The 121,896-nt window shown below is 48.4% G+C and overlaps 1 protein-coding gene across 1 annotated transcript; it reads right to left on the bottom strand.

Annotated features, from left to right (window-relative positions):
• Nucleotides 1–2,398: 2,398 nt before the first annotated feature.
• Nucleotides 2,399–46,529, bottom strand: SYT13 (synaptotagmin 13). The gene is made up of 6 exons (XM_046017906.1): nt 46,244–46,529; nt 16,380–16,605; nt 13,537–13,671; nt 11,721–12,022; nt 7,807–7,936; nt 2,399–6,071 (listed from the first exon to the last, which is right to left on the bottom strand). The coding sequence occupies exons 1-6, from the start codon at nt 46,424–46,426 to the stop codon at nt 5,767–5,769; spliced, it is 1,281 nt and encodes a 426-aa protein (XP_045873862.1). The 5' UTR covers nt 46,427–46,529; the 3' UTR covers nt 2,399–5,766.
• Between the last annotated feature and the right edge of the window lie 75,367 nt (nt 46,530–121,896).

The following is a 121,896-nucleotide window of genomic DNA, read 5'->3' as shown; positions in this document are numbered from 1 at the left end:
GGTAGGGGGGGTTCACCTTTCCCCTCCCAGCCTAGAGACCCTGAGGGTGCTCCTTCTGCCACCAGAGCGCATCCCATCAGGCTTTTAAAGAAAAAAGGGGCTGCAGAGAAGTTTTGTTTGTTTTTTGGCTGGAAAAACCAGTTTCTCCTTGCTTGTCCCTGGCTTGAGCCCCGTGGGTTTCTGAAGCAGGATTCCTGCCAACACCCACTTGCCAAGGGACTGTCCTGAAACACCAAGGAAGAGTGCTGGGAAACTGGAATGGGAAGACTTGCTCCAGCCTAGGCTGCTTGCAAGACCACACCAAGCTGAAGGAGAACCGTCTGGGACCACCGGAGCACACGGTGGTCACCACTAGACCGGTTTCCTTGGCAACGCCTGGCTTCCAGCCCCGGGACCGACTTCCTCTCACCTCCCCCCAGAGAGGTGTCTGCCTCCATCTCTGGCTTGGGGAAGCTTCTGAGGTTCATGCCAAGGACCATCTGTGCAGGCTCACCTGCGGGAGGAAAAGGAGGGGAGAAGGGGTTGTAGTCCTTCAACACTCGCACCAAGAAAATGCCCAACAGCCTAAGTTTATCCGTAGCACCTTTCGTGGCTCTAGCCTTGCCAGGTGTCGGCCCGGGAAGGGAGACAGAACAGATGCTGGGCTTCTGAGCTTCTGGAATGGTGGGGAAAAAAAGAAACTCTTGGGTGGAAAATTACCACCAGCTCCATTAAGAGTAGAGCACAGGAGAGAGGCTGACTCAGAGCCTCAGGTGACATTGTATTTCACCTCAGGCAGTGGGTGACTGTCGAGATGCTGGGGGGACCTCCCAGGCACAGGGTGGAGAGGGTAGGAACACAGGTGGGTGGGTTTGCTTGCTTCACACACGAGACAGGAGACCGAAGCTACATGTGAAAGGTAGATTGTTGCCGGTCTAGGTCACAGAATCCTAACACCTTAAAGCAAGCGATCATTGGGTCCAAATTCATTTCACAGACGTGGACACGGAGGCCCAAACGTCAGTGACTCGCCCAAGGCGGCGAAGTGACACAGCCACGCTGGGATGTAGGTTCTTGGCTCCTACCCGCAATGCTCTAGGCATGAGTGGGTTTTATATGCAGCGACAGAGCTTATTATGTAAGGCGGTTCAGTGGAAAGCCCTGTATCAAGTGATTAATGAACTCTTCTCTCTTCCGGACTCTTAGATGTTAGTTTTAGGCTCCGGTGGGCCATAGTCATAGTTACCCATGAAACACAGTCTGTATACTTAGCTCTCTGTGGGATAGGACCAACTTCTACTTAATTATGAAACTAAAAATTCTGGTTGTCATTACAGTATAAGAAATATGTGTAGCATATAAAATAAGGAATTGCACACACACAGACTTGGAAAGCAAAGACATCTCATGGCTCTCTTCATGGGTCATTTCTCTTTTATGAGAACTTTGGTTTTAATCAGCCCTGGCTAATTCCCTAGTGACTATGAAATTCAGGCCCTGCCTTCTGCTTGATGCCAGAGGCTCTGCCTCCAGAGGCTGGGCTGTGGCAGCCGCCAGGAGGACCTAGGCCTCCAGGAGTCCCCTTGTTCCGGTCCACCTTCTGGAGTGCAGGAGAACCACTGACTGATGCACTGACCTTCCAGTGATAGGAGTATTTCTTTGGGGGGTGTTTGAGAAAGAAAAGTCTCTTGTTCCTACCTGATTTTTCTTCTCAAGAATGAAGGCAGAGGCCCCAAGAGGCCAGAACAAAGGCCCGCATCCCAGCTCCTGTGTAGGACCTTGGATTCGGTGCTCAAGCAAAGCCACCAGGGGGCGTGAGAATGAAAACACACACACACACACACACACACACACACTCACACGTGCACAGCTACGCACAAAGAGCCCTTCCTGATTCAGCAATTCTACTCACTCTTGGGGACATACCTTAGAGAAATTTGTACACGGGAACAAGGGGACATGCATGAGAATGTTCCTAGCAGCCTTATGATAGAAAAAAACAAAGAAAGGTCTAAATGTACGTTACTAAGAGAATGGGACCGTGGCCTCTCCGTACCATGGAATAGGATACAGCAATAAATAAATAAACAAACGAGCTAGACCTGCATAGGTCTGCAGGGGTCAAGTTCAGAATTTTCATGTGCAGCCCAAATAGTGGGATGCAAGTTAAATAAAGTTTAAAACGCAAAAGTACTCTTTGGCGGCTCAGAGTTTATGTATACCTGGAGGGAAGGGGTGAAGACACTTTTGGGGCAGGGATAAATGAGGCGCTCTCCTGAGTGAAACTCAGGAGATGGCATTCGTCAAGGTTTCTAAAACTCGGCAGCGGCTAATGATGAGTGTTCATCAAATTATTGTTTGGAGCTGATGTGTCTCAAATATGAAGCGAAAAGGAAAAAGAAAACACTGGGCACCTGACCCCGCTGGAAATTATTTATTTACCACTGAAAGGTTTTTGCTCCCAAGTGCGACACCAGACATATGACTACAATGTCTCATGCGTCTTTTTGTGCTTCGGTTCATGATCGCGAAACAAACACACACTTAGCACTGACAACAAGAAACACAGGCGGCAGAAACAGATCACAAGGACTAGGTCTCTCTTTTGGGGGTCTTTGCCTCAGTCTGGCTTAGGCTGCAGCTTCCTCCCCTTCAGACTCCTCTACATCCCCAAGAAACTGCCCCCGGAAAGCCACTTCGGCATCCTCTCCTCTCTACGTAGTGTCCTTTGGAGTGACGGGTCCCTCAGCCCACACCAAGGATCGTATCTCAAAGTGAAATGGACAGACCTGTGCGAGGTCTGGTGCAACGGGCACCTGGCAGCTACACGCTGATTTGATGTGGGCAGTGGAGCCACAGATTAATGAGGGTGGGTTCCCAGTTCTCTATCCCCCTCACTGTATCTAGGAGAGAACCGGGTCACCTCGGTGGTCCCAGCCTGGTCTATAGTGGGTTCTCCCTTCATTCTCACCTCGCTCCATGCCCTTTTTAGAAAACACTCCCTGCTAAGTACAAGGTGTGCCTTTCACAAAAATGATCGGTTGATTTCACCCAGACCCGCTTACTCTAAGCTGGTAGTAAATTGCGAAGGGATCCAGTACAAGGCACCCAGATGCGAAGATTCCTCGAGTTCGTTGATTTAGCAGCCTAATGTCTCTGGGCAATTTAAAATTCACCAAGACAGAGCTCTGGTGGAAAACCACAGCAATTATATCCTCCTCTATCGTTCATTACATTTATATGGAGCGCTGTGAATTGTCAGACGGCTGATGCTTTTACCATGGAGAACTCAGGGCAGACTGACCTTTATGCCACTTACAGTGTCTTTCTCTGTCTGGTCCCCCATCTATCCTGCGCTCATTAACCCATTCAACAGATATTTATTGAGGGCTCATCAGCTAGCTTTATTCTAGGTTCTCGGAACACCCCAGTGAAGACAACGGACAAAAGCCCCCGCAAGACCTCCCTCATTCCTGCACTTGCCCGCTAAGTGAGGTGGTGGTCAACACTGAGATATTCTGTGGCGGCATTTGACTCCTGTCCAGGGCAACCTTGAGTCTGGATTCTGGAGAATGAAACCCTTGAGACACAAAGACATGGATGCCCGTTATGGAAAGACCATAGTCTGTAGAGCTGATGTTTCTGGCTCAGCCTACCTCCAACACCCTTCAGTGTGACTGTGAGGCAGGTGCATAGATTTATAAGGAAGCAGAACTTGTGTTTCCTGATGTGAAGTCCGGAATCCAGACTTTTCTACACTGTAGTGGCGGGTGTTACAGAGAGGAGAATACCGGTCAGCCCCCAAAGGAAATGCTTTGTTTTCTTGGGGCCATGCTGGCCAAAACCAAGAGACCAGAGTGTGAGGGGAGTCTTCGCAACATGCCATAGGGAATCACTAACAAATGCTTTGCCTAAAATATTTTAAAAACAAATGTTGGCAGGAGGTGACTAATCTTAAGGAGCAAACTCTCCAATTACCTGAAAAACTTGCCAATTAAAGAGGGATTCAATATTTTTTCTGTCTCTTGGGATGCTTTTCCTCTTCTGCACAGAAATGGAAAATCATGACCAAAGGTGATGAGGTGCCTGCTCCGATTCTCGGGGAGAGGCCAAGAGCGGCCTGACTCGTCACAGACCTGAAGCAGGCCCTTACCCACCTCACCCGGGGGTTCCCTTGCAGATGACAGGACTGGGTGACATTTGAAAGTCCAGAGCTTGGGTGTCAGTAGCGAGGAGCCCAAACGCAGAATCCATAGTTCTGGAAGTGCCTGGGATGGTTCGGGTCCCTTCCAGTCACTGTCAGCTGCCATCTTGACGCTTAAAGGTGACCTGCCGTGGACCGTGGTTGTTTCTAGCAGAGAGCGCCTCCGGTGCTTGAGCTCTCTTTCATCTGCCGCATCCCTCAGAGACACAGAGCTGCCGTGTCACTTGTCCCGTCTGACGGAAGGCCAACAACAGAACCCGCGAATCCTGGTTCCTGGGCAAACAGTATACCCAACAGCGAGACTCAGTGTCTAAGTGACCATGCGGACAGCTGTTTGGAATAAGAAGGTAGGAATTTGAAGCCAAGTTGCTGGTTACTTACTGATGAAAGTGGCAGGCCCTGAAAATTGAGGAAGGGAGACACATTCGTGCAAGACTTTCTTTCCTATTTCAAGTTTCCTTCTTCGGCCACTTGTAGGCCGCCAGATAGAACATCCTAAATCAACACGTGCCTCCTGTTCCTCCTGCGGTGGCTGGAACGCTGAGAAAGATGAATCTGTCTCAGAGGGTCACTTTGGTGATGCTGGTGGGCGTGACAACAAGCGCCACGTGACAAACAGGGGAATCCCACCCACACCTGGTCAAGGAAGATCTCCCCGAGGATAACAGAAACTGACTTTGAGTTAAAACAGAGTTCTTCAATAAAAAGCACAAAATCCAGTCCAAGAACAGGATCTGAAGAGCACAAAGGAAAACTATTAAGAATTAAAATGATCAAATTAAAAAGAAAACAAAACCAGAGGCCTCCCAAATTTCACACTGACAGTTGAGATGTCCAGCCTCGGAACCGGCTGCCCCAAGGTGTTGGGAGTCCCGACAAGGACTGGGGAAACCTGTCTGGAATGTTGTAGAAGGGATTTCTCCCAGCGCAGTGCTCCAACCTCTGCATCAAAACCGCACGGAGCTTGGTAAAAATGCAGGTGCCGGGGTCGTGGCTAGGAATACTGATCTGGATTGTCAGCGGACGGGCCCGGGGAATCTGCTGGTGATTCTTCACACACTAGGGTTCGAGAACCACTGGGTGACAGCCGTGGGTCATGGACACGATGTCATGCTGGCTGAGATTTCATCCCACCCTTTCCCATTCCCAATCTCTAACTCTACGAGTTGATCCAGGATGCTTTATGTCCTCCACCATTTTTGAAATGCTCGTTTTTAAAGAGCCACATTCTCTGCACTCATTCTTCTTCACATTATGGATTCTCTGCATCGGGCCTGAGTCCACCTGCCAAAACTGCACGTGGTCTGTATTTGACAAGTGTCTCTGCAATAGCACAGAGGAGCACGGTACCTTCCTCGGTGCCACCCGAATGTCCCGTTTCCACACACTGCCCCGCCCCGCTCCACCCTGCTCATGTTTTGGAAAGACGAGTGTACTAGGAGAGGCACGGGGTCCCAGCCTTTGCAAACACATCTGTCTCCTGGATGTCAGAATGAGGATGGGGCACAAAGAGGATGTTGCAGAGGACAGCAGGACTGGAGGGGCGGGGCGGGGCCCGGAAGGGGCGGGGCCCGGGCGGCTGCCTACAGATGCAGCTGGTGCCACATGGCGATCTGCCGGCGAGGGTTCTTGAGCATCTCTTCCCAGTGGCTGCGCTCAGAGCCCGAGGCGTGCAGGCCCAGGCTGCAGCAGCCAAGGGCACAGCTCTGGCCCTCCTCATCCTGGCCCAGCACCTCCAGCTCCACGCTGGAGGCCTGTAGCAGCTCGTCGGGCAGCTCGAACATGATCATCTCGTTCCACACGGGGTTGATCTTGTGCTTGGCCCGTTTTGTCTGTTTCTTCTTCAGCTTCTGTGCCTGGTGCTTCAAGGTCACCTTGACGGAGACATCTGGGGGAAAGAGAGATGGAAAGGTGAGCCTATGAGGTGTGGACGGTCCAGGATAATGCTCTGATTGAGGGCTGGAGAGACAGGGACCTTGGCTAAAGATGTGCCCTGGGGCTCCCTCTCTCTGCACCCCCTCTTCCGGCACCACCCTCCTCAATGGGCCATGCATTCATTCAGCAATGATTAAATGCCCACCGTGAGGCACTAGACATGGGGTTACAGCAAAACTTCCTGCCTCCGTAGAACTTAGACCGTAGTATGGAAAACCCACAATAGTACGACATGCCAAGGTGGTCACTGGGTAGCCCATGACTAGCTGGAACATGGAACATGGACATGGTAGCATGTCAAGCTGGAATCACTACCCGCCATGAGCCCTTCCAAGGGTCTTCCTGTCCCACATCAACCCAAATCCCAGATAGTGCCTCTGATGTACCACAACGTGACCTTCAACTCAACCAGCAAAACAAAGCCATCCCCACGTCTTCATCCCCTTGGTTTTCCCTCCCAGCATTTTTGTTGATTATTAAGATAGAAGGTCTCCTGCTGATGGGTTGAGTTCTTCTCCTTTGTTGTTTTGTGAATGTTATTGGAGCAGCCCGGCTTCATGCAGAGGATGAGAGCAGACTGCCCGGGCCCCCGTGGGTTCTGGGCCAACAGAGCTGCCTCCCCCTTTGCCTCCCTGACAGTAGCACGGGTCACAGGACAAGCCTGCATGAAACCTCACTAGGCTCCAATGCCGAATTACGTTTTCATTAGTCAAGGTTCCCGAAGCTAATGGGAGAATAATTGGTCCTTGGTATTTATGGCGATAATTATCACCCCCATGCGGCTAGTTTGTTATTTCAGCAGATAGATTTGAGAGACAAAGTGTTGTGTCATAATTGTCCTGACAGGAGCTTTAAAAAAAAAAAAAAGGGGGGAGCAGGAGGCAAAGAACTGTCTGGAGGGGATGAGGAAAGGAGGCACAGAATTCTGGCCTTCAGCTGGGGGATCTGTCGGCAAGACCAGCGCTTCTGATCTCATTTGCCCAAAATTGTTTGCTCAGAGATTCTGAACATGGTGGTAATTCTTTTTTTGCATCCTGCTATAAATACCTGGCTATTTATATCCTGCTCTGAGCACTTGGCGTGGGGTCCAGGTATCATACTGCTAACCAGTGCTGCTTTCCTGCTCCGACAAGAGAGACTGTTTGGTCCCCAAGACTCGGGGGGGTGGGTGTCTGTCTGGGCTGGGGTATCCGGAAGGAAAAACTGAGGCCCCCAGAATGTTGGAGAGAGGCTTACTTGGGTATATGGGACACAGACACCCTAAGCTTCAGGCCGTCTCAGCCCATGCACCCACACACCTTCTGCCAGCGCCCACACTCAGCTGGCGTGGGGGCGGCAGCTCGACAAAGACTGAGAGGAGAGAAGAGACTGGGGTTGGGTACGGGACACACGGGGATGGTGAGCTGAGACGGGACGACCGCCCTGCCTTCCCGACACCTGCCGGTGAGGTCAGTACAGCCCGGTGTGGGTAATGGGCTGAGCTGTTTCCTCTCTACAGTCCGGGTACTGTGCTCTGTGGCTTCCTTGGTCCGGTCCTCTGCTTCCTCTGACCCACGGCTGAGGCTGGTTCTCCACACGTGCGCCTGCAGGGTCGGGAGCTCCAGGTGACTTGGACCTGGGCCCGATGAAGGGACTGGCCCGGGAGTATATGGAAATGAATGTAAGGAAGGGAGTGTAGTCTCACTCACCCTTCCCCAGGAGTGCCTTGGACTGGTTAGAGTGGAGGTTCTTGGCCTTAATGAGCACAACCAGGAGGCGGTTGGCAGCCGGGAGATAGCTGATGGACAGAAGGACCTCCCCAGTTCCTGCAGACGGCTCCTGAAACAGAGAAGAAGATAAACGAAGGGGGCTTCTCTTAGGGGTGGCTTCTGACCCATCAGCTAACGCTGAGGCTGGGGTCCCACTGGTCTTGTATCCAATAGGCATCTTGGAAACCCTTCACCCACCAATGCTGTTTTCTTGCAGGAGGGAGGAGGTCACAGAGGAATTATATGGAGGGTGAGCTTCAATAAGAGGTTTTCATTTGCCACAAAATGTGATTTTCCAAATATCATATATTCAAACCTGACATATAAAACAGACTGAAGAGACGCCGCTAAGGACGTGGCAGGAACAGCGGGTCAGGACCACTTCTCACCCTTCACCTTTCCCTCCTACAAGTTCTTGGGGGTATTTTTATAGAACAATAAGGTTCTAGGGGACACAATTTGAGAACCACTGCATCGACTGGTCAGGCTCCAGGGGCCGCGGAGAGGTGTGATTCATTATTCTGTTTGAGAAGATAATTCCTTCCAGCCCCTGTAGGGCTGAGAGTCAATAATGTGATGACAGATGCTGAGCACGGTCTTGCTCAGTCAACAGAATGGCCAACCGTGTCAACAAAAAAGCTGGGCACGCAATGGTAGAAAGGGTACCAGAGGCCACTGGCAATAAGTACACTCTGCGGGAGGGGCAGACGCCTCTGCGAAGCGTCCAACACACTTCGCCTCCTTTGGTGGCTTTCCAGAGTGTCTCCACTGGAATTCCAACAAGCATTTGTTTGGAATTTCAACAAATCCACCGAGGGACAAAAATGACCCAAAGAGCCCCCCGACCCCAGGAGGCAGATGTCTGTCACAGTCCCAAGGCGGTGAAAGTGTGTACACCCTAGCACTGGACCATCGAGGGCTGGGCAATCCTGCTTTCCATGCGCTGTCTGCGCTCTAGCATGTGACTTTGCTTCCGCAGGCCTCCAGGGTCTCATCTGTAAAATGGGGATAATAATACATCCACCCAGTGAGCCTGGGGCTCACGTGAATCACTGTGGAACTGTCTGCTCAGAAGATCCCCCTCGGTCATTGAGGAAGGAAAATCCGCACTTTCCGAGATGGTTAAGTGGGAATATTGTTTCTGGATGAGTAGGAGCCAGTATGGGCTTTGGGAGTAAGGCACGATGAAGCTGGCCAGCCCTCTGCCCGGGTCACCCCTTTTCTCCGGGGTGGGGGGGATTCTGCAACATGACCCCAATGACCCCAAAGATTCAACCAGCCCTAAGTAACTAGTCACATGACAAAATGATTTGGGAGCTACCAGGGACTTTGACAAGGGCATGAATAAGAGCCGTGAAGACTATTTGAACGCTTATTGTGTGCTAAGTGCAATTGTGTTATCGATCCCGCTAGGCTAGGACTCCGCAAAGCCCTTCCCCAGCACGTAGCCTACAGCTGACACGCAATAAATGTTTGTGAGAAAGTAGGGGGAGAGATCCTACTGAGTCTTGACAATCACCCTGACGACACTAACTTGTTCCCATTCTGAACATAAAGTCTTGACCCTCCAGAGGGCACATCGCTGCCTGAGGTCCTGCAGCTGAAGGAAGGGAAGCAGCAAAACGAAGCCTTAGTGGAGGTCTGGTCTGATGCCGCAGCCCAGGTTCTAACCCGGAGCTTTCCCCGATGAAGGAGCTAGACCCAGGGAACTGTCCAGGCACCCAGAGGGATGCGCCCAGGCTCCTGGCTCCAGACCACTTCTTGGAAGTCCACGGTGGGCCTGGGCTGTAGTCACAGGACAATCGGGCTTCCGTGTCCTGCTCCCCTGAAGCCAAGTGGGAGGATTCTGGGCGCGTCAGCCTGTGAGGGACTCGTCCCCTTTGTGCCAGGGTGCCTAGAGCCCCGGGGGACCCCCCGTCTGTACCAGCCCGACCATTGTAGCAGCCCCTGCCCCTCGGCTCTGCAGCCTCACCCTGCCCACCCGCTGCTCTTGGGCTCTCAGTGAATCATCCAAGATGCCCTTGGAGAGGGGGCTGCTCTACGATCCCGGGTGACACCACTGTTTGGCCGAGTGTCTTCCGGCGGAAACCGGGGCACAGATGGATGGCCCCTGGGTTAACCCATTCTGGCCTAGAGGAGAGAGGCTTCAGGACTGTGGCCACAGAAGGCTCCACCCATCTTGTTCCCACCTCAGCCCACAGCCCCAAGCTGGAGCCAGGGCCACCCCCTTGAATGACTGCTGTGCCCCCGGCTCCTGGCACAGGGCCTGGCACGTGCTGGAAACTGGGCGAGGTGTTCCCGGGATGAAGGGATGTGTTTTGCTCTCCTAGAGGGAGTGACAGCAGGGTCTGAGCCTTGTGGCTGGAAGTCCCTGAAGCCCCAGGGAGGCCCTCCCCCTCCAGAGAAAGCTGGTTTGGCAGCTGAATGGACCACAAGTGTACGATGCTCTTCCCAGCCCCCGCTCCCCCACCCTGGGGGCTGTGATTCCTCTTGGGTCCCAAATCGCACACTCATTAGGGAGCCTGCTGCAGATCAGCCTGGCTCGCGCGGAGAACGGCTGTCAATTTTTATCAAGTGTCTGTGGCTGGGAAAGAAAGAAAAATAAGGCGAGGAAGAGATGATCGCCTAAAGGGAGGCCGGCGGGGAGTGAAAGTGTCCATCAGGAGAGGTCCCCGCGGAGGGGGCCTCGTAGGCGGTGACCAGAGGGCAGCACCAAACTGAGAGCCAGACCCAGCTGGCCAGAAGGCCGAGCTGGCGGTGTCCCAGCTGGGTGACCCCAGGCCCCACCCCTGTAAATGAGTCACAGTGCCGTTCCTGCCTAGCTGCTCTAGGAAAGGACTGAAGTAAAATTCTAAGCACAGCAACAAATGAACAGAGAGTAAGTACTCAAAAATGAATGCTCTTTGTAGTATTTTTATTACTCGAGCATAGCAGTCAGCGAACGTTTTCTGTAAAGGGCCGGGGAGTAAATACGTGGGGTATTGTAGGCTATGTAGTACCCCCGTAAGGCACCGATCCGCTGGTTGAGATCGGTCCCCAGAAGGCTCCCGCTAGGCTGCACGGGGTCAGACCCTTGAAGGAGGCCTCGATCCTAAATGATCCTAAATGATCCTGATTTAGGCCTTGATGGGCTAAATAACCACATACCATCCTACGGCCTTGACATCTTTGACCCCTCACTGTCGGGCCTGTGAGGAATACTGGTTTGTTCTCCAAGAAACCCCTGCCCTGAATAGCTCAGCCTCTCTGCAGACCTTTCTCTCCCTCTCTTAGCTCCCGCAGCAGCAGAGGGGTGCGGGGAACCAGGGCTAGGGGCCCCAGGAGAACACTGAGCTCTAGGGCTGCCCCCAGCCCGTCCTTCAAAGCCCAGCACAAACACCACTTCCCATCATGCCTTCTAGAACTTTCCATCAAGAGCACTTCGGTTAGGTGTCTTAGGGTTCAACGGGTGTCCCATATCATCACGCGTCTGCTCCAATTTATCTCTCGGGTCTGTAAGTTCTAGGGATAAAGGCGTCCTATGTGGTGCCTGTCTCCCCAGCAGTGTCTGACACATAGTAGGGACACAGGGCATGTACATGAATTCAGATGGGGTATTACTGTCAGCATAACACATTTTCCACGATGGCAAGCAAGCTAGAAGCAAAACCAGACACCGGGAATTCCACAGCCTGGGCTGTGGGTCTGCTGCAGCCCTCCATCCCGTCCATGACTCTCATCTTCCTTGCACGCACATACACACATGCACGCACGCCGGGAAGGTCCGTGAAACTTGCTGCGTGAGCACCGGCCCAGTCCCATCACCCCAAGCTCCACCAATGGGTTTCACCTTTCCTGGAAAGACATTACCCTACCTTAACTGAAGTCTTCAGCTCACCCCACTGGGCGGCCCCCAGAGACCCAGACGCCCCATCCAGGCCCAGGCAGAGCTCCCCGAGCACGCTGTGGCGGGAGAAGCGGTCGCAGGTCCGCAAGGTCAAGCGCAGCGTGGCTGTGGGGAGCTCCTCCTCCGCCAGGGGGAGCACCAGGCCTTCCTCCCAGGTGGTGTGCAGCTGCCGCTTCTTCAGCGCCGTCTGGGCCTCCACTGTGCCGGTCCTGTTGGCCACGCTGCCTTGGACGTAGCAGTCACAGCCTCCGTCGTGGCCGCTGGTCACAGCTGCAGCCACGGAGACAGCAACACAGTCATGGGACTTCGCAAGAACTAGGGGAGGGGGGCGGCTCATGCTGGCTTGGAGTGGCCGCGTCCAGCTTCACGGTCATGAGCCCAGGAGCACAGGAGCCCCCAGGCTGACCACCGTGGCTTTGCGGAATCGCCCTAGAAACTGGAGCTCCCCCGAGGTAGCCCATGTCAGCTCGTTCCCGGGAGAACAGGGACAGGATAGGGTCCTCCCCAGAGCCCTCCCCACCTCATGACCCTGAGGTGTCCCCAAGATGCCGGGACCCACGAATGGCGATGACTTCTGTGCTCCGATCCTGCTCTTGTTTGTTCTGTACCTTCAATATTTACCACACAACCATTTGTGACACGCATTGCTTGGCCACTACCTCAGTTGTTTTCTCATTCTGAACTCTGGTGTTTTTAATGCTTCCCAAGGTGGGCTTATTCCAGAAACTTGTACCCCTGGTGCTTTTGTGGCTGGCTACTCAATGATCACCTGAGAAAGGGTAGCTGACCTTTCCCAAAGAGAAAGTGAAGGACTGAGGCCACGTATCCTGCTAGTACTCTCTACCATGCTCCAGGGGCACCAGGTTTAGTCTTAGCTTTAGCACCAATAGCGGGAGCGATCTCAGACAAGTCACTCGAGGTTGCTAGACCTCAGTTACCTAATCTGTTAAATGGGACTGTTAAAACCCATTTGAAAACCAAATGCACTCAAGGATATGAAAAGGCTAAAAAATCTTAAAAGAGAATAATAAAAACACCCCTTAAAAACATAACATTTAATGCAGAAGTCTAATTTCTCCTGCTCACAGCTCCCAACTCCCAGGAGCCATAGAATGGACTATTGTTAGTCCCAATTCTTTTGCAAAGCCTCAGCTTTGTTTGCTGATGGCAAAGTGAACTGTTGGGGTCAGAACACCAGGGACATCCTGACCCCCTTGGAAAGACCACCCGGTTCCTGGATTACAGAAGCTTTGTTGCCCATTCAGAACACCCTTCATATCCAGCACAAAGCTCCATTCAGTGTCAAAGGCACCTGTGACAGAGAGAGCTAGCTAGTCACCCAAACCCCCTTTCCTCTTTCTGCAGAGCACCCACTGAGCCACACTTCCCAGGCTCCTTGGCAGTCAGTGACCATGAGTTCTGAGAGTGAGCGGGAGGGATGCACAGTCTATGCAGGTCATGGCTTTTAAGGGGAAGGCTGCGCTCTCTCCTCCTTCTCCCTCTCTTTCCACCTGCTAGATACAGATGACAAGGAGCCCTGAGAGGACCGAGGGGCCCCTGATGGAAGGAGCCTGGCCTCTGAATCACCACTTGGAGTAAAGATGTTTGCTGACCAGGATTCTCCACTTTGGATGTTCTATGGGAGGAGGGGAGAACCCCACACATTTCAGGATCTGTTGGTTACAGAGTGCTCCCTCTGCTGCAGGTGCTCCCATCCTTCCCGCCCAGCTCCTCCAGGGGAGACGGGCACATAGAAGCCCGTGGAAGTCAAATAAAAGTAATACCTTCCAGATGAGTCACGAACAGTTCTGCCTTCTGCCGGTCATAGTCCACATGGTAGTGGAGTTTGGGGGCTTGGTTCCAACTGGCGGCCTTCTCCGGGTTCCAGGTTTCCATGACACACACATCTTCAACCACACCTGTCAAGAGAGGGAAAGCCATCACTGCCACCTATGTTAGGGTCCTGTTTTCCAGATCACAGCTTTCCCATCTGCCATGTACACCATGAATGCCAACCGAAAGCTCCATAGCTGGGGGGCCAAATCGTAGTGGCCACACTAGGGTGACACCGGTGGTCCCAGGAGGACACTTTGAAGGACTGTCACCACCCAGTGGGCAAGACACAGCCTTTGGTGTCACAGCTGCGTTGCCCTGTAATTGTTATGTGACCCTGGACTTCTCAGTTTCCTCATCTTTACCATGGGACTGATCATAGTTCCTCCTTCCTAGAGGTACTTGCACGAAATGAAATAAAGTGGGGAAAGTACTTGGCCCAGGACTCAGCCCCTGGTGAACTTTCGAGAAGGGAAACTGTCACAGTGTGTGTGGTCCAGGCACCCTGCTTCAGGCAAACCAAGCTCAGGTCTCCAGCTCCGCCTGTCCTGGAGTCTCATCCTTGCTCCCCAGGTGTTCACGGACAGAGATCAAGGTGAGAGAAATGAGTCAGGAGGAGATGCCAGGGGCAAGGTCAGGGGTTGTGGACGTGACTTCAGTGAAGGTGCAATAAATGCTTGTGGAACGAATGAATAACTGCTACTTTACTTCAGACGTTCCTAAACCCACCAAGATTGCTCACTCGGCCTCCCTTGCCCAGGAGCCAAACATCCGGAAGACTGCCATCACTCAAACACACTCCAAGAATTAGAGGTTCCAGCAGCTGTAGCAGAGGCCACTTGAGGCAGAGAGGAGTTTTAAAAATTTTGATTTTTCAGACAAATTTAGAGAGTAGCTACTTGAAGGACCATTGAACTTCGCAAATGGCTCGTTATGAGGTTCGTGCAAGTGGTAAACAATTCCTCTAATGTCTAAGTCAGGAACAGACTGACCAGGCTGTGAGCAACGCGTAAAGTGAGACCAACACACACACAGGGCCCATGTGGCTTCCGAGGGTGCCACACAGAGGAACACAGCAGGGTCAGGGACAGAAAGGGCCTGCCTGGCACCCAGAGCTCTCTGCTCTCAGACGACCTTAGCCTTCAATTTCAAAACCAAACCCAAACCAAACAAAGCCAGCACCACTTGGAAATATGGAATGGATTCAGCTTCTAGAAGTGGGACACTGAGCCCCACGGGGGGCTGGGGATCATCGCGGGTGGGAGCAGGACATGTTCAGCATCCTGGAGACAACATCCAATTGATCTGGCATCCCCCTCTGTGGCACATGCCTGTGGTCAATATGTGCTGAAGAGTTAATTCCTGATGGCTTTCTGTAGGGCTGGTTGTTTGGCTTCTGGGGAGAGAAAGAAAAAGAGGAATGATGACAAAGAGAAGATGAGCTAATGCTCTGAGTTTTTCAAAGTTCCAGACTCTGACACCGTCTCCTGTTCTTCCTGGTGGAAAGCATCCAATCCTGGCTTCATCTGGGCTTTGAGAAATTAGGACTCCGACCATCCACCCTCAAGGCTCCTCATGCAAGCTTTTCCCCACTCTCCAGGTGTAAGCTCTTGAGTCCTCAATGGGTCTGTTTTCATCTATTTAAAATATAGGTCTCTCAGGGCGCCTGGGTGGCTCAGTCGGTTAAGCATCTGCCTTCGGCTCAGGTCATGATCTCAGGGTGCTGGGATTGAGCCCTGCATCGGGCTCTCTGCCCAGCAGGGAGTCTTCCTCTTCCTCTGCCCCTCCCCCTGCTCATGCTTCTCTCTCTCTCTCTCAAATAAATAAATTTTTAAAAATCTTTAAAATAAAAATAAAATGTAGGCTGGAGGCTAAAAGTGGAGCAGCTTCATTCATGCCACAGGCACTATGTGAATTTGTTCTTGAAGAAATGCCGGACTAATCACTGTGGTCCTGGGTGGGTTTTGGAGGGGGCGCCGTCCACCGGCCAGCATGGGATACAGTTGGACCCTGGCCAGAAGATGCATAAAAATCGGGGTCCATGCCAGAACCAGTTCACGGATTCCTCTTCCTCCATCTCCGTCTCCAACCACACAAACAAAATCCCCAAACCGCACAACAACTATTCTTCCGGCTGTATTTCTTGCCTCCTTTTGAAAGCCTGCGTGCTCCTTTGGTTTAGGGTTGGTGGTTAGGGATGTGTCTGCTTTGCGCATCTGCCCCAGTGCCCAGCATAGCACTGTACCCCTGAAGGTGTTACATCTTGAAGTCCACACTGATGAGAAGGAGAAGAGGAACATCATAGTAACAGTGTGTTGTGATTATGTCCTTTGTGCCACTCCCTGGGCTGAACCCTTTACACGCATTATTTTATTTACACTTCACAACCGGCCTACGGGGCAGATGAAAGTGCAGTCCCATTTTATGTATGAGGAAACTGAGACCCAGAGAGGTTAGCAACATGACCAAGGCCACCCAACAAGTATGTGGAAGGGCAGAGAATTGAACCCATGACTCTGGAAGTCTGTGATCTAATCACTAATCAGGACTCCTCTACATGACTTGAAAAGGACTCTCCATTGCCAGGTGGGAAGCTGGAGGCCCTGGAGGGAGGCACTGTAGCAATATATCTGGAGGAGTAAAGCACTGTGGTTCCGAGGCCCCGGGCCCACCTGTTTGCCCAGCGTCAAAAGCTATGGACTGACCCTGGGGCTGGCTACGCCCAGCATCTACAGGGACGCCGTTAGCCCCGCCCCCCGGAGTGCCACCTGACCCAAGGGCGGGAGACCCCTACCGTTCTGAGGAAGGATGAACAGCTCCTCCGTGACCTGCCTCTTGAGGCGGCTGTCCTTCGGGGCCTGGGGGCTGGCAGGGACAGCGGACTCCTCCGTGGTCCTCAGAGTGTAGTCTGCATAGTTGATGACCTCCGGGGCTGTGACAGCTGGCCTGGGTCCGTAGATGTCTGGGAACTTGAGGAGGGCTCGGGGCTGCACGGGCTCCGTGGACTTTTTAACATTGAACTGCAAACACACATCACTCTGTTTAGTCCGCGAGAGGACCTCCCGCCTGCGTGCCACCCACAGAAAGGAGACGCCATGACCTGATCTGTCACGAGGGGCAGAGTGAGGCCTGTGGTCCCTTTCTGCTCCAAGGCGAGGCGCCCCAGAAGCCGAAATGTCACCTCCAAACCCACCAGAATCCATGACATCATGAGTGGTGGCAGAGCGCGGTGAGATTTGGGCCCTGTTCAGCCATCCCTCCTTCCTCTGACACTTGTCCTCTGCTGAGCCCCCAGGGGTTATCCCCCGGGCCACTTGTCTCTGGTTGTTTCCCGCTTCCTCTCACACCCAGTGGCTCAGAAGTGCCAGGGGTCCCACCATACTTTGAACAAAATCCAAACTTCCAGCAGTGACCTTCAAGCACTTGCCCCACCCAGCCCCACTCACCTCTCTGTTGTCCCAGAATCCTCCCTTTGCACCCCTCTAGCCACCGACCTCCCTGCTTCTCAGATAGGCTGAACTCTTTCTGGGTCTGATTTCCTGGCCCCAACCCATCCCCCAGAAATCACCCCCTCCCCACCTGCTGTGAATTAAGTCCCTCCACCACGCCTGTCCCCTCCCTTTCCCCACATCATGCTTTTGGCTGGATAGCCTTGAGCTCACCCTATATTGTTGTAGTCATAGGTTGGCCTGTTTGTGGTCAATCCTATGTGAGCCCCGTAAGCCCAGGGATCATGTCTTGTCTTGCTCCTTCTGTGTCCCCAGTACCCGCAGTGCCTGCTCACAAGGAGTATGTAATACAATACTCTGGCTAGGGCTGCCATGTTTAGTTGCACAGTTTGTGCACTGCACAAAGGAGCCTAGATGAGGGGCAATGGGGGTCAAAATGCAGTCTGTGCACCACTTGCCCAGTTGTGTGCCTGAGGTGGGAGCTTAGTTCCCCTGGAGGAAAGGGCATCTTTTCTTTATACAAAGGCCCGCGTGCTTGTGAAGCTTGAAGTCTGCAGGGCTGCCTCACACAGACGGGTAGAATCTTCTACCCCTTCCTGAGGGACTGAGATATCTTCTACTGAAGGGATTCAGACGTATATACCAAGCAGCAATATCAGAGATCTGCCCAGTCCCTGGGAAATCAGGGACTGAGGGCCGGGCCTGGATCTCAACATGCTGGCTGGGTACCCCACAATGTAGCCCTCAAGTTGGGGCAGGTATGGAGCCATGGCAGCATCCCCCAAGAAGCCTCCTGCCCCCCGCGCTGGCCCTCCTGTCTCTCCCCTCTCTGTGGCTGCTAGAGGAGCCAGTCAGGGGTCAAGGCTGCTTTTTCCAGTGACAGGAGTGACCAGGGACTGGGGCGTGGGACCTGGGGGAGGGCTGGGGTGAGGCAGTCCTGCAGAGGGTCAGCGCTTACAAGTTCACACATACTATTTCAAAGTGTGTGTTCACAGTGTTGGCACACTCTGCATTCCACTACCCCGGGACAAATCCTGGACGTTCTGCCTTCACTGACACTCTGTCCGGGACCATTCTCAAGGGAGGCTGTCTGGAAAACAGATGAGGAGAGCACCAGGGCACCCAGGGGCCAGAGGCAGGAGCTGGTGTCTCCTCGCCACCGTGCGAGTCACAGTGGTCCTTTTCCTCCCAACTCTCTAAGGGACTTAGAGGGGAAAAAACACTTTATTCCTCTCTCGGAAACACTGCCCAGTGAACAATAGTATAACCAAACGAGGGCACCACGATCCCGATCTCTGCCAGGTGTGCCTGCCACAGTCGGGCTCGAAAACCATTTCTGACTTCAGTGGAACGAAGCTGTCCACGAGCAGACAGTGGGGGTGGTGGCAGGATTATACCTAGACCAGCCTGGCCCCAGAGCCCCCTGTCACTGTGGCCCCGGATCCCCTCCCTGCCTTCAAGTCTTTGCCAGGCCCAACACCCACCCATCAGAAACGTGTGTTGCCATTACACGTCGTGACGAGTCCCCCACAGAAAGACCCGTATGATCTGCAAAATTGGGTCCCCCCTTACACCCTCACCCCACTGACCATGTCACTGGGCATCAAGGGGCCTGGCTTCTGGTGCTCGGCCCTAGAGCCGAGCAGCTCTTGGCAGGTCATTTCACCTCTCTGAGGTGTCCCCTCAAAGGACAGGTGATTTCAAGGCTGGTGCCACTCCTACATTCCGAGCTCTGAGGACATAGGAGACACAGCTCTTTATTTGCAGGTATAGGTGATCTGGGGAGCTGGTCATTCACTGGATAGTAAATAACAGGTGTATTTGACCTTTGGGGACAGCAGTTCCAGAAGCGGGGGCGGCAGGCAGTCTGGGTAGGTGGCGGTGGAGGGGAGGGGGTGGGAGAGGACGGTGCATGCACAGGGCAAGCAGGGATCTGGGAGGCCAGGGAGGGCATCAGGGAAGAGCCAGGGCGTGATCTGGACTTGAAGGAGGGGTGGATTGGAAAGCAGGGTGGCCAGTGGAGAGGGGACGGGGTTGGGGGGGAGGCTGCGCTCCCAACTTGAGCAACGACTGATGTCCCCACATCTTTTTATCCTCCACAAAGTGGTGCCCACCTCCAACATTTCATCCAAGTCTGAGTTATCCTTATTATACTATCGTACAACAAGGAAACAGGCTTGAGGAAGTTCAAGGTCGTATCATTGACAAGTGGTATATAGTTCAGCCTCGAGATATTTTGACACCAAATTTGCGTCGCTTCCACAGCCCTGCAGCTGCTTCTCTAAAAAAAAAATAAGTCCGTGTCTGTCTTGGACGCTGGATGCTGAGTGGCGACAGTCCCTGCTGCTCCCTCCCATTCCTCAGCGCAAAGGCGCTGGGCTTCCCGCTGGCTGCTGGGCAGCCCCTTCTTGGAGCCACCCCATCGTCCCTTGTTGGGTCCAGAACTAAGGTTGTTTGGCTGGTTTGGGGGATACTTTTGTAGTTTCATATTTGATTTCATCCCAGTTTAATCGCTTCAGAAGAGGGTTATGTTGATGGATTTCCAGCTGGATCAGATTTGGCTCGTGCTGCATTTTTCATAGGAAAATTATCATTGGGCTCAATTCTGAGTGAGGTTCGCTCTGTGTAGCCTCACATCTCTGCAACGCCTGGGTGGGCCTTCCTCCCTACTCACTGGGTCTTCATTTGTGTGCCCCTGACGAGCTCAGAAGCTTGTGATAAGAGCTTAAAATGCAGCCCCAAGACACAAAGTTGGGGTTTTCTTGGGTGTCCACCAATATCCATCCTCTCCATGCTGCCTTTCCTCCAGATCGCCAGGTTTTCTGAGTCCCACCGCAGGCCCAGCAGTGGGGTGGTGGCGGGTGGGGACCTGTTTAGCCTAATCCTATCAGGTCTTGGGTGCTGTTCCCACCACAGGAGTTGGTGCCTGTCCTGGAAAGCCAACCCAGAGAGAATGGAAGGACTTGCATTTCAAATTGGTACAAGAGATCCTCTCCCCAGCCAGACAGGAAGCCTGTGGCCCTATCTGGCGACTACGAGATGAGCCAGTCTTAGGACAAAGTTGACATGGTGGACAGCAGGGTGGAGAGAAAAAAGGAAACTCTCTCTGGGGACAGTGTCCTCAAGCAGCTGAACCATCCAAGCCTGGTATCCCACCTCTGCACCCGTGGTCACACAAGCAATATTGTTCTTCTTGTTTACGCCAATTGGGATCGGGGTCTTTGGGATTTGCAGCCAGGAGGCTCCAGAACTGAGGCACACTGCCTTGCTCTTGAACATCCCAGGACACCACTGCCTCTGGTAAGATGCCATTCCTGCTTCCTGAATGTCTCGGCATCCAGCCGATGTAGGATCCCGTGTGGCAAGGGCTCCCTGAAGAGGAGAGTGATTCATGGGCCTTCACTGGGCTGAGAGAAGAGTCTGATGGCTGCTACATGACTCTCTCCAAGCAGGAAAAGCAGCAGCTGATTGCCTCTCCTGTCCTCTCGTCCAACCTTATTTACTGCCTTTCAAAAGCCTGGTTCCGCCTCATCTTTCAAGGACATCTATGTTTCCTCTTTTAACAGCTGGAACGTCAGTGCCCAAGAAGCAGAAAAGAGGTCTGGGAGTGAGGGAGGGGGGTGAGAAAGCATCCCGAGTGTGGGGCAAGCTAGAATGGCCGGGAGGAGGGAGGCTCCCGGGTGGGGGGAGCAGACCCCCAGAGAAGGGCCCATGTTAGAGCCTAACCCTGCAAGGCATGAGGGACAGAATTTGGAAGTACGGATCCTCCCTCCACTGTCCCTTGAACTCAGGGTGGAAATATGGGCACCAACTGAATCAGGGAGTATTTTCCAGGGGCGCAGACATTCAACAATGAGGGAAATGCCCACCTGTGCTGGCATGACAGGTACGGAGCCAGGAGGCCCCTCTGATGGGTCTCTGCACATTGTCCTGGCCTCGCCTGTCTCCGGGGCCTCAGGCCCCTTGCTTCTGCCTGGCGTGGACTCTGAGCAGCTTCACCATGCTCATGTCCATCCCACTCCCCTCTTGCCACCTGTCGTGGGGCCTTTCAGTGGTGGCTGAGGCGCATGAGACACCCAGGGATACTCTGGGCCCACCCAAGGACAACCCTGCTTTGCCAAGACTTAACACTCCACGGGGCAGGGGGCCAGGGTTGGGCAGGGGGGCTTGACTGTAGGGAGCTGGAAGCCAGACATGAGTTCTTCTCCTCTCCACCTGCCTACCCCTCCCGAAAGTGTCTTCAGTCACCTCTGGGAAGATGCCACCTCCAACAATCGCCCTGCCAGGGGCTGGCCCGGCTCCTTGATGCCCCCTGTGTGTGGCCTCCTCCTCCTCCCTCCTGCGTCCCTTCATACTTCCTGCTGAAGAGTGGGACGGAGGCCTCCAGGCAGGCTCAGCTCTCCCTCATCCAGGCTAAAACAGATGGTGGGGGGGAGGGAGGGGCAAGCCTTCATTTAATGAACAAATATTTATTGAGCCCTACTACAGGCCAGGCCCTATGCTAAGTGTCAGGAACACAGAAGTGAACAAGACAGATGCTGTCCTTCCCTTATGGGGCCTGCGTGGGAAAAAGAGAAATTAATTATGCAGCTAATGATCTGTAAACAAACACTTAACCTTACCAGAGACGTCAGGCGACCCCTTTCGTGACATGATTAATTTTTTTCACCTCAAGGCTGTTTATTACATTGGGCTTTTGAGCTAGGGCGTCTGTCTTCGAGCATCGCAGCACCCAGGAAGGTACGGGTGGGCGAAGCCGACTCCGGCTGGGAAAGGGGACAGATGGCTTCTTCCCTTTCACTCAAACTTAAAAAAGGAGAGGAGAGAGGGGAGAGAGTCGGACACAGAGTATTTGGAGCATGTCAAACACAGGCCACTGTGGCTAGGTCTGCAGCCAAGCAGAGCAAAGCGCCCCCCTCTAGCGGTGCTAGAGGAAGGAACCTGCCAGTTTCCGTCCCTCTGGCCCCTATGCTGGTAATGATGCACACTGACATGCAGCCCAGGGTTGGAAATGGAGCCTGGGGGTCAGGTGTTCAAGCTTTGGAACAAGACAGCGCGGCTGGAGCCCACGTTCTGCCAATTACTTGCTATATGATCCTGGATCTGATTTATGAACCTCTCTGTGCCCCCAGTTTCTTCATTTGTAAAATGGGGTTGCTGACAGCAACGCACCAATTTCCTGGGGTTGGGTGGAGGATTAACTAAGTGAACTGGGCTAAAGCTTTCAGCACAGAGACGAGCATTACAACCCCTCAACAAATGTTGGAAATACCCGTTCGACCTTGAGGTCTAGACTAGTGCTATGCGAAGTAGGGCTCATGCATTGGGGTCTGCCCATGAACTCTTTTGTGATGAGAAGAGTAGATGTTAAAATGAAACAAAACAGGTTCTTCTCCCCCCAGATGGTGTGAGAAGCTCCAGTGTAGACCAGGCTGTGGTCCGACAGGCAGGTGGCCCGACAGGGGCTTCCCGGGCCCCTCACCGCCGAGTGTGGGCTGGACCTCTTGACTTGCTTCTGGTAAAGAGAGTATGTGATTTATGTGATGAGATATCACAAGGGAGATGAGCTTGCAAGAGAATTAGATTTCATCTTGTCTGCTCCCTCTGACAAGCAGGCTGTGATGTTGGGAGCTGCCCAGGGAGCCTGGGGAGCCCTGGCTGGCAAGAGGGGGAGAACAGCCCATGAGGAACGGAATCCCGCCAACAATTTGGAAGTAGATCCTGCCCTAGTCAGACCTTGAGATGACCGCAGCTCTGGATGACCCGACTATGTCAGGTCGGGTCAGGTCAGGCACTGCGACCTGGTGTTATTTTAAGCCACTAATTTGGCGGATGATTTGTTAGGCGGCACTAGATAACTAATATATAGGTTTGGGGGAATTTTCCAAGAAGGCATAAAAAATAGAGCAACTACTACACACCCACTAGAATGGCTAAAATGAAACAGAGTGGTAACACCAAGGACGGACAAGGATGGGAAACAATGGGAATGTTCATACATTGCTCAGAAGGGAAAATAGGAAAACACTTTGGACAATTGGGAGTTTCGGACATAGTAAACTCCTATCTACCCTGTGGCCCAACAAATGTTCTCCTGGGTATTCATCCAAGGGCAATGAAAATATATGTTTACACAAAGACTTCCATGAATACTGGTAGTAACTTTACTCGTCCTGGCCCCACACTGACATCAGCCCACGTGTCCATCAACACAAAAATGGGTAAGTAAATTGTGGCCTGTTTTCATGATGGAATACTCTTCAAAAATAAAAAGAAATGAATTCTGTGTACGCTCAACAGCAGAGAAAAATCACCAAAATGTGCTGAAGGAAAGAAAGCACCATACATACTCCAATACACACATATTCCAAGAATACATACCACATAATTCAATTTCTATCACTAGTGCTTAACTCGGGAGACACTTGGCAATGTCTGGAGACATTTCTGCTTGTTACAACGGGCAGGGGGAGGCTGCTCCTGGATGGAGGCCAGGAATGCCGCCAGCCATCCTCGCATGCCCAGGACAGGTCTCTATGACGAAGAATTATCCAGCCCAAAGTGTCAGTAGTGTCAATTGAGAAACGTTGATTTACATGAAGTTTTAAAACAGGTAAAACTAATCCATGGTGATAGAAATCAGAAGAGTGGGTGCTTCTGGGAGAAGCCAGTGGTAAGGGGCATGTCAGAGATGTGGTGATAGCCTACGGGATAAATATTTGTCAAAATGGATGAAGCCATACATTTACAATATGTACGTTTCACGGCATGCGAACTGTACCCCACTAATAATTTAGACACAGGTAAACATACACACACATACCTTCATCCAACCTGCTGCATTAGGCTTTCTGAGATGGGCATAAGAATCTGAATGTTCAGGGGGCACCTGGGTGGCTCAGTCAGTTAAGCATCTGCCTTCGGCTCAGGTCGTGATCCCAGGGTCCTGGGATCGAGCCCCACGTTGGGCTCCCTGCTCTGCGGGGAGTCTGCTTCTCCCTCTCCCTCTGCCTACCACTCCCCCTGCTTATACTCTCTTTGAGTCAAATAAATGAATAAATTCTTTGAAAAAAAGAATCTGAGTGTTCAGCAAGTGTCCCAAGTGATTCCTGCATACAGCCCACTCAGAACTATCTGTGGACTTATATTTAGCACCCTCCGGTCTCTGGATCAGCATTTCTCAAACTTTCCCTCCAAAGCAGCTCCAGAGGGAGAGAAAGGTAACATATACTCTAGAGATGGGGAAGTCTTCTGAAGCAATTGGGAAACTTTCTTGAAATCTCCAGTGTTATCATTAAAATTCATGTGAGCCTTTGTATTTGGCATCATGGGGCCGTTTTAGGACAGAAATGTTTTAAATGATCACCAAGAAGGAAAATTTGCTCTTGTGTATTTTGTGACTTGAGAAATTTCCCAGGACGCTGGTTCTGCCTCCAGCACACTCACACACGTGCACGCTCTCACACATGCTCACACTCACACACACACGCACTCTCTCCCCTAAAGGAGAAGTAGAATTCTCTCCCTAATGTCTGGACAATGGGCAGTAAGTCCATTAGGTCGAGCTAAGAGTTCACAGAACTCTTCATTTTGCCGCTAGGGAAGGACGCCCTCCTGGAGGCTGTGTCTGGGAGTGGGAAGTCCTTCCAGACATATAGATAACACCACCAGAGAGAATTTGGGGTGCAACCATAGGGGCTCTTGACCAGCCCAAAGCCTTGATCCCCCCTGCCCATTTCCTCTAGAGAACATCCTGGCACACACCCACAACCATTGAAGCTTCACGGTCAACAGGCTGATTGTTAATCTCCCTTATTGATCAGGTGAACCCTACTGCTGTGTAACAAAGAGCCCCCACATCTAAATGGCTGAGCACAATGAAAGCTGATTTCTCACGGTCTTAAAGGTTCTACTGGCTCTTCCCCAAACTCAAGAGTCCCAGCCTCTTTCACCTTGCGGTTCTGCCCTGTACCCTCCACTGTTTGGATAGGAGCTCACAGAATCTCCACAAGGACCCTATCAGGAAGAACTCCTAGGAGCAATCCCATTCTCCAGATAGGACGTACTACCAGATAGTAAGTGGTCAGGCCTTGATGCAAACCCAGGCCGACTCACTCCAGAGCCCAACACTGAACTGCTCTGCCCTGCTTCTGGCCACTTTCTTCATCTCCTCTCATCTCCAGTTGTATTTTACCAAAGCTCACTGGTATTTTCCTGCCACAGAGACTGATGCCCAGGCCACTGGGTGGCCTGAACTTCCCAACTCTGCCCCTTTAGGCAGAGGAACAGGGCTGTAAGCGCTGCTTCCCGCACCTGGATGTGCATAATTCCCACCTGCAGAAGTGAGAAATTCCGATTTTTCTGAAACCCCCAGGCCCAAGGGTTTGATTCAGAGGGGGTAGGTAGTGCCTGGGAACTTACATGTCTGTGAAGCTCCCCAGCGTGACTGTAATGGGGGTGGTCCCTGCAGCCCACATGGGAACACCCTGATTTCATAAAGGTCCCGAAATCCAGGTGGCATAGGGGTAGAAATGCCCTCTTGTGCGCTGAGCCATTCCTGCGCACAACCTCCCTGTCTCTCAGCAAGTCCCCTCGGCTCCCTGATTACTTGTCCCATAGATCTCCCACCCCAGGGGATTGCTGGTACCAGATCTCTACGTCTTAGAGGCTTATGGACAAATCCACAGGGTCAGGCCCCAGGGAAGGGTGTACTCTGGGGGGAGGGGCACACTTCCAGCTGCAAGGTTGAAATTCACTTTGAAGGAGCGGCTTGTCTTCAGGTCCAGGCACCACACAGGGTTTCCATGGCAACTCAGCCACCGCTCCATCTTTCAATATCCCTCCCAACACCTCCTCCTCTGTTTATTGCAAGTCTGTGTCCCCAATCCCTTTTCAACTCCCACTCCCTTGGGACTCACCTGCTCTTTCTTTCCCCTTCTTTGTTATTTTAAAATCTAAAAAGGCTAGTTTGTGGTTCACCCAGGACACTCCCTGACCCCTGGCTGGTACCTAATGCAACAGACCGGGAGCTGCAACAGACAAGGGGGTTTGTCGGTGAATTAGCCTTGCTGTGAGTTGGGTCATTGTGCCTCTCGACACGGCAAGAATGACACCCAAGCGAAAACGGCAGCCAGCCCAGGGTCAACCCTCTCTCTGCTGGTCGCCATTCATCCAATCATTTGTTCAACATCTATGAAATCTCTAGAGGCTGGTCAGCTGCAGGAACAACACTGTCCGGTCACTTCCCTTAGAGAATGAGCATCGCCAGGAAAGTAGAAAGCAAGAAGTCACTTGCAAAAAAGTGCAATCTCATGGACAGATGGGCATGGGGGGGTGAGGGGTGGGGAAGGAAAAGTGGTGTCCACTTAGAATGTGAGGGTCAGGATAAGGCTTTAAATTATTAAGCTAAAATTGGTGGGCAAAATCCCTCTCTAGCATTAATCACATGTTGGATACAGGTGTAAGTGGTTTACCTGGAGGGTTCCATTTAAACCTCACAGCCTCCTGAAGGAGGTGTTATTTATTAACCCCACTTTACAGAGGAGGACACTGAGGCACAGAGGATGAACGTCTGAAGTCCCACAGTTATCTGGATGCAGAGCTGGTATTCGAACCCAGCACGTGGCCATGGAGCCTGCAGGCTTTATAGCTTGACCATGACCTTCCCTGCCTGGGTCAAACCAAAGAACCAAAGATAAAATAGTCTGTTTTCTTTCTAAGGTGTTGGGTGGATCTCTAAGGAGAAGCCACTGGGGCCAGCGGGAGGATGTCCCACCTCTGGCCTCCGACCCCAGCTAGCTGTTCATTTATTCCATCAATCACTGTTTGAGACTGAGAACCTGATGTGAAGGAGCCCACAGCCCACACACTCTGGTATTCACACACTGTGTGTGGAGGGAGGAGTGGGCAGTGGAGGGGTTCATATAATAATAAACGTGTATTTATGAGATCAGCAGTGCAAGACAGAGTCTAGGGGCGCACATCACATCACCTAGGGGCGGATCTCAGGGTGGGTGGTGTGCATTGAAGGGAGGAGATTTTCAGGAAGATCCTGAGGCTCTGACTTTGGATTGGGTGCTCCCTAAAGTAGGAGCAGCAGTTTGACGGTGGAGACGTGGGAGAAGGGCATTCTGGACCGAGGCTGTGGCTTGAAACTCTACAGTGTGTGCAGAGAACCGTAGGGACAACTAAAGCTCCGCTTAAAGCCCCGCGCGAGCAGAGGAGGGGCAGGGCGTATTGCCGTTCTCCCAACATTCCCAGCATAAACAGAATTCAAAAAACAAAACCATTCTGTGGGACTGAAAGCCACAAAATAGCAAGACCATGCCTAGAGATTTCCTTCTCCTAGGGGGTCCCCCCATCCCGTTGACTTCGTTAGTGAATCACAATGGCTGAAAGGGCAATATGGCCACCGCCTCTGGACCACGGCCTGTGTGCCAGACGCTCCTTGAAGAGCCACAGACTTTACCTCATACAACCTCACACAACGTTATAGATAAGGGCTTAATAATTCTCCTACTGTACACCCTCATATTAATAAAGAAAAACAGCTTAATTCTTTAGGAAGGAAGAAATTGGGGCTCAGGGAGTTTGAACCATGTCCACGATCCTACAGTTAATCCATACAGTTAATCCAGTTAATGTATGACTGCTCTGGACTTGGGAACCAAGTCCCCCCAAAGCCCCCAAAGCAAGGCTGCTGACCACAACGTGCCACAACATGGCTCCCTGGGGACCGTCTCTGGATACCATCCAGAAACAGGTGGAAACGGAGACTCCTGTGAGTTGCTGCTAATTGGCTGGCAGGTGCTGCATCATTAGACTGATAACCCCACTCCCCCTCCCCACCCTGTCGTCTGGGTTTTTTTAATGAAGTGTCTGGATCTTTGGGCAGCAGCTTTGTTACGCCTCTCAGTCTTGAATACGGGCTTGACGTTCTTTGTGCCGAAAATGTGTCTCGTTTGCAATAGGAGCCAAGACAACGGCAAGACTATGTTGTAAGCTCATCAGCATCCGTCATAAGTGTTGTCTCGAAGCCAGGATGTTTGAAAGGTCAGAGAAAACCCCTCAGGTCAGTAGCCTGGGGCCCAAACTCAGTCTTGACACCCCATCCAGCCCCTCCTTATCTGCCATGTCCAGCTGCCATCGCAGGGCTGTGGCCAGTGGGTCAATGCGATTGACTCCGAGCACAGTCTCAGCCCACCTCTAACCGTCAGCGCTTGCCCCCCACACCCACTGTATTGGTTTCCCCGGGGCCTTCAACATCTTTCTATGAAACCGTGTCCATGTATAGAAGAAAGATCTCAGTCCTGCATCATCAACAATTTCTGTAGCATGAGAACACAGATGTTTACTATTGGTCAACTGTCCGTTTGAATACTTAAGACATTTTTTCTCAGTTTCTTATCTCTGGGTGCCTCATCTCTAATGTTGGAACGTCATTTTGGCATGGAAGACTGAGAAATCTCATTAGAGGCCAGTTCCCTTGACTTTGAATTCAGGATCTTCTTTCAGGACAGCTATAGGATTTTTTTGATTCTGTGATGCTTGACGATTGATGAAGCTATTGACGAAGAGAAGAGTGTTTAACCTTGTTAAGCTGATACATTATGAATGGGAGCTAAGGTCCTGAAATTTTATAGTTTTTCCCCCACTTACAAAACCAGAGCATGTTCAAGGTTATTCTCATAATACCTCCTTCACACATTTGCATTCTGATAAGCTTTTCTCAGCGAGAGAGAAAGGAGGTAAATTCTGTAAAAGCCTTGCACGTGTATGTCATCCATCACACGTGACACTGTGCAGAACACACGTGCAGAGAACAACTAAGTGAAGACATCCATCCACTTCTGGCCAGACACTTGGAAAGCACCTCATTTTCCAACCCGGTGGTTTAAAAAACAGCCAAGTTGTAAAGCGTGGCTTCAGAACAGGATAGTGGCTATTTCACCAGATCCTCCTTACATTTTGGTTTGAAGCCCAAACCCTCCAGTTTCTCGCCAACCACACAGAAATCCATGCATGCCGTTGCCCTCTAAATATGGACTCACCCACCCTTAAAACCAACGCCAGATACATGAATAAGTCCCTGCCCTCAGGAAGTTTACTATGCCCTGGTGGAGACGAGATATCTCATATATGGGAAAGACAAACCCTTATGCGAGAACTCTCCTGTGTTGGGGGCAGACAGAACCAATCAGCTAAAGACTTCTTTAACTTCCCTGCTCAGACAGGGCCTGTTGCGCTCAGGGCTCGAAGAAGCCACTAGAAAGGAATAAGAATTGGTATACAAGATGAAAGCTAGATGCTCTCTGCTTTCCCTGATACAGATGTATAAAAAGATAAGAGTCTGATTGAATCCCCATGATTCTCAAAGGCCATATGTCTAGACTGTGCAAAAGACTATAGAGGAGGTCCTCATCATTTATAAGGTCAGAGAAGACTTCCTGTAAGAGGGGCTTCCGCCCAACATTCAAGGAAAACTATGGACAGGAGAGGCAGAGGTAGCTCAGATGGAGAGAGGAATGAGGCGGGCAGAGGGGGTGCATATCCGGGGCCCTGGGAGTCTGGCAAACCAGCTGAAGAGAAAGACTGGGATTAGAGAAATGGATTTGAAAAGGAACGGTGAGGTCAGGCCATGAAGGGTCTTGGATACCCAGCAACAGATTTTGAATTCTAGTTTCTAAAAGGGTGGAGAGATGCAGACAGTTAGTGAATGGGAGAATGATAGGAGCTCTATGTGCAGTAAAATCAGACTAGCAGGTACGTGCCGGAGGGACTGGAGGCAAGAAGGCCAGCCCAGAGCCAGGTGAGAGGAAGCGAGGGGCTGGGCTGGGCTGAGCTATACCTGTCCCAATAGAGAAGAAAGCAACATGTGAGACACGTTCCCAAGGAAGATTTGACAGTGTTCACAGGTGGAGAGGCATGTAGGCAGAGGGAGGAGTCTGAGAGAGTTGCATTAAGGGAAAGGCACACCCATCTCTACCTGGCAGGGCTCCTTTCCTGGAAAAAACATCGTTTCTGAGGGTCACTAAAGGTCTACAGCCACAGAGATGATTGCGCAACAGATCGTTTCTTCTGTGTGACTTTTGTAAGAGATTTTAAGAGATTCTTAAGAGATTGCAAGGCACGGTCACCAAAGAGCTGCTTCTGACATTGACCTCCCGGTGGCCACCAGGCGACCCAAAGCCACGGAGGATCAGGCAGCTGCTGACTTTCAACTGGGCTGCACACCCAGTGGATTTGCCTTCGGCGTCACACGGCCGACACCCCAACAGGCTACCAACTGTCACAAACATAGGATTTGATTATGGAAGGTCAGTAATACTGGAGGGTCTGGCTCCAAGTTACTACGAATGTCAAAGAGTTTTCCTTGGCTCATGTCAGGCTTCTTGAAATGAGAAAAACAGCTGAACTTTCCTCCCCACATGAACTCTAAGATGGGCAGGGGCTAGAGGCTAGACTCTATGGAAGCCATGCCAGAAGCTGGATCAAACAGAAACCAGGCTAGAGGCTAATGAGAACAGTTTCTAGACAAGGGAGACTTATGCAAACAGGACTTGATCATTGTTGACTCTGACCTTTGCCAGCCTGTATCCCCTCTCTCTGATGCGCAGACTCTCCCTTTGTTGTTATTAATTATCAGGGTTGGTAATAATAGCGAACACTGAATGAAAACCCTATCCCTAAGGGTTTGGGCAGGAACACAAGGCATGTTCAAAGTAGGCCACTGAGGAGAGTTTCAGAAAGCAGGTGTTTACAAGGGTGGGGAGGGTTAAGGAAAACATGGAGTGGAGACTTCTGGAGCCAGGGATAGTTGGGTGCCCTAGACTGGGCCTTCTGGGACAGGGGCACGCAGGCGGGGACCTTAGGGAAAGGCGGTGGGCTTAGGCGGGAGTGGCAGGGAGGGGAGGAGGATACAGAAGGAGGTCTCAAAGCAAAGGGACAATGTCCAGCCCAGCCTTTAATACCTGGGCACTGCCCTACCTGGACTCGGTGACAATGACACAGTTCATAAGTGGCTACACTGAGGCACAGAGAGGTCAAGTCACTAGCCAGCCATCACACAGGAAGCAAGGGGCAGTCTGAAACCAGAACCCAAAGCTCAAGGGCTTCATGTCCTCCACTCATCCCGTGTGTCACTTCCCATCAGGTTACTAGAGTCATTTTGATGACAACTTAATATTAATTCTATTAACTAGTTTAATAACCATTTCATGGACTGTTGCATTTAGTGCAGCCCCCCAAAGGGGGAGTCATAGGAGTTTGGTTTCCAGTGGCGGCGGCAGGCAGTCACCCTTCTGCTCCTGAGGAGGCTAAGGGCCCTGGTATGACTCTGCCAGGGACATCCCGTGCACTTGCGGCAGGTGCCTGGATCTCAGGCTGTGGCCAAGGGAACTGCAAACACATCAGTGCCTCAACCCTGCCTTCCAGACCCTAAGCCTCAGGCAGAGCTCCCCACAGCATGCAGCCTTCCTGATTCTTCCTGTGGCCCTCAGGAGTTATGGATTCGGGGCGCTCCTTCCTTAGAGTCTCATGTTGCCATAAAATGAAGAATTCGAGAAACACCCCAGGGCAGGCAACTGCTGACCTAACTAGCCGCTGACTCCTTTGGTCTTCTTAAGAATTTAAGTCTGTCAATTATTCACCTTACCACGGGGGGGCTTTCACCCCTCCCCCCACCAGCCCTGTGAGGGGACCTGAGGATGCTTCTGGTACCTTTGACCCTGGGGGCATACTGCCCTCAGGGCGCCCGCGGCGGCAGCCCCCTCTTCCAGCTGCTGCCAGAGCCCCCCACAGCTCTTCTCCCATCCCTAACGGGACTTCAGACCAGCCCTCTTATCTCTTTCCCCTTTCTTCCCTTGGCAACCTTCCCCATTAGATTCCTCGGGCCAGCGTTTCAACCATACCTCTTTCGTGTCTAAAGACACCCTGGCCGGGTGCCTGGGTGGCTCAGTTGGTTAAGCAACTGCCTTCGGCTCGGGTCATGATCCTGGAGTCCTGGGATCAAGTCCCACATCGGGTTCCCAGCTCCATGGGGAGTCTGCTTCTCCCCCCGACCTCCCATCTCATGCTCTCTCACTCTGTCTGTCTCTCTCTCTCAAATAAATAAAATCTTAAAGATGCCCTGGCCTTCCCGTCCTTCCCTGATGCCACGAGGCAAAAGCCCAACTTTGGATGAACCCGCTACATGGTGATGCCTGCACCCACTGGTTCTGCCCTGTGGGAGGGTTACTCCGGGGAGGTGGGTGTCTATTGACAAATTCACGGTCAGCGGCCTCACACTGGCTCCCAGCCCTGCCCCCAATCCTACCATTTCCCTAACTCATTCCCCGACCCCACATTCTGGAATCTGTCACCTCAGGCTTCCTCCACTGACGAAAAGGAAACCAAGAGAACGGGGGTCCCTTTGTATCCTGCTCACAGACATCCTCCTGCTCTCCCTCAGCCGGAAGGACGCTGTGGCCACCCCCATTCTGTGACATGGCGGGAGGTGCACCCCTTGCTCTCCGCCTCGGGGACCAGCCCTTCTGTCCGAGCCTGGCACCCGTCCCCATGGCACTTGTGGGAGTCCTACCCCAGGTATCTGCCTGCTCTCTCCTCCTCTCTCTTGAACATTTACCTTTCTCTTTCGACTGGCTCCTCCCCCACCAGCTTTTAAATGTGCTCAGCATTCCAGGGGCTTCTTGTCCCCTGCTCAACCCCTGTCCTTGCCCTCTCTGCCCTTCGGCAGCCACACATCTCAAAACAATCGCCAGTACTTGGTGCCCTCCTCGCTTCCTCACTCTCCATCTGTGTGACAAGCCATTCCCATAGGGCCCTTGTCAGCCCACCAGAATGTCACTGTTGGTCTCCAAGGTCGCCAATGACCTTCACCTGATTCCTATGGATTTTTTCAGTCTTTTCTTTCTTGACTTTTCAGTGGCAGGTTCGCATTTAAGAGGATTCCCTTCCTTTTCAAAAAGCTTTTTCTCCTGTTATTATTATTCCTCTGACATTACATTCTCTAAGTTCTTCTCCTTCCTCTCTGGCCACTCCTCCTTCTTATGAAATGCTGGTGTGGATCAGGACTTCCCAGGCTCTTTTCCTCTCTTGTTCTGCCTTCTTGCTATGTGGTCTCAGCCATGCTCATGCCTATGATTGCTGCCTCCTACAGATGACTCCCCAGCATACATCGTCAGCGCCCCAGTATACATCACAGCCACACTCGGAGCTCCAGGCCTGCCAGACCACCGGCATGATTAATGTCTTGGTCCAGATAGCACAGAGACTCCTCGCGCTCTCCCTGCACAGAAGTGACTTCAAATCCATGACCTCATTCTTGTTGAGTGTTCCCCATTTTGATAACTACTGCCACAGCCCAGTTGGGTAAGTAAAAATCTCGATGTCATACCTAACTCCTCCCTCTTCCTGAAGCCCACAAGCAGCCCATTGGCAAACCCAGTCGATCTATTTCCAAAACATCCGGCTAACCCATTGCTGCCATCTTATCCACCCAAACCGTCACAGTCTTTCTCTGGGCCTTCCCTTGGTCTCTCTTTCTACTCTTCCCCCTTTCACAAGGATGGTTTCATAGCCCAAATATAGCCATGTCACATCTCACTGAAGGCCTCTCAGGAGCTGCTGTTGCTCTTGGGATAAGTATCTAAGCAATTCTGGTGACCCAGAGGGTCCTGGGTGCCCCTGCCCTGCTGACTGGCTCCTTCACCTCATTCCCTCCTGTGTTCTTTGTACTCTACCCACTTTAACCTTTATCCCATCCTTCCTGAGTGATATTTCTTCTTTCCACAGGGCCTTTGCACATGCCTAGAAGACTGCAAATGTCATTCCCCACACCTTTACCTAGTAAATACCACTAACTGTATGTCATAGGGATATGCAAGATAGTTCATTTGGGGTATAGGAAAAGAATAACAGAATTTCATTTTATAAGTTATTTTTACCTCATTTCCTTAAAAGATCCATTTTGTGCACGTCTTATTATGTATACGATACATTAGTAGAGTAAAATATATATAAGTATGTATATACATACTTTATGAAGAATTCAATATATATGTACAACATGCATGCTCAATTTTTTTTTTACTGAAAAGTGTCTCCAAAAATGCTGGAGATCAGAGCAGTAATCAGCTATCATTTCTTGGGAAGACTCCTACCTCCTTTACCACATCTAACACAACTATAGACTTATATTCATTTGTACAACTGTGTGAGAAACATCTCTACCCCTAGAATCTGAGCTACAGCAGGTCAAAGACACTGTCTGTCTGGTTCCTGCGGTGCCCCCAGTTCTCAACACCTCGTATTTACTGGGTAATCAAGAAATATTTTTTAAATCAATGGTTATCGTATAAGTAGAATGTTCGTGCTCTCCTTGCCATCCTCATAGAAGACTTTTCATTTCTTACATCTGGAAGGTTTTCATGGACTCTCTCTTTCCTGCATGGTGAAGACACACAAAAGTCCCTACTTTTATAAAAGGTCAATAAGAACATGATTTTGAGATACTTAAAATATACTCTGAGCAATGCCAGGTGCTGAGTCCATTGAGCGCTTTCAAAAGTTGCCTTACTTATAAGTCTTTAATACGACCTTAGAGAGCATGATCATTATCCCTGCTTATTGATGAGAAAAGTACAATTCACAATGGTCAAGGTAATTTAGCCGGAAAATGGTGGAAGCTCCCTTCAAATTCAAGTTCGGGGGTCTAAGCCTAATCTGCTTCCTAGTCTATCTCAGCAACTTGAACATAAAACGACCATTTTCATTCTAACAGGCAACTTCCTCTTTTGAGTGATCTCAAAAAACTAGGTTGTTATTAAGCCTTCTAATCCTGATGGATATCCAAAATCAAATGTAGGCCTTCCATATCATGGTACCAAGCAGGTTACCAAGTCCCATGTCTACTGCTTTCTGTTCTTTGTTCTGCATGGTTTGCAATGAGGCTGTCAAGCAAAAGGCAATAGTCTTGCTGCTGCTTAAAAGATCTGTTCACTGACAAGATAAGAAATGTGCTCCTTGGAAGGCACGATGGCAGGGATAGTGCCCCAAAGCCTTCCAGATCACGTTGCTGTTTTACCATGGAGTTTTGTGTCTTGATGTGCTGCGCTGCCTTTCCCGTTTCTCTCTGATGGACTTGCCCTTTCTTCTAAAGGAAGGGACTGAGCTAAAAAAGGAAATGCATCTCAGGATGCTTGCGGGTGGACTGTGGGAAGGGAGGAGGGGGTCTGACACACAGAATGAGCTCAGAGAGAGCAGAAATCCCTCTACACTTATAGCTGTTTCCATGATGTCTCCTACCTGCCCACATGCCCGGCCACATGGCTGTCCTGCAACCTTACCTTCATCTTCCAACTCTGTCCTCTCCAAAGTGGGATTCTTCTCTCTAAAAAGCCAAGTCTCCACGATCCTGCCTCAATAAGCTCCACCCCCTTATCATGCTTTTCTCAGCAGCAAATCCAAAATTATGTGGTGGATGATGCTTTTCCAAGGAAAACGTGGTCTCCATGGGCATTATCCCATTGGTTTCACAGCTGAAGGTTTTTAAATTTTCTCCAATGTTAGCCAAGTGAACAGAGACTTGGAAGAGAGGAAAACAAATAGAGGGTGAGGCTACCAAGGCCTCCAGGCTTGTCTCGATTCCTTGCTGTATCACCAAAGGTGAGCAAAGAGATGCCTCAGTGTGCTTGTTGCTGTGCTTGGGATTTTTATTTTGTTTGCAAGAAGAGGTGGTAGTCCCACGATCCTTTCCACCTCATCCATCCAACCATCCAAACACCCAACCATCCAACCATCCAACCACACATCCAAACATCCAATCCAACCATCCATCCATCCACCCAACCAACCAACCATCCACCCATCCATCCATCCAACCATCCATCCATCCAACCATCCAAAACCCATCCAAACATCCACCAATCCATCCATCCATCCATCTGCCCTTCCATCCATCCAACCATCCAACCATCCAACCATCCGACCATCCATCCTCTGACTCAGGAAGCCATTCAACATTTCTCCTCACTTCTCTGGCCACCTTCTAGTCCTGCTCAGTTTCTCTACAAAGGAGAAATCCAGGGACGCCTGGGTGGCTCAGCTGGTTAAGCAGCTGCCTTCAGCTTGGATCATGATCCCAGCGTCCTGGGATCGAGTCCCATATCGGGCTCCTTACTCGGCAGGGAGCCTGCTTCTCCCTCTGCCTCTGCCTGCCTCTCTGCCTACTTGTGATCTTTCTCTCTCTGTCTCTCTCTCTCTGACAAATAAATAAATAAAATCTTAAAAAAAAAAAAAAGAGCAATCCATCTTGGACTTACTGAGTGGAGGGCAGGGAGAGCCCTGGAGATACATCAAAGTACCCTGAGGTCTATGCCAGATGGACCGAAACTCACTTTCACAAAATTCTCATAGGACGCTCCTCCCCTTTTTACTTATTCATATTCACATATGCGGCTACTAACCATCTGACCCTGATCTGTTCATAGAAATGTGCTACCCAGCAAATGTCAGAGCACGCTCACTCGTAGTCCATTATTTTCAATGAGAAAAGTTATAACGACTTCCATGTCCACCCAGAAACCTCAATCAACTTCCCAAAATACCACACCTTTAAACACCATGTAGAAATTTCCCAGGAATTTTCTATAAAACACTTAATTAGCACATTGGGAACGCCTCCTCAGTGGGAAGGTTCACATGTGTGTGCGACACACCGACCCCACAAGGGACCAAGGCTCCTCCTTCTGGCATCACACTGGTCTGATAATGTGAATACATAAGCAAATGATATTGAAAGATACTCCATACCCTCAATCAGACCTGGGTTTGTAGGAAGCCCAGGTCTATGGGTGAAGCAGAATGGGTCTCACAGGGGTAAAGTTCAGGGGGAAGGGTGGGGAATGTGACAGTGATAACACGCAGTGTATTTGAGGGCGGAGCAGCAGGTGTAAGCATGCAGGTACACAATAGCCCAACAGGGGAGCCAGGACTGCCACACATGGCCTCCTTCTGTAAGACTCCGGAGCCATGGGATGTTTGCACAGGTGTGGCCTTGTGGATTCATTGCCTGTGACAATGTTTGATCACCAAGAGGAAATGTTTTAAAAACTGCCAGATACTGATGAGTATTCTAAAAATGAGAGTTTATGGGGCGGGGATGGGGGTGGGTGGGTGGTGCCTGCGTGGCCCAGTGGGCTGGGCGTTTGACTCCTGATTTCAGCTCAGGTCATGGTCTCCAGGTGGTGGGATCAAGTCCCATGCTAAATCTGGAGCCTGCTTGGGATTCTCTCTCTCCCTTATTCTCTGCCTCACCACTCACGCGTGCTCTCACTCACTGGCTCGCAAAAAAAAAACCCAAACCAAACCAAACAAAAACAAGTGTTTGGATTTGTAACAAATTAAAAGCCTAAAAAACACCACAGTGAAATGCCACTCACACCCACTAGGATGACTATAACAAAAAAAATAATAATAATAAAAAGAAACTCACAAATGCTGGCAGGGATGTGAAGAAATTGGAAGTCCCAGACATTGCTGGTGATAATGTAAACAGTGCAGCTGCTATAGAAAACAGTTTGGCATGCCCTCAAAATTTAAGCATAGAATTACCACATGATGCGGGAAGTCCATTCCTAGATATCTACTTGGGAGAAGGAAAACCAGGTTGAACCTTGAAAACATATGCTGAGTGATAAAAGTCAGAAGCAAAAGGTCATGTATTTTATCATTCCAAATATGTCAAACTTCCAGGATAGGGGGATCCATAAAGACAGAAAGCAGACTGGCGGTTCGCCAGGGCCTGCAAGAGAGAGGGGAATAGAAAGTATGTCTGCTCAGTAGGTATGGAGTTCTCTTCAGGGGACATGAAGACATTTTAGAGCTGAATGAAGGTGAGAACAAAGTGCTAGAACCATGTGACAGTGTGATTCCTACGCTTTAGAATAGTTCATTTTATGTGAATTTCACCCCAATTTTAAAAAGTTTCGAAAATAACCATACCTTTCTTGTTGTCAGTGCTCATCACGTAGGCACTCATCAAGTTTGAAGCAGGAGTGAATAAATGAATGAGCGAACCTGTCCCTGGTCTACAATGCCCTTCTGGCCCCTGTCCACTCCCCAGCCTCATCATACACCAGGCCCTGCCTTGCTTTCTGCTTTCAGGCACACTGACCTTTCTCTGGGTCCTTCGAAGTGCTAGGTTTCTGTCACAGGATCATTGTATGGCCTCATTCCTGTCTGCAGCTCTCATAACCCTTCCCATTGCCCTGGTTAGCTTCCCTTTCAATTCAGCTCTCAGCTTGGCCATCGCTCCGTCCAGGAAAGTCTTCTCTTACCTTCCTGACTGGGTCAGTTCCACCTTACAGTTTCATAGCACCAGAACTTTCTCTTTAAGTCACTTATCATGATTGCATTTTCATTTATCTGTGCTCTTCTCCTTTTAACTCTGGGCTTTCCATTACAACATAAATTTCATGAGGGATGAGGATGGGCGAGTGTGTTATTGAGGAGGGAGCAGTTAATACAGCATCCCAACCCCCAAGCCCAGAACCTGGCTCATAGTATGTGCTCAGTAAACATAATCAAGGGAGGAAGGGAAGACAGGTGAGACAGAGGAATCTATCTACCCTTTTCATCTGTTTGCCTTCAGAAATCTGTAACACATAATTTCTTAACATATTGGCTAGAAAGGCCCTTTGTACACGTGTATGTTGATTCTGACATGGACTTACAGAACCCCTTTGTTTTAACACATATCCCCATGAAGCTCTTCTCCTGTATCCCCACAGCAACGTTTCCTAATCTTTGTTCCACAGGGAGTGAAGGCAATGACACTGAGTTACGCACGGTTACTGATGGTTGGGAGAGTAAAGGTCAAGTAGTGGGTGGATGGTCTCCAGGTGTCCTGATTTCTCCTGCCAGTCTCCGACCCTGGGATGACCAGTCACTCTTTATCCTGCCTCCTCTTTGTCTTCTGGGTCTGCTGCTGGGTCTCCCCTTCCTTCTGACTTTGCCTTACCCCCCTCCGATTCCCCTCTGGGCATTTCCTCCTTGAATGCCCTGTCTTTTCCCTCTTCCTGCACCCCAGCTACAGTAAATGAGGCCAGGGTCTGAAAATCAGAAAATGTCTAAAGATGCAGCAGTCTTTTCTCCTACAGTAAACACACGGTGCTAGTAAACTATCAGTCCCGTGAAGAGAAGAGTCGGGGCGTGTATTATCTTGGATTATCTACATGCTCCATCGGAGGAGAAACAAAGGAGGGAGGGAGACGTGAGAGGTCTGGGACCTACCACTGGGAGGGGATTGTGGACACAGACTTCGGGTCCACATTATATCTGGAAGGGCCTGGTGTTTCTGGCGGGTGTGTGCTCATCTCTCTGAAATAATCCATGCTAATTTCTCGATGAAAAATTCACACTGTCTTCCATGTTGCTAAGCAACCAGCCCAAACATGTTTACTGTGTAAATCTCTCCGTTGGGCCCTGGGCTGCGCCCATGGTCTAAAGTGGGATGGACAAGAGAGATGACAAAACCATCCCAAGCTTTGAGAAAAGCTTCTGAAGCTGACCTGCAAAAATGCATGTTTTTGAGACTTTGATGCCATATCTGGGGAAACACAGTGGTTTAAGTATAATTCTGAGTAGCTTTTCTTGGCTAACCTCCAGCCTACGGATCAAAGTGTGGGCTCAGGAACGAGACTTCCTAAATTTGATTTCCGACCCTGCCACTAAAACGTTGCTTAAGGGGTGCTGTGTTTTACCTTCCCCATCTGTAGAAGGGAAACAATAATCCCACATGTTTCATAGGGCTATACCTTGAGGATAAAATTAATATGATTAAGGAGGGTCTCGTACACATAAAGGACCTAAACAATGTTAATTATACTATCGCTATTTTAGAAGTGCTTCTATTTTGTGTCTGTCTGTTGATGTAAGCAAGAGCGTTTGCCAGCCCTGAGATAAGCTGAGAAACGGATCCTTTAAAAGGGTAAGAATCCATGGAGGGCAAACCTTAGAGCAGCCCAGAGGCCCATCAGCTGCCAGGAGAGGGGTAGCTGCTCATGGGGCCTCCTGGGACCACTTAGGTGCAGAGGAGAATTTGGCAGAGCAATGAGTCAGAATAGGAGAAAGTTCTTGGAGCTGAAGGTAGGGGGTGCCCCTCCTAAGGGTTTCCTATGTCCCTGCCCCTGCCCCATCATGACAGCCCTGTGACACGCCCCATGGTTCCATCTTCTGTCACCCCACTCAGCAGAAAATGTGCATGCCCTTCTCCTTATTGCTCTAGCCCAGTGCCTAGCAGGGGGCTCACTAATGAATGAACTTATTAGCTAATGAAACACAGCATATGGTCCTTTACACACCCACATGCGGATAAGTATGAATTCAGACACGTGATCAGAGAGGACGGGGCTCCAGTGGTCTAAGGAGGAGGAGAACAAGGTAGGGGAGGGCTGATCGGGCCACACTGATGGTCTCAAGGCCCCAGTCCCAGGAAGAAAGCGGCCACAGAAGCAGCAGCGGAAAGCGGACAGAGCCAGGGACCAGGTACTATGCAACGGATCACAAAAGAGGAGGGCCAATAGAACTACCCTATGACCCAGCAATTGCACTACTGGGTATTTACCCTAAAGATACAAACATAGTGATCCGAAGGGGCACGTGTACCCGAATGTTTATAGCAGCAATGTCTACAATAGCCAGACTATGGAAAGAACCTAGATGTCCATCAACAGATGAATGGATAAAGAAGATGTGGTATATATACACAATGGAATACTATGCAGCCATCAAAAGAAATGAAATCTTGCCATTTGCGACGACGTGGATGGAACTAGAGCGTATCATGCTTAGTGAAATAAGTCAATCGGAGAAAGACAACTATCATATGATCTCCCTGATATGAGGACATGGAGAAGCAACATGGGGGGGTAGGGGGATAGGAGAAGAATAAATGAAACAAGATGGGATTGGGAGGGAGACAAACCATAAATGACTCTTAATCTCACAAAACAAACGGGGTTGCTGGGGGGAGGTGGGATTGGGAGAGGGGGAGCGGGCTATGGACATGGGGAGGCGAGGCGAACCATAAGAGACTATGGACTCTGAAAAACAACCTGAGGGTTTTGAAGGGTCAAGGGTGGGAGGTTGGGGGAACAGGTGGTGGGTAATGGGGAGGGCACGTTTTGCATGGAGCACTGGGTGTTGTGCAAAAAAGAATGAATACTGTTACGCTGAAAAAATAAATAAAATGGAAAAAAAAGATTAAAAGGATCTAACACACACACAAAAAGTAATAATGATGAAAATAATAAATAAATAAATAAATAAATAACACACAGAAGAAAAAAAAAAAAGAGGAGGGCCATGTCTCTTGATGATAACCCCAAAGTCCTCCCAGGCATAAAAACAGTGACTTGATACTAAGTGTTATGAACACTGTATCCCAACATGAAAAATTTCAATGACAACCTCACTGAAGTCTAACTCTACAAAGAAACATGCACAAATCCTAAATGTAGAGCTGGGTGAATTTTCTTTCACAAAGTGGACAAAATGCTTGGGTGACCAGCATTCCCATCGAGAAGCAAAATATGAGCATGGCACCAGCTGTCCAATCACACCCTGCCCTTGCCTGCCCCCCAACACACGACCAAACATACGTGGACTTGACTTCAAATCTGAGGGAAATAAATCCTTACCGCTTTGCCCTCCTTTTCGCCTTTCCTCTTAGTGAGCGTGAGTCGCAAGACGACCCCTTCATTCACAATAAACATTCAAGGTTTATCGTGGGCCCAGCGTCACACCGGATATCATCAGGGACACCAGAAAAATGAAAACCACACTCCCTGATCTTGGGGGAAAAGATTCCTCTGTACCTATATCGTTGGATACCAACTCAGCACTTGTTTTCGTTATTTCATAAAAACCTAGAATTAATTTATTCATGTTTGCTAAAGTCTGAACATCCATGTCCCCAGCCCCGCCCCCCAAATTCATCTGTTGAAACTTAGCCCCCGAGGAGATACTACGAGGAGGCAGGCCTGTGGGAGGTGATCAGGTCCCGAGGGTGGAGCCCTCATAAACGAAATCTATGCCCTTACAGAAATGGCCCTAGAGAGCTCCCTCACCTCTTCCCCATGGTGAGGACAGAGCAAAGTCTACGAATGGGCTCTCACCAGATGCTGAATCTGCTGGACGCTTGGCTTTTGCGCTTTCCAGCCTCTAGAACTGTAAGAAGTCCATGTTTGTTGCTTATAAGCTGCCCCATCTGTATTTTGTTCCCACGGCCCAAGCAGACTAAGACAATGTTCCACGGAAGCCCACCCTACTGGAAGGAGGGTAGGATTGTACAGTTTGGTGGGAAGTGGCAGTAAGGTCCCAGGGGATGTGGAGAGAAGCACAGGAACTTCTGCCGAGGGTCCAAGCAACTTGGCTAAAGGCTTGAACTACACGTTAGCTGCAAGGGGACAGAGCCCGGGTCACCCTGGGGACTTTTGAGACACAATCAAGAAGATTCACTTCAAGAATACAGCAAGGTAAGCACTGTGTGGGGAGAAAAATCAGACACAAAAACCAGAGCTTTCTGAAAACAGGACCCCCAACTTCTGTTAAGTGACAGCGGTTAGGGGTCTGAGCTGTCGGAAAGAGCTGGTCTCCCTGCTCACCCTTTATCACCGAGGCAAGTCCCAATCAGGGCTTCTTCTGAAGGGACCCCAGATAAGGTGAATGGACGCCTGGTCAGACCAGTGTGAAAAGGAAACCGAGGGGGATGGAACCAAGGGGCTTGGCTGCCTTTCACTAGTAGATTCCGGAGCAGTAGGTAAAGGAAGTCTCTCCTGCGTACGTATGTGTGCACGTGCACCGTCCTGTGGCTCCCTGCCCTCTCCCTCCTCCTGCTTAGCAGAGATTCTGCCCCCCTCCCCCCCGCTCTTGTTTTTGTTCCACAGATTCCTTTAGCTCTCCAGAGAAGCCCTCTGGACACTTCCTCAGAAAGTTTGCAAATCAACGACATCAGACGACAGAGGAACATCTAATAAAATCGGCTTGTGAAATGGCTCTATGTGCACCCTTCATCCATTCGTTGGCTAACAGGATCTGGCAGGAGATTTAATAAGTACCATGATTTAGAACCGATGATGAACAGAAATGATCCCGAGGCGTATCTACAGCAGCTGTCATTGCCTCGAAACGACCTGTGATTTCCCTGGGGGGCCAAGGCACCAACATTGCTAACACTCTGAGGGGGTGTGGTTGATAATTTCTCCTTAGAGGAAATGCGAAGTTTCAGCTAGAAGTTAGTGAGAACAAAGGTGTAATTTTTTTCCTATCCAAGACCATGAACCTCTTAAATTCTATCTATAGACTCCATAGCGAGGTCCTTGGACCTCAGGTAAAGAACCCCCACGGGAACTTCCAAGTTCTTCTCAAAATCCCTACAAGCTTCAACTTCAACCAACCATGCCAAGGTGAATATCCAAGGAATTTTTCACAACCTGTAACTCACAGACACATGGGCAGTCCCTCTGCAGCCCACAGACATGTGATTCTCAGTGGAAAGGAGTCTGGAACCCCATTCTGCTGCCCTGTGCCCTCCCTTCCAGGGACACTTTCAGAAAGTCTTCCCCGACTCCTCCCCTTGTTGTCAACATAGGTCACTTCCGTCACCCTGCTGTCACCTGCCACCCCTAAGACCACCTCCTTTACTTCTTTGGAAATGGCAATTGTGTTCTTTCCTCCATTCACTCTGTCTGCCTCAGTGGCTGAATCAGTCTGAGAACAATGGTAGCCCAACCAACATTGTGAGATCTCCCCTGAGATATACCCATGCCCACTGATCCAGCCCGGGTTGCTCAAATCTTTGTCTCCAAGGGAACCAGATGAGGGAATATGAAGGAGGGTGTCTCCTGTATCAACAAAGGCTTATTGTGGCCCTACTGAGCTAGCACAGCATTACAAAGGCCTGGTGCCTTCGCTCTCATCGGAAGAAGTGACTTCAGCCATAATCCCAGTGGAAGAAATGACCCCAGCCATAATCTCAAGTGGACACGGGGGTACCTTTACTGGTCAACAGTTTCTTATTAGCCACCTGCTAGGTTCCAGACACTGAGGAGGTACTGGGAATAAATAACATACAAGTAAGTGGACAGCAATGATCACATCTGGTTATAAGGAGCACTACGAAAGAATTGGAAGAACAATAAGGAAGAAGGTAATAGAGGAGAAGATACTTTGTTACATGTGGACGAAAACAAAATCCTCTGGAGAAAGAGGCATAAAGGATGAGAAGAATCCATCAGTATGAAAAACCAGAGGAAAATGACTATGGGGGCTGGGGGTAGTTTGAGAAGGATCATAAAGGCAGGGAGGGTGAGATTTCAGATGCCTGGGAGAAGGGGCATGAGCTTGGCCGGAGAGGCAGACACCCACCAGGTCAAGCACATGGGGGAGTGGAGTGGCTAATGGCATGGATTCCCATAAGTAGACCAGCTTGGCTAGAATCCATCCAGCTCTAAAACTTCTCTAGATGTGTATCCTTGGGCAACTCACTTATCCTCTCGGTGCCTTACTTTCCTCATCTTTAAGTAGGGATCATCATATGTGTCCTTCATTGACTTGCTAAGTGCATTAAGAATAAAGCACTTAGAACGGTGGCTGACAGACAGTGCCGGCCATGTCACCGTTTGCTATGACTTGTTCCAAGCTCATTGAGAAGTTGGCAAGTGAGGGTCGAGCCCAAGAGAGCCGTGATCTGGATTGTGTTTGATAGATTCTTGGCCCCTGTGTGGGCTACTGGTCATCAATAATAGGTAGCTGGAAGAGATCCCAGAGGTCATTTATACCAATTCCTTCCCTAGCACTTCTCTTTGGGAAGGGGAGGGGACATTGCCTGAGCAGCCATCTCTAAGAAAGGCTTGATGCCTTCCCCTAACACTGGGTGGGAGAGAAGGTTGAGAGGCAGTGGGCCACAGCTTCTGAAGGGCTCATCCAGCCCCTCACCTGCCTGCCGGTGGAGAGCCCACTAATCCCACCTCAGATGGTTCTAGAAGGGTCCCGTGTTCCAACGCCTAGCCGGCTCCTATTCCTGCCAGTGTGTCACTTTTCTAGGATACTAAGTGCCTCAAGGACAGCAGCCATTTCCTTCCCCTCTTACAACCCGGTGACTGACAGAAGCCCCAAGCACTGAGTCTCAGAGCTTTTGAATAATTGATTGGAAAAGGGAAGGTGGAATCGTAGCATTTTTGTGTCTCTTCCAGACCTATAAGCTCTATAAGGAATCTAGAGGACCTCGGGGGAAATCATTAAGTCGCATCCCTGCCCCGGGGCCAGCCTTCCTCAAACACCCTAGCAAGACTCTTCCTCCCAGTCTCCACAGGACATTTTGCACTCCTCTACCCAGTAATGTGTCCTAAACGTCTCCTTCCAAACCTCTTCCTTAGACCCCTTCTGCCGCACTGCACAATGGGGACACCACCCACTTCCTGCCCCAAGGGGCTCTGGGTACAAGCCAATGCAGGGGATAAAAGCCCTCTTGTCTCCAGGGACATCTTCAGAGAGACCACAGCAAGCCCCTCTGGCTGGCTGGAGCTGAGGGCTGATGGGGGGTGGGGGAGAGGTCCTTCAGGCCCTGCCAGATTCACCAGCCTCCCCCAAGACCCCAGGCACTCCCTGACCAGCTGCTCTTCTCCAGTTCCCACGGGAGCAGCAACCAACCACCACCCTTCTCATTTTTTCCATTCTTCCGTGGCTTTCCCCCTCCTCAGCTAAGGCAGTGCTTTTTCCCTACACCAGACCCCCCAACTTCTCTTCCCTCTCCCGTTCCCATTTCTCTTCCCCCAATTCTGCAAGCTTCTAATCCCCCAACCCCTTCCCCCATTTCCTCCCAGCCGCTGACCTCTCCTCCCAGCCCCTATTTGTCCTCTCGGATCCCCTCTCCCAGGTGGTCCCACCCCCTCCCCTTTAGCGCTCGCTGACCCCATTCCTCTCGCGCCCCCACCAAGCCTCCCTCCCTTAACTATTCTCCCTGACCCTACCCCCAGTCACAGTCCTTCCGGACCTCTCCGCGGGTCCTCGAGCACGTCCTCCGCCCTCCTCCCCGCCACGCTTGGTGGCGCAAAGAACAGCGACCGCTCCCCCGTCCGGTCTCCCCGCAGCTGCAGCCGCCGCTGAGACCCCACCGCGCCCGGGAGGCCTAGGCGCCGCCCCCGCTCACCTGTTGGGCGGATCTGAGCACGCCGGGTCTCGCCTTCTCGGGATCTAGGTCCCGGTCGCGCTGCAGCACGCCCTTCTTGGGATGCATGTGCCGGCACAGGCAGGTGACCCCGCACAGCGCGAGGATGCTGGTGGCCGTGCCCAGCGTGGCGCCCAGCGCGATCACGGGCACCGACAGCACCATGGTGCCCGTTCCCCGCGCGGGGCTCGGTCCTGCCGCCGCGCACCGTCCTCCCGGCCGGGCCCGCCGCCCGGCAGCTCCTGGGATCCGGGCGCGCCGGCTGCTCTCCCGCCACCGGGGGGCGGGGAGGGAGGGCGGCTTAGAGGACGTCAGAGGAGGAGGCCGGCCCGGAGCAGGCTGGTGCTCCCGCACTCGGCTCCGCGTCAACCCGCACCCCCTCCCGCCGACACGTGACCAGACCCTTCCACCCCAACAGCCGCGAGCATTCACATGCCTGAAACCTTAGGGGTGTCTGCAGCCATTCTTCACGCTTTCTGTACAAGGACGCTTGGCCCCAAGAAGGGCAGGAGCTCGCAGAGGTCACACTGTGTGAGCAGGCAAACCGGGGCTCCGACCCAGGCCTGCGACTCCGTCTGGGTAGGAGTCACTTTACCAGGCTATTAACCCTTCCTTTCTCACCTTCTCTGCCCCGGAGAAGTAGACACTTGGGTCCTCCAGGAGGTTTTCAAACACACAAGGGCTGGAGAGTTCCATTGTCCTGAACTTGCCCAGCTTTTGCTCTGCAGTGGGGGAGGGGAAGCGGGCAGCAGGGAGAAGGGAATTGCTGTCTGTGCCCTGTCCTGGTGAAGATCACAGCACCCATTCTGTTTCTATCTGGATCTCCTTTAGCATGCTTTCTGACCCCATTTGGCCTGTGGGTCTCCATTCACAGATGAGGAAGGGGCCGCTGGTAGGGGATGTGAGGCAGCTGGGAAAATCGAGGCATCCTCAACCCGAACTCAGGTTGGCAGAGTCCAAGTCCATGTGTCACACTCGGAGAAAGAACTTGCCTTAGAAGAACAAAGAAGATCACATGCAGCGGCCTGGAGTCCACACTTGATTCAGAGAAAAGGGAAATAAAACAAGGATGCTTCGAGTAAGGCGAAATTAGAATTCCAGGCATGAAGACCCTGCCTTAGATCAGAAAACAGTGGTTTTCAGTGTGTTGTGTTATGTGGAGTGTTTCATTTAATTCAGCAAGCATTTGCGGTGTCTGCTATGCCTGAGGTGTGCAGGGCACGTGTGAGAAGGAGGGCAGAGAATTTCATCCACAACAGGGCTTTGGAATTCCCATGAAACTAATGGCTCCTGAGTCTAGCATGGCTCCTGCCAGACCTTCTGTGCTGAGCTGCATAAGTGACCCCTCCTGGTACCTTATCTACCCCTGCGTGACAAACCACACGAGACTTGGTGGCTTAGAACCATGCTTTTGTGGGTTGAGTGGGCTCCGCTGGGTGTTTTTCCTGCTGCAAATGGAGTCTCTCCAGCGCTTGCACTCTGCTGGGCGGGGACGTACAAGATGGCAAACCACATGTCGGGCAGCTGGTACTGGCTGCCTCTGGGCGCCACAGCTGGCTGTCAGCGGTGCCCTGGGGTCCCCCTCTATGTGGCTGGAGCTGCATGGCAGTCAGGTTCCAAGATGAAGGAAGCAGGAACTGCCCATTCTCTTAAGACCTGGCTTCAGAAGTTCTAGAACATCATTCCTCTGGTCAAGCAGTTGTCTCCCTCTAATCCTTTCCCTACAGGGCGTTAAAAAGCATGTTTCTGAAATGCAAAGCTGATCCTTTCATTCATACGCATAAAGACCTTCAAAGTGTCGCCAGTAATAAATGCAGGAGCCTCCTGGTTAAATCCAAAGCCCTTTGTGATGTGGTCCCTGCCCGGCCCTTCCGACTCCCCTCTACACACTTCCCAACCTGCCCTGAGCCTCAAAGAACTTGGGGTTCATTCTGCAAGCTGCTAGCGTTAGAGCCTCCATACTGTCACCCATGGGTGCATACAGGAGGTACTCAGGAATCGTGGAAAGGGTGAATGACTCACAGGATCATCTGAGGCAAGAATTCCAGTGGTTTGGAAGGAATCCCATTTGCTAAATGAGCTCCATTTGATTAAACCGACTCTTCGACAAATATTTATTTTGTGCCTGCTGTATGCCAGGCACATTTGCCTACTGAGCTTCATTTGCTGCCAACTGTGGGGCTGAACGCAGTGCCTCGGTCCCTGGTGGTAGACTTAGCACTCTCTCTCATAGGAGCTTCCCTTGGAGGTTTTCTTGGCTCCCGGGCCTGGCAAATGCAAAATGTTCTGGGGAAATGAGCGGTTTAATTAATGCTGTCAGCCCGGATCTCCCATGCCTGAGCTAATCCCCTGGGAGATCCTTCATACCACCTAGCAGGATCTGGGCGGGGGGTGGGGGTAGGGAAGGATGAGCACTTAATTCTAGACATTGTCTGATGGAGATCATACACCTGTCATGTGGTTCATTGTTACCATGGTTACTGGGATGACAGCAACTGCAGTGACCTTCATTTTTACCAGGAAGAGGGACCCCAGCCCAAGATAAACCGCTTGTCTTTTGCCTTTTTCGCACACAATGAACTGATGGCAGGGCTAGGATAGACCTCAGGAGATTTGAAACCCAGTTATCAGAACTCTGTGTCTCCTACACTCCCGCTCATCAAATATGCGACTCTGGCTTCTTGGTTACTGAAATCCAGGCAGTAGCCTCTCATGACTACTTTCTAAGGAAAGGCGTGAGTGGATTCCTTTAAAAAATGGGACCATCTCTATTGAGAAAGAGGGATGACCGAGTCAGCGGAGTAGAGCTGTTGGGACAGTCTAAGGAGGAGCCCTGCAAATGGTTAGAATTCTTGGGGCCCCCAGACTGCCAAGAACAGAACAAGACACTTGGAGGAGCTTCTGGAAGGCTGAGAGGTAGATCTCAGAAGGTTTCCTAGCCTCTGGATAAAATGTCACCATCGCTGTTTGGACCAATGTTTTATTCACTGGATGATTAAATATTCTGAGCATCCACTCAGAATTTCTAACATATTAAAATGCTTTTGTCTGGGGGAAAGGATTTCAGATATAGGAGGTTCTCTTATCTATAAACATTTGTCATACCCACATATAGTACTAAGCAGGAGGGAGGAAAATAAACAAGCAGAACCAGCAAATTTTTAACACTGGAAGGATATCAGACATCATCTTGTGTGATCCTTTCATTTAACCACTAGGAAAACTGAGGCCCAGAGAGCTTATGGCTTGCCAAAGGGCAGAAGGAGTTAATGACAAAGTTGAGGTCTTTTAGGTCAGGGCAGAGGCAGTCCTGCCATAGTTAGAAGTAACCCCCAAACCTCAGAGATTAACACAATAAAAGTACAGCTCGCTCCTATCAGAGCTCAAGGAAGTTCAGGTGTCTCCAATCAGTGACTCAGGCTGGGCTCCTGCTTCCTACTACCATGCAGGTGGAGAAAAGAGAGCCCTGAAGGCCACTTGTGCCATTTCGGAGGCTGTGGTTGGAAACGGCATATATGGTTCTCACCCTACTGCACTGGCCAGGATTTGGTGACATGACAAAGCCAACAACAGAAGATTCTGGATGGGAAGGAAACTGGAGTAATAGTAGTCCCTCCCCTGGACCCCAAAGCTTTAGATTCCTGTCTAGTGCCTGTTTCTGTGACTTTTTCATTAATCCAAAAAATGTTTTGAGTTTCTACCATGTACCAGGTCCTGTGCTGGCCGACGGGGCAATGATAGTGAGGGAAATCATTCATCACACAAACACACGTGAAATTGCAGCTATGATACGAGCTCAGAGGGACAGGTTCGAGGTTGACATTTGACGGGTTCTGAGACACCAAGGAAGACTTCCCAGAGGAAGTATCAATGGGACTGAGGTCTAAAAGAGTCACGTTAACTCAGCAAATAAGAGGAGTGTTCCAGGGAGAGAAGCAGGCTGTGCAAGGACCCCATGGTGGAATCGCACAGTGGCGTGGGGCCACAGTGTGCTGGTCAACCAGCTCGCTGGGGGAAATGTTTATTTTCAGCATTTGTTGGTTTCCCTAGTGTAAATAATCCCACTACAGTGAATTTCCAGCTACCACCACATTCCTGAATATTTCCCAGTTGGCTCTGGGAGTGCTAGGAGCCAGCTCCAGTGCAGAGCTGGGAGACAGTCTGAGAGATGAGCCTGAAGGCAGAGGCAGGGTCCAGACATCAGGGCTGGTAGACCATACTGGAAGGCCGCTGAGTGTTTTTAGATAGAAGAGCATGATGTGATCAGATCCGTGTTTTGAAAAGATCCCTCTGGCTGCAGTATTGAGAACAGATCGAAGAGGGACCGAGTGGACACACGTAGGCCAGAGAAATTGCCAGAACAGGCACCCAGGAGAGTGATGCTAAGCTTCTCTAGGACATGCGTCATCATGCAATGGGTTGAAGTTGTTGATGGTGTGAGGAGAGGGCAGTATGGAGGGCAAGTCCCTTTCTCTGCTGGTCCCACTTTTCAGCTCTGTGTGGTTACTCTCTCAATTTGATGACTGTGGTTCTCCATGCTAGATCACTGCTAACTGGAGGCTCCCCAGCCCTGGGACTTGTCAAAGGCTGGCAGCTGAGCAAGCGAGAAGGTAAGGAGCTCCGTGGAGGCTTGGGAGTGGAATGCACCCTCAGGACTCCTGCTCTGGCTCTGAGCAATTCTGGGGCACGTCTTAAGGCAGAAGAGAGAAAGGAGTTAGGGCTGAAATCTCCTGATACAGAAATCCAAGTCTGTAAAATGTAGATAAATATTCTAGAGCAAATGGCAGTACCTTACTGACCACTACTGGTGACCACCTGCCCAACAGGTCATTTGCAACAACCCCGTGTGTGTTCACACCCGTGATACCATCTCATTACAAGATAAAGTGACACATTCCAGTTCTCAGGGCGTCTCAATCCTACCCGATCTCTCTTGGACTTAACCTAAAGGCTCCCTTTCTCTCCACGTTTCTAGAGTAGACAAAGCTTATGGGACTAAAGGGTTTTGCCTGTCTGGTTGGGAGGAAACACAGCATTTATGCAGTACTTAACTTAGCGGGGGGACATAGACCCTCTGAGAATTTAATGAGAACAGTTTCTTTTTTTTTTTTTTTTTTTTTTCAGGAAAATACTTGAGGGGCACCTGGGTGGTTCAGTTTGTTAAGCGTCTGACTCTTGGTTTCTGCTCAGGTCAGGATCTCAGGGTTGTGAGATCGAGCCCTGGGTAGTACTCCCCATTGGGTGTGGAAACTGCTTGAGGTTCTCTCTCTCCTTCTCCTTTCTCCCTCTGCTCTCTTCCCCTCTGTTCTTCCCCACACTGCCACTGCTTCCACTCTCCCTCCTTAAAAAAAAATAATAGGGGCTCCTGGGTGGCTCAGTGGGTTAAATCCTCTGCCCTTAGCTCAGGTCACGGTCTCAGAGTCCTGGGATCGAGCCCCGCATCGGGCTCTCTGCTCAGTAGGGAGCCTGCTTCCCCTTCTCTCTCTGCCTGCCTCTCTGCCTACTTGTGATCAATGTCAAAATAAATAAATAAATAAAATCTTAAATAATAATAATAATAATAATAAAGAAAAATGCTTGAATGCAGTATTTTTGAAATTTTGTATGGAAGCTTAACTTGTTCAAGGACCACGTGACACCTTCTAGATGTTCATGGGCCCCAGATGAGTAGTTTTTTGTGTGACTGAAAGAAGAGTGAATCTGTAATCAGAAGAAATAGGTTCCAATCCCTTGTCCTTATGTGCACTAGGCTTCATAATCCATTGATGAGTAACCTTAGTTGTTTTGAGCCTTAATTTCCTTACCTGTCAAATGAGCATGATCACCTCTACTTAGTGCTGTATGACAGAGGATGCTCCATCAATGTTAATTTAAGAATTAAAACGATCAGAGCGACCGGGTGGCTCAGTGGTTAAAGCCTCTCCCTTCAGCTCGGGTCAAGATCTCAGGGTCCTGGGATCGAGCCCTGCATTGGGCTCTCTGTTCAGCAGGAAGCCTGCTTCCTCCTCTCTCTCTGCCTGCCTCTCTGTCTGCTTATGGTCTCTGTCTGTCAAATAAATAAATAAAGTCTTTAAAAAAAGAATTAAAACAATCATTTGCATCCTTTAATTCCTTAATTAAGCCCCTTAGTCTAGTGGAAGAGTGCGCATGCTATTCTAGTTCTTTCACTTATTAGCTGAGAGACCCTAGGTAGATGAGTAGCTTAACCTGCTCAAGTCTTTGTTCCTTCATGTATAAAGACTAAGGAATACTGTTGGCAAAGTGGCCGCGATTATTCCCGCGCCTGGGTGCATACCCCTTTGCAGTACGACTTTGCAAAAAGGTGGCGGTCTACTGCTTCACTCCTTAATCCAGGCTAGCCTCATGGATTGATCTGGCTGAGAGACGGTAGTGGAAATGACATGGTGCCATGTCTAAGTCTTGCCTTGAAGAGACCTCGGAGATTTCCTGTCTCTGTCATGGGACCCTGCCCAGCCCCTGTGTGAAGTTCAGGCTAGTGTGCTGGAGAGTGAGAGACCCAGGGAGTGGCCCCAGTGCCTCAGTCGCCCCAGGCTGCCACTGGCAATTCCCGAGAGCAGAGCTCATCAAAGACGCATGACCGAGGCCAACTGAATCTAGAAGAATGACCCAGTTGAGACCCCAAGTAGTGCCAACCACGGGATTATAAAATAAGTTAAAATTGGGGTTTTTTAAATGTTTGTTACACTTCAAGATTACCAGATTCGAAGGCTAAATGATATCTAGCCCTCTCAAGGTTACTGTCAGGGTATGTGAGGCACCTCGCACAGGGCCTGGTACACAGGCAATGGCTGTGATGATTATTCCCAGATCCCCAAGGCAACCTGCCTGACCAAGTACTTCCAGTAATGCTCGGCGGATGCACCCGCTCATTGGTATTGTGTAAGAATCAATCTGGGGTGTGGGGGGAGCCTGGGTGGCTCAGTTGTTGGGTGGCTGCCTTTGGCTCAGGTCATGATCCTAGGATTAGGCCCTGCATGGGGCTCCCTGCTCAGCAGGAAGCCTGTTTCTTCCTCTCCCACTCCTGCTTGTGTTCCCTCTCTTGCTGTGTCTCTGTCTGTCAAATAAATAAATAAAATCTTAAAAAAAAATCAGTCCGGGGTGGGGGGGGTGGCGCGTGGGTGGCTCAGTTGGTTAAGAGTCTGTCTTCTGCCCCGCTCATGATCCTGGGGTCCTGGGCCCTGCCTGGGGCTCCCTGCTCAGAGGGGAGTCTGCTTCTCCCTCCCCCTGCTTTTGCACTCTTGTTCTTTCTTTGTTTCTCTCTATATATCCCTCTCAAATAAATAAATAAAATCTTAAAAAAAAAAGAATCAGTCTTGGGGACTGCAACGCTTGAGAAGGGTATAAGATAGCTCTTGACTCAACCACTCAACCAACCTTCCCAACTGGCCCAGGCTCTCTCCACTCCTTCTGAAGCTCTTGTTGCTAGAGGAAGCCTCTCTCCTTGACCTCAGCCTTCCCTCCCCTTCCAGCTGAGTTGTATACTCATTTAGTGTTAGATGGGCTTGTCTCCAAATCTGTTTTTCTAAAGATTCATTTATTTATTTGAGAAAAAGAGAGAGAGAGGGAGAGGTGGAAAGGACAGAGGGAGAGGGAGAGAAAATCTCAAGCAGACTCTTTGCTGAGCACAGAGCCAAGGCGGGGCTTGATCTCATGACTCTGAGATCATGACTTGAACCAAAACTGAGTTAGACGCTTAATAGACTGCAACACTCAGGTGCCCTGTCTCCAATTTTTTTTTATGCCAGTTGATATCCTTATTGAATGATGTGATTTAATTAATGTGTCAAATAATGAAATCAAAGTATGAAGGAGAGTTAGTTCTATGAAAACTAAGATGAGTACTTTGGAAAGACCCAGTAAAGGTAGGTTCCCTTAGAACTTCTATTGAAATAGGTATGGGCAAGTTATCTGGGAAAGGTTGGGAAAAGTCATAAAAGTCTAGGAGTTGAGGGTCTATCTCTGGGTTCTCTATTCTGTTCCACTGATCTATGTGTCTGTTTTTGTGCCAGTACCATGCTGTTTTGATGATGACAGCTTTGTAATAGAGCTTGAAGTCCGGAATTGTGATGCCACCAACTTTGGCTTTCTTTTTCAATGTTCCTTTGGCTATTCGAGGTCTTTTCTGGTTCCATATAAATTTTAGGATTATTTGTTCCATTTCTTTGAAAAAAATGGATGGTATTTTGATAGGGATTGCATTAAATGTGTAGATTGCTTTAGGTAGCATAGACATTTTCACAATATTTATTCTTCCAATCCAGGAGCATGGAACATTTTTCCATTTCTTTGTGTCTTCCTCAATTTCTTTCATGAGTACTTTATAATTTTCTGCATATAGATTCTTAGCCTCTTTGGTTAGGTTTATTCCTAGGTATCTTATAGTTTTGGGTGCAATTGTAAATGGGATTGACTCCTTAATTTCTCTTTCTTCTGTCTTGTTGTTGGTGTACAGAAATGCAACTGATTTCTGTGCATTGATTTTATATCCTGACACTTTACTGAATTCCTGTACGAGTTCTAGCAGTTTTGGAGTGGAGTCTTTTGGGTTTTCCACATATAGTATCATATCATCTGCGAAGAGTGATAGTTTGACTTCTTCTTTGCCGATTTGGATGCCTTTAATTTCCTTTTGTTGTCTGATTGCTGAGGCTAGGACTTCTAGTACTATGTTGAATAGCAGTGGTGATAATGGACATCCCTGCCGTGTTCCTGACCTTAGTGGAAAAACTTTCTGTTTTTCTCCATTGAGAATGATATTTGCGGTGGGTTTTTCATAGATGGCTTTGATAATATTGAGGTATGTGCTCTCTATCCCTACACTTTGAAGAGTTTTGATCAGGAAGGGATGCTGTACTTTGTCAAATGGTTTTTCAGCATCTATTGAGAGTATCATATGGTTCTTGTTCTTTCTTTTATTAATGTGTTCTATCACATTGATTGATTTGCGGATGTTGAACCAACCCTGCAGCCCTGGAATAAATCCCACTTGGTCGTGGTGAATAATCCTTTTAATGTACTGTTGAATCCTATTGGCTAGTATTTTGGCGAGAATTTTTGCATCTGTGTTCATCAAGGATATTGGTCTGTAGTTCTCTTTTTTGGTGGGATCCTTGTCTGGTTTTGGGATCAAGGTGATGCTGGCCTCATAAAATGACTTTGGAAGGTTCCATTTCTATTTTTTGGAACAGTTTCAGGAGAATAGGAATTAGTTCTTCTTTAAATGTTTGGTAGAATTCCCCTGGGAAGCCGTCTGGCCCTGGGCTTTTGTTTGTTGTAACTGTGGATTTTTACAAAGTGAACACACCTGTCTATCCAGCACCCACATCAAGAAACAACATAGTCACATCCCAGGGTATTGTTTGCTAGGGTTCCTCATTTTAATCAGAATTTGCAGATGGGCTATGGGAGCAGCCCTGGTTTCCACGGGGTCCGACTTAAGCAAGCTTCCTGGGGACCCCCCCCCCCCCGCCCCGCCCACAGAGCTGGGCAGAGGACTGCCCTATGCTGCCCCACGATCGGGAGGATGCTGCCACCTAGAGGAGGTAGGGGGAAATGGACCTTCCCCTCCAGGTTTTTACTTCCTAAGAGGCCTTCTCTGCCCACCTTATCTAAAACAACCAGTTCTCTGCCCTTTATCTCATCCCTCCCTGTTCCCCCTTTCTGCCTTACTTTTCACATTATTTAATAGTCCATATAAGCTTCCTTGTTTGTCGTTTGTCTTGTCGATGGCCTGAGTCTCCCAGGGACACGGATCTGTGTCATCCTTTGATGATTCCCCAGGCCTAGAATAGTGCCCGGCACATATTAGGGCCTCAAGAAGTGTGTTGAGTGGACAGACAGGAACCCTGTCCCTGTCCCACAGCCCTGCCCAGGGGGCCTTGACCCAAGCAAGCCCTGAGGTTTATGCTGCACCCCCATGCACATGCCCTTTGCAAGTTCCTGTCATCTCACCCCACCCCTAGTCCCACACAAGGTGGTGCCTGGAAACCCCTGGCACTATGTAAACTGCTCCAGGGCTGGGGAGAGTGGGAGGAGCCGTGGCCAGGACCCCCACATGCCCGGTCTCTGTTATGACAGATGAGTGGCCAGATGAGCTGGACAGTAGTGCAGGGTCAGTGGTCAAGGCAGACGGCCGTGGCACCGGTCTACCCTGAGGGAATCCGGTTCCTACCCCAGGGATCCAGCTGCGTAGCCTCGGGCAAAGCACTTTATCTTCGTGAGGCTCACTGACGTGACATCTGTAAATAGAGAGAATGAGCTAATAATAATGACACATGCCTGGCCCAGGCTTAAAGCTGGACTGTTGGAAATTCTTGGCATTATATTGAAATGTGAGGACAGGCAGCAAAACTAGAGGTCATGTGGTCTGCAAGAAACACTGGTCACTGCCTTTGTTGAAAAATATCCCTCCCCTTCCCCCTAGTTTTATGGGGAACTTCAACTTGTACACAAAAGACAAGCAGTGCAGGTGGACAGGTGGGAGAAATGAGGCCCCTCATGGCCAGGCCCCCCTCTCCCCACCATATACACCAGGCACCCATAGAAACTTCAGGGCCACTCCAAAGCACCTATAAAGACACAGATGATAGTGGACACCGTCAATTTACAGCTGGGAACACCAAGGTCCAGAGAGGCCCAGACCACACCTGTTATAGCCAAGCTGGGCCTGGTTCCCGGGCTTTCTGACTGCATGACCAGGGTTCTCTGCTAGTCCCCGACCAAACTTCTCATCGGTTATTCTTGGATGGCCAGTGAAGAGCCCAAGGGGGTGGGTGGGTTCTCATGAGGGATGATCTCTTTCCCCTCACTTAAATCGTGGTGTGCTTCAAGGAGAAGCAGGAGGAATGAGGGAGGTTTTGGGGAAAGATTTAATGTCATGTTTGGAGAAGAAATCTCAGAAACAAAATCAGGTTGGTGAACTTGAGAAGCTCTGTAGGCAAAGCCAAGGTCAGTCTGGAGTCATGGAGCAAAGAGGCCAGAGGAGGTTTGGGAATTATTATGAAAACAGAGTAGAATAATCAGTGAAAAGGACTTTGTAGATGGCAAAGCGTTAAGTAATCGACAAGGTATTTATTGCAGTCAATATCATCATTACACTTTATGTTCAACAGCAGGCCTGGAAGTGGCTCTAACTGGCAGGAGAAGAATTAATGCCTGGATAAAAACTACCTAATGTCCGTTTCTGGGCCCTACCTGGAGAGAGGCTGATTCCGGATCCCCGAGGGGCCTGGTCTGGATGAGCAGTGAGATCCGCATCTCCCAAACTGCTCATAAGTAAAACCCTCTCCTTCCTTTTCTCCAGTTCTGTGCTGGAGTTGAGAGTAACTCACTGATTGCTTATAACCCTGTTTACATCCCAGGTCTCACCCTCTGAATCCGAAGGGTTCATAATGAGCAAAAGTATCTCAGAAACCAATGAAGGTGATGTTCCCTTTTCTCCATAGCCACAGCGGGGGCAAGATCTTTCTTTGGCAAATAAGCTCATTGGATACGAGGCAAAATTGAGATCGTTCATAAGACTGTCCTTCTTGGTTTCTATGCAATGCAGAGACTGGTGGGATGCGGCTGATAATCTCCAAACATGACCATCAATCCCTTTCTTCCCCAGAAATGGGTAAATGTGTGCCACCCCCGCATGGAGAAGTGGAGTCCGTTTCCCTCACCTTTGAAGCGGGCTGGCCTTGGTGATGTGCTGCACGACAGAAGGCCCAGAAGGGAAGTGCTGAGACCCAGGACTAACCCTCCCCTCTTCAGCCAGCGCCTCTTGGAACACTCACTGGTCATGAGCTTCCAAATGCTGGGTAGGCCAAGTACATGGAGAGGTCACGAGACTTCCAAGATTTCCACCATGTCCTTTGGAAAGAACCTTTCAAAGAGAAACTGGCAATTTGAGCCCAGCCATTTCTCTGGTGATAATGCTGTACTGGGCATCTCTGTAGTTGCCAAGAGCATTAAGACTTAGAAGATGCTCTGTCAAGGGGTGCCTGGGTGGCTCAGTCATGAAGCATCTGCCTTTGGCTCGGGGTCTATTCCCAGGATCCTGGGATCGAGTCCCGTGTTGGGCTCCTGCTTGTCGGGAAGCCTGCTTCTCCCTCTCCTACTCCCTCTGCTTATGTTCTTGCTCTCGCTGTCTCTCGCTCTCTCTCTCTCTCAAATAAATAAATAAAATCTTTAAAAAAAAAAAAAGATGCCCTGTCCAATCAGGACAGGACTATGGGGCTTTCTTCTTCTCCCACATAGATAACGGGAACAAAATAAAAGCCCATGATTCTGTTAGATTTTTTATTTTCGTAAGTGAAGAGTCTTTTGTCATTTAAATTCATAAGAGAACTATGTATTTGCCAACAGACTCAGGTGACACCAGTGTGGGGAGTCCAGGGACTCTAACTGGAGAAACGTCACTACCTTGGCTGTGCCCCGGGGCCAGCGCAGGGCCTTGAGTTCATTTCATTGTCTCCCTGCATGTCACCAGCTCTCTAATTACAACTTTGCACACCGCGGCTGGAGCTGCCAGGCTCTCTCTCCAGCCTTTTTCGACCCGCCCCTAAGGAAAGCCACCTGGGTGCAGGAGAGACTCGAGGACCAGATTCACCCCCCCCCCCCCCCGCCCACTGCCTGCTGCTACCAGTGCCCTTGGCTCAGTCCCGGGCACCTCACCACGCTCTCCATCCATAGCTACCTGCTGAGCTCAGAGCTTGAACGAGCCTTTCCCCTGTGGGTCAATCTCACTGTAGGACCTCAGGCAAAGTCACTTCCTCTCTCTGAATCCCCGCTTGCCTTAATCAACCCCATGGGGCTTTTTTTTTTTTTTAAAGAAACATAGTATTTTATTTTATAATTAGATAACTACAATTATTTCATCACAAGACATACGCATCTGTTGGGCACTGAACAATTGCTTAATCCTCATTTTGACACCATAATGAAGTATAATTGATAGATAAAAACCCTGCTCGTATTTAATGGGCTCCTGCAAGGATTAAATGATTTAACACAAGTAAAGGGCAGTCACTGCATGCCAAGGGGCTCGCTAGCTGTTAATGACTGTTGTGATTGTTACTAGGAATCAACTCTCCCCCCTTACCTAGTACGGGCCTGAAGGACCTGAAAGAATAGCAGCAAACATGCATTTTCTTGGATGCCTTTATAGTTTTACCACAAAAAAGTGACGTGATTTTGCATTCTCGCGCACCATAGACTTTTATTAGCTCTGAAATACAGTGTTAGGAATTGCACCAGGAGGAGAAATAAAAATTGGCCCCGAGTTTCTTCCGGGGCTTCTGTCAGGGCTGGCCCAGGCCCTTGATTTCCAAAGCTCACCTTTGCATTGCAAGCTTCTCACTACCACCCTCCCCTGCTTTCCTACCCACGAGGTCCTTATTGCTTCTTGGCATCCTGGGGCTGCGGCTCAGGCAAACCCGCCACCCAGCGCTGTTTACAGAGTGCATGGAGATCGCGAGGCCAGCATGGAGTCAGACTGCCGGAGTTCAAATCTCAGCTGTTCCACTTTGGAGACGTGGCTTGTTGCTTCCAATTTCCTTCTATCTCAGTCTCCTCATGTGTAAAATGGGGGGGGGGATGATTAATATTGGGGTTGTCATGTCATAAGGAATACATTAGGCTGTCCTCTGCTTGGTAAGCCTCATGCTCAAAGTATTGTTAGGGGAGAGAGAGAGAGAGAGAGAGAGAGAGAGTGTGTGTGTGTGTGTGTGTGTTTCTTCCCAATTCACTGTTTCTCCATTGGAAACAATTTTGCCCTCTAGAGGACATTTGGTGGTGGCTGGAGACTTCTTTTTTGACTGGTCATAGTTGGGAGAAGGGGAGTTGTTATTGGCATCTAACTGGTAAAGGGAGATGGAGATGAACATCCCACAAAGCGTGGGACAGCCCCCACTCTCCAACCAAGGTTATGTGCCCAACACGTCAGAAGGGCCAAAGGTGAGGAACCCTGTCCCGGTTAGACTCCAAGCCCCATGCGGGCTGAGGCGGCTTCTTGTGTTCACTGCTGGATCCCGACACCAAAGCTGTTTCCCTGCCTGAGGAATCTCCAAACTCAGGAGAGAGGATCCCCAGGCTGGGTGAGGGGTCAAGGGGTAGGTGAGGGTGAGTCCTCAGATGCTGGGTCTCTCTGGGGGCTGGATATTGGGTGGAAGGTTCGTGCTAGGCTGGCTTTGCCAAGCATTTAGGGCAAATCGTCTGGACTCTGCTTTTTCTAGCACATCCCTCTTTCTTTTTCTTTTCTTTTTCTTTTTTTTTTTTTTAAGGATAGTGATTACTACCTGCCCTGGGAAGTGCTACTTTCCAGCATTTCCACAATTCTAAGACAAAAAGAATCCACATCAGCAAATTCCAGCAACCCCCTAACTCTGGCTTGGCATCCCTTTCTTGGATCCAAGCCAGCAGAGCCTGAGTCCTCCCAGCCCAACTTCTTCCTGTTGGGGGAGAACATTCACTGTTCCTTCCCACAGGGCAGTAAACCCCAGCACATGGGAAAGGTTCAAGAGAAGGGGTGCTGTCCTTGGAAATCGCACCTTCACGACCCTCCTGACCAGTCCGCAGTGCAGTGGCTGATGGAGAGGCTAAGCAGGGCCCAGAGCTAAGGGACTTCCACGCCCCTAATGGGATCTCACTCAGGCTTTTTCGGGGTGCAGGTCTGAGCCAGGACTTCCGGGCTTTGGGAAGTGCCATATAAGCGTGGACATCAAGATACGCACTCATTGATTGCGAAGAACTAAATTTCATTTTATTGATCAGAAGAAAAGGAAATGGAGGTTAGATTATGATTATCTGAACTTCAGATAAATGCTCTTTTCTATAAGAGATTAATTTAAAGGATTCTTTGAGGGTGCAAAAATGGAGTGTGAAAAAACCAGGAGACTGGAGTCATTAGTTTTTTTTTTTATTTTGTTTTGTTTTGTTTTTGTTTTTTAACAGCACGTTTTTATTTGAAGCCACATAGATCGATGCCCTGCTTAGAGGAGGGAATTAAGCACCCTTGATATTCCCACCTTCCTTCCTCACCTCTGAATACTATTCTTATTTACTCCGTCCAAGTTTATAGCATTGACATTGTGTTCTGACACCACAAAGCCTTTTGTGACAAGCTGTTCACGGAATTGTTCACCCTTTGTTCCCGCTGGACTACAGTCCCCAGCGTCCTCTGTGATCACCCGCGCCTGCGCTCTAGACAATGGCCCCACGGGCTGCGGAGCTGTGTTCCCCTTGCTGGCCTGGCGGGTGAAAACCTCAGTGTGTGATGCTCTGTGCTCTTTCCCGTCCCGCTGCTTGGGTGCATGAAAACCCAGGACCACCGAATACTGTGGGGCCCCAGGATGACAGACACCTGGAGCCCTGACTCAGCAATCAGAGGAGAGCAGCAGGAAACAACGATTATGGATCAGAGGAGAGCCAACCAGGAAACAACGATTATGGAATTTATATGATTCAGAAATAAACGTGCAGCATGTTTGCTCCCCTATATATTTTGGCTGTGCTTGTTAAGCACAAATAATTAACGTGACCTTAACCAGTATCTTTGTTCCTCTAAATGGACACCACAATGACTGCAGTTTTTCTGATTCTGTGGGATTTTTTGTTTTGTTTTGTCTTGTTTTGATTAGTTGGTTTTTATCCACGTGGGGGTTCTTTCAGAAAAGCCTATAATAATAATGGCTAAGATTTACTGAGCTCTTACTATGGAACAGACTCTGCAATAATCACTTTACATGTATTAATCCATGTAAGTTTTGCAACAATCCTTTGATGCATTAATCAATCCTTTGATGTCATCCCCATTATACAGATAAGTAAGTTGAGGCACAAAGAGGTTATGTAGGACCATACAGCTGGTAAGTTCTAGAACTAGATTTCACAAGTTTTGGCAGTCTGGCTCTGAGCTTGTTTTCCTGCATCTATTAATAAACATTTCAGGGGTTTATATTCCTAAAGTTTTTGTATGGTTCATTGCCTTACTACTGTATATTGATTTCTTGTAATACCCTTTTACGTGGTACCAAAGTCTCAGGATATATAGAACCTCTCCAATCCCTGTTTTTCCAGATATCTTCCTCTTGGAATCTTCCATCTCCTTCTTCCCAACCGAATTAATTGTTCTCCTGGCCTCCTGGTGTCTCTGGAATCTTGGAACTTCCTCTCATTATTCTCATGGGTGAGGCACCAAGTTTCTGCCTTTCTCAAGACCAAGAAAGAGGACTTGATTTGCTGGAGCACATCCTCGAGTAACTGCTTCAGAAAAATCTGTGTGTGGCAGACAATGGTCTGAGTTCTGGTAAATCTGAAAATGACTTTTCTCCTTCCTTCAGACTCGATTAAACTCTCTTGACCACTTGGACATGGAATTCCCTATTGAAAGTCATGTTCTCTCACCATTTGAAAGTCTTGCTCCATTTTTTTCTAGTGTTCTAATTGCATCTTTTGATGCCAGCCTGAATTCCATTCCACTGATAGCAACTTTTTGTGTGTTTGTTTCTTTCTAGAAGTTTTCAGGATCTACTCTTTATACTTGGTGCTTGGAAATTTCACCATAACATGTATTGGTCTCTTTCCACTCACTCGTTGGGCATTCTGTGGATGCTAATCTCAATCTCAACGTAAAGAGTTGTTATTTTAGCCCTGGGGATTGCATTTGTGCTCCTCACTTTTCCAACTTTCTTTCTGGAACTTGTGTCAGTCAGATGTTCTAGCTCCTTGATCAACCTTTCGTGTCTGTTAATTTTCTCATATTTTCCATCTATATTGTTTTGTTGTTGTTGTTGTTCTATCTTCTGGAAGATTTTCTTGACTTTGTATTTCAAACCCGTCATTGAATTTTTAATTTTAGCAGTTCTCCTTTGACCTTTCAAATGCTCTTTGTTATTCCATCTTCACAGCAGTTCTTGGTTTTCCTGGTTGCAACATATTCTCAAAGCTTTCTGCAGAAGTTTTGAAAACCACCCATTCCCTGAATGAGCTCTACTTCCTTTAGAGTCAGTTTTACCACTGATTTTACACTTTTTCCCCCCTTGTTACAGATTGTTCTCCTCTTCCCTGAGGGTTTACTCATTTTTTTTTTTAAGATGAAGCAATAAAAAGCTGATGGGGAGCTATATACATAATTTATTGGCTGGTAACCCTGGTCTCAACTGTCATGGGTCAAGGAGCTAGTCTTCCCACTGGGAGGCTCCAGAATGCTAGATTGGAGAGCTCACCAATCTCATGAGTGGCCACAGCCCAGACCTGGGCCATAAGCTTATTCCACCCCCAGCCACAGTGATGGGTTCAATGAGACTTGGTTCTGGGGCTTCCATTGGGACCCAAGGGGAAAAGAAGCTCCTTATCCTAGGAAGATAGCTGTAACTGTAATGCAGATCTCTACTTGACAGACACCACCATGTACAGGAAGTCCGCCTGGGATACATGCCCACAGGGGAAGGAAGAATCCAGAGATGGAGAGAAACACCAATTCTGCATTCGGCTGTCTGAAGGGAGCCCAATATTTGATGGCATGAGCCACTATATTTTCTTTTCCTTGTCTTATCCAGTTTGAAAAAAAATTCTGTTACTTACAACCAAAGGCATATAGCAAAATAACAAATAACAAAACTAACCAATTACCTACTGACCGTTGGCAAATCCCTCCACCTATTAAAACTCAGTCTCCTCCTCTGGATAAAGAAGTTGATGACTACTGCATCCCTCAAGGATACAGATGAGGGCCAAGTGAGAGGCCGAAGGGGACGATCCTGTTAAAAACTGTAAAATGCTATAAAATGTAAGCAATTAATATTGTAATGATTCATCCCTTTATTTGAACACTTTGGTGGGATCAGGTTTTTCTTTCTCTTTTTTTCTAAGCAAAAGAAGTGCTAAATCTTTGTTTCTTTGGAAAACAAAAATGAGCCGAACCTCACTACACTGACTTGGGCCTTCTGGCTCCCACTGGCAGGAGGAAGGCTTAAGTTTGCAGCACTTGGCAAAGGCCTCCTCTAGGTGGGAGATGGAACACATGACTTTCTTACTTAATGTTTGTATAGTGCTTTGGACCCATGAAAGGCCATGGAGTCTCCGACATTAATTGCTATTGATGCTTAGTGAACCATAAAACCCCAATTTCCTGCCTGCACCCCTAGCCATAAAATAACAGTTTCCCTGCAGCCTATAAACACCCCTTGGTCACCAGGCCCATGCCCCTGATGCCTGTGGGGCTGGTTAATGAGCATAAAGCGAGGCCTTCTGGAGAGCATTTCCCTCCCCTCTCTTTTCCCTCACCAGCTCCTCTGACTTGCTCCCCGATTGTGGGGTGGGAGGGGAGCTCCCCTTAGATTCAGTCTACCAAGCTGAACAGAAATCCCTAATCACTTCCCCATGGGCAGGCTGGAGTGGGGTTCGTTCTTCCTTTCTTTTCTTTTTTTCCCTTCATTTCCTCCCTCCCTCCTTCCCTTCTTTTCTTCTGACTTTCTTACTGAGGCATAATTATGTATAAAAAACTCAAAATTCCCCCCCTTTTGTGTCGACTTCTATCTATATGTTTTGATGAAGGCATAAAATTGTGTGGCCACGATCACAATCAAGGTTAGGAACACCCCCATCGGGGCGCCTTGCGGCTCACTGGATTAAGCGTCCAACTCTTGATCTCAGCTCAGATCTTGATCTCAGAGTCAGGCCTTGGGAAAAAAAAATCCCCATCACCCCAAAATGTCTCCCCATTTCCCTTGTAATCAACCCCTCCCCCAGCCTTGGTCTATTTGCAGTCCCTACAGTTTTGCCTTCCCTGGGATGTTATATGAATGGAATCACGCAGAATGAAGTCCTGTGCATCTGGCTTCTTTCACTCAGCAAAGTACACTGGAGATGAGCCCATGTCATCACATCCAGCCGTCCTTTGTGCCTCTAATTTTGCTTTTTTTGTAGTGTGTGTGTGTACTACACTGTCCATTCGTCCGTTGAAGGACTTTTGAGTTGTTGCCAGTTCTTAGCCGTTACAGCTAAAATGTTCATGTTTTTGTGCGAACACAAGCTCTTATCTCTCTATGATCATATGGCAAGTGTATGTTGAACTTGACAGGAAGCTGCCAGGCTGTTTTCCAGAGCGGCTGCACCATTTTGCATTCCCACCATCAGCGGAGGAGGGTTCCAGGAACTCTGCATCCTGGCCAGCACTTGGTATTGTCAACAGAGAGAACTTTTAAAGATGCAAATCTGATTATTTCAGAATGATTTAATGTTTGGGGATTTTTTTGTTTGTTTTTTTGTGTGCTTTTTGTTTTTTGTTTTTTTGTTTTTGTTTTTGTTTTGCTTTTAGGCTAAAGATCTTTACATGTCCCAGGAGACCTTGCATGGTCTTCTGGGTCTCTCCTCTTCCTCATGGCCCTGCCCTTTTCCAGGCTGAATCTCTGCCTCTCCCTCCCCCCACCATTTCCAGGGTGCTTCCTCCTTCCCCTTGCCTAGGATCCTTGAGCCTGCTCCTTTCTGGGCTGATTCCTTCTCAAGCTTTGCATCTCAGATCTACTGTCCCTCCCTCAGCAAATTTTCCTGACCCCCAAACCAGATCTGCATTCCTTTGCAGACTTCCCCATAGCACCCTAAGGTTTTCCTTCCTAGCACTTGTCACAATCTGGAAACACATATGTATTTCTCTGCTCCTTTGTTTAAGGCTCATCTCTTCCGCTCTTGCCTGTCCTCCTGACAGCAAGAACTGCGTTTGGTTCACCTGCCCTTGTTTCTCCACCTTTCTGGTCACAAAGTCAAACATCAGTGAAGTTCTTTCCAATTTTTGCCACAAGAAATAATGCTGAATTGAGCATTCTTATGTGTCTTCCTCCTGCACGAGAGTTCTTCTAGAATGTATCCTAGAGTGGAGGGCAATAGCGTAAGATATGTGTCCCTTTGGCTATCCTGAAATTGTGTCTGACGGGGCTGTATCCACCAAGCCTGGAATGAGCTTCCGTGGCTTTTCATCTTCTTTTCATCTTTTCTTCACTTGATGTTACCTGAGTCTTAATTTTGGCTAATAATGGAGTCAAATGGAAGCTCATAGTGCAAATTAATTTGTATTTCCTTCATTACCAACAAGACTGATCATCTTTTCGTAGGGGGCCCTTATGCTTCCTTTGAGAAATGTCTCTTTATGGATTTTGCCCATTTTTCTGTTGAATTTGTCTTTTTTTCTTCTTGCTTCATGGTTGCTTATCTGTCCCTGATCCTAATTCTGTATCTGTCATCTGTCTGTATGACAGGTTTCGTCTCCCAATTAGTGATGATCTTTTCAAACCTTCATTTATGGTGGCTTTTGGTGCACAAACATTTTTAATGTTAAGAAAGTCAAATTGGTTAATTATTTCCTTCATGGCTTATACTTTTTGTGTTTTGTTGAAGAAAACCTTTCCTACTCTGAAATAATGACATTTTCCTATATTTTATTGTAGAAGTTTTAAACTGCCCCCCCCCCCCCCCCAACGCCACATTGAAGCCATGAATTCACCTGGGATTTATTTATGTGTTTGGTGGGAGGTGAGGATCTGATTTACTTTTTTCCATTTAGGTAATTGATTCATTGACTAGCCCATCTTTTTTTTTTTTAAGATTTTTATTTATTTATTTGACAGAGAGAGATCACAAGTAGGCAGAGAGGCAGGCAGAGGGAGGAGGAAGCAGACCCCCTGCTGAGTAGAGAGCCTGATTCGGGACTCGATCCTAGGACCCTGGGATCATGACCTGAGCTGAAGGCAGAAGCTTTAACCCACTGAGCCACCCAGGTGCCCCAACTAGCCCATCTTTTTAATATAGATTTGCAATGCGACCCCTGGCAAGTATGAAGTTTCCATGTTTGTGCAGGAATAGAAATCTATGTTTCTGGGTTGGCCATTCTGTCCCATTGATCTGTGTTTCTATCCCATGCACCCACACCACACCATCTTAATTACATTGGCTCTATATGAAGTCCAAATACTGGCCAGGGCAAACTCTACTAACTTTGAAATTGTCTTGGCTCTTCCTGCTCCTTGTATGTATTTTTAGAATTTTTGTATGTATGTATTTTTAGAATCAATTTGTCAAGTAAAATGAAAAAACCTTTTGGACATTTGTTGAAGTTGAAAGGAATTCAGAAATTGATTTGGGGGCAATTAACATATTTATAATGTTGAATCTTACCATTTATGAACATAGCTTATCTCTCTATTACGGTGGCTTCCTCTAATGCTTTTTAATCAAGTCTGACCAGTTACTACATAAAGATCTTGTAAAGCTGTTGTTAGATTTATTTTGTTTCCTCATATTTGTTGCTAATATAAATGGAATTTTTAAAAATGACTTTTTCTGGCTCAGTGGTGCTAAGACATACAAATGCATTTTATTTTTGCTTATTGATCCTCTATGCAATAATCTTGGCCAAACTCTTAGTTCTCATAATTCGTCTGTACCTTCTCTTGGGGTTTACTATGTAGATAATTTTGTTTCTTCCTGTTCAATCTTTATTTCATTTCTTTTTCTTTTATTACTGTGTGGCTCAAACCTCTAACTGAATATTGAATAAAGGTATTCTCTACTGATGCAATTTCTTTTCAGGTTATAACCATAAAAAGTCTATTTGGATTCCCAATTTCCTTTTTCTTTCTTTGTGTTTTATTTTACACATTTTCTGTAATTGGTATGCCTTACACTCATTTTTCCTTTTATTTTCTTCAGAAAATAAATCTGAGCCTCTAGAAAAGATAAAAGAACAAGATGGTGAGTACCTACGCACCTTTCACCTACACTGACCAACTGTTAACATTTTGTCACATTGGTTCCACCTCTGTGGATATAAATACACACACGTACACACATGCACACACACACAATTCCCTTTTATCAAACCATTCAAAAGTCAGCTGCAAACATCGGAAGAGGCACTCCAAACACTTGAGCACAAGTCTTATTCCCAAGAATAAGACTTTCCTATCCAACCTCATACCATTACCACACCCAAGAACATCGATATGAATTCAGTAATTTCACCCAACATATAGTCCAGACTCCAAAGTCTCCTGTTATCCTCAAAACCAATTATATAATTTTTTTAAAAATTTTGGAATCCAATAAGATTCCACCCACTGGATTTGGCCCTTATGTCTCTTTCGCCTCCCCTAGTCTAGAACAGTTTTCCTCTCCTTCTCTTCGTTCTTGATTCGGCTTCCTTCCATGATCAGCGGGATGCAAGCTTCATCCATCCTGCTTGCATGTAGCAAGAGTTCATTTTTTCTTATTGTTGCGTAATGTTCTATGGTGCATGGATCGTCCACAGTCTATTTTACCCATCTTAATGGTGAGCACTCGACGGCTTCCTGTATTTGCTCTTACTGACAGTGGGACTGATAATAGCCTGGTACATGTCTCTCAGTGAACAGACTCATATACCCAGGAAAGGAATGTCTTATTTCTAATATACTTATTCTTTAATCGGTAGGCACTGGCCAGCCTCTTCATTGTCTTTGCTGTTGACTGCCAGCTCAATTCTACATGTAGCAGAGAATGCACTCTGAATGCTTCCAAGTTTTTGAATGCTTTGAGGCTTTTAACATTGATCAGCATATGTGAAACTTTGGTAACTATTCCATGTACACTTGAAAAGTGTGTGCCTTTGGTCATTCTCAGCTTCAGTGTTCTCTATGTATTAACTGGGTCAAGGTTGTAAAGGGTACTTTCCAGATCTTCTGTATTCTTAAGGTTTCTTCTTTCTAATTGTTCTATCAGCAGCTGAGGAAGGTATCCTAGAGCTTCCTGTTATGATTGTGGATTTGTCTCCTTCTTTCAAGTTCTGTCAATTTGTGCTTTAAAAGTTATGATCTCAGGGACATGCAGATATGAGACCGTGATATCTTGCTGGTCTGTGTACCCTTTTATCCTATATAATGTCCCTCTCTCCAGTAGCACTTCTTGCAAAGTAAACTTTGTCTGACACAGTCTTTGATGAATCAGTTTTCATTGGGTTCCAATTTGCATGTTGTATCATTTTTTATTCTTTTCCATTTAAACTCTCTATCTCCTTATGTTGAAGGTATTTTATGGCTCACACATCCCCTTCTGGAGTTTTGGTTCCATATGGGGTCTCTAATGTGACTTCTTTGCTGGGTTCCAGGCTATTTTTGGCATCTCTTGTCCTCTTAAAACTCAGGCTCTGGCCACCAGGGATGAAAAGATATATTTTAAAAATATCATTTTAGGGGGTGCCTGGGTGGCTCAGTGGGTTAAAGCCTCTGCTTTCGGCTCAGGTCATGATCTCAGGGTCCTGGGATAGAAACCTGCATCGGGTTCTCCGTTCAGCGGGGAGCCTGCTTCCCCCACCCCCTGCCTGCCTCTCTACCTGCTTGTGATCTCTGTCTGTCAAATAAATAAATAAAATATTTTTTAAAATAAAATATCATCTTAGGGGCACCTGGTGTCTCAATGGGTTAAAACCTCTGCTTTCGGATCTGGTCATGATTCCAGGATCCTGGGATCAAGCCCCATGTCGGGCTCCCTGCTCAGAGGGGACCCTGCTTCCTCCTCCTCTCTCTCTCTCTCTCGCTCTGCCTGCCTCTCTGCCTACTTGTGATCTCTGTCAAATAAATAAATAAAATCTTTTTTAAAAGTATCATTTTAATGTGATTTTTAAAGCCATTTTATTGAGGTGTAATTGACACACAGAAGTTGTACATAATTCATGTATATACAACTTGATGAATTTAGAAAAAAAATATACCCATGAAGACATCACCATAGTCTCTGCCAGAAATAATCTGTCACCTCCCCAAGTTCCTCCTGCCTTCTTTATTTATTATTAACTATTATTTTTTGTGTGTGATAAGAACACGACAGAAGGTCTACTCTCTTAACCAAATTTTAAATGTATAATACAATACTGTTAACTACAGAAACTGTGCTGTGCGGGAGATCTCTAGACCTTGTTCACCTTGTATAACTGAAACTTTGCACTCTTTGACTAATGGCACTCCATGTCCCTCTTCTCCGGCCCCTAGCTCCCACCATTCTGCTGCTTGCTTCTATGAGTTTGACTTTTTAAGATTCCTTATATGAGTGATATTGTGTAGTTTTTGTCCTTCTGTAGCTTATTCCACTCAGCAGAATGTCTTCTGGATTCATCCATGTTGTCATAAATGACAGAACTCCCTTCTTTTTCAGGGCTGAATAATATTCCATTGTATGTGTCTACCACATTTTCTTTGCTAATTCATCTGCCTACAGACACCATATGTTGATTTCATGCCTTGGCTGTTGTGAATAATGCCACGGGGAATAGGGACTGTAGCTATCGCTCTGAGATCCCTATTTCAGTTCTTATGGGTACACACCCAGAGTGAATCATATGATTGCTCTATATTTCCGTTTTTGAGGAACCTCTGAGCAAACACTAAATCCAGTCCTTGCTGACCCTCTGGTTAACATGTTCTGGTTTTCTGCCCTCTGGGTATTTCCCTGACATTACTGCCAGCTCAATCATACTTTAAAAAATATTTTACTTATACTCTCTCAAGCACTTTTAGATCTTTGTGTACGGAGAAAGGGGTATTTTTGGATACTTGTTCTAAAACATTTTCTGAAAATAGAAGTCTCTTCTTCGTGTCATCCCCAATTGGGCTATTTGTCATTTTCTTATCAATTGGTAGGAAATCTCTACAAATGACTCTTTTATCTAGTATATATATTGTACATTTGTCTTCTCAAGTGTTGTCTTTGTCTTCAACTTTGTTTGCAGTATCATTATTTATAGAGAAAAATCAAATACTTATAAAATGAAATCAGTCTATCTTTCCCTTATGGCTCCTGGGTATCCATACTTAACCAAATAAGGTATCACCCACACCTACACTTGATTTAATTTTAAAAAATTTTAGATTGTTACATTCAGTTTTTAATCCATGTGGAATTTATTATTGTAGACAGCGGACAAAAAAGTGCTAACTTTATTCAATCCGGGTGCAGAATCAATTAGGCTGGCATGATTTAGTAAATAAATAATTCGGCCCAGTGAGCTGAAATGTCCCCTTTATTATGCATTATGTGTTCACATACCCGTGGGTCTATATTTGGACTCTCGATTTTGAACCAGTGATATATTTGTGTACTTTGGTGCCAAAATCAGACTTCTTTTTGCGGTAGTACCGTTAGACCTAAGCCCTATTATATCCTAGGGCTAATTCCTCCTTACTATTACTTTTCAAAATTGTTCTTGGCATTCTTGAATATGTATTCTTTCATCTGAATTTTTAAATTACTTTTCCTGTTCCAAAGAATGACTATATTATTCTATTTTTGCACTATATTTTTATACTAATTTGAGAGGAATTTTTCTTTCCATGCCCTCGTTTCGACTTTTTTGGTATGCTCATCTCATTCTATTGTGGAATTAATATGCCCTGTCCACACAACATGTGGAGTCTTCTGTACACAGTCTCATGTAATCCTCACTACACTGGCCGTGAAGGGATTACCGATATCCCCATTTTAGGTGAAGAGGGAGAAGGACAGAGAAATGAAGCAACACACCCAAGACTACGAGCGAAGCATGCACGGGGCTTTCAGCCCCAGGTTCTGGATAACACACTCACAAGGCTGTGTGGGCATCTGAGAATTTGTTCCCAATGGCTTCGAATTTATTCTCAGGCTCACATTTTCTGGTTCAAATACTTGGGTTTTTAAGCGAGTAACTGTCAAAAGTCCACCTTGGGCACAATAAAAGATCTGCTTGGCCACACCTCTTGGGACATAGATTTCATGTCAAAGCCTGGACCGGCTGTTGGCTGGGGTCCAGTGTTCATTTATTTTTTCCCCTCACTCAACCAGCAGGCGTGAGGGTATACTCAGCACCTGCAAATGTCAGTCTTCATAGGTCACTGTGGCAGGCGCTGGGGGCATCAAAGAAGAGGAAGCCGGCTTTGACTCCATGAACTCAACATGTGGTTGAGGAGCAACGGACACAAGGGAGAGAGGCAAAGACTTAAATCACAGACTGAAATGTCCTACCCTGGGCGAGCGTCCACTGTTCCCACTGAGTCCTCATGTCCAATGCCTAGAAGATATAACTCCGCCAAACCACCCAATTCTGCAAAGCCATCACGATTTTCCATTTGTTTTGCTTCTAACCAGATATTCCTCGTGAATGAAAGAATGAACAAAATCAATGACACAGAAGGCCAAGGCACAAAAGCAAAGGAAGCGGTCTAGTGCACGCATTGGCATAAAACAATGCTCACAGCGGGAAAAAGAAACCCAGTTGGGAACACCTCCAACTGACACCAGTTCTGTAAAATCATCTTTGAAATAAAGAGGGGCCTTTTAGAACAATGTTCTTCTGAAATGAAAGGAAGTGACTTTCTAGGGCACTAGAAGGGCTCCTTCCCTTGTCCAGACTCCTGCCTGAGAAGAGGACATGGGGGGCTGGGATGCCAGGAGAAGACCTGGGATTTGGGGGCTGGTTTTTGCTCCTGCTGGGCTGGCTGTCTGTGCCACCTGCTGGATCCCTCTGCTCTGGGCTCTGTACCGATGTTATTCTGGTTTTTAACTGGCCCATGTGCCTTATAATGAATTCATTTCAAACTGAGATCATATCTCCTAATTCAGGACCTCTGTTTTTCACAAAACTATGATGTTTAAAGCTTAACAGGAATCTAGGGATCATTTCATTCATCATTTCCCAAGTAATCTTTCAAAGGTTATATTCCTCAAGATCTTGATTTATTTTCCACAAAAAAAGGAGGTACTGTTCTGAGGTCAAGAAAGCTTGGAAACACTGGATTAAAGAAACTGAAGAGGTTCCTTTACTGTGGGGCTTTTTTTAGGGCTCCTAACACCCTAATGTGTGCTCGAATTGCAAAAAGGGGCCGCCATCAGAATTTCCTTAATTGACCCTGCACCTTTTTTCTCTAAGTTGTACTGTCTTCTTGAGACATATTGTTCCACAGACCCCAGTGCAAGAAACTCTGGTCTCCCATTCTACAGTTGAAAGATCTGAGCCTCAGAGCAGCAGATGGCTTGCTCTAAGTTCCCTGTTAACCGGTAGCTGATTCTGGAATCCCGACCCTGAATCTGGGGTTCTTCCATTCTTTCTGAGCCAGGGGGGATTGAAAGGCATCCACCAAAACATCTGGGTTAGATATGAAATAAATTCTGACTTTGCCCAAGAGGGCAGTTCAGAGAAGAATCAGGGGATATGCTAGGCTGGATGGTGGACGTGAAGGCTGGGGGCTCATCTCAGCTCTGTGTCCCCTCCTCCAGCCACAAAACCCCTCTGTGATTGTTCCGGAGCTCTGTGATGCGGACCTGGAACTCCCTGTCCACCTTCTCTGGGCTCCTTTTCTGGGTCCGGCTGCCCAGTGCCCCTCGGATGATGGACAGCTCTCTCTTCGCTCTTAACAGGCCCCATGGCAGAGCTCAAGCCTGTCTTCCTGGAGCAGCATCTCTCATCTTCTAGTTCTTACGCAAGGAGGACTCCTCCTTGTTTCCCTGCTTCCCCTGGAGGGATCCTGTTTTATTAACACTGAGGACAAATGGAGACATAGATCAAGTGGAGGGAGGAAAGAAAGAAAGAAAGAACTAAGTCAGTTATTTGGCGTAGAGAGACACCCGGGATTGGAACTCAGGAAATCTAGACCAGCACTCTTCTAGGGAACCAGCTGGGCAGGGCAGGGGTAGAGGGAGGACTAAGGCTTCTCTCGGTGAGTCTGGCGCAGAGCATGGGGCTAAAACCCCAAACGGGGTGATTCAGTAGCCACGGATTGGATTCTTCAGACAGTTTTGGACCGTGCATGGGACCAAGTCCCCTGTTCATCCACTAAGCTTTCGGTCTCAGGTATCTCTGGGTCCAGCGGTTCCTTCGCTGACCTGGCAGGCAGGGCTGAGCCTCTGAGAGCCTCGCATCAGATGCTCTAGCAAAGCGGCGGGAGGGAGGCTGGGGGAGGGCAGGGAGGGAGGAATCTCCAGGTTCCCGTCGGCGCCCAGGCCAGGGGTGGTGGAACCCCGGCTCCGGTGGTGGGTCTTGCCGCTGGGTGGCGCCGTGAGCCATCTAGGAAGGCGGACCAGAGGGCTCTGCGCCGGCATCCCCCCTTGGTTCTCCCACCGGAGGGTTGTGAGGCGCCAGGGCCCGGGATGAGTACTTTGTAAATGGTACAGCTCCCTCCGTGAGAGCCCCACGATTGCCCTGTGCACCCTGCATGTTCATCGCTGGGGCTCTCGGGACCCACCCAAAAGGACATTCTTCCGGGCCTCCTGTAAGACCCCTTTGGTCCTGCCTTCATCAGTTCTAACTGACTCAGAGCTTGTCCGGATGAAGCCCGGGTGGCGATCGGCCTGCTTTCTCTTAGGGAAAGGGGGGCCATTTCCTCCCACCCCCTTTTGCTGGCTTGGCCTGCAGCGTCCCAGGGCCCCAGCATGGGGCGGTCAGCCGGGAGGGGACCCCTAGGGAAGGGGGCATGAAACAAAGCCAGAGCCCAGACACAGAAAGTGTCCTGAGAGCTCAGCTGGGGGGTGAGACCCCGCCAGCCCCTCCTGTCCTCTTCTGATCCTGCCACAGCTGGCTTCTCTGCAGCCACGGGGACGCTTGGAGGACAGCTTCGCAGTTCCGGCCAGATCCCTGCTGCCAGCCATGTGACAGAGCGGCCACCTGCCTTTTGGGGAGCCTACAATGAGGCTGTCCCTGCTGGGTCCCAGGGTACCCACAACTCCTTGGCCGGAGACTTCTGCAGCGCGAGCTCCTTCTCTGGCCTCCAGCGTCTCCTCAGTTCGCTGCTGTTCTTGCTCATGGCTCGAAGCCGCTCTTCCCCCAAAGCCTTTCCAGCTCAGGCTCCCACGTTCTTCACCCCCCTGCCCTGAGTCCCCCGCTCCGGGTCTCCAGAGCACGCTCAGATCCTAGAGCCTATGCCCCAACTTGACCTTACCTTACTTCGTTGGCCCCTCACTGCCCACCACCAACCCTCTGTACTCCTGACTTTCAAACTCGGCTCCCTGAGGCTGACTGGGTCCCACCCCCTGCGCTCTGGCAGGGAGAGGGTAGCCCCAGAGGCCCTGGAGGGCCAGGCTCTCTGCCCCTACCGTCCCACGCAAGGATCACTCCCGCCCGCTGTTCTTAATTATATTTTCTTATTTTCCATATCCTTGATGCTTTGGCACCTCGGGCTTCAGTGACAGGGAGAGACACCCCTCTGAGGGCTAGCCAGTTCTTAGAGTTAGCCGATCTCTTGCCTCTGAGAGCACCTTTCACAGACACACCCAGCAGCCCAGAGGCCTTCCCTACCAACTACCTCCTTCACTGAGTTCTCACAGGTTGGACCAATATTCCCTGTCTGAATTGCTCCAGGATCAGGTAGCAGACAGTTCAGGACAGTCCCTTGACCCCAGAGCCCACTGGAATTATCCAAACTGTTGAGCTGGGTTGGCTGGCCTCGACCATTCCTTCCAGCGAAAACCACAGTGAAGTCTCGTGCCCATCTTTCCTCTCAATCCTTCTGTCCTCTGACCCGCCCTGGGGGCTCTCCATGCAGTCCTTGTAATGTGCCATGCCTCCTGTTTCCAGGGACCTGGGACAGTCATTTCCATGTCTGTGTGTCTCACGCACCTGACAGAAACAAACCCTGGGGACATTTCATGTCCGTCCATGTTAGCCTTCTCCTGACGGCGGGCCTCCGCCAAGGTTGCATTACCTGTGATCTTCCTGTATGCTGCTTTCCCTTTGTCCATAGAGGCCCCTCTCTCTGGGGTCACTCTGCAACCAGGCAGCTTGGTCCCAGTGGCCAGGAGCTCCTGGAGATGTGAGTCACAAAGAGAGTGCATTTGCACACCTGGAGGAAGAAAGAAAAAAGGCAGGACCACTGGGCTCAAAAACACGGAGCCCAGACATGACACAGGATCCTGGGACTACCTTAGAGCCGCCTGCTGATGAGCAGGACAACAGAGCCCCCTGGGGCTGCTTGGGCAAACCCAAGAAGCTGCCCCAAATCCCAAGCCCTCGGGGAACCACTGGCCGCAGACACGGACTTGTTCCTCCAAGGACTCCCGTCTCTTCACAGCAGTCCCTGCTGGCTGCTGTCATAGTTTCTGGTGGCAGGTCCCACTAGAACCTTCCGGAATTCTTCCCAGTCCAATTGCAGGCCAATGGACCTTCCGCCCCAGCCTCTGCGCTACCCCAAGACCCATTCCCCGCCCTTGCCCAGAACCTCGTGCCAATCACAGCCTTGCTTCAGGCCCAAGTCCAGCCCGGGGCCACTTTCAACCCTCCCACCCGTCTTCTCTGTCACTCCAGATTAGAGCCAGCAGAGTGGCCTTCTTTGAGGTCCCAGAAGGAAGTACAGTCTCTCACCTTGGCTGAAAGTCAGTGGCCCTGATGGCCCTGGCTGTAGAGGCAGGTGGCAGGTTTGGGGGGTTCACCTTCTGGGGTCTTAAGAGCTCAGCAAAGCCATTGTGCTCCAGGACCCAACCTTCTCCCGTGCAGCCTCGACTCTGCCTTTGGCCGGGGGTTGGGGGGCTTCTTCCGCTCATCCAGAAGGTTCTCCTCTATTCCTTCCCAGGGCAAAAGTTTCCAAGAAAAAGTGTCAGTTCACTTAGAGAAAATTCGTCCATCTCCTCCATCTCTGAAAAGGGCGGGCTCTTTCTCTTCTGTGGTTATTTGGAGCACAGTGTCTTCTAAATGTGCCCTGTGTGTATAGGTTTATAGGAGCCCCGAAGCTTGGGCTTGGAGAAATCTAGAACCTAGCTTAGACTCTTGTTCAGTGTCTACTGTGGCTCCTAAAAAAACGGTCCCAGGTCATGGAGGAAGCTTGCACACCTCTGCTATCGTGGGTTTTTTTCATTTGTACCTGTCCTATTTTTACATTTTATTTACATGTCTATTTTTAAATGTTCTGTTTTTAAAATACTTAATTTTTACACAATACAATCATTGAAAAGAAAATACATAAGAGAAAAGTAATATGAATACGCCTGTGGACTTGTCAAAGTGAGAGAGCCCAGGGTACCCAATCCCAAGACTGGCTTACCCAGTTGTCCCTTCCGACACGGGATAGCCGTAGAGGAGGGTAGGACTGCAGAAGAGAAATACCAAGAACACTTGGTTGATGGTCATAAACTTAGGGCGTGCAATACTTCTTGGAATTCAATGTTAATCATATCGAGTTGACACAAGGGTTAGCAAATGTCCTTAACCTGGCGATAATTTTGGAACAGATATGCTTTTGTTTCAAAGTTGTATCTTTCCTCTAAGAGACATGAACCAGTTGTGTCAACAGGGATGCATGCAATGAAGGAAAATTCTTTGAAGTTCTCAGTTCAGTGACTGGAAAACTTTTGTGGGTGGTAAAATAAATATAACATCATCTGCCATCTTAGCCATTTTAAAAGTAGACAGTTGAATGGCAGTAAGTTACAGTCACAGTGTTGTGCAGCCTTCACAACTACCGAGTTCCAGAACTTTCTCTTTTCCCTAAAGGATATCTCATACCAATTAAGGAGTCACTACTCCTGACTCCCTCCTCCTGACCCAGCACCTGATACCCACTAATCTCCTCTCGGTCTCTATGGATTTTCCTATTCTGGATATTCCATACAAGTAGAATTACAAAATATGGGGCCTTGGGACGCCTGGGTGGCTCAGTTGGTTAGGCGGCTGCCTTCGGCTCAGGTCATGATCCTAGCGTCCTGGGATCGAGTCCCATATCGGGCTCCTTGCTCGGCAGGGAGCCTGCTTCTCCCTCTGCCTCTGCCTACCTCTCTGCCTACTTGTGATCTTTCTCTCTCTGTCTCTCTCTCTCTCTCTGACAAATAAATAAATAAAATCTTAAAAAAAAATATGGGGCCTTTCGTGTTTGCTTCTTTCACTTAGCATCATGTTTTTGGGGTTCATGTTGTAGCATGGATCAGTACTTCCTTCCTCTTTATGGCTGAATGATTTCCCACAATTTGAATATCCTACATTTTTATTCATTCATCAGTTGATGACTATTTGGGCTGTTTCTACCCTTTATTATTCTAAATAGCGCTGCTATGAAATTTGTGTACAGATTTTGTTTGGACACCTGTTATCAATGCTTCTGGGTATGTACCCAGGGGTGGGATGCTGGGTTATGTGGTCATTCTATGTTGAACTTTGTGAAGAACTGCTACACTCTTTCTCACAGGCAGCACCGTTTTATAATCCAACCAGGCATGTAAGAGGGTTCCGATTTCTCCACATCCTCTCTGACAATTATTATTTTCTGTTTTGTTGATTTTAGCCACCCTAGTGGGTATAAAGTTGTATCTCGTGGTGGTTTTGTGTTGCATTTCCTGAACGACAAATGACTGTGTGTCTTTCCATGGGCTTGTTGGCCTTTTGCCTATCTTCTTTGGTGAAGTGTCTCTTTAAGTCTCGTATTCATTTTTAAACTGGGTTCTTCTTCTTTTTATTTTTTTAAATGAATTATAAGGGCTCTTAACACATTCTGGAGGCTAGAGTCTCTCATCAAGATTTGTAAAGATTTTCCCATTCAGGGAATCATCTTTTCACTCTCTTGATGGGATCCTTTGATGCACAAAAGTTCTTAATTTTGACAAGGTCCAATTTATCCATTTTTTCCCCTTTAACATTGTTTTACTATCTTCTGATTTCTGTTAGGACTGTAGCGAGATTGGATGTCGATCTAATTGTCTTCCTTGTGTAACCGTCTTTTGTCCCGAGTTGCTTTAAGATATTACCCTTGTGTCGGGGGTTCTGTAAGTTCATTGCCCCAGATCTAAGGGTTGGCTCTGAGGGTCACCTGTGCTTCTCAATATTAAAAGGCAATAATTACATTGGGGCAAGTGGGGAGTAAAGGGAACTACTGAACCCATTCATTCTGAATGGGTCATTCTGAACCCATGGCACAATGGAAAGACTTGCTAAAGTTATACCGGCTTCTTAACTCAAGATTCTCCCTTCAGCCAGGTGAGCAGCCTGCTCTGAAATCAAGCCGACGTTAGTCTCAGGAGGAAGAGGTCCCAGAAGCTAGTGGGGTCAGAAGAATGATGTGTGAACTGTCCTCTCTGCTGGTCAGTTTTGTGCAGAGCTGGGGAACAGTGGGTACGTACGCTCCCACACAGGGCGACTGCCCATTTCCCTCAGCCCAGGGACAAGGACACCATATCGACATCATTACACGAAGGCACTTCTGGCAAAGACTTCAGCCGCTAGTGATTTTGGGGGGTCTCTAGGGATAAAGATGGGGTCACACATTAGTCATGAAACATTACATTTCTGACGTTACCTCCTGTCCTCAAATTGGTTCTGGAAACGAAGGTGATTTGTGGGCTCAAGAACTAACCCTCTCAGCTAGCACAGAGGCCTCCCCGTGGGCTGTCCACACTCTGGGGGCAGGCCTTCCACCATCTCCCTCCCAGACACAGGCAGGTCTAGCTCAGAGCTCAGGTCTTTCTGCTGTCCTGGAACAGAACCAGCCACCCCGTATTCTTCATTCTGCTAGTGGCGGGAATAACAATGGGCACCCATTAGCACCACCTGTGTGTCCACAGAGCACGGAGTCCCTACGGCGTATTTCCTGTTATGATACCCATTTGGCAGCTGGGAACATTGAGGCTCTGAGCAGTCACAGGGCCCTTCAAGGTTGGAACTAGTGTCGCTGTCCTTTCTCTTCGTACTTTAGCATGGTAGAGTGAGGACCCCAGGTTCACATCCACTGGCCTTTCCTGGAGTCCCTCAGCCTCCCCACCCTCATGAGGCCCAGGCCATTCTTTTCTCGTTTCTTTCTTCAACCAGAGGTGCCCCCTGACACTTGTACACACTCCCACCCTGTTCAGCCACAGAAATGGCTCTTGGGATGAAAGCGTCTCCTTTCTTTTCAGTCAAAAACCATGGCAACATTTCAACCCAATGCCCATCATTACCTGATGAGGCCAAGCTGGTCTGAGACCAAACAAGATGGCGATGCATCAGATGGGTCATTTCTTTGCCGGCCATTTCTCCCCCTCCTGCCCAGCGGGCTGTTTTGTAACTTGCTCTCCTCAGTCTCTGACCCGTGGTCGCCTCGAGACTGATTTTAGTGAAGTCACCTACAGACTAGTGCACTAGTTGGTGGTTTCTAAAAAAATCCCATTTAGAACAGAGAGAATGTGGGGAATCTGAAGGCCCAAACAAGTCTGGTCAGGTTAGAAAATGCAGCGTGACAAGTCGGGCTGCCAGCCCCAGAGGCCTGCAGGGAGAGGGTGATCTGTCTTTCCACACCCCGCTTCCTGTTCTCCTGTTGGACAAGTCTCCACAGTTCAACCCCAGATACCACCTCTAGGGGCACAACAGTCACAGCTCCTGTCAACTGAGCGCTCACAGTGTCCCTGGCTCTGTGCAGAGCACCAGACGTGCAGTTGTTATTGGTTGTAGTGGGGTGAATGGTGGCCCCCAGAGGACACGTCCTTATCCTCGCCCCTGGGACCTGTAAAGATGACCAAATTTGGAAAAGAAGACTTTGCAGATGTAGTTAAGTAAAGGACCTCGAGATCATGCTGGATTTTTCAGGTGGGCCCTGTGTCCGATGCCAGGAGTCCTTGTAAAAGACACACGGAGGAGAGATGTGAAGACGCCCACATGGAGACGGGCAGAGCCTGGAGTGACGCGGCCACAAGCCAAGGCGCCCCTGCAGCCACCAAGGGTAGGCAAGGAAGGTTTGTCTTCTAGAGCCTTCCAAAGGAGCACAGCCCTGCCGACACCTTGATTTTGGATTTCTGGCCTTGAGAATGGTGAGAACGTTCCCTGTCGTAAGCTACCCAGTTTACAGCAATTTGTTACAGTAGCCCCCGGGAAACCGATGAGCTCCTCCACGACCTTAGGACGTAGGGACTATTATCATCGCCCATTTCATAGATGAGGAAACTGAGGCACGGAGCTCAGGTAACTTGTCCAGGGTCCCAAAGGCAGGAAGGAGGCAACACCAAGTGAAAAACCAGGTAGGATGACCGCAGGGACGAGTCTGCTAGCAGCTATCAGCACTGCCTCTTGTTCCACTAGAATGTGCCAGAATGGGCCTGAAGCAAATCAGCACTCTGCCCCCAATTTTCAGATGGGAAAAATGAGGCAACTGTGGAGGAATTCGTGGGGGAACAAAACTTGTACGGCACACTTGAATTCACAAGCAGCGCCTGTGTTCCACGGTTTCATCTTGTGGTCACAGCCAGCAGCAGAAGTTATGATGTCCGTCCTCCAGATGCAAACTCTGAAATGCTAGCTCTTGGAGGGGAGGGACTGTTTGCTCTTGCTACTCCGAGTTAGCCCCCAGCCTGGCTGAGAGTAGCTCTGGGCAGTGGGCTGGGACCCAAGCCTCGGTTTTCTGACTCCCAAGTGCGGTGTTTCTGTCCTGCAGGACAAAAATTGAGCTCTGTTGGGCAGATCGTAAAAGACAATGAGTGAAGGGCAGAAGACGCCGTGAGCACTGGAGAAGGCGGAAGCTTTGGGACGATGGGGCTGTGCTTTGAAGGCTGGAAGCATTTAGATAGGTGGAGATGGGGCAGAAGAGGTGAAATGGCACGGGCACAGTGTAGCAAGGGCCCGGGGACAGGAAGGAGCCCCCGAGCCAGGCTGGGGAAGGAGACCCAGCTCTGCTCTACCGCCTCCCTTCTTGCAAAGCCAGACTCTGCCATTGACAACCTCAGAGACCAGAGCCACTGAGACATGCCCAGCAGTTCCAGAGCCTTCTTCATCCATCAGAAAGTCAGATAGACACTCTGCAAGGTGGAGCTATTGTGGGGGTAGCTCACACTAGTAGGCTCAGTGTTATACATTGGCCCGCTCAGTTTCAAGAGCTGGCCATCTGACTTTCCAGGCTTCAAGGCCAGCGGCATTCACGGGCATGAGGCAGCCTTCCTCTGGCTGTTAGGAGCCTGTTTTTGTGGTCAGAGCGCCTCAGAGGGGTTGAACCACTTGGCCAAGACCACACACCCAACACAGTGCTTAGCACTAGGGAATGTTCAGTACAAGGTCATTACCTGGATCCTTACCTCTCTTTCCTTCTCCAGCTCCACCCAGCCACACTGCCAGGTCAGCAGGAGACCAACCCTCTTCCTCTTGTGGGTCCTTATTTGCAGGATTCTTGTCCCTCGGATCCTTCAAAGCCTGGCTGCTTTTCATCTTGGCGGGGCAGGGGTAAGAATGTCACTTCTACATAGAGTTTGCGCCTGACCCTCTGTCTGTACGACACTTTCCCACAGTTGTTGATAATGTGGTTGGTTCCATCATTTCTCATTGTCCATGTGTCTCCCTGGACTGCAGACTCCGTACAGGCAGGGACCATGCCTTTCTGCTCCTAATGCCTCTCCACTGCCCAAGCCGTGACCAAGGACTAACAGCTGTGCCAATGAATATTCAGTTATTTGTTGACTTAACAATTACCAATGTCTGATCCTAGTGAAGGAACCAGACCCCTACGAAATTGTTTTTTCCATCAGAAGAACGAGGATGTTGGAATAGGAGACTGAAACATATTCTTCCCCAAGTTTCCAACAAACTTGTGAATGAATTCAGCGAAACCAGAGAGAAAAGGCAGCAAGCTGCTTCAGAAACATGGCCTCTTGCTTCCCTCTAGTGGCCAGGATCGAGAATATCACCTCATCGTTTCCCTTGGTCTGTTTCTAGCTCCACCCAGAACTGGTAAAAAGCAGCCCACTCGAGCAAGAATAAAACTTCAGAAAGGAAGAGAAGTATCTTTAAGCTCTCTGCTAGGGTTTTCTTGCATGTATCCAACGGCCGAAGGAAAGGGGCCATATCTTCATCAGGGGACACGCAGATACCTGGAGCGTGAGAGGAGGTGAGACACGGCAGGGAGGGTGGGGTTGTGGGACTCCCATCTCCTCCTGGGTGAATCCCAGCATGGCTCGGTCCTCTCAGACTTAATAACCTTTCCCTCGAAATTGGGGGATTAAATAATGTAAAGTGCCTGTCTTGTGGTAGGTCCTCAGTAAGAGTTAGTGCCCTCTTGGCTCTTGCTATAATTTTGTGGCAATGAAATGCACTCACATAAACAAAGGACAGTGCCACCGCCCAGGAGAAAGAGAGCCACAAATGGTGTGTAGATGCCTAGGAATCAGTGTCGTATCCTGGGGACAATCCTGGTCTTGTGTGTCTCCCCACTCTGGACCTCAGCTTTGCCAACTGTGAAAAGGAAAGTCGGATAATAGAATCATCGAGAAGGCACCCAGCTTCCAGTAGCTGAAAACCCACTGATGACGACTTAGTCCAGGGACTAAACCTGACTTGCCACCTGTGTTTGTGCAGCCCATGACCTAAGAATATCTTTACAGTTTAAACAGTTGGAAAAAATCCATAAAAGAAATATTCCATGACACTTGAAGTTGTGAAATTCAAATTTCCGTTTAATCAAGTTCTGTCCAAACCCAGACATGCTCACTCATTGACATACTGTTTATATCTGCTTTCATACTACAATGGCAAAGTAGAGTCATTGCCTTAAAAAGCTGAAAATATTGACTATCTGGCCATTTATAGAAAAATTAATGTCCCAGTCCTGGGACACCTGGGTGGCTCAGTCAGTTAACTGTCTGCCTTCAGCTCAGGTCACGATCCCAGGGCCTTGGGATCTGGTCCCACAGCGGGCTCCTTGCTTAGAAGGGAGCCTGCTTCTCCATATGCCTGCTGCTCCCCCTGCTTGTGCCCTGTCTCTCTGACAAGTAAAAAGGAAAAAATCTTTTAAAAAAATGTCCCACGCCTGTTGTAATCAAGAAAGATATTTAATTATCTCACATAACCAGGAACTCAAACTGACGCGCTCTGGGTTTGCATCCCTGCAGTTGTCTTGGCCTTTCCTCCTGGTCACCAAATGTCAGCTTCGGTTAGGATCCACGAGTTACACCTTACATCCAACACTGGAAGGGGCAGGGAGAAAAGGCTTTCTCCTGCTGTGTCTCCTTCAACCAGGGAAACAAACACATTCCCTAGAGGCCTGGCAGGAGGCTTCCCCCATCCCATTGGCCAGGGCTCTGTCACATGACAGACTCTTGTCCAGTCCCTGGGAAGGATCAAACTGCCTTCGCCCAATGGCCTGCAAAGGACTCACCTGTCCTGAGAAGCGGGGACCAGGGCCATTTACACAAACAAAGCCAGAGTTCTGATCACGGGGAAGAAAGGGGGCAGAGGACATTGTGTCTACCCAGATGATGAAGACCCCTTGCCCTGCTGACATCTCTGGTAGATGCCCGATCCTTTCTAGAACTTACATGGGAATGCTTTTGTTGAGTTGAATCCACTCCTGTTTGAGCTTTCGGTCCTTCTGTAGGTTTCTCGGTGGAAGTCCTGGCCCCACCTCTGCCTCCCGGTATGGGGAAGCCGAGGAGTAAGCGGGAGGCGTGGCCATTGCCCAGCGCACTGTCACCTGTCATCTGTCCTTGGCTGAGTGGAAACAGGGGAAGCGTTTACCGGGGTGGCTGGATTGATGTCCTGCCTGGCCTCTGCGAGAAGTGGCGAAGTCTTGGACCGTTTTTATAGAAATGCGCCCTCAATGCTCCTCCAGTTCTCTAGGGCCGGTAGAAGAGGAAGCCAAGCTTCAAGGATCAAATGGGAACCGTTTGAAGGGGAATCGAGAAGCGGCTTCATAAGGCTTTCAATCTGAAATCACAGCCTCCTTGTTGTTAGAGAGATAAGGAGTTGCAGTTACAGACACAAAGGAGAACATCAAAGAAATGGAAGGGAAGCCAAAAGAACTCACCCCGCAAGTAAAAATTGGGTCAGAGGTCTTAAGAGAGGAGCAAAGTCTTCAAGACACATCCTCTATCTGGGAGGCAGGTGGTGGCTGAGAGGGAAGATTCAGGAAAGGTGGTGAGCGGCCGTGCTCCTGAGAAGGAGGCATGACCTTGAACACTGACCTCTTCTTGATTTGGGGGTGGAAAGACTACAACAACATGTTGTGTCCACTCGGGACTCAGACGTGGAAATGAGCAGGGGGAGAGGGTGGCTGCAGGCAGGGAGAGGGAACTTTCTGAAAAGCACAAAGGCAGAGGCGTGGGAGGTCGTGCTGGGAAATGGAGGAATTTTGCACATTTGGGCTGAGACACCACGGGTGGCAATTGGCAGGTGTCAGCCACAGAGGGCTTTCTCTAAAAGCGCTGGGTTGGAGCATTTGGGGGCTCTCTGGACCCGACGGGTGTCCAGTATTGCCCTGGGTCTGAGTAGCATTCAAGCTTGGTTCTTCGGTCATTTCAGAAGGTCCATAAGGGTCCCAATACGGAAACTTGAACAGATGCCTTTCACTGTGAATTTGCGCATGTGGATTCTGTTGCCTGCGACTAATGACCTGGACCTAAATCGCAAACAAAATGTTAGATCAGGGCCTGGCCCCTGGCGAGCTCTCACCACACCTTAGCTAAGGTCCTGTATTATTTGAATATTCTATGAAAAGAATGACGTGTCTGTTCCTCTGCAGCAGCAGAATTTTTTTTTAAAGATATTTATTTATTTACTTGACAGAGAGAGAACAAGCAGAGGGAGCAGCAGAGGGAGAGGGAGAAGCAGGCTCCCCGCTGAGCAGGAAGCCTGACACGGGGTTGGGTCTCAGGACCCTGGGATCGCGACCTAAGCCAAAGGCAGGCAGATGCTTAACTGACTGAGCCCCCCAGGCGCCCCCACACCACACATTTTAGGGGTCAACCACTTCTCTCCAGCGGGACTGAACTCTTATAGCCCCTCTGTCCTGGGGTGGAAACTTAAGCTTGCAGGTGTGAAACACACCATTCACACCTCTTCTTCTCACCTGCTAAGTTTAAACTTTTATCTCCTTCTGAGCAGGAGCATAGCTCTTTTACCATGGAACATTCTCCCCCCCACACCCCACCCCCTACAGAGTATAGTATACAGTCTTGGTTCTGAGCTCTCCAGACTCTTAACTTCATAAAGTTTTGAGAGGGGAAAAAAATGTTTTCTTCTCATGAAAAAAGCCAATTTTTTTTCCAAAATGTATTCAAGAATTTCTTCACCAAATATTTGGGAGACACTTACTAGGGTCAGGACTCTGGGGATGGGAAGGCAGCTGTGGACAGATAGCTTGCATTCTAGCGGGGGGAAGATGAGCAACAAACACACGCATAGGTCAATTTCTTGTTTATTCTCAGTAGTGACAATGTTTTGGCAGAAAGCAAAAAGCAGTGATGAGACAGGTGGGTAGGCAGCAGGGGCAAGGTGGTACCACATTGAACAAGATATCCAGGAGGCCCTAAAAGACACTTATACAGACCTAAATGCCAAGAGGAATCCTAACAGGAGCGAGGGTCAAGTCCAGGCCCCTGAATGGAGGAACAGCAAGTGCAAAAGCCCCGAGGCAGCAATGAACTTGGCCATGGTGAAGAATTAAAAGAAGTCTGGTGAGTCTTTGGGATAGTGGAAAGAGAAGGCAGAAGAAGACTGAAGCAGCTGCTGGGCCAGATTCTGTGGGACCCTTTTAGGCCTCCTGGAAGTTATGGATTGTTCTCTTAAACCTTGGAAGGTATATTCAAAAAGCGTTTTGCATTTCAAGAAGACCACTCTGATTGTTATAGGGAAATGGTCCTTTGTGAGAGGTTGAGAGAGCACAGGAGAGAACCCAAGTCCCACTTGCACTCAGAGGAAGATGGCAAGATGTGGATAGATTCTGGAGGACAGACGAAAGGAATTGCTGTGGGCTGATTGTGTGGGGCTGGGACCTAGAATGATGACCACATCACCCACTTAAACCCTTGGATAGCCCCTGGGATGACTGGAAGTTTCACAGAACATGCAACACTTAGGAACTAATCCAAATGCACTTACTATGTAAGAGCTGTGTGTGTGCCTGTGTGTGTGTGTGTGCGTGTGCGTGCACGCACATACATTTCTGTGCATGTGTTAGCTTTACCTGGCACAACTTTCTCTCACTAGCTTGCCCCCTTGCTCAGCAGGTTGGGCGGAGTAGCACTCACCTCCTGCCAGACTGACCTAGGCTTGCCCACCGCAACTACTTACCACTACCTGCCCTCACAGCACGCTCCCTAGGCGTCACACTCGGTTCAAAGTTCTTCCCATATTAGCCAATGCAACCCTCAGGACAACCCTATGAGATAGAAGCTATTATGAATCCTCATTTTTTTTTTCAAAATATTTATTTATTTAAGAGAGAGGGATGGAGCATAAGCATGGGGGAGGGGCAGAGGGAGAGGAACATGCAGACTCCTGGCCAAGCAGGGAGCCCATGGTGGGGCTGGATCCCAGAACCCTGAGATCATGACCCTAACCAAGAGTAGACCCTTAACCCACTGAGCCACCCAGGCACCCCCTGAATCCTCATTTTATAGATGGGGAAACCAAGATTCAAAAAAGTGAGGCGACATGCCCAAGGTCACCCAGCTGATGGGTGGCGAAGTCAGGATTTGAACTCGGGGCATCTGATTTCAGAGTCTAGGTTTACCACCCACCTATCCCACCTGTGGTGAGGGAGAGCAGGAGCAGAGAGCCACGTAGCTTTTCTTCTTTACAGTGCCTTTAAATGTCAAGGCACTTAGCAAAATCCTGGCACATAGCAAGTGCTCAATGAGTTATAATAAATTACTTTTACGAAAACCTGCGAACCAGGCGGGCTAGGGCCTGCCTGAGCTCCTGTGCTCTGCAGGAGGCAGAAGATGTCTGTTCGGGGGAAAAAATTGATTTATATCAGATGCCAAACGCAGTCGGGAATAACTGGCAGGAGAGGAGAGACCAGACAGAATGTGTAAGTCTCTCTGCTTCTCTTCACTTGCCACACTATTACAGTTAAAGAGGGAAAACTAAGCAAGAAAAAGAGCATACGTCTGCCCACATTTTTCTAGATTTACATTTTTTTTTTACTTATTGGAAAAGGAAAAAAAAAGGACCAAATGTTAAAGACATGGGAAAAAAATCAAAAGGCAAGAAATATAAAGGGGGAGGGAATCAGTCTGGCAACTATGGTGGAAACTACAAAATGCAAATGACACGAAGCCGGTTTCAATTATCTGACACCCCTGGGCTGAAATTGATTTCTGCTGTTGGAAGAAGAAGCGGGGATGAGAGAAAACTGCAGAATGTCATCCTCAAAACTGCGGGGGTGTGCTGGATTTAATGCCCAACACAAAGTGAGCCCGTGCGGCCGGCTGGGATATGAACAACTTGGGAACCCCTTTGAGAGGAGAGACTGCCATGCATGGGAGCCTCTAGAGGGGATGTCCCTGCAGTAACACAGATTGACCTCTAGGGGGCAATCGAATCACCACACCCCACACCTGGAAGACGAGGCTGCGGTACGGGCGGGGAGGCAGCCTGGGAGATTGAGGGCGCTGAGCTGGGCTGGACTCCCAGGGAGAAGGCAGGACAGACAGACAAACCCCGAAGGCGGGACAGTTCAGGCTGCCCCAGCAGCGTTCTCTCCGCTCAGCAGGGCTTTGAGCCAGACGGGCTGGAATTAAAAACCAAGCCGTGAAAGAGTGACAGCACCAAAAGAAAAGTGGCCATTTGGGCCAGAATTTAACACACTTGAAGTCAGCAACTCCAGAAGGCAGTTTCTGATCAGTAATCGTTGCCCATGAAAATCGCTTTTCTGGGGATGACAGGCCCATTAAGGAGGGCCTGGAGATGATGCCCTAAATCAGGGGTCGGTATACTTCTCTGGAAAGGGACAACTGGTAAATATTTTAGGCTTTGCAGGCGGTTGGGCTCTGCCGCAACTGTGTTGATGTAGCGTGAAATTAGCCACAGACAATGGGTAAGTGAATGATCTTGTCTGTGTTCCGGTAGAATTGTATTTATGGACATTAAAACATAAAGTTCATTGTTAAAAGAATGAAAAGAAAAGCCACTGACTGGGAGAAAATATTTACAAGCTACGTCCAATGAAGGAACTGGTGCCCCAAATATGTAAAGAACTTTCAAAAAACTCAACAATAAGAAAACAAACAACCTTTTTAAATAAAATGAGCATACGATCTGGACAAACCCCCCACCGAAGGAGAGGTACAGAAGGCAGTAAGCATATGAAAAGTGGGTCAACATCCTAAGCCATTAGGGGATTGCAAATAAAACAAATAAGGAGATAGGACCACATACCACCACATCTTGGAATGGCTAAAATCCAAACCACTGAAAATATCATGTGTTGGTGAGGATGTGGAGCCCCGGAAACTCTCATCCTTTGCAAAATGGGGGTGGAGTGGGGGTGCAAAATGGCACAGCCGCTTTGGAAGACATTTGGCAGTTTCTAACAAAACTAAATGTACTTTTACTGTCCAGTCCAGCATTGTGCTTCTTGATATTTACCCAAATGAGTTGAAAAGGTATGTCCACATAAAATCTGTGCACAGATGTTTCTAGCAGCCTTATTCATCATTGCCAAAATTTGGAAAAACAGCTAAGATGTCCTTCAGTAGGTGAATGATAAATAAGCTGTGGTCCATCCAGACAACAGACTCTTTTTCAGCTCTAAGAAGAAAGGAGCTAACAAACCATGGAAAGACTGGAGGAAACTTACATGCGTATTATTAAGTGAAGGAAGCCAATCTGAAGGGGTTACATACTATACAGCTCCGTGTTATTCTAGGAAAGGCAGAACTATGGAGACACTAAAAAGATCAGTGGATATAAGGATCTGGGGGGAAGGAGAGAGGTGATTACGGGAAGACTATGCACACATGCAAAGGATTTGTAGGGTAGTGAATACACTGTGTGATATCATAATGGTGGATCTTTGGCATTATACATTTGCCAAACTACCAAGAGTGAACCCTAAGAATAAACTTTAGTTGATAATAATGCTCAATATTGACTCATCCATTGTAAAGAATGTACCCCATTAACCCAAGATAATAACAATAGAGAAAACAAGTGGTGGAGGTAAAGAGGTGTGTGGAAATTCTATACGTTCTGTGAAATTTTCCTCTAAACTCAACATTGGTTTAGGGGCGCCTGGGTGCCACAGTTGATTAAACATCTGCTTTTGGCTCAGGTCATGATCCTAGGACCCTGGGATTGAGCCCCGCACCAGGCTCCTTGCTCAGCAGGGAGCTTGTTTCTCCCTCTCCCTCTGCCTGCTGCTCCCTCTGCTTGTGCTCTCTGCTATCTCTCTCTCCGTGTCAAATAAATAAAATACTTTTAAAAAACGGATCCAAAGACGATAGTCTACTTAAAAACAAAGAAAAATTGGATTTCATGTACTGTGAACGTGTCAAAAAATATTCTTCTTTTGATTGTTTTCCAACCACTGGAAAAGGTTAAGACTCGTTTTTGCCTTGTGGACCATACAGATATTGGCAGCAGGTGGATCTGGCTCACAGGAGGGATTTTGCCAACCTCTGCCCTATGCAAGCATATCAGTAACAATAAATCCCCTCTGAGAACTTGGGGAGTGGTGGAGGGCAAGGGAGGGAGCTGCTCCTTGACAGCCCACTTTATGCATGCTCCCCTCCTCAGTCACAGCCAACACATACACTGGGCGTCAGTCCCCCACATGAGGTTCGTGCTGACTCAGTGACCACAGAGGCCCGGAGTAGACAAGGTGTGAGCAGGGATTCTGGCCGGTGTGCCTGGGTCTCCTCTCCAGCTCTGCCTCTTTCTGGCTCTGTGGCCTCCTGCTGTTGACTTCACCTTTCCATGCAGTATGTCCACATCCATAGAACACAGATGACAGTGACCAATCTATCACACAGCATTATGGTGAAGATCAGATGTCTATGCCCTGTCTCATTAATCTCCAGCCCCTGGTACAGTTCCTGGCACATAATTACTGCTCAGATGTTTTTGGAAGGGAAGGAGAAAGGAAGAGGAGACAAAACAGCATATGTCAGCTCTTTCTAGCTGCGTAACAATCAGCCCCAAACTCAGTAATTTAAAATTATAATCCTTTATCCTCATACTCAAGGTCAGCAGGTCAACTGCCACCTGCCTGGCTGGGTTGGGCTGAACCCTTGGCTCCAGGCACCAGTTTGTCCAGGCTGTTCAGATCTGGTTCATCTGCTTCATCTGCTTTGGGCCAGTGGCTGTTTGGGGCAGGCTGTCTGTTCTGTGCGTCCTTCCCTGGTGCCCACGTGGAAGGAGTGGTGATGACTTGGTGCATGTCTTCTAGTAGAGAACACTGAACATAAGAAGACGGGGCCAATGCCCAAGCACAGTTCAAGGGTATAGTCGTGTCATGTCCGCTCATTACTGTCATGTCCTTCCTGTCTTTCACCTTGGTCCCTGCTGTGCGGAGCTTTCCTTAGAACAGGTGCAGGAGGCCAGTCAGACACCGAGGTGCTTGACTTCTTGTGGCAGAAGGAAAAACAGAACCAAATTTGGCTGAGCCAGTGACCAGCTGGCTGTTCTGGGATTTGTACCGAGTGAGAAGGAGGATATGGCTTTCTGAAGCCAGGAAAGAAGGCCATGAGCAGGGCAGGAAGGGTCAGATGAGGGAGGACAGAGGTCATAGCCAAGCACCACAGGGCAGTTGGCGTGTCCCCGTGAACACTGAATGTCCACCGAAGTACGTCCTTCTGCACAGCCTGTCACCCTTAATGGGCCACAGGCAGACTTTCTAATTTATTTTTCTTTTAGAATAACTTTTATAGAATTCTCGGATTTCAAAAGCAACACCCAGTCTCTGGAGAAAAGTTAAAATACTGTTAGGCAAAGCAAAGCAAAGAAAAATTCACTCATGATCTTACCACCCAAAGATAAGGGACTCTTCTTACTTGCTCAGTATCCATCTGGCCTTTTCCCTGAGAGTACCGTATATTCATATATCCATTTACAAAAATTGAGTCATACACTATAGCCCCACGATAATATTTTCTTTCCTCATGTGGCAATATATAATTAATGTTCTTCCATGTCAATAATCTATAATCTCATTCGTAATGGCTATATTGCACAGACATACCGGTGACCTAATTTAGCAACACTTACTATAGGCTGTTTGTCAATTTTCATTATTTTAAACAACTGCAATGAACATCCTTTTGCCTGAATATTCACCCACATCTTCATTTACTTACCCAAGTTATATTTTTAAAGGTGGAGTTCCCTCATGAAAGGCTATGCCCATTTTTAAGGCTTTGATGTACATTGCTAAACCAACCCCAAGAAAAGTAGTTGTAAATTATACCTCAGGGAAGGATATTTAAGGGAACCCCGCTTATCTTTATACACAGCGTCTGGAACAAAGCATTTGCACATAGCAGGAGCTTAATTAATATGCATGGATTGTAATTTGAGCATAATAAATCCAGACTCTTCCAAGCACACGATCTGCACTTCTGTTGCTATCTTGGTAGCTCTCGGAGCTAGAGCAAAGATTGACTCATAAGAATGAGAGAAAGGTCAGAGACCACGGAAAGAAGATGGCACCATGTCTCAGGGGAGTGACCATTTAATAATGCCATAGCTCATTACCAGCACTTTTGGTAAAGTATAGTTGTTAAAGGTCCCATTATGGACGTGTCTATTGCGATATAAATTAGAGTCTAAATTATTTAAAACAGCCCAGTGGAACTATGCTGGGCAAAAATCATGTACATAGAAGTACCAGGGCTCAGAGGTTAAAGACCATGCAGTAAGGAATTATGACAATATCCGCGCTCAGAATGAACCTGATAGAATTACCACTCAAGAATACATACTCTCTTTTCAGTATCCAACATAACCAGCTGGTGGAAAACATTTCACAGAAAGGTGGGTGCAGAGATAAAGGAACCCTTAGATACAATCTGAGCTCACCCTCTAAGCTTTGAGATATATATATATAATATAAATATTTTATATATAAATATATATTATATAATAAATACATATTATATAATAAAAATATAAATACAATATAAAAATATATGTATATTTTGACTTATTTTTTACAAATCCTCAGACCAGAGAGCCTGGTTTGTTTTGACAGAAAAAAGATAATCATTGAAAAACAGAAGGAGGTTTGGTTAAACCTTATAATGGTTTCTGTGTTAAGCCTCACAAATGAAAGTCTTATTAAACTGGATTTATACAGCCCTGACATCAAAGAAAGGAGAATGAAAGAGGAAAATGTATTAAAACATGCAAAAATAATCTTTCTATAAAGCCTGACATTTATGAACAGAACTCAGAAAAATACCTCAAAATTAATCTGTGGATTAAAGCAATCTGAAATGTATGGGAAGAATACAAGGAGGAACGGGGGTGGGGAACAAACCACATGAAATGTGTTGACATTCTAAAGTCTCTTTTTCATCTGATGACAAATATTTTCCAAAAACACAAGGCTCCCTCAGTTATTAACAATTCATTTTTTCTTTACAAGCTACATTCGATTTTGACCAAGCACAATAACATGAAAAATCCTCTTCAGGATTACCTGCACAAAATTGCAGAGAGAAAAAACGGAAGATCCTATGACAATTTCAAAGACGAATTACAAACGTGCGCGTCCAGCATCGGATAAAAATGAGGGAGAAGAAAGGAGTGATTAAGTTTTCAATTTCCCCATAAGGACTTGATGCTAATTTCAATTCACTTATTTGCTGCTTTGTAGAGGATTATTAATGAGAACAAATAAGCCGATGGTTTGATGATAGGAAGGTTGTGGGAAATTATTTCCCAGCAAGACTGTCATTTAGGAGCTGGGTGAGTCTCCCCATCACTCAAAGCGTCGGTTTCTCATCTGAAAACTGGGAAGTGACCTTGACACCTACCCAGTAGGATTAATGTGAGGGTTTCAGTACATGATGAAATTTGAGCGCGGGGCATGCTGTAGGGATTCCCCCCAAAACAGCCATTTTAATTGACATGAACATGGCAAAAATTTATTCTCAAAGTGCCTGTAAGAAAGATCATCAATAAGCCTACCATAATCTACTTTTCTAGACTTTGTCTTTCCTTGCAATCCTTTCATGTCTACAGTGAAACCAGTAATAGGTTCTGCTCAACATGTTCTGTAACATGTTCATGTAACGAGAACCACCAAATGTAAAGAGAATTTTTATTGAGCATTTACTATGTGTCAGGCACTATATTATCTCAAGGGTCTCCACAACAATCTTATGGGGTATGTACTATCATTCATCTTAGTTTGACAATGAAAAAAAATCAGAACCTAGAGGAGTTAAGCAATCTTCTAAATTATTGGAGGTGGCAAGGGGGTTAAAGAGTATGGACTCTGGAGGCAGGCTGCCTCAGCTGCCCCACTGAGGGAAATTAGGATGGGTGGCGAACCATTTCATATATGTATATGTTTATATAATGGTGTGTGGGGTTGTGTGTGTGTGTGTGTGTGTGAGAGAGAGAGAGAGAGAGAGAGAGAGGGAGAGAGAGACATAGAGAGACAGACTCATTTTATTTTAAAGTCCTGGCTCATGTGATTGTGGGGCCAAGAAAATGCAAAATTTGCACAGCTGGCTGGCAGGCTGGGTATTCTGGAAGTAGTCATTGTTTCAGTGTTGAGTCCAAAAGCAGCCTGGAGGGGCACCTGTGTGGCTCAGTGGGTTAAAGCCTCTGCCTTCCGCTTAGGTCATGATCCCAGGGTCCTGGGATCGAGCCCCGCATCGGGCTCTCTGCTCAGTGAGGAGCCTGCTTCCCCTCTCTCTCTGCCTACTTGTGATCTCTGTCAAATAAATAAAATCTTAAAAAAAAAAAGGCAACTGGAGACAGAATTCCTTCCTCTTTGGGGACCTCAATCTTTTCCGTTAAGGTATGCCTTTGCTTAGTTAAGACCACCCACCATCCAGAGGGTGATTGGCTTACTCAGTCTGTTGACAGAAATGGTTATCATATCTAAAAAATATACCTTCACAGGGACATCTAGACCGGTGTTTGACCAAGTTCCTGGGCACTAGAACTAAGCCAAGCTCATAAAGAAAATGAAAACCATGGTGGTGAGAATATTACCTCCCTCATAAGATTTTGGAAGGGCTGAATGAGACCGAGACCACGTAGGCACAGTACTTGGTGTGCTTCAAGGACTCAGCATCTTGGGTTCTTCTGGACAGAGCCTGCTGTGGAAGGAGCAGTCCATGGTCATTAGCTATTGTTATTAAGTGACGGAACGCACCGGAACCTATAGGTCATTTGCCTTCCAGAGCTCATTGTCAACCTCTCAGCCTGTTTTGTCCGATGTGATAGCCACTAGACAGATATGGCTACTAAGCCCTTGTAATATGGCTAATGGGACTAAAATTTAAATTAAAATATGAAAGCAGGGAAAATTTTTAAATATTGAAATGACCTAGGTTCCAGGATATGTTGGGTTAAGCAAAATATGTCACCAAAACTAATTTCAACTGATACTTTTGACTTTTCTTAAATGTAGCTTCTAGAAAAATTTAAATGTGGCTTGCATTATATCTCCAATGGACACGTGCTTTCCCAGCAACACATAGGCCTCTCCAGTGTGTATGAGGCCTGCACAGGACTTACTCAGTCTGAGATATAAATATATAAATATAAATACAAATATAATATATAGGATGGGCAAGGCAGAACAAACACTGCGCCCATGCATCTTAATTTCAGTGAGGCTGCCCAAATTCTTTCTTTTAAAATCTTAACAGTAGCACCAACCACAAAGGGAAAAAAAAACCAAACGTTATTTCAGTTAAGATCTTTTGTTCATTAAAAGACACTGTTCAGAGAGTACAAAGTACAAACCACAGATTTGGAAAAGATACTTGAAATTCATACACCGGACAAAAGAGCGTTATACTGTTGTAGAGTTCCAGGATTTCTAACAGATTCCTGAAAATCAATAAGAAAGAGTCATAGAACCCAAGAGAAAGATGTGTGAAAGATCTGAACAGACATTGTAAAAAGCAGATGTCCAAATGACCAATGAACATGTGAATTGCAAATTTGAACACAATGGCTAAAATGAAAGTGACAGGAACCACCAAATGGGGACAAAGATGAGGCATTGAAATTCTCACGTGCCGCCTTGGATGGGGGATAAATTAGTACAACCATCTGGAGAATTTTTTTTTCTTATTTCTGTTGTCTAATTTTCCTCCTAAGAGCAGGCATGCTTCTCTCTCTTCCATTAAAAGAAAAGTGTAAAATTGATCTTTAACTTAAAAAGTCAGCGTTTCGAAATATATCAAATAATGAGGCAGAGAGAAGAGGGCCCTGGGCCCTGCCATTCTGGAAGGAATTGTCAGCAGTTAATTGAGCTGTAGGGAGACTTTTGAGAGCAGCATCGCAAACATGGAAGGCTTCACAAATGACAGAACACAGTGCCTGCGCTGTTTAAAGCAGGCCCCGTGGGCTCCCTGGAAACTGCAGGGCGTTCTTTGAGGCCAGGAACCAGAGGGGCCCTGCCGGAGGCTTTGGTAAAAGCAGGGGCTTCCTGGGGAGGTGGGGGGGTTCCTTTCACATTAAATCATAAAATAATTCTCTTTGGAAAAAATGTGTCGGTAACAAATGCCCCACAGAATGAGATAGATCACTGAAAATTGAAATTTGCAAAGCTTTGCTCAGGACTTTGATATCATGCTCTACCTTAAATCTAAGAGTTAAGAGTTATTCCTGCCAGGCGTCTGTTTTTGAAGTTCCCCAGCATGTTAAGCAGGGCAGAAGGCCTCGCTGTAGCTCTTGATCAGGGAAATGGAGAAATGATTGTCGTTAACATAAAACTCAGGGCACTGGGATCAGCTTTCTGTCTGCCTGGGAAGCCAGCTGCTTCCAAGCTCCTCCATCCTGTGGTTCGGCTCTCTGGTGGGTTGCAAGTGCAAGGAGTTTGATCCTGGGGTACACGGGAAATTCTGGGGAATCTTTGAACTTGGATGGAGAAAAACGTATTTATGTTCACCAACCTCTAACCAAAATTTTCGCACTTCGTTTTGAAAAGTAGCAACCAACCATAATAATATTATCAGTCCCTGTTGTCATTAATAGAAGCCAGATATTTTCGTATCATAGTTGTTGCAGATATGTTGAAATCAAGTCTATGCTCATACCCATCCAAAATTAGTTATTAAACCTGCTGCTAGAACTTTTGTGAGGCATTAATAAAGAAGCCCACACGTTACTCTGTCACAATTTAAAAAATATTTTGATAACAGTATTTCAATGTAACTGTTATCTTACGTATTGAGAGAATTTACAGAGCCCATAGGCTGCACAAGACTGCCAAAGGGGTCCCCAGCACGATAGCGGTTAAGAACCTCTATCAGGACAAGGTGAAGTGGGATTGCTTAGAGCAGGGGGAACCAAGTCGAAGAAGCAACACAGGGCAAAGGGCCTGGGCTTTGATTCTGGCACGGGCATAGTTGGATATGGCAAGGAGAGGCTCGGTAGGGTGCCACTCTGGCAGTAATAGGAAGCACAATCAAGGGGTTGTCCCCACACTTCACAGAACCACTTTTCTGTAAAGTGGTTCTGTAAAGTTCTGTTACTTTTTGAAGCTCTGACTTGGATTTTGGTCAGATCCAAAAATCCTGCCCCCATCACTCACCTTGGACAACTTACCTAATCATGGGGTCTCCATTTGTAAAATAGTAATAATGCTTGCCCAAACATTTTGTTAAATAATTTACTGGCAAATACAATGTTGAACAAAGAAAGCAAGTCACAGGATGATAGATATTCCATTTATGAAAAATGTTAAGGGATGCAAAACAATGCTGCATGATGTTTATAGGTAAAGACTTAGGTAGCCAAGTAGAAAATCATGCATGAGAATGATGCATGAGTAAATATCAAATTTAATTTCCTAGTGCTTACATCTGGGGAATGGGGAAAACAAGTTTGGGAGGTGTACAGGTGAGAGGAAACAATCAGAAACAAATACAAGATTTGATGAAGCTCAGTAGTGGGTTCTTTTTAAAGCTTTATTTAAGTGGCCTATAATAAGCTGAACATTAAAAACGTACAACTTGGTAAGTTTTGATGTATGTGTACATGCATGAAACCATTACCACAATTAAGATAATGATCATATCTGCCACCCCCAGTTTCCACGTGGCCCTGTGTAATCTCTCATCCTGCCTTTCCGCATCCCTACTCCAAGATGATCAGTGATCTCTTACTATTGACGACCTTGAGTTTTCTAGAATTTTATGTCATTGGAATCATACAGTATGCACTTTTTCATTTGGATTCTTTCACTAAGCATAATTGTTTCGAGATCCATTCATGTTGGCAGATGTATCAATACTTCATCCGTTTTTATGACTGAATATTATCCCATCATAGGGAAACTCTACAGTTGGTATATCCATTCCCTTATTATCTATCATTTAGATTATTTCCAGTTTGGGGCCATTAAGATTAAATCTGCTGTGAACATTTATGTGCAAGTCTTTGGGTGGACATACACTATCATCACTATCATTTTTCTTGGCTAAATATCCAGGAATGGAATGACTAGGTTCTATAATAGGTGTATGTTTGGTTTTTCAAGAAACTGCCAAAGTGTGTCCCATTTTGTACCACTGGAAAATGTACCATGTAACATTCTCATCGGCAATGAGAGTTCTAACTATTCCACATGGTTTCCAGCACTTGGTATGGTCAGTCTTTGTCATTTTAGCCATTCCAGTAGGTGTGTGGTCCAAGCTCACTGTGCTATAATTTGCATTTCCCTAATGAATAAAGATGTTGAACATCTTTTCATGCACTGATTTGTCATCTGTTTAATCTTCTTTGATGAAGTAGCTGTTCAAATATTTTGCCCATTTTTTATTCGCTTTGCTTATTAGTGAGTTGTAAACTTTTAAAAATCTCCTTTAGAAATAAGTCTTTCATCAGATACATGTTCTGCAACCACTGTCTCCCAGTCAGTGGTTTGATTTCTCATTTCCTGAATGGGGCCTTCTGAAGAGCAAAAAATATAAGTGAATTCCAATTTATTGATTTTTTCCATTTTTTACCGTTTTTGTGAAATGCTTACCAACTCAAACATACTAAAATCTTTTGTGCTTTCTTCTAGAAGTTTAAGCCCTTTTATTTTGATTTCTAATTCATTTTGAATTGTTTTGTATATGGTTGAGGTAAGGGTCAATGTTCTTTTCTCTTTCTTTTTTGCATATGGTTGTCTAATTGTTCCAGCATTTTTTGTGAAACATTATACCCGCTCCCTTTGAAATGCCTTCTGGATTTATCATTTTACTAAATATATGTGGGTCTATTTCTAGATTCACTATTCTTTCCATTCATATGTTTGCATATATTTTTTAAAATACTGTGCTGTCTTGATTGGTATAGCTGTATAATGTGCCCAACAAGGCCACAGTCTTATGCTTGTTGTATATATAATGTCCAGGGTTTTTAGTTGTACTTTGTGCGAGAATGAAGGGAAAGCATATCTACTCCATCTTCTTGGAAGCAGAAGTCCTGATGCATTTTTAAAAGCTGGCGTCTGGTTCCACTTTCAAAAAAACCATTTCTTTGTGAAATAAAGGGAGCTCTCCACTGTCCTTCAAAAGAAATGGAAAACAGGTTTGCAGAAGAAGACAGGAGGATCATCAAAGTTTAGACCGTCCCAATCCACCTGCTCAGACATTATACCAAGGGCCGAAAGCTACCTCTGTTTGCTAGAAATGCAAGACAGCAAGATGAAAACACCGGTGATTTCATCCACTGCTGATGGAGACCAATCTGTCTGGGGTCTAAATGGCTAAAATCTGCCTGCATGCACATCTCCACTGTCCACAAACCTTTCAGAGACTCGATTCCCTTCCTTCAATGATTTCACCACCTTTTCCCAGGCAGAATACATAAAATGAATGTAGGTTCCTCAACTTCCAGCACCAAATTTCCACTACCAATGGCTGCTGCGGCTACTTGGTGTGAATTGGAAAGAAGCACCCTTTCCTCAAAGCTCTTTACTCTCATCTACTGCAAAACAGTCAATGTTACTATTCAAAATTAGGATGACACTGCAGTCAATAGTGCCCCCTGGACTTGGGAGACGCACAACCTGCTCAACACCAGAGATCCTGTGACTCTACTTGTGCCTGCCCCCCTCCTATCTCCCTTTCTCGGGGTGACTACCTGAGATCAGTCCTTCCATCTGTGCTCTGCATACCACTCTCCTCCCATCCTGTCTTCTTCCTCTTCATAAACTATTCTTGGGCATTCTTGAGCAGATCAATGTTAAAATTCCCAGCTCCTTCTCATCAACGTCCAAATAAACTTATATTTCTCCAGAACTTTTGGGGGAAAAAAAAAAAAGTCTCCCGTCCAGGATCCTTCTCATTTCCTCCAGGCAGTTTCTTAGAAGATTTGTCTACTTCATTCGTCTCCATTTTCTCACCAACACCCTCCCTTGCTCTTCAACTCACTCTAAGCTGGGCTCCTCCTACCATTCAATGAGCCTGCTCTAGCTGATGGCCATGCCTGTTTGGACCTGGCATTTTTCAGTCTTCGCCTCCCTAATTTCTCAAGAAAACTGATCCAGTTTACAACCCGAAGTACTCTTCCCCGTCTTCTGCAATGCCATAATCTCCTGGCTTTTCCTCCTAAGACTACCTGCTCCTCTTCCACCTCTCCAAGTAGAGGAGCTCTTGGGGTCCATCCTGGCCTCTTTCCCAAATGGTATTCTCTCCACCACGCAATATCCTCCATGCTCCTGCTCCACTCTCATCCCCATCCACGAATCTAAGAAACAGACTTTCATTCGAGATCCAAACAGGCACATCCCACGGCCTGCTAAGCTTCTCCATTGGGCGGTCCCGCAGGCTCAACATATCTGCACCCACACAGTTTCGCCAAATCTGCTTCTCCTGTGTTCCCTTCCATTATGTAGTTCCCCACCATTCATCCTGTCAGCCCAGAAGCCTAGGGGGTCACCCAACTCTGCATATTTCACACAGTTCACAGTTCACCACCACCTGCCTCCCAACTGTCTCCCCAACCTCCCTCCTCTATGCACCATGCCAAGGCCCTAACCCAAGTAACCAAAATCGAACAAGCCTCGGGAGATGCCCAAGACCAGCTGCGCCCACGTACAAAGCGCTTCGTGCTCCAGAAACCTCCTGCTTGTGTCCATCGCTAGGTTTGAACACTCAGGAGAAAAGCGCCAGGTCGGGCCTGTTCACTGATTTCTGGAGCATCCTCAGTGCCTGGCACCAGTTAGGTCGGTAAATAATCGTTAGAACGACAGAAGGACAGTGAAAGACAGGGTTCACGCCCTCTGCTGTGCAGCTGGAGCTCAGAGGCCGCCGGCCGCAATCCCCATCCGCCACACACAAGATGGCGGCGATTTAGACCTACGTTCCACTTCCGTTTCCTGTGTGTACGTCACTTCCTCTCCGGTTGCCCTGGAGCCCCTTGGAAGCTAAAAATGTGCAGAGTCTGTTCCTCTTCCCTTCCGAATTCTTGCTTCTGCCGCCGCACAGTCTTACGGAGCAGTTTCGAGGCTCTGCCTCCAGCGGCTTGTTGGTGAGAGGGGGACCGCAGGGAGGACCCTCTGGGATGTAGAGGTGGGGCGCGGCCGGGGAGCGAGGGCCGGAGTGGGGGAAGGTGGCTGGGAGGTAGGTCAAGAAAGTTTGTGTTGCAAACCTACCCCCAAACCGGTTATTATTGGAAGTGGCAGATGCAGTTACGGGGGCAGAGAAGATGCTTAACAGCTAAGACTTCATCGCCATAAAATGTGTGTGTGCGGAGGGCCTCAGCAGCCAGAAAAGCATTTTCTTCTCCTTTAAGATTTCTGTATTAAATGGGCCCAGGCACCGCCTACACCTGCTGTCTGGTAACCTTTCCTCCTGTGTCTGAGGTCATGTCCAGCGTGAGAAGGAAACGTGTTGGTTTTCCGTTAATGGCAGGCACCATTCTTCACACTTCTCACCCTTTATTGAAAGGGTGGTGAAAACGCAAGTGCAGGGAGCACGGTTGAAGGTCTGGAAAGGTTACGGGAGACCAGAGCCATTGAGTTTTATTTTTTATTTAATTTAAAAAAAATAATTTTTTAAAGATTTTATCCATCCATTTGTCAGAGAGAGAGGGGGAGAGAGAGAGAGAGAAAGGGAGAGAGAGCACAGCAGGCAGAGTGGCAGGCAGAGGCAGAGAGAGAGAAGCAGGCTCCTCGCTGAGCAAGGAGCTGGATGGGGGACTCAATACCAGGACCCTGGGATCATGACCTGAGCCAAAGGCAGCGGCTTAACCAACTGAGCCACCCAGGCGTCCCTACTTTTTATTTTTGAGAGAGAGAGAGAGGGAGAATCTCAACCAGGCTCCACACCCAGTGCAGAGCCCAACATGGGGTTCCATCTCAGGACCCTCAAAATCATTACCTGAGCCGAAACTGAGCCAGATGCTTAACGGACTTAGCCACCCACATGCCCCGACTTTTATTATTTAAATGAAGATCTTTTTTACTTGAAGAAACTTAAGGATTTGGACATTCTATGATGTGCTGTGAGATCGAAAGCAGTAGAATTTTTGCCATAGATCAGAAGAGAGACGGTCACCCAATGAGTATCCCCTGACTTGCAGACCAAGTGAGCACAGTCAAGATCTCCTTCAGCAACCACCTTGGCATTGGAACAGGCTGTAAAGTTCACCCTTCTTCAACCCGGTCCTCACATCTCCACATCCAGTTTTGCCTAGTTGTTCATGTTTCTGACCTGATCAGTTTTTGGTTTTGGTTTTGGCAGGTGCTGTGGAACCCCCTAGGTAGCTGAGAAGTAGATGGAATCTTCTTACTGGTGCAGCTTTCACTATTGCTTGTTGTTCGAGTGTGAGATAAAGGTGAGCAGACATTTCTCAAGTGCAACGTTTACCTACACACACCACAACTTGACTTCTGAAAGTTGAGAGAAACAGGTTTGCACAATTGTCGTGTGTGACATAGAAAAGACATGTCATCTGATAACAGGAACATAGCTTTTACGCTAATAAAATGCTTTTAAAATTAGTGTGTGGTTTTTGGTAATTAGCATATAATTTTGGTTATCAGTTGGTTCATAACAAACAGCCTAATTAGGTACCCCCCTGAGTCATTTATCTAAATGAATGTTCTGCTAAATTGTATTTGTGGGCATTGATCAGAGCTAATGGGAAAAAAAGATTAAGATGAAAATCATGGGATTAAAATTTTAATGCGTTTGCCCCCTGAATAGTTGTTTGGTGTGACACAGTGATTGAATGGCTACGTATGCCCACCCAGCAAGGATGTAGCTCTACTACCAAACTTCTGAACATGAGTGTTTTACAAAAGACCTAATATTTTATTTGGTTATCTTTCTCTTTATTACTGCTTAACAAGGAATTGAAAAGGAAGGCAATGTGTGGGGATCTCATAGTCTTTTTTGTCTGGTGATACATAGAAAGTATGAACTGAGGGCTTCAGTCAGCTCAATATAACTATTTCAGACTTAATATGTCTAAAATAAAGCTATTTCCCACCCCCAACCCCTTCCTCTCCCAGGGTTCTTTCCTTGACCAGTGGTACCACCACGTATCTGTGTGTTCAAGGCACAAACCCAGAAGCAGTCTTGATTCCCTCTTTTCCTCATTCCCCACAGCTTGCCCATCAACAATTTCTGTCAGCTTTTCTTCCAAAACATACCCCATATGCACCCACCATTCTAATTTCTACCACCCTAACCCAAACACCATCATCCTTTACCTGGTTAAATGCAATGACACCCTCTGACTCTGGTCTCCCTGTTTCTAATCTCATGACCCATTTCTACCCACCTCCCCCCTACCCCATCCAGTCCATTTTCCATACAATAGCCAAAATGTTTGCTTAAAACATAGGTTAGGCTCTATCACTTCTCTGTCTGGAACCACCCAGCATCTTCCCACACTGGTTTCTATGCCCTACAAGCCCCTGCATGGTCTGAATTCATCTGGGACCACTCCCTCCCCCTCCACTCGCTATGACCCGACACAGTGTCTCTTTCTTCACCTGCCAAGTCTGGACCTGCCTACAGACCTTTGCACTAGTTCTCTCCACTTTGACTGGAACTCTTTTCCTCCAGGTGTTTGCAGGGCTGGATCTCTCTTGTGTAGATCTAAGCTTAAAGATGACCTCCTCAAATAGCCCCTTCCTTTACTACCCAAGCAACAGTAGGCTCCTATTACTCCCGTTCAAACCATACTAATTTGCCTTCACCACAACACTTCTCATTACTGCTATCTTCTTGGGTCTTTGTTTATTGACTATCTCCCCCTACTCCTTTGTGAACGCCATGAAAGCAAAGCTCTTGTCTTGTGTGTAACTATCTTTGGAGCCCCATGAGTCTCCAGTGCATGAATGAATGAGTACACGAATGAAGGGATTTCGCTGGCACCAAGATGATTACCATCTCATCTCAGGTACACTGAAGGAAGGCTGGGAAGGGTCAGAGAACCAAAGAGCACATAGAATGGACCTTAAAACATGAGACTCAGGCAAGGATGCAAAATGGAGAGAGGCAGGAGAAATGCTTGGGATACAAGGCAAGGGCACAGTGAAGGTAAATGGAAATTATATCATGCAACTCTATAGATACGTCTAGAAATCCTAACCCATGGGGTGCCTGGGTGGCTGTCAGTTAAGTTTCCAGCTCTCGGTTTCAGCTCAGGTTGTGATCTCAGAGTCATGAGATCAGGCCCTGTGTCGGGCTCTGTGCTGAGTGTGGAGTTCGCTTGAAATTCTCTCTCCCTTTTCATCCGCCCCTCCCCCTTGTAGGCACATGTGCTCTCTCTCTGTCTCTCTAAAATAAATAAATAAATCATTAAAAAAAAAAAGAAAAGAAATCCTGATGCTTGCATAAATGTGCACTTGCACCCACACACTCACACATGGTCCGGCTAAAGAATAGTGACTCTCCACGTTCGTTCCGTACCTGAGTCTTACAGAACACATCTTCCGGGTAGAAATAGACACTGATGCTTTAGTGTCAGAAGAGTGTGATTCCGAAGTCTAGGTGGGGCCCGTGCGTCTGCTGCTGGGGAATCCTTGTAAGCTGGTCTCATTCTTGGTCAGGATGATAAGGCTGGGTAAATACTAGCAGCTTGGAGAAGACAGCCTGGCATCCTGCAGTGGTTCTGTTACACCGCCCGGTGGGGTGAGCCTGAGCCCCAGTTTTCTTCAAATAGAAAGTGAGAGGTTTCCTTGGATTCCTGTGTAACTTTAAAACTCAAACCTTACTGGAAGCGGGTATGTGGGATTCCCTCCTCCCTGAGGAGCAAGGAGCCTACTTTTTACCTTGACCCTTGAACCTAAGGCCTACACCCCAATTTGGTGATTCTACTTAAATGCCATATTTTGTCTAAAAACCACTTTCCGAATTACGCCACCCAATATTTATATTGGCAACCAGAGAACCTGTCAGGAGCAAATTCTGTGAAGCCGTGCCGAGCAAGCTCAGACCTATTCTCTTAACTCTAGGTTGAATTTGTGGGAATGGGGTTGAAGGAGAGAAAGTGTCCAGGTTTAAAAAGAGGAGGGAAATGGAGGTTAGACCCTAATCCTTTCATAAATCCTTCTCACCCCCAATTGGTCAGTAAGATCCCTGGGATTGCCCTTCTCTTTTCCATGCACCCCTTGGTTGGACCTTTTGTTAATCCTTTTCCCCCTTTGAGGCTACCTTTGACTTTTTTAGAAACTGAAACACAGGCTTTGTTGAGATCCATGCAAACCCCCACGGTGCATGTTAACTCCATGTCTCCTAGTCTCCTCCAATCTGTGCCAGATCCTTATTAATTCCTTTGTCCAACCTTGTCACTTTTGAAGAAGTCTGGTCAGCTGTTTTGTAGACTGTGCTTTGATTTGGATTGGTCTGACATTTCCTCATGATTAGACTAAGGTTTTGACATTTCTGCAAGAAAACCACACAAGTGATGCGTCCTCCTCAGGGTACCATATCAGGTACCGTAGGGAATGCTGGTATGTTTTTTTCTGGTGGTGGTAATCCTGCCCGCTTGGTTACAGGGGTGTCTGTCGGACTTTTCACTGTAAAGTGGAGAATTCCAGTGGTAGTTCCTGTAAATCTGAGGGGAGATGTTGGGAGACTCTCTTGGCATTATTGGTAATGAGATGTTCTGTCTAGGTGTACGTTGGGATGGAGGTGAGGGCGGGCGTGTGTTTTGTTCTGTGTGTATCCGAAGGCTAGATCAGAACTTGCCATGATTATGCTGCATGAATTCAGAACCAAAGACACCTGTGCCACTGTGAGAAAGAGCTGGGGCTCCATTTCGATACACACACGGGAAAATAAGGGCCTGTTTCTATTGTGTATGGGGGGCGGTGTACATTGTTAATTAAATGGAGTCCTTTTTATCCATGGGTTTGTTCAGAAAATGTTTAGCAATAAAGGCTAACATTTTTCATATGTCCGCAATTTGCCAGGCACTGTACTAGGCTCTGCCTCTATTATCTCGGTTCATACTCGCAACTCGTTAGAGTAGGTCTTATTGCCAGCTTTACAGGAAAGGATCCAGAGGCTTAAGGAAGCAACTTGCTCGGAGGCGAGTGGGCCTCGAATCCAGGGCTAACTCAAGAGTATGTGCTGTTTCCGTGGCACCAAACTTGCTGCCCTCCGGTGTGCCAAGCACCTTGATCAGTGCTGAGGATACAGAGGGCAAGGTCCACATTGGGAAGAGCTCTGTCTGGCACAGTAGCGGCACAAAGGCCCAGGGAAGAACCCTCACTCAGGGAGGGAGGGGGGTCACCCTTTGGTTCCTAGGGGCAATTCCTCAGCCTTGAAAACCACTGAGCTGGTTTTTCTCAGGTCTTTACTGAGTCAGCGTGGACTTGGCAGGTGGCATAGTCAACCAGAAAAGGGAACTCATGCTGCTGCCGTGCTTGTTCTGTTTTTCGTTGGCCATTATTCATCTCAGCCACCCTATGAAGTGGGTGTATTATGTTCACTCAGCTCGTGAGGAAACCAAGTCTCAACAGGGCTAAGGAAGCCCCCGCCCCCGCCTTGTCACCAGCTGGTAAGTGGCCGAACAGGAGTCTGATCCCAGATCCAACCGATTCTACAGTGTATACCTGGTCTTCAGCACCCTTTGCTGTTCCTGGAAGTCTGGATTCCAGCATCCTCCCCACTGATGGGACTGTGTGCCTGTTGTCTTCTGATCTGTACAAGCGATGATTATGTTTATGTCATGCCTGATGGATGCTGACAGCAGTTCATTGGTAGCAAGTGGTGTGGGTTGTTCTTTTTTCCCCTCAAACCAAAAGATCTTTGTGCAGCTTTTTCTTTTTTTAAACCACCTCCTCCCATAGTCAATCCATGTCACCAGAAGGAAATTAGAAAGTGATGATTCTGAATCATTTGCGACATATAAAATGCTACTGTGTATACAAGCACGCTTCCTTAAGAGATGTGGCATATGGCAAGTCAAGTCTCCCTGTTCCCTGGCTTTTGACGAGAGTTCAGTTCCTCCTGGAGTCAGTGCTTCACAAATAGCATCTGATGCTGCTGCTAACAGTCTGTGGCCTTCGTGTCGCAGGGCATTTGCTGATCTGTCCAGCAAGGGAGGGGACGGGAAAGGTCTGCGATTCTACCGCTTCCATTTTGGCATCTCCCCAGCTCTGCATCATTGTTCTTTCTATTGCCTGTTGGTTTTGAAAAGGTAAAAGCAAAACAACGGTGCACTCAGTGCTTAGAAAACAAAAAGGAAAACCGATTCTTAGCAGGCCTGGGGAGTAAGATGGGGAAACCAGGCAACAGTCTGGTTTAGTACAGTTATTCCGTTCTTTCCCTGTCCCGTTCTGTCCCATATATGACTGGGGCTCATCAATGATCTCGCCTCCACTGCTGCTGTTTAGAGGCAGTGAGAATGGCCAAAGGGCGGGATTAGCAGTGGCTGTGAAGAGTAGGTATAAGGAATTGCAAGATGTTCTTGTTTGTCTCAGCTTAGTTTGGACTATGCCAGACCCTAAGGCTGGGACTCAAGGGTAATTCACTTGGAAGTTATAGGAACCAATGGTAGGGAATTAGGGAGAATGAGCTGGGAAGGGGGAAAAAGCCAATAAAAGATGTGTTATCAAGCCAAATGCCACTGTAAGGACTGGAGTTTAATAATCCCACTGGGGAATCCCTCCGGGGAAACTGCCCTAGAGCACATATCGGAATTATCCAGTGTTCTCCCATTCCAGCTGGAGGAGAGAGCTGGGGTATTTACACACCAGCTTCTCAGGGCCAGTGATTGAGGGCTGCTCCCATGAGGTGTGCTGGGCACATTGGTGGTTTCTGCAGGTTAGGAGGAAGTTCTCAGGCAAAGGGATGCACATGGTGGCCATTGGAAGTCACCAGTGTGGATTGATAACTGTTTGCTGGTTCTGCTGAAAGCAGCCACCAGTCAAGAATGTTCAGGACAGATGGCAGAAATTGCAAACCTCAATTTGATAACTGCCTGGATGCATCTTTTCCCAGAGCTGCCTCTCATGAAGAACCCATGCTCTTAGTAGAATCAGTTGAAGGTTCTGGGCTCCTTCCAGTATGTCCTTTCTTGACATCCATTGCAAACTGAGACTTGTTCATTTCCTTTTTGTTGGCCTTTCTGAGGACAATAGTGGGGAAATCAAGGTAGCCGGTGTGCTACAAGACATATACGATCATGAGGACAAAGTGTAGTCTCGTTTTTTATTAAACTAGAATGTGAAGTCGGTCATTTCCCCTAGTGCCTGGCACACAGTAGGTACAACTGCTTGTTGAGCAGGTCGACAGCACCGTCTTTTTGACGTTACTAAGCTTTCTTTGTGTGCCATCCTGCTAAAGGGATTGCATTCTGTGACAAAGAGGGGTTTTTCTCCATTACTCTCCCCTCCCCACCAACCCGGACTGCCCTTAGCTTCATCCACACCCGTCCCTTCTCATATGTACGTACCATCCCATGGTCCTAAAAATAGGAGAGTCAGGTCTCTTTTGTGTGTGGTTTAAGGCGATTTAATTTTTTTTAAAAAGATGATTTAATTTATTCCATTGTAAAATTTATATATATATATAAATTATATATTTATATATATAAATTATATATAAATAAATATATATATTTATATATATATAAATTTTACAATGGAATAAATTTAATTAATTTATTTATTTATAAATTTATATATAAATTTATATATATATATAAATGCAAGCTAATTTTAGCAAATGTATAAATTACAGAAAAGTGGGAGGGAAAAAAACCACATGGCTCTACCACCTGGAGAGAACACTATTAATATGTTGGTGTATTTATTTCCAGTGTTTCTTGTGTGTATTTTTACATAATTTTAATGGACAATTTTAAGTCTCTTTTTACTTAACACCATAAGTAAATATTCTTCCTATTAAATTAGTGTTCTTAATATCCTACACTTTGTAAATATCTTCTTCGGAAGTTGCGTGCCAGTCCATTTCCCTGCTGTACACCACTTAGCTTGTTTCCTGTTTTCCAAAACTGTAAGTAATGCCGGGATAAACATCCTCTACCTGTATCTCTACTGGCGTTGCTAGATCTTTCTTTAGAACAGAGTCCCAGAAATGGAATAACTAGTTCTGAAAGATACAAACTCTTAATACACTTCGGGAGATTTCATTTTGATTTCTAAAACTGTTCGGCTGTGACTTCCATAAAAGAGCCCTGGAAAAGCTGATTGCCTCGAAGAATTTACTTCCAGTTTTGAAATGTTTCAGACCCAGAGAGTTTTAGCATTCAGCTTAAGCGAGCACGGATATCTGTAGCGTCTCCACCTTAGGCCTCTTCCCTCCCTAATAAAATGCAGCAATGGCATTATAAAAATCCTTTGGTAAACAACGTCTTTTTGTGTTCTCAAGTATTAAGTCGTTCTGGCAGGTATTGGGTTTATGCCTAGAATTATGTGTAATTTTTGCATGCCTATTTATGACGCCTTAAGGGTTTAGCGATGCTTTCTGTTTTTTTGTTGCCGAAAGGAAGTCCAGATTTCATGGTGGTAAAACCTCATTTAGAAGTCCGTGTCCTGCCTGAAAGGCCAGAACTGGACCTTCACAGGCACTGCTCTCAGGGACATTATATGGATAAGGAGTTGTCTTTCTAAGACTGGGCCGGCCTGGAAAGGACCTACCCAAATTTAGACAGTTTGTAAATGGAGGGAAACCATGGCATTTATAGATGTGAGCTTTCAGGTGTAAGTAATATCAGAATCTCCAGGAGATACAATATCCAGGAGAGGCAAGGTTGTAGGATGGGTTGGAAATTTACAGAACACTCAGACTCCTTGATCTCACGTATGCAACATTATTTAAAAGAATGAGTATAGCACCTCTGTCTTGATAGGAAAAGATGCCCATGTTTTTTGTTAATTCTCAGTAGCAAGTTGCATGGTGTGATCCCATATTTGTAAAAAAAAAAAAAGGCAAAAATTGGGTTCAGGGCAAATCTTTGATATATGAACCAAAAGAAGCCTGTGTAAGGACACGCATGAGACTTCAATAGCTCATGAACTTGTGAGTGCAGAATTGAGTTAGAGAGCAGGGAGGAAAACTTCGCTTTGTACAGTTCTATCCAGTACCACGTTACAATGAACACGTGTTACTTTTTAACCTTCAACAAGGAAGAAAACTAATAAATAAGAGTGCCAGAGAATGGACCAGAATGAGGAATGAGGCCAAGGAACTCATTCATGGGTAAACGTCACATAGGGCTATCTCTTGGCAAGGCTGGTGCGTGCTCCCCAGGAAGGCCCAACTTTCGAGAAGAGGAGTGTTGAATTGGCGTGTCCTTCCCCTGCAGCACTTAGAAAAATCTCGTGTGTTGGTGTTCACCTGCGGTGTCCACAAGGAAAGGCTTCTGGGAAAAAAATCATTGGAATGATCCAGGCAGTCAGGAGTTGCTATCCTGCCCTTGAGGGCGTGAGAGAGTGTGCCCAGGAGGGGAGAGAAGAGCATCCTTGAAAGGGCCCCAGAATGGAAAAGACCGATCGAGCCTCAGAACCAGAGTGCACTGCCTGGCCACCCGTGAGGCCCGCAGGCCCGGCCTGGAGCTGGAGATGGTTCCCGGCACCATCACCGGGATGGTGCCTTTCTTTCCTGGGGAGCCAGGGCTGAGGTGCATGTCTTTGAAGAACGATGGCTCCAAAACTACGCGGCTCCCAAACCTGGTTTATTTTGTCCTGTTTGTGAATTAGGGTGTGTTTACCATGAAAGGGTGATTTAGATGATGACGGGTCTGCTGGATATATAAAGGATAATTGAATCTCAGAGTCTATTAAAGACTGCTGTCTTACATCTTGTGGGATGACGTTTTATTACGGGGCCCACTTGGCTCTCGCGTTCAGTGTCTTCTCTTCCCTTCCTCCCTTTCTTTATTACCTTTCAAAAATTAGATTTTCTCCTTGCCCCATCAGAAGTCGCAAAAATCACCTCCAAGGAGTGTCAGGCTGTGTGAGGGGAGTCCCCCAGGGGAGGTGGCGGTTCAGCAGGGGCTCTTGAGTCTGCCACTGACCTTGAATCTAAGCCTCAGTTTCTTCATCTGTCAAGTGTGACAGTGTTGACTTCTTTTTTTCTTCTTCTTCTTTTTTTTTTTTTTTTTACAGTGTTGACTTCTTAGTTGTCACGATGACACCCGGGGCCATATAGAATGGGGCCCAGCACTTGAGGGAAGTGCCTGTGGGCTGTTCTAGTCAGAACCCCTGTCGCCCCCCCCTTCTGCCAAGGACTTGCCCGGGTTCATTTCCTGGGGCCTCCCAGTTCCTTCTCTGGCAGTGGAACGCCTGACCATTAATTGCTCCAGAGAAGCCCACAGAAAGCAACAAGAACAGCTGAAACGCAATGAAAATCATCAAAGTGACCCTCCGCAGTTCCTCAGCTGAAGCATAATGTGATCCTCCCCACCCCCCCCACCCCCGGGCCAGGCCAGGGGTGGGGTGCTCTCCCCAGGAAGTGGGGCTTTTCTCTCCAAAGGGCTTGGAATATGCTCCTCGGGGCTGCACGGACTGGCCTCGTTCCCTGGTCTGATCTGTGCCCACACTCCTCTGACGCTGGCCAGGGGCCCTGGCACAGCCCCGCCGCACAGCCCGCCAACTCGAAAGGCCCTTTCTTTGGAGCAAATATCATCACACACATCACCATCAAAAAAATGAAAGCGTTCACAGTGGCCCGGCAGCCGGCTTCCGTCAGGGGCCTTTCGAAACAATTTCATGCCTGGAGAATGGCAGGAGACAAGGTCTTTCTATCTGATCCGCACACCAGGCTGGCGTCGGGTGGTGGGGGGCCTGCTTTCCTCTTCCCTGGCACCGCACGGATCGTTGTCACCGTGTTGTCTCTCTCTCTGAGCAGGACAAGGCAGGCAGGCAGGCAGAGGGATATATTTCAACTGCCCTTGACTCTGTTTATAATCACAAACATGAAAGGAAAGGAAAGAGATTGAGTTTATAGGGCCGGTTCTTTGTGTAGTCTAATTTATCTCTCTCCGGCAGCAGCGGGCTGAGTGGGTTTCCTTTTTGTTTCCGACGCGGGAAGCTGAAATATGAGTCCACGCTGATGACAGAATAAAGGGATTGAAAGAGGCATAAATCTTATCTTCTCGCAACCCTGGAAGACCAGCTTCTTGTGAAGAAGGGGATTATACTTCTGTAATTAACTGCTTTGCAGCTCCTGGTGGGGGCTCCGAGCTGAATAATAGCACCCAGCAAAGTTGGGGGAAAGGCAGGCAGGCGGGAGCAGCAGCTGACTGTGAACCACGGTCCCAGGGTCTGGCTCCGGGAGACTTTTGTCCCTATCCATCCACATTTGCGACAGACAGAATAGGATTCCCAAACAAACAGCTCATGGAGACCTACTCCTCTGTGGGCAGGTGGCTGCCAGGACAGGAGGGGCCTTGAAGGCCCAAGCCAGGTCTTACTTACGCTCCTCTGTGGTCTAGCCTAGTGCTCAGTACCCATTAGATGCTTGTCAGAGGTGACTGCCACTTATCAGCCGTGAGATCTTGGGAAAGTTGTCTGATTTCTCTGATCTTCAGTGTGACCGTCCACAAAACACGTGGGGTGGGGACTCTCGTAGACTTCTTGCAAGGAAGAAATTAGATCATGAGTCTAAACAAATTATTTATCATAGTGCCTGGCCCATGGCAGGTGCTCAATAAATGATAGCTATTATTATTACATTGTGGAATACGAATCGATCGCAAACTCAGCCATTGTAAAAGTCAGCATCTGTGAGGCTCACCACGCACAGGTACGAATGCACACATGGTACGTCTCTGTCCAAGTGTCCTATCAACAGCCTTCTTCCCCTGTGTCGTGGGGGACAGAATAGTCTCAGAGTGGAACAGCGACCTGCTCCAAGTAAGGGGCAGACATGGAGATTGGAGGCCATGTCTTCTTCCCACTCCCTCTCCCCTCGTCCCTCACTTCTCCAAGCCAGGCTCACCCCTGCTCATCCCCCTTCTCTCCTGGGGTCCCTCTCACTCCAGACCTCACCACCCCACCGTCAAACCACCAGACCGCCTTTGCTTCCTCTTCTCCTCTCTGCTGCATGCTGGCATCACTGAGTCCCAGAGACTCTTCTTAGATGTTCCTCGAGTGTGCCCATCTTGAACCCAGTGCCACTCACGCTGGCCCAGACCAGCAGGCTTCGGGCAGCAAGGGGCTCTCGCGCAGTGTCTCAGGGCCAGGTTCTCTTTCCATCTCTCCACGCCAGGACCGGATGTGCCATCCCAGTCCCCCATTGCCTATCCTTCCCCACTGGGGAGCAGCCCACATCCCGCTGTGGGTCAGAGCAGGAACACACGCCCTTCCCCTAATTTCTTCAGCTGATCTGCCCAAACTTCTCTTCTTCCTCCCAGACGAAACCCCTTACCCCAGCTGAGCCTGCCTCAGTGTCCCTCAAGCACCATCCCCTAGCCACTCCGAGGGCTCAGCATGTTCAGTCCTTCCTAAAGACACAAATGTCTGACATATGCTGCCCCATTCCAGGCACAAATGCCTGACAGAGCCATGGGGTAGAGAGATATCTGTTCTGTCTGTCTGCCCATTCGATGGATAGAACCTGCAGCCGGGAGAAGTTTCGGAACCAAGTCTCCCACCTGACCCTTCTAATTTCGGATTCGGGGCTCCTCCGTCAGACCCATAGGTGGCCCTACCACCCTCAGTGATGACTGATGGCCCCGGCCAGGGGACGGGGGGTGGGCGATGTGGTCAGTACTCAGCCAACACGTGGGCCCCGTGTTTGTGTAATTCACCAGAGGGACAGCCTGAAGACCCGCTGAGGACAAATGACTGAGTGAAACACTAGAGGCAGAGGTATGGTGGGCAGAGGCTGGGTTTCGGGGAGAGTTGGGAGATTGAGATGTAGGGGATCATCATGGAAACCAGCACCCGTACGGCAGGTAAAATTGGGACTGGATACCAGTCCAAGCAATGTGCTCGGGGAACACAGCAATTAACTGGTAGGAGATGGGATCCAGGAGGCCCTCAGGGAAGAAGTGGCCAGCGACCTGGGTCTGAAGTAGCAGAAGATAGCACTCAGGGGCAAGACATTCTAGATGGAGGGAGCAGCACAACAGGAGCAGGGAGGCCTGGGAGCAGGAGCAGGACAGCCTGGGGTGTGCCTGGCGAACAGCACAGCTGGACAAGAAGGAACCTTCCAGAAGCAGAGAAGTCTGGATTCAAGTTCTGATGCTGCCTCCAGTCTGACTCACTCAGGATTTGGGCAACTCACTACCTTTCTGCATCTTAGTATTCTTTTAAGTGAATGTGCATAACGACATTACATGCTTCCTGGGGTTATTGTATGGATAAACCAAAACAGTAAGGCACCAAATACAGGGCCTGGCGTGTGGTAGGAGCTCAGCGAAAGGTCCGATATGGCCGGAGCTTAGGCACTGTTGGACCTCAGGGACCAGCAGAGGCTTGGGGGAGGCTGTGTGTTTTCTTTTGCCTTCCAGCGGGCTCTTCCTCCTCCTCGCAGGACCTCACCAGCTGGCCTGGGAGGGCTGCTTGCCCATTCATGGTTGCCAAGAGGCTGGCCATTCCCCGGTCCAGAATGATCCTCTGGTGGTGTCGTCATCCTTGAGCCCTCTCCAGCCTGAACACAACTGGTGCTTGTGTTCCAGGTCTGGTAACGTTCACTGGCAGAGGCTGTGTTTGGGAGCCAGAGCTTTATTGAGGTAGAAACAGACATGGAAAACAGCTGCCGGCTTCTCTGCCTTGGTAAACATGCAGCGAGCCCTGGCGCTTTGGGCTTTTCGAGGGAGCAGAGAACACAAGGCAGGCGCTGCTTGCTGTGGCTTGGAGGACAAGGGCAGACTGTTTGCTTGGGGCACGTGCTACCTCCTCAGGCTGGGGTGGGGCTGGGGAGTTGAGGGATGGAGGGAGTTAGAGACCCTCCTCTTCCTCTGGGCTTCTTGGTCTTTGAGGACCCTACAGGTACTTTCACCATGTAGTAGCTGTGGGACTTTGGGTCAAGTTTTCAAACCTCTCTGGCCAGTCAGCAAAGGCAATTCCTGGCATGTCCCTGGACGGCATTCCTCCTTCGTGAGTGCTTGCCAAAGTTACCCATGCATCAGCGTCACCTGGGTGGGGCTCATTAAAAATTCAGATTCCCAGACCCATTTCCAGACTCACTGAGTCAGAGTCCCTGAGCCAGAGCCCAGGAATCTGCATTTCAACAACCTCCCCAGATGGTTCAGCTGCGGGTATCCTGGAACTACATCTAGGAAGCCACTATCTGATTTCCAGTGAGTTCCCTGGGAAACCAGAGAAAGAGGTAGTCAGAAGGAGGGGGCTGGTGGATGAGGCCAGCTGCTTCTCCTTTTCACATGCACTTTTTGACTTTGGCTTGGAAACATGCTCTTAGATGCTCGCATCCCTCTTCAGTGATATAAAGAGTAAGTACCCCATCCCCTAGAGTTACCTCATTTGCTGTCCATCCACCCATCATCCCTCCACCCATCATTCATCCACTTACCCATCCATCTCTCCGTCCACCCACTTACTCATCCATCTCTCCATCCATCCATCCACTACCCATCCATCTGTCCATCCATCCATCCACCTACCCATCCATCTGTCCATCCAACCATTCATCCATTTATCTATTCACCATCCATCCATCCATCAGCCCTCATTTCTGTGTACCTACTGCTCTGTGTCTTTTGTGGCTGGTCTTTGGAGACACAGGGAAGATTTTCCTGGCTATAATTCCCCATCTGGACAAGTAGATGTACAAGTCATCATAACACAGGAGGATTCGGTGATTGATTGTTCAAGCAGATACAGTGATGGCACGTGGAACAAATAATGGAGAGAAGGGGGCATGGAGAGAAGGTATGGAGGGAAAGTCAAAGGAGTCCTTATAAGACAGCAACTTGTGAGTGGGTCATGAAAGGGAAGAAGGAGTTAGCTGGATGGAGAGAATGAGCGTGAAGGGGTCTAGGAAGGTCGGTGAGTCCTGTGATGAAATCCCTTCCCCTCCATTGTGAGACGCCTCTCCTCAGGCCCCATGGGGCCCGCGTTGTGATGCTGATCTGCAGTTGTAACCTCTAAACTGAGCCCCATATCCTGGCATTTCTGGGTGAAAAGGACCCACGCTCTAGTGCGTGTGTTACAGGCTCACGATGGTTGTCTCTTACACAGTAAAGTTATTATGGAACGGACAGGTGAACAGCCATCCAGATCGAGAGGCACGGGATGCTTCGAGAGCCTGGGGTCAGGTACTAGCTCTGCTGCCATTCACTCTGCAACTGTGGACAGGTCTCTGGCCCCCTGTTTCCCCAACGCCAACATGGAAGATTGGAGCCTCCTGTCTGGAGCACGGCCCTGCCACCCTGGCCGCCATACACTTGTCATCAACGACTCTTCTCTCCACTGCAAGCCCATCTGTTGGAGCACATGAGCCACACAGCATCCCAGAGGTTCAGTGGGTTTGCTTTGAACCCCCAGCATATCACCCGTAGCCCCAAGCGGCGTTTGGTAGGGAACGTGCAAGGTGGACGTAAGTCTGAAGGTGGCGCTGTGGCTCCAGTTGTGGCTCCGCTCTCTGGAGCAGGACTGTGTTCTCGGGGTGTCTGTGGAAACCCGGCAGGGCTGATGGCAGGTTTTGCTCCATCTTGGGGCCCTCCCAGTTCGGCAAGCTCTGCTTATTCGCAGGCAGCAGCCAGGCCAGCCCACTCGGGCCTCCCCACCTCCCGGGCCCCTTCACACAGCTTCAGAGCTCACTGTTTCTCTCTGGCTCTGTCCCCCAGGGAAGCCAGCCTGCTGTGAGTGGCACGTAGGTGGAGCAGGCTCTGTGCCTGGGTTTCCCGGGAGCCTGGTTTTCTGGTGCTCACTGCAGGCAGGGGGCCCTTGGCTGGAGCTACTGGTTGAGTCTGGGCCATGATGTGCAGTGATGATGGGTTGGGTCACAGCCTGCTTGACCCCCCGCCATGGACCCCACATGCAGGCGATGCATTTGGTATTTCGAAAATACCCCATACTCTTCCTGCCTCCTTCTCTGCATTTTTTTGTTTTGTTTTGTTTTGTTTTGTTTTGTTTTTTGGGGGGGTTTCGGTGCTTAGCTGAGCCATCTAATAAAGAACCCAGGGGGAGAGAATGCTAGGGGGCAAGAAGAAGGAAAGAGGAACGTGCTGACATTTATTCAGTGCCTGCTGGGGACCAAGCACTTCCTTCCACAAGAGCTAGAGCAGCAGTTTTTAACCTTCCTTCCAGGGGTGCACGCCTTTCCCTCCCCCAGATCACAGGTGAACCCAGCCATGGAAACCAAACACGGGGGCAGCGGCTATGAGAGGGTTGGGGTGGGTCACCCAGACACTTGACACTTCCCCTTTCACCCCCTTTCCTCCCCCTCCCCCAGTAGCCCCTTTGGATGCTATCACAAAACCTGGATCGAAAGCACCGTTTCATTCATCTGTACACACCTCTTAGAGGAAATATCATTTCCAATTTTCGGTTGTAAAAGCTGAAGGCCAGTGAGTTGAGGTGACTTGACAGTGTCTCATGATTAAGAAATGGCAGAGAGCTGGGCAGCGGACCCAGCCGCGTCCAGCCCCAAAGCCCCTAACTCCGTTTGGGAAACCGTGGGTGCTCTGCTTCCTAATGAGAAACTGCCTGCCACGAAGGAACCTGGCTAGGACAGGAGAACCGCGGAAGATGGGAAACACATGGGGCGTGGGTTCATTGCCACCGGGGAAATGATCCTTCAGCACCCCCGGGCAAGCTCCAGCTTGGCTGAATTCAGAAGACACCCGGCAGCCATGTGCTAGAGATTCAGCGAGCTTTCCAGGCCCTGATTAGACTCTTTGTGTTCCAGAGTCTGGGTCTGGAATATCTGAACCGGGTCTCAGTTCCTGCTCCGCTGGTGGAGGAAAAACTGTGTACGAGCAGCTCCTGAAAGACAAGATGCTTTAAAAAGAAGAAAAAAAAGCCCTTTTTTTTTTTTTTTTGCTTGGGATTTTTTGCTTGCTCAGGATCTTGTAGCAAGAATACATTGGGACTCAGAAATCCTTGGGTCTAAAGGTCGTGTCTACTGGTTCAACGTGACTACTTTGAGTCTCAGTTGCCTCTTTATAAAATGGCATCACAAACAGGCCCCATGTTACCAGGCTGCGATAGGGATTAAATGAGCTCTTGTGTGTAGAAGCACCAAGCCTGCCGTGTGCAAAGCAAACAGTGGTTCTCTCCCTGCTCTCTTTGAATTTATAGTATGGGCTAAATCGATGTGCTTCCAATGGGGCACGTAATGGATGGGTTATCTCAACTGGCCGAAACACTCACTTTCTCATCTTAATATGTGAGATGTGATGTTCTGATCCTCTTAACTCACAGTTTCAGAGACTCAGGATGGTCGAATGCTATTCCATCATTTTAGAGATGAGGACAGTGACTTGCCCAAGGTCACCCACTGAGCTGGTGCCAGAGCTGGGGCGAGAACCCACGTCTGCTGACTCCCAGCCCACTGCTTTGTCATTCCAGATGAGAAGGAGCCACGAGAAGGAAAGACCATGGGGATACTGCCTCGATCCAACCTGGCCATGATTCCTACATCTGAAAGGAGGATAGAGTGAAGGTGTCACCCAAGGAGGCCCACTCTGCTCTGTGAACCCCATCCTGTTGGGGGGGGGTGTCATGTGTTGGGGTGGGTGGGGGCTTCATTGATAGACCTCGGAAGCCAGGACCAGTCCTGCCATCGCCCGGAGTCAGAGGCGGAGCCGGGTCAACCGCAGGCGTCAACGTGTAAGGGGATAGTCCAACTTGGGGTCGATCCCTGCTTCTTACCACTGTGTGACCTGAGCAGGGAACTGGCACTCCCTGAACGTGTTTCCTTATCTGAGAACCAAGAAGGATCTAAGCGTGTACCTCAGAGGTTATAGCAAAGATTAAATAAGTTGATAGAATCATAATGCTAACAATGGCCAACATGAACCAAGTACCACATGCCAGGTTGGGTTGTAAACTATATGTATTTGCTCATCAGTCTTCATACCCCTTGTATTTTGCTGCTGAGGAAGCAGAGACTCAGAATGGTGATGCAGAGCCCGGGGACCTGAAATCAGAGAGGACAGTGCCGGGTTTGAACTAAAGAGACTGGCTTTGGCATCTTGGGCCTGACCACGGGCTTCTCAGTTTAGGCAAAACTCGGTGCTCTAGAAATGTCCTTCCCCCCCATCCCTTTCCTTCCTCACCTATACCCTTTTGTCCCAAAGCGTGCATTCCAGAAACGTGTGCTGTCATTTCTCAGATACCGGAAGTCTATGCCACTTGACCGAGTCACCTTGAATTATTTTTCTTCTCTGTTTTATTGTTGGCTTTGATTTTATTTTTTTGTTCCTTAATCAAAAGCACAACTGAATTGGCAGCAAGGCAGATCTCCTGCTTGCCGGGCTCACAGGCACCAGGCGAGCTCCCACGCCCAGCCAAGCTTCCAGCGCCGGTCAATGAAAGTTCCCCGTGGCTGGCTTCTCACGGCCCGCGTGTGCACCGTAAACCCCCAGCCCGCACGCCGGCTTCCTGAATACGACTGACCAATTTGGGAGAAAATAAGCCTTGTTGTTCCTGGGTTTCTGGCAACACTCGTTCAAGTTCCTGGTTACTATAGAGACCTTGTCAACACGTCCAAATACGTGTCATAGTACAGAAACTTGTCTTCTCACCAGTTTTCACAGAGTTGCCGAGAACAGAGGGTCTCAGGAAGCAGCAGGAAAGGCTCACCCACTGCGTCTTCCTGAGCCCTGAAGGGCCCCCCGGGGCTCTGGTTCCCTTCCAGCTCCTCATGAGCCCTGGGCTGACAGAGAGAGAAAGGAGGGAATGGGGAAGGTAGCTGTTTGAGCAGGACAACACCGCCCAACAAATCAAGGTGCGTCAGCACCATGGAAAATCTGGCCACAGCGTTCAAATGTCCAAACTTACTTCTTTTTTCGGGGGCCTAAAGGAAAGGCTGTCTGCCCTTGGGATCTGGATCCCCTCCTGTCATGGTAGGAAGGGCAAGGTCAGGGTCAGCGGACAGGCTGCCGAGGTCGGGTCTCAGGCTCTCATGCTGCAGAGCCTCCCGTGACGGTGTCTGCGGTGTGTTTTACCAATGCTTGGCAGAGCCCCCAGCTGCCTCTTGTCCTCCCCATCTCCCCCCAGACACCCTACCAGTGCCTTAGGAGCCCTCTCCAGTGCCCCCAATTCCAGAGAGACTCAGAGCCAACTCCCACTCCCTCCCTTGTACCTCTCACTATAATCTCATTTCCTACCCCAATCCACCCGGCATTCTGGCTGCTTACACACCGGCCTTCGTTGCAGAGATACTCATCGAGCTCTGATTATGCAGCGCACCCAGAGCGAGTCACCAGCAGTGAGAAAGATACCATCCTTGTTCTTACATAAAGAGCTCACACGCTCACAGTCTAGCAGAGACGGAGAAGTCAACGCGTAATTAAAGCACAGCGCGGAGGAGTGTCCGGGCTGCCTAGGTGCTGAAGGACAGGGGATGGGGGGATCTGGGGAGACTTGCCAGAGGTAATAATGTCTGGCTTGTGTCCTGAAGACTGAGTTCCCCAGAAGCTCATGGAGACAGGGAAGGGGGAGCAGTTTGGGGTGGTGAACAGCATGGGCACAACCAGTGAGGTGTGGAAGAGCAACTCCCAGGAAAGGAGCCCCACGGAGCTGGGATGGCTGGAGGCGAGTTTGTCCTGGGGACAGTGGTAGGAGGTGGGATCTAGCAAGCAGGTAACCGGCAGATCACGGAGGGCCTAATCAGTGCTGCTTAGCAGCTGTGCGCTGCTCAGCTCAAAATGGACAGCGGGAGGCAAGAGGTGAACCAAAGAGACCATTAGTCCAGGTGGGATGTGATGGTGTAGACCAGGCAATGGTAGAGGAGGGATGAGAAGTAGAAGGACTTGGGATCCTTCTAGGAACTGGAATTGGGGACAGACTCGTCGATGGGATGGGTGAGGGAGGGAGCTTGGGGGGCACTTCTAGAACTGCAGTGCCCGCCATTGGCCAAGGTGGAGGGTCAGGTCTGGGGAGGCAAATTTTAGGAAATGCTGATCCGAGGAGCCTGGATACTTCCAGGCACATCTGGCAGCTCTAACCCCACTTTCCCTGCAGCCCAGGCAATGGACCTGGCTCAGACCCACGGCCTAGACAGATGTTAAGGCAACAGTCTGAAGTTGGGCCATTCTTTTCACCCACAGGTGCCAGAGACATTTGGAAAAAGTCACCAGATAGATAGACCCGTACTAAAGGTGTTTAACTGGATCACAGTGTGCCACGTCTCCCCGGGGTATTTGTGCTTCGAGGAGAAATCCAGGTGAAGGACACAAAAGGTGG

Source organism: Meles meles, chromosome 8, assembly GCF_922984935.1.
Source record: "Meles meles chromosome 8, mMelMel3.1 paternal haplotype, whole genome shotgun sequence".
Lineage (NCBI taxonomy): Eukaryota > Metazoa > Chordata > Mammalia > Carnivora > Mustelidae > Meles > Meles meles.
Note: the sequence above shows the minus strand (reverse complement) of the source record. Positions and strands in the feature narration are given on the sequence as shown.

What these genes read in the sequence shown, in the direction of transcription:
- SYT13 (XM_046017906.1), bottom strand. Translation starts at nt 46,426, where the DNA reads ATGGTGCTGTCGGTGCCCGTGATCGCGCTGGGCGCCACGCTGGGCACG. An exon ending in GTTCATCCTTCCTCAGAACG is followed by an intron (nt 13,672 to 16,379) that starts GTAGGGGTCTCC and finishes CTCTCTTGACAG; the next exon opens with GTGTGGTTGAAGATGTGTGT. An exon ending in GTTCGTGACTCATCTGGAAG is followed by an intron (nt 12,023 to 13,536) that starts GTATTACTTTTA and finishes CCGTGGCTGCAG; the next exon opens with CTGTGACCAGCGGCCACGAC.